The 144179-nt window shown below is 44.6% G+C and overlaps 2 protein-coding genes across 2 annotated transcripts; both read left to right on the forward strand.

Annotated features, from left to right (window-relative positions):
• Positions 1-47098: 47098 nt before the first annotated feature.
• LOC144112601 (uncharacterized) lies at positions 47099-108724 on the forward strand. The gene is made up of 5 exons (XM_077645398.1): positions 47099-47162; positions 52737-53298; positions 70818-70878; positions 86800-87228; positions 108677-108724. Exons 2-5 carry the CDS (start codon positions 52745-52747, stop codon positions 108722-108724), a joined length of 1092 nt encoding a protein of 363 aa, XP_077501524.1. The 5' UTR covers positions 47099-47162; positions 52737-52744.
• Positions 108725-124827: 16103 nt separating this feature from the next.
• On the forward strand, positions 124828-125554 carry LOC144112602 (zinc finger protein 764-like). Its single transcript, XM_077645399.1, has 2 exons — positions 124828-125104; positions 125456-125554. The coding sequence occupies exons 1-2, from the start codon at positions 124844-124846 to the stop codon at positions 125552-125554; spliced, it is 360 nt and encodes a 119-aa protein (XP_077501525.1). The 5' UTR covers positions 124828-124843.
• Positions 125555-144179: the final 18625 nt, after the last annotated feature.

Raw genomic sequence — 144179 nt, forward strand, 5'->3', positions numbered from 1 at the left:
AGAAGAGTTGTTGTTTGACATGACATGATGACTTTGCTTTTTTGTGACAATGGAAACAAAGTGCAGATATTAGAGATGCTTGAATGATACATGAAGCAGTCAAACTTCGATATAATGAACACATATATAACGAATAATTGGATATATCAAACTCTCGCAAAAATTTTGGTCAAACGTGTATATTTAACTTCCTCGCTATAGCGAACGCAGTTCGGCATTAAACGTATATAACGAACTGCGCGACGCCAAGCCCTACCTCACTTTAATAGCAGGCGGCAGGCTTCGTATCACTACCAGTGTGTGTTGCGGCGCAGCAAACGTCCAGGACTACCTCGCCGGCGCTCGGCATCGAGAGTTGACAGCCAAAGAAATCGTCCGCATCTCACAACTGCTGGCAGCGGCGCTTCCGCAGCGGCGGCAGCGGCGTGATCGAATGTTTTTTTTTTGCCTTTTAGTGTTAGCAGCGGCGTGGCCGCCGTTGCGTTCTTTGGAGGCTCTGTCGGTGGTCGTGTCGTGCAGTGTGGTGCGCGGGTAGAGTCAGCGCTGGTAGAGTGAACTAGAAGAGTGTCAAACGCATATGCCGCCTGTGTATCAAAATTGAGGTAAAAACCGGTAATTTCCGCTTGGAGCGCTGCGAACGTTATCCTTGCCTAATTACCTCTTTAAAGGCGGCAGAACCCACGCGGTGCATAAGTATACCGCTGGCGAACGTGGCCCGTGCCGTGACAACGCAAGCACTGCATCGGACGCCCGGGCACAACCACGAGGGCCAGCTCACCGGCTACTCGCAACTGGTGTGGCAAATCATCCACCTTCATTCCAGGCTTCAACTTGAGTAGCACGGTCCTGGTGGTTGAGCCTTTCTCCTTCATCCCTTGGACGCGCCAACGCTCCCGCGTCACCTCCGTCACGTTTCCGAACGCCGCGAAAGCAGTCCTGATGTCTTCGTCAGCCACACCGTGCAGCATCCAATGCAGGCGCAGCTTAACCTGCTGATCCTCCGGGACGAAAATGATGCACCGGCGTCCTTTCACTTGTAGCTCCTTCAATGCAGCAAGCTTTTTCGTGGCTTCAGCACTGCTGAGCGTCACCGCCCACACATGATTTATCTGATACGCCACGACGTCGGGGAGCGCACCAGCGTTGGCGTCCCGAAAATCTTCCACCCGGTAGGGCCTCGCTCGCACGTCACCATGCAGAAACACCGTGTTAAACACAACACGTCCTGTTGGCAGAGTAGGCAGAACAATCTCGTAGTCCTTATCTGCGTCGGCAACAAGCCTGTTTCCGCGGCCAGCAAGAACCGCAATCGCCGCTCCGCCGGAGCTTATGATCCCGCGTCCGTCACGCTCGGTGGCCGGAAGTAGAATGCAAGGTTCCCAGGTGTTCCCAGTGCAGGCGCTATGGACACGCGGACTGCGTCCGTACCTACGCGTCGGCTACCGGTCTCGGAAAGGCGAACGACACCGCGGAACTCATGGACGTCGCCGAGGCGGAGGAAGCAGCGACTGGCACGGATGAGGCGGGCAAGCCGGCTTCAACGCTTGCCACGTGTGTGAGCTCCGAGGATAGCACCAGGGCGGCCGACGAACCAGCGAGCCAACCGCCGACGGTAGACTGCCCCCGCTTTGCTAACGAGACGTCAGGGAACGGGGCCTGCCCAACAGAGCCTGAGGACGTCGAGGCAAAAGAGCCGAGCGAGGACATCCACGAGAAGAGCGGCGCCCGTGCAACTAGCGTCACGCCCCCCGTCACCACACCGGCGAAGCGTCCCCACGACCAGACCAGCCCCGAAGGGGACAAGGTGGTAGCGCCCGGCGTCGAGGAACCCCCTGCAAAGACGGCTCAATCCCGGCGTCCGAAGTTACGGCCGCGCCCGAACCTTTCGGATGACAAGCGGGCCGGCGGCAAAGTACTCCACGAGCAGGCCGATGTTCTTCCGCCGGATGATACCGGCGGCCACAGTGGCGTCTAGCCGCGCGCTAGACGTGGGAGGTAAGCGCCATGCTGTTGGGTCCTTCCTCTTAAGTTAAAATGGCTCCCGCCTCTGCCTTTAAAGTCGCTACGCTGAATGTACGAGGCCTGGCGACTAGGAAAAAACAAGGTCAGGTGTATCGACTTATTACGGAGCGCGAGATAGATGTATTGGCCGTGCAAGAGACGAAAGTGGACGGCAACGAAGGAACCGACAGCATGGTGCTGCGTTTCACGACTAGATTTTTTGCTGTCGTCAGTCATGCAGTGGGGACATCTGCTGGTTGCGTGCTCTTTGTAAAGAAGATCCCGGGGCTAGAGGTGCAAGCATATTTTTCGTGTGTGTCTGGCCGGTGTATTGTCCTTGACTTTTCCCTGAATAGCATTGAGCGGCGCATTGTTGTCGTGTATGCACCGAATGGGGTAGAGGAAAGAGTTGCTTTTTTCCAAAGCCTCCTAGAGCGCGTTTGCACGGAGAGGCAGCTCATAGTCTTAGGTGACTTCAATTGTGTCCTAAATGCTCGCGATAAGTCAAGCATCCGGGGGTTTCGAGACAGGAGCACTGAAGTGTTGATCAGAATTATTGATAACGGAAACCTCGAAGATGTGGCTGAATGTCTTGAGGGTGCGCGGGCAGTGAAGTTCACCCATTTTCAGGGCTCAAGCCATGCACGGCTGGACCGCATTTATACATCAGTTGACCTTGCCCCTGTATGCAGCCAGTACGAAGTTGTGGGAATGTCCTTCTCAGACCACTGTTTAGTTGAGTGCTGCCTCGGAAGTGTCAAGCGAAGCAAGGCATTTTCATGGGAAATGTGGAAGCTAAACAACACGCTTCTTCGCGACGATGTCTACTACCGAGCAGTAAAGGATGAAATAGCAAAAATAAACCCGTGCAAGAACCTGAAGATATGGCAACAGTGGGAGTTAAGCAAAAGAATCTTTAAAAATCAAAGCAATAGAAAGGGCCACTTGTATCCGGTATAAGGAAAAACAAGACGAAGCTGAGTTAAAGGCACTACTGCAAACGTTGCTGAAGCAGGAATGCAAGGCGCCTGGGAAATGGATTGAAGATGTCAGGAAAACCAAGCAAAAGATAGAACTCATGGAAGAACGGCGTTATCGCGGAGCACTGGTGAGGGCGAGGGCGGAAGACAGCTGCTGGCGAAGCGCCATCAAAACGTGCTCTCGGTTTAGAAAAAGCCCACGCTGAAAGTAATCACATCGATGAAATAGAATGGGGGGGTATCTTATCGGCAGACAATGACCACATCGAAGCAGCCTTTACACAATTCTACCAGAGGCTTTTTTCATGGCATCCGGCAGACGCAGTTGCATTTAAGCATCAGTTTCTTGGTGCAATGCCACGGTTGGACGAAGAAAGGAAAAAGAAAATGGAACTAGAAATAACTGAAAACGAAGTAGGGCATGCGATAGATGAATTAAACCTCGGAACCAGGACCAGATGGATTCAGTGCGGCATTTTATAAAGAATTTAAGCATGAAATTGCCCCGGTGCTATGTACAATGTTTAACGAAGCCTATGGAATAAACTTTTTGCCTCCGTCTTTTGGGACTTCCCATACGGTACTCATACCGAAAACTGATGATATAGAGAAATTAAAATCTGTTACCGCATATCGACCGATAGCACTCACTAATGTGGACTACAAAATTTTTATGAAGGTAATATGGCGCGAAGACTACAGACAGTGATAATGGATATTGTTGGACCCCACCAGACATGTGGAATAAAAGGGCGATCGATTTTTTCCAACATTCACAAAAGCACGCAGTGTACTTGAAACCTGCGATGCAATTAATGGGCGGGTGGCCATGCTTCAGATTGATCTCGAAAAAGCTTTTGATTGTGTTTCTCATGAAATCTTGTTTTCCGTTTTAGACCATGTGAATGTCGGTTCAGTTATCCGCGAGGGTGTAGCCCTGGCGTATCGAAACTGCACGACAAGATTGATTGTTAACAAGTGCCTGGGGGCCCCCATTAGCGTGCAGCGTTCGGTGCGTCAGGGCTGCCCCCTCAGCCCTCTCTTATTTTGTATTTACATCGAAACACTGTGTAGGAAAATAATAGAAGACAATAGTATTAATGGCTTTAGGTTGCAAGCTGCTGAAGTTAAGCTGCTGGCGTATGCTGACGACGTTGCTGTATTCACGGTTGATCAGGGGAGCATAAGCGAAGCTGTCGGGTGTGTACGCGAGTTCAGCGAAGTCACCGGTAGCGGGGTTAATTGGTCCAAATGCCTCGGACTCTGGCATGGATGGTGGCCATCCCACCCGGAACATTTTGCCAACGTACCGTGGGCGACGACACCGGGCAAGTATTTGGGCGTTCCGCTCGATGCTTATCGCGAAAGCGAGGAGTATTGGAAACAGCAAACGAAAGAAGCACGTGACAGAGCTGGAAAATGGATTAGGCACCAATCTCTCCATTTTCGCCAGAGCTACAGTCTGCAACCTGTTTTTTATTAGCAAGCTCTGGTATGTGATGCAGGTTTTGCATTGCTCTCGGGTGCACATTCAGAAGTTACACCGGATTTTTGCCGTCTTTATATGGGGTTCCGAATGGGAACGTTGCAGCCGAACGAACCTGTTCCGGCGGGTAAAAGACGGTGGGTTGGGGCTAGGGCACCTCTTTTTAAGGCAGCTGGTGAACCGTTTTTTGTTTTTTCGCGACGTCTCAGACCCATTCTTGCGCACCGTGTGCCAGGTGAGGCTGCGGCGATTGCTGCCCGAGTTTGTTGTTACCACAGAAGAGCTCTCGGGTGGAATTTTTGGTTACTACAAAGAGATTGTAGCAAGGGTTAGGTTTCTTTCAACGCGTTTTTCTAGCGATTATTTGTATATAACTAGAAGAAAGAAGTTGTACCATGATCTTTGTGATATTGTTTTCCCAGAGCCTATGTACAGGGCCTTGTACAGTGGAGGTCCTGGAGCTGATGTTTTAAAAAGGGTAAAGAAAATGCAGGTGCCACCTGGAGTAAAGACCTTCTTTTTTAAATTACACACCGGGACACTCCCAGTTAAAAAGTTTTTGGAAGGAAAGGATTTCTTTTTACCGTGGGGATCGAACTGCTTAATTTGTAAACAGCCCGAAACAATAGACCATGTTTTTTTGCATTGCTGGGAAGGGGTTTATTTTTGGGATGTGTTACAAAGGACAATAAAGAAAGAGCTAGTACCACTTGACGCGCAGGGAATTCGTTATTAAAGCACAGACAATGAGGATGGGGTACCATTTGATCTCATAATGCTCTTGGGCCTCTACTGTATATGGCGCTCCAGAATGGCAGGCTATTATTGTGACAAAGACGCACGACCTGCCCGAATTTATTTTCGGGAAAGAATGGACTGCTTTCTGGCCATCCAGAAAGCAGCTGCGGAGCCTCCCAAGTGGCTCTCGAGGCTAGAACCGCTCTGTATGCTTCGTGAATTTTAGAATGACGAAGCCAGACTCATGCTGGCTGACCACGACAGTGTCTTATGTACATAGTGTTTTGTGTGTTTTTTTTTGTTGAATGTTTTTTTTTTGTTAAATGTTATGAGCCAAAGCCAGGCAATAAAGAAGAAAAGCATAAGTACCGCTGTGGTTAGTGAACTCGCTTCACACGCGGAAGACTAGAGTTCAATTCCCGCTGAACGAGCGGTACATTTTATTTTGATTTATTTTAAATCACAGTTTATTTTAGTGCAAACAAGTCGTGCTAGCTAAAAAAAAAAAGACAACCGAAACAAGTTTGTGCAGTGCTGCCTTGCTGCTACCGTGGACTTCACCTTGTCGAAACATATTTGGCCTGAATCTCCGTGCCACGCAGTGCCAATTTTGAATGCGCGTTTAGAGCACATACGACGTTACTCTCCAAGCTCCGATCTGTGCTTTTAGCAGATGAGTAATACAAACACGCCCTTCAAACAGTGCTGGGAATTGTTTCGTTCAGCTTGACGTCTGCCAGCTGCAGAGTGCGTCACGCAGACTACAGTGAACTAGAATACTATTAGGTATTCTAGTTCACTATAACGCAGGTACGCTGTCGATCACTGAACGGAGTTTTCGTCTGCGAGGTGACTGTAGTGTTTTCTTTCAACTTGTGAAAGAGGGAAAAAAAATCACAACTGGATCAGCTCAGACTTGGCGGCGGCTCACAACACACAATGCAGCGAACGTTAATGCGTTAAGGATCCTGCAGCCATCGGTTAAACATGTCCGCCGAAGGATGCGCGAGATGCATGATTGCGAAGCATGGACGGCTAGGTCATCGATAAAGTGGGCACACTTCGTTCTTGTCACTGTGGAAGTATGAGTGAACTCAGAAGTACAATCAAGCCGCCTTTCTGAACTGCAGTGCAACGTATATGCAACAAGGATAGTTTTATTCAAAAGCATGGGCGCATTGCACTTAACTGCACGAAGAAAAAGATTGCAGTAATTTAGACATAATATAGCACCATCTCCGCACATCAGGCTATAATGAGAGCATGTGTGCAGTAGAAATGAAAGAAAAATCAGCTAAAGTAGGTATTCTTCATTGTTTTCAAATCGAAAATGTTGTACATAATCTTTATTTCGAATAGTAGGCAAGGAAAATGCTATTTTAAATCAGCTTGAGCGGGCCCCCAAAACTCCACAACTGCACCTTTAAATGGGAAAGGATTAAAATTTTTGCATTTCGCATTTTCTTATACAGTGGTAAATATATAGATAACCACGTGGTAATCAACTATAGGTACCCGGTAAACAGACTATGATTGCGATCACAAAGACAGTTGTTTGTTCGGTCGCTCACATTCCGGCTCATGGGGAAGGCTACTACGGTTAAGAGGCACAGGTTAATAAAACCGCGAGGGAGTCATTGTAGCTTTTTGTACATATGTTACGTGAGCACTAAATTTACATGTTACACTGCTTTACTGCTGAAACAAAACTGCATGAAAGAAACATTTGTATATAGAGTTAAGTGGACAGGTTTTATATGGAGCAGGGAACACGGCGCAGAAAAGATGTCAAGTAAATGCCGCTCTTGGGGCGAACACGGCAGGCCACCAGATGCCGTGATCGCCTCTTCTCGCCGGCTAATTCGCTCTAATCGTCTTCATCAGACGTTCAAGCAAGGTTAGAAATTAAACAACGTGGCTTAGGGAGGATATCTTTGGGAGCACATGGCAATACACCAAACCAAGGGGTACAGAGTGATATGGGATGGGCGTCGTTCGAGAGAAGAGAAGCCAGCAGTAATTAAGATAGCACTTGAGGAGCGATTGATAAAAAAAATGTGAGAAAAGCAGTGGGCTAGGAAAGTTTTCAGATACCTGTATATAAGGATATGTTGATACGAAATGGAGAAAGCGAACTAGTAAAGTAATTTGACAAGAACTAGTAAATTGGCAAGTAAATACCTGGACAGCAGTAGGGGGGCAAATCAGCAATTATCGGTTAAGAAAAAGGTCAAAGAAACAGAGAGAGCTCTGTGGAAAACAGGTATGCTGACGAAATCAGCACTGGGAACATACAGGATTTTTAAGCAGGAAATTACCAAAGAAAATATCTAAGATAATTGTAGGGGAAGCTCTTTGTTGTTTGAGGCCAGGACTGGAGTTTTGCGGACTAAGACGTATAGAGTCAGGTACCATATGAGATAGACACGTTGTGCGTTGCGTACGGAGAGGAGGAGGAAATGGCTGAACACTTGATAGTTTTCGGTAAAGGGCTTCATGTGACCCTACAGTGGAAAGCAGCGCAGCTGATTTATCCAAGGCATTGGAGTTTAAGGAAATTGAAGGGAAAGTAGATTTTAAGCGGGTAGAAGTAACCAAGCGAAGGTTATCTGATTGGTGGCTAAAATCAAGAGAAGAGTAAAATTTAATAAGTCATGGCTAGGTGCCTTGAGCCAGAGCCTAATGTAAAGGGTCGGCCGTATCCATCCATCCATCTAGCAGACGACACGCATGCAGCACAAAATTTTCTTGTGACTGCCGTTGCAGCAAAATGTATGCCTTTTGGTGCGCTGTTTCTCATATTTGTGTGGTACGTGTGTTTAGTGTTACCGTTTTACAAGTGACGCGTTGATGACTGCAGTTGCTGGAGAGAGTAGCGAGCGAAAATGCATTGCTGTTGCGTTCCGTTTCGCATGTTCAGTCAGCGAAACAAGAAACCCGGCGTTTCATTCCATGAAATTCCTGCCGACTAAGACCTTTGGGAAATACTGCTCAACGTAACTCGAAGAAAGGACTGGCAGCAAAACACAATATCAAATTATTCTGCAGTTTGTAGCTTGCATTTCCAGCCTAGGAAATGCTACACGTAGACAGTTTACTTTCCATCAAGACAGGTGTGGACTCTTTTACCTGACATCAACGCTCCTAAGAGTGTTACATGGCCCCAAGAAGTATGTACGTCGATATCATGCTCAAAGCCGGCGAACGCATCTTCAAAGGCCATTGGACACATGCTTGCTCTACAGTGTGAATAAAATCGCGGGTTTGCCTGTCCTGATTACAAGGACAGCGGCATATTATGTGCAAGAAGTTCATCAAACCATTGCTAATAAACCATGCACTTGACATAATTAACAGACAAGAACGCAGTTGAAAGATGCACAACAAGAAACCTCTTTCCAGAAATTATTGAAACTGGAGTAAAACGAATTCCGCCGCCCTCATCGCACCTACACATGCCATTTTTCCTCGTGAGTGCTAACGTGTCTCTGTCTTCAAGTGCAGTTTTTTTTAGTATTAACAAGTCGCCCGCCATATGTCTGATACTCCTCTTGTGCCAGTTGTCATTTCATTAACGCACGCGCTTGTCATTTGGGGAAGTCCGGTCAGTCAGGCGTGCAGTGTCACTCCCAACGTCACTGTGCGCGTGTACATCACACAGGAACCTAGTGAGCTGTGTTTCTTGCGGAAAGAATAGAGAGGAGGGTCATGGGTTTATTTGAAATTTGTCAACGTTATTCAAGAGGGTACCGTTCAGCGAAAGCTCGTCGGAAAAATGTCCAGAAACAGCGCAGGCGGGGCCTTCCAAGATCTGCTTCATCCGATCAAGAGATCTCTCACAATGCTCCGCAGCAAGATTGTTACAGAGGAGTGCTTCACAATGTTCTAAGAACATTATAGATATGAGGGACGTGCCCCCTGCGGGCCAGGGACTCCCCAGGAAGCTAGGTTACCGCGTCGTTTCGGCATTCATCCATTGAGCGCCATTCAGTCCTCCTTTCCCACGGGTCACCTGACTACAGTTGAGAGCGCAGGTAATTCCGGAGTTCCTCCAGCCCTTATTCTATCTCATGGATTATTTTCCCTTTTTGCTTGTCCTAAGTACTTGTCGATTTCTTGCCACTGGCAGCAGTACAATATACAACCATGCATCATGCAGTGAAAATACTTATTTTGCTGCATTTCTAGCCACTTCAAGCACTGGTTGCTATATGGATGTTACGAACATGTTCCTTTTGTTGTAAATCGTCCAAAAGTTACTGATTATGCAGCAGACAAATGGTCCTAACGGCATGATAGAACAGCGTGCATAGCATGCTTTCAGATTTCGAAATCGAAGCTCATGATCCTCTTGCAGTATTATGTGGAAGTCAGCTCAGACTTCTTAAGCATTTGCTGCACTCTGAGACATTCAAAAACAAGTTTTTTGCCATTAACAAAATAACAGTTGTTGCTCAAAGCCCGAAAATAAGGATGAAAGACCATAATCGAGTGCCGCACATCACAGTCTCCCAGCCATTGAAACCGAAATTGGATGGATGGATACGGCTGAACCCTTTAAATCGGGTGGTGGCTCAAGCCATATAGCCATGACTTATGAAATATTACTCTTGTCTTGCTTTTAGCCACCAATCATATAACCTTCGCTTGGCTACTACTACCCGCTTAAAATCTACTTTCCCTTCACTGTCCTTAAACCCCAATGCCTTGGATAAATCAGCCCCGCTGCTTTCCACTGTAGGGTGAAGCCCTTTACAGAAAAGTATCAAGTGTTCAGCCGTTTCCTCCTCTTCTCCACAAGCAATGCACAAGTTAACGTGTCTATCTCGTGGTACCTAACTCTGTATGTCTTTGTCCGCAAAACTCCAGTCCTGGCCTCAAACAACAAAGACCTTCCCCTACTATTATGATAGATATTTTCTTTGGCAATTTCCTGCTTAAAGATCCTGTATGTTCCCAGTGCCGATTTCATCATCATCCCTGTTTTCCACAGAGCTCTCTATGTTTCTTTAATCTTTTTCTTAACCGATAATTGCTGATTTGCCCCCTTACTGCTGTCCAGATATTTGCTTGTCAAGTAAACAGATATGTCAAGTAAATGCCACTCTTAGGGACAACACGGCAGGCCGCCAGACGCCGTTCGCCTCTTCTCGCCTTCTTCGTCAGGTCCCTCACACGCAGCTTCCCCCTGGATCCCTGGGCAGCCGAAGGTCCCTGCGTGATGGTTAACCCCTCGGGCACGGCAGGCAGGGACACGTGGTCGACTACAGTCCTAGAAGAACCACGTCCACTGCTATTGAGCCACTGCATGTAACCTGCAACTGTGAGGTCGCTGACTATATAGATCGACAACATAACGAAAGTGGAACGTAATGCGGCAACATTTATGTTTACATGGTAGGGAGAGGGTGTGCAGATGGTGTCTTGGCACTCACAAAGTGAAGAAGCTAGGCCTTCTGCTTCGAAACAATTATCTTTAAATAATTACCCTATGAATCTGCAATTACTGCATGAACACCACAATGTAAAAAAAAAACATACGCTCCTTGTTTTCGGTGACATCAAGGGAGGGGAAAGCCTCAGAGTGCTTGCCAACGTTTCAACTAGAGGAGTTGTCGTCGTCTGGGTAAAGCCGATGGCGGGGAGTAACGCCTTGCCACCGAGGAAAAAGGCCCGGTGGGGGGGAAAAGGTTTTAAGTTGGAAGGGTGTTGGAATGGGGAGGGTGAATCTTGTCTAGGCTTGGCGGCTGCTAAAGCGGCTTGACCGGTGGACCTGCCAAATAGAGAAAATAAAAAGGCTGGCTCATCAGAAAGGAATATGAGGGTATATTGAGCGTGGAGAGATATGGCGAACGTGGGGGCTTTGTGTCCACCTGCAACAGGTGGCGTGGTACGACTGGCTTCGTTGACCTGAAAAACGAAAAGAATATGATGAAACAATTTGAAGCAGCACTTTGAAGGCAGAGGGAAATGCGGGAGAACAACGAAAAAGGGAATTAGAGGAAATAGAGAATAGGGGCGAGATTAGAAAAATTGCGAGAGGAAGGGGGAGGGAATGCGGAAGCCAAGGGTTCCTGAGAAATGACAGCAAGAGCTTCAGGGCATAAGGAAAAAGTACAACGATCAGAAATAAAAGGGAGGGAAGAGGAAAAACTCGGGTTGGGGCGGAGGGACAGAGTGAAAGGAAGGAGAAAGCGGCAATATGAAGCGCCAAAAGAACATCTTACCACATGCAAGACATTTTTACAGAATTATGCCAGCACTGGAATAGATTCTAAGTTTCCTTTTCACATATGTTGTTCTCTGCATGGTTTCAATGCTTTAAACTTGCGGATTACGGATACCTCTCTTTGTTTTCTATTTCTTGCAAATTTCAAGCCATTTTTGCATGCTATATAGAACACATTTTTCTCACTCGCCGAGCATAAAGAAGGCGTGGGGTTCGAGCCACCTTATCTGCAAAGCCCGTACTCCAGCGCTTTTCTCCCGAGGACTCTTTCCTGTATCCAGCTGTGCAGAACGCAAGCTTTATGAGCACCTGCTTTTTTTTTTTTCTGTGGTTTGCCACTGGTTGATATGCACCAAGTGGTTTTTTGTTTGCAATGGATCCACTGGTCCCAGAAGAAATTCCTTCTGGTCTTGTGCTGGGGTCTACTGCTCCCAGAAGGAAGCCTTCTGGTTTGCGCTGCTGGTCAATTGAAATGGTCCCTGTAGGAATCGAGCCTCTTCTGGTCACTGCTGGGCTTCTGGTTCTGAAGTGTCTACTGGTTCCTGCAGAGAACTTTGTGTTGTTCGATTGACAACTTTTTGCTGTTGTGTATGTTCCAATGGTATTCCTTAAATAACAAAATTTTTCACTTAAATGTCTTTAAGTTTTTCTGCTATAAATTGCAGAAATAGTGCTAAAATTTAGTTAGAAAACTATGGTTATTAACTGTTCCCCACTAACACCTGTGGGATGCCCTTAATCAGGGAGTATATATAAGCATTCATGAGCTCTTAGTAACTTCTTGTATACTAACGTGAGTGCATGTTTCTCATATAAGTTATGTATAATGCAGTGCTTTGTTGTTGGGCTTGTTGGCGCTTGCTACGATTAAACCTGTGTGTTCTCACCACCCAGTAAACCACAAATATCCATTCGACGTGCCGGAAAGATCCAAACGTCATGTCCTGAAAGGAGCGTCTATTAGATGTCCATCATAAGGATCACCATATGGACGTGTTAGACGTTGACAGGACGTCAATAACATGAATGTTTTTTACATCTAGAGCACGTCCGCAAAGCGTGGACACTAGATGCCTAATATATAGCTAGTGCATGTCCACCAAGCGTGAACACTCGATGCGCAAATTATGTTCTAATGTGTGTCCAACAAACACGGATATTGGATGCGCAAACTGTATCAATTAATATTGCCCATATATCTTTGGCAGCTTTAGTGCCGCATTTGAACATACGAAAAGCTTGAATCTTAAGATGCGTGCCATATGGAATCAATTTATTATGGCGCAGTATCTGTCTCATACAGTATCGTGCGTTTTTATCGCTGACACTTTCAAAAATTTCCCCGCTTCAACCGCTGGCTCGTTTGCGGTGAAACTGCACACAGAGCTTGCGTATTATGGTAACTTTTGTATCGTAGCAAGTTTGACTGCGGTACTTACTTAGTTGAGCCGTGCATGATGCGAAAACATAATCGTCTACGTAGAGATCGGCAACCAAAACCCGCAGACGACACTTTTTCGCTGAATGGCGGCAGTGGCGCCATCTGTTTGCGGTAGCGCAAAGCGAACGACAAGGCCGTCGAGGAGAGCATTGCAAGGAGCGCGGGCCGTTTGAATATGCCGTTCCTGTCGTTTCGTCTGCTTCTACTGAAGCGCTTACAACATTTTCGACTAATTAAGCGGAAAAATATCAGAACAAATGATTTAACGAGGCTTTACCTTTTAAAGAATATTGTTTGCAATGCTCGCCTCGGCGGCCTTGTCGTGACGGTTTCCACTGCCCAAAACAGATGGCGCCACTGCCGCCCTTCAGGGAAAAAGCGTCGTCTGCGGGTTTTGGTTGCCGATCTCTACGTAGACGATTATGTTTTCGCATCATGCACGGCTCAACTAAGTAAGTACCGTTGTCAAACTTGCTACGATACAAAAGTTACCATAATACGCAAGCTCTGTGTGCAGTTTCACCGCAAACGAGCCAGCGGTAGAGGCGGCGAAATTTTTGAAAGTTTCAGCGATAAAAACGCACGATACTGTATGAGACAGATACTGTGCCATTTCCTTTCCCCCCAAAACCAATTATTATTATTATTATTATTAATCGGAAGCTTAATTCCTGCATATTCCAAAATGCTAAAGCATACGTGCGGTGCATTTGCTTGCAAACTGAGTCGTTCGAACTCGGCAAACTAGAGAAACAGCTTTACAGTGAAGGCAGTTATCCAAAGGCGTGCTAAGCGAAGTGCATACCGTAGCAGACGACGGCGCAGGCCGCTCGGCGTCCGTGTGGGCGCGCGACCGTGTCACGCGTCCACACAAGCACAAAAAAAAAACTTCAATCATTCTTTTTTTTTTGTATAAATGGTGCATGAGAAAGACAACGCAAACATAATTTCTGGCCTGAAAGGTTTTGTATGAGCACAAAAAGCCATAACGGGAAAAACTCATGCCAGCCTCACCTCGCGGCACCTATCGGTACATAGTAGTACCAGTAGTACTCGATGCTCCGCATGTTGCGTGGTAGCGCGGTCTTCGACTCGGCGCGGCAGCTCAGCTTTAACTGCTTTAGCTTTGCCAGCGGTAGCGCTGAAGTTGTTGGTTTGTTGGGTTCTGGCTTCCTACCACACAATATTTTTGCGTGTTGTACCATTTCTGCACTCCACATATGGCTCGACATTCATGAAAAGTATGTGCTATAGCCCCGTTTGCATAGCGGTTTCTTCCCATGTGCTCTGCATGCCGTGCAGCCGTTTGCTGACAGTTGACTAACGTTTAATTGAAAAGGCTTAGACCTTACTTCTTTGTTGCAGCATCGGACGATTTGTACTGAACTATTTAAGACCATCCTTTTCTTAGGTAGCGGTGTAGGTTGATTGTAGATGCCCACGAAGAATAATTGGTGTGTCTGCTGAGTGGCACCGCTTCGTGGCGATGCCGAAACCAAGCAAAGCGCGGTCTATTCGTTACAAAGCCAGGTTAGAAGTTCAGGCGCTTTTCCGAGCATCTGAAGCGCCGAGCTCTTCGCAGACTCGCTTTACGAGCTCAATTCCGAGTCATTCAGGTGAACCGGATGGCGAAATTAACTCGCCGCGATGCGAGTGATGCCGACTACTTTGCACTTCCTTGCGACAATGCAAGCGGTGCCAGCGGTTCTTCAGATGACCCTTGCGCCAGCGTTCTTGAGCAAGCTGCTGATTCTTCGTACGATCGCCTCGACTTGCCTTCGGAGCACACTGCAAGCTCAAGTGACTCTAGCGATGCCGACATAATGAGCAGTGTGGCGAGTGGCATTTCTCAGTGTGCACTGGTCGCTGGTTCCCAAGAATTGGGACACGACGTCCCGACAACTGAAAGCGTTGGAACCGTTGACGAGTTTCGTTCTCGGCTGGTTGGTTGGGCGTCACTTGAACACAACATATCCCATCGCTCTGTAACGGACTTGCTGCGTCTTTTGAAAGGTCACAGCTGCTTTTCTGATTTTCCAACAGACGCACGAACGTTGCTTCAAACTCCTCGTAGAACTACAGTTATAGCTGGTGTTACTGAATTGCCTCCTGAACACTACTGCAATTTCGGACTTAAGAAAGGCTTGGAGGATGTTCTGTGTCCCGCAAAGCACCCGCCACAGGTCGTTGGCCTTTCTTTCAGCATAGATGGCCTGCCTTTTTCAAAGAGCTCCCGTCTGCAGCTCTGGCCAATTCAATGCCAGATTCAACTTAGTGCCACCCATAAATTACCAGAGCCGGTGATCGTTGGTGCTTTTCTGGGCCCTGCAAAGCCAAACTCTGCCATTGAATTCCTTTGCCCTTTTGTTCTCGAGCTAAAAAATTTAATTCGGGTAGGTCTAATGATCTCTGGCAAACTGGTTAAGGTAGAAATGAGAAGCTTTATCTGCGACGCACCTGCGCACGCATTTATATTCTTGACAAAAGGACATGCTGGCTACGTGGCGTACCCTAAATGTACTGCAGAAGGCAGTTTCAATGAGAAGATGTTTTTTCCTACCTCAGAATCGACGCTAAGAACGGATAAATTATTCCGGAAACAGGAAGATTTTGAGCACCACCACGGTGTGTCATTGTTGACGGAACTTCCTATTGACTGTGTGAGCAATGTGCCACTTGGTCTCATGCATTTGCTGTACCTTGGTGTAGTTCGTAAGCTGATAAACTTGTGGTTTGCGGGACCACTGACAGTCCACCTTAGTCCCGCAGATTGTAAAGAAATATCAGCCAAAAGGGCCGCCCTTGAGGGTTGTGTTTCACTTGAGTTCGCTAGGAATCCTTGTGGACTCTGGATGAGAAAGGCTGCTGGAAGGCTACAGAGTTTAGGCTTTTTCTGCAATACACTGGCCCACTATTGCAAATGGAGTCACTGCCAAGTCCCATGCTTTTGAATTTTCTGACTTTGCATGCAGCTGCAACTATTCTTAGCACTCCATCACTTTGCCGATACAGTATGCAGACTATGCAGAAACACTGCTTCAGCATTTTGTGAAATACTTTGCTAGAGTTTATGGACAGGAGGAGGTTTCGTACAATGTTCACTGTTTGTTGCATCTAGCAGCAGACGTTTGTTTGTATGGAACGCTTGACTCTTTTTCTGCATTTTCTTTTGAGAAGAACATGCAGGCAATCAAAAAACATCGTAAACCTGGTCGTGCATTGAATCAGATATATAATCGGTTAGAGGAAAAACGTGCCACCAGAGCACAGCAAAGTTACTTTGAAAGGCGGGCAAGGGAACTCTCCCTCCAAGCTGTAGACTCCCGCAGTACAAAGGAAGCAGCTTTAAATCCTTCACTCTGAGCTTGAGACCTAATGACAGCTGCTGCCAAATCAATGAAGATGTCATTCTCATTGAAAATATTGCCCATAGAGTGTCTGACGGAGAACCGTGCATAGTTGGCAGAAAGTTCTGTGAAACGGAACCATTGTACAATAGCCCGCTTGACTCTAGACGGGTTGACATTTCAGTTGTGAGCAAACTCTCCTCAATAATGTGTTGGCCTATTAAAAATGTGAAAAAACTGGTGAAGCTGCCGTATGAAGGCAAGTCTGTTGTCTTGCCACTTTGGACACAGCGTAATTTTCGGGTAGTGCCTGTATGAAGGTTGTAAAGCTTCCTAAGAAAGGTTGTTTTTCGGCACACAAGCGTGGACTTTGACATCATTTGGGATGTTCATCTGGTCTGATGGCTTCTTGAATTTCGTTTCGCAATGTGCTTTGTATTTTCATTATCACAACTTTACAACTCCTTTCATTTGCTCATTTCTTACGGTTTTTGTGGTGAAGCACCGTTCAGCACGCCTAAAGCATTAGGATGCTTAGCACCAGTATTTATTTGGCTCAGCTAGATAAGCTGTATTCTGGTGCTAAATTTTTAGCATATTTGCGCTTTAGTTTTTTGCTCTCTGGACGCCTACCCAGTTCTTGTATGCGCTTGGAGCGTTGGACTACAGTTTGTCTTATGTGCTACCTTGTAATGTTCCACTCATGCACATGTGCACATATGGAAAGTGGCTCAGTCTTTTCTTGCTCTGAGAACAATAAAAATTCTAATTTTGTGACCTTGTTAAGAATGCTACGAGCATTCAGCAGAACTATCCTGGGCTATGAATTATTTGCACTTTTGGAATGCGATCTGTTATGGTAGTCACCTGCTGTTGGTGATTCGTTATGGTTTTTTCAAGCACCCTTACGTTGGGTCCGGCAGAGCAAACGCTTGTTTCGAGTGTCGTCCAGAAAATACAAATGGTCATCGATCTTCAGCTTATCGTGAACCAACGATACCCTTTGTCTGTTCAATCTCTCGACAGCAACGGACTTCCACAATTTCTTGTACAACTTGTACAATATCTTTTGCATAGTCATTGGTGATGCTACCAGATGTGCCTTTAAGTTTCTGGCAGTTCTTAAGAGCACTGTCTTTTTCTCCGGAGTCATAGAATTTCAAAATTACTGGTCTAGTGGCATAAATGATGTAAATGTACTTTTCTCAGCTCCTAATAAACTTGGTAAGGTGGGGAAGAGAAAGCGGGAAGATTTGAGACAAAAAGCGCCTGCAATATAAAACATGCGAATAATTTCGTTTCCTGCAGGTGGGCGTAATATATCATATTCCCTTTGGTTTATAGCCTCGCTTACATGAACCAGACAGGCCGTCGCATTGTCAGGCTCATAGAACACAAGACTTCTTTGGAAAAGAACGCAAACCTGGCAGAACAATACAACTTGTCAAAATCCAGTTGTAGGTTCAGTGCCGTGTTAGTCTCCACGTTCTTTGTCCTGCTGTCCTGTGCTACTGAAAAAAGCTCGTTATGGATTACCAACTCGCTCAATATACCACTCTTCTGCTCTAAAGTTACATATGCTAGGGGCGTTGTTTTCAACTCGCGACTCTAATGGCATTCGTGCATCCTTTGGCGCAAGGTGGCCAAAATTTGTTGAGCAACAATGCCGAGGGTGATTGCATTTTTGCCAGATCTAACGGCCCGGCACAAATCATCGTAACCACATGTCTAATCGGGGAAGTCCAAAGGTTAGCTATGAGCCATCATAAATTAGAATCATTTGACGAAGTTGGTACAATGGTACGATGCTACAACTAAAAAAAATAGCAGTTAACACTTGGCCATGGCCCGTGCCATCACATATTACTTGGCTAACCGATCACAACAATACATGAAATGAGGTTTTTAAAGTTTGAAATCATTAAAGAACCTGATATCAAAACACTCGAGCATACAATTTCTTTTTCTTGCGATTAGCTTCTTGTTTAGGTAACAAGATAGCTTTTAACTACGGACTATTTTTTTTGTCATAGAGAAATTTCGTGCGGTGGTCCTGAATGGGGCGAAGCTTCACTGTAGACATAGTCAACATGCTTCGCTTGTTTTCTTATGTCTATCAACACTATTTCTATGCTGCAGAAGCCATCTTTATATCTAAAAAAACCCATTTTATTAAATTAGTGACGTGCTTCGTTGAAACACCTGGAATTATTTGAGTTCTGGTCTGGAGTAACTTGTCTCGAGCTAGTTGAAGGCTGATTCTGCTCTTTGGATCTTTGCGCATTAACCAACTGTGCATGCATGTGCTGAACCTCTGCATGAGAAGCAAGCCGCCGCGGTGGCTCAGTGGCTATGGCGCTTGGCTGCTGACCCAAAAGACGTGGGTTCAATGCCGGCCACGGCAATTGAATTTTGATGGAGGCGAAATTATAGAGGCCCGTGTGCTGAGCGACATCAGTGCACGTTAAAGAACCGCAGGTGGTCGAAATTTCAGAAGTCCTTCACTATGGCGTACCTCATAGCCTGAGTCTCTTCGGGCGTTAAACCCTCGTAAACTATTAGCCATCTGCATGATAAGCAAGAGTTCTAGCAAGGCACGATTAGACAGAGGGCCTCTTCGGGAAACAAATGAGCGAATTGGTGTGTGTTGAATGTATACTGTCCCAATTCTCTTCTGTGGTCAGGTGTCCTTCAGAAATGTGCAGCACAAACCACTGGTTCCTGTCGAACCGTTGCGTAAACAGGAAGCAGTTTCAGCATTCCACAAAACTCTTTGGCATAGAAATCATGCATGTCTCCTACCAAATGCAATTCTACATCTTAAAGGGACCATGAAATGACACATACTGAGGTTAAGAAAAGCACGAGTGATAGGTATTCTATCAGTCGTCATCGCACCGCAAATATTTTTAAGCCACCTTCGTTAAAACTGAAGGTCATCATCATCATCATCACCAGCCTTACTACACCCACTGCAGGGCAAAGGCCTCTCCCATGTCTCTCCAATTAACACTATCCTAAAGAAAAAAAATCCGCGTGTCGATGGAATTGCATAACCAGGCCTGGAGTGCGGCCTGATCTCGGTGACCAGAACCGACAACGCACTCTCGCACCAGAGCAGGATTTGGCCACCCTGGTGTAGTACTTGGCCACAACCTTCTATGATCAAACCAAAACTGAAGGTATCGGCGATTAAAAATGGTGCTCCACTTCGTATCCCTCAACTCATACACGCCGATGTTCCAGAAAAAGAAAGATAATAAAAACAGGCTTGGACTCTACCCCTGCACCCCATCCTGCCCACTCGCCCACATACGCTCTCTCAGCATGCCCGATGACGTCAGTAGGCTTGTCCAGACTGCCCTTTAACGTCATTGAGGTAGGGGATATGTGGTGAACAGTCGCCGTAATCGGTTCCGAGCTGCTGCGATAAACAATTAAAAATATTATTTGTAAATTATAAGGTCCACACAGATTTGATTCAAATACTCACAAAGACCATCTCTGCAGATCTGTTGCATTAGAATATGACCATCAGAGTCATTCCAGGGACCCTCTAGTACATACTTGACTGTGAAGAACTGTTATTACCCAAGGCCATCTTAACTTCACTAATCCGCCCTTGAAATCAACATAGTTCTGCCATATTATCATCATTTGCTCTTATAGTAGGTAAACATCTGAGCGAACGGAATTTGGGTTTTATTAGACTTTTTAGCCTTTGTTCTTGAGTTTACAGTCTAATCTAGGCCAACAATCGCAAGCTGTTGAGAAATGACCTTTCTGTTATGAGTATTTTGATATTCAAGGCGTGTAAATTTACATCTGCAGTTGCAGTAATGTGTGGTGTATGCACACACCTGCACCATTAGCACTACCTCCAGATGCCTTTCCAATGCACGATTGCCTGCGTTTACAGATGAACAATGCCCTTGTGTCTTTGGGGCTTTTCACCTGCATATGTGACTATGCTTTGCTTCACTTTGCAGGTATCAGGGCCAACAGAGAGAGTTAAAGGAATACAGGAAGCCTAAGGGAGGTCCTCCAAAACAGCTGCTGCCAACTACGCTGTCCCACAATGTTTTGCTCGTATCCTTTATTGTTGCATATTCAGTGATTTGCATGCGCAAAGATGAGTGCATAACAAAAAATGTGGTGGCGCTTTGGGCAGGATTACTTCATCATCGTCATTAGCCTGATTGCACCCACTTCAGGGCAAAGGCCTCTCCCATGCTTCTCCAATTCACCCTGTCCTTTGCCAGCTTCTGCCACCGTATGCCAGCACACATGTTAATCTCAACCACCCACCTAACTTTCTCCCGACCTTTGCTACACTTGCCTTGTCTTGGAATCCACTGTTACCTTTAAGGACCAGTGGTTATCATGCCTTCGCATTGCATTACCATGGCTAAAATGCCATGGCAGGGATTGAGAAATGCCGTGCGTGATATTATTTGGAGCCCGTAGAAAAACATCATGTTTAGAACTTTGTAATCATATCCTGAAGCACAGTACCAGGTGTACTTTTGTTTTCTATCCTTATTTGAAATCTACCTGAAAGAGAACAAATGGGCAGCTACATGTGCTAAGGCTGTTCTTGACCTCGCCTTTTATTCATTAGACCCTTTAGTATTGCTCATATCCTGTCTTTGCTCATGTACCGGGATCAGGCTCCATCTTGTTTCACTGCTGTTTGTTTCTGGTTTTCTTTTTAGCATCCTTGGAACCTTCTGATGAGACTATATGTCATGATGGAATTACATTAAAGGGGCCATGACAGCCTATTTTCACACATACCCTGCTTACTACATTTAATTATCAACTTGTTAATTTAAAATTCCCCCAAGTTTCAGTTGATTCTGTGGGATAAATATTTTTAAAATGAATTTTTGCCGTTTCTTCAGCGAACTGCTTGCTGGTCTGGCAACTTGTGATTGCTCACGTCACAGGGACATACCCATCCCGCGTCGTCTGCTGCCTGCTGTTGTGCTGTTGAGGTGCTTGCATACACACCGTACACGGCGGTCGCTCGGAATTTTTCTCTTTTTTAGCTTATCGAAATAAAATGCATTTTCAGTGTTTTCTTTTTGGTAGCCCTCAGCTTAGTACGCGACCTGAGTGATCCTTAAAAAAGCGGACTTACTCGTGGCACCCCTTTTCTGTTTGTTGAGGAAAGAGAAATCAGTGGACCCTTGCTTTATTATTTACGCTCATAAGCATGTTATTTTTATGTTATGAGTGTAGTTTCTTTTGAGCAGTCAAGCTCTCCTGTATGTGAAAAGCGGCATGTGCCGTGCATGCCGTCGCCGATGTGCGCCATGAAAGCCACTGCGTTTTGTAGCTGGCTCCCAATTTCTTGTCCGCTATGCATCGGCTCGATAATTAAGCTCAAATCATCACAAGGTGGCTCTAGAGTAACCTTGCGGCGCGAAAAGAGCAGAGGAAAGTGCCGAATGAGACGACTTCCCTCTGCATGTGTGCATTTGTAAGTCGAACACACATTCCCTTCGGCTCGTAGAACCCTTTTGCAGGAACCAAGTCGCCTGCAAAACCCTAGGCAACTTGAATGCTTTCACTGCCCGCACCGATGAATAATCTCCGCCGTCTAAATGAGTGCTTGGAAATAATAGTACATCATTTAGCGTTTACTGTGCGTGCGCATTGTGTCTTGGGAATGCGACGATCACGGCAACTGCAGTGCCGCGCTGGGGTTGTTTACATAGCTGTGTGCAAATAGTATGGCTCGTTTGCTTGGCATAAAACGCAAGGTGGGCTCTCCTTATCTTAAATATTACATAGTATTGCTCACAAATTGTAGTTTTACTCATTTACATGCTATGATAACACTGCAATAAGTGCCGCTGATGCTATATCGCCTGCCTGGGAAACACTTCGCATAGGACCGGCGCTTCCCGCAAATTGTATCTGCATCCTTTTGTGTCATCAGTATATTTGATTTTAATGCGCTTTTGCTAAAGTTATGTTCAGACATTACTTGAATTAATTTAAGCAACTAGATTTGTTGTCCACAGTCGTCGCCGGCGGCTGCTACCGGCTTGTTTTTAGCACATGCTATACAGACTGGGTTACATATCGGCACTTCCGCCTTATTGTACTCGCACCCTGCGATGTAGGCAGTTGTCGCTTTGAGGGCACTGTGGCCAAAACTATGCTCGACAGCTATTTTTAGGCGCTAAAACTTGCGAATTCGCTCTCCGCAATCACCGAAATCGCACACACGAATCCTGTTTACTCGCTAGGCCTCGTCACAAAAGGGGCTGGCGGTCCACCGTTGGCCGAAATTCAAGCATCTGGCAGGATTTCCCCACTGATTAGTAAGGAAGTAGTAGTATGTGTTTATTAAAAATAATAGTAAAAATGGAAGTTAAAAGATTTTTGCTAACCCCTGTATCTGCCATCACGGTGGCGGCAGCACCTGAGCTGGGGCAGTGGAAATAAAGGATAGCAAGCAGTATGAAGGAATTGAATGTTAGAAGTGAGGGGATAGCAAGAAAGGGCATAGGGAGTGGTCATATATACACTATTTACAAAGGGTAACAATAAAGGTGTCCAGGTTGTGCGTATGTACAGTCAAGAAAGAAAAAATAAGAACGCGCGCACAACACTTTGCCCGCAACACCTGAAGTTGGGTGCCCAGCTGTTAATCGTCCTAGGCAGTGTATCAGGAACGTTTGGTCACTGCGCGTCACTACCTGGCGCAAACAGACGGGACGTCAAGCCCGTCTCTTCAAGAAATGCACAGAGGCTCACCAAGGTTCGCTCACGGGTGCGCACACTGCCCTGCGGCCACAATAGCGTATTGAGCGAGTCCAGGAGTATGCCCAGTGCCCTGTAGGCTGCGAGCATATCACGACGAGCGTCGGCGAAACGCGGCACAGCAAAGGAGCAGGTGCTCCAGTGTCTCCACTGCACTGCATCTATCACACATATCACTCGTCGCGAGCCCGTGACGCACTCTTCGTTCCCCAGGACACGCGCAGCCTGTGCGCGCGCTGAGGATCATTACGCGTTGGGACCGCGAAAGAGCTCGGCAGCCGTTGATGTTGGCAATACGCTCACCTGCGGCGGTGCGTGGGTCGGGGTGCTGCCATCGGAGATGTTCATGGATGAGCGCACGCACGTCCTCCAGCACAAGGGGAAGATCACTTGGAAGTAGTTGGTGCGCGACGGTCGTGAGTTGGTTGGCCTCCTCATTGCCAGCGATGCCGCAGTGGCCGGGCACCCACTGTGCACGCACAACGTACCTTTTCTGTGCTGGGCACTCGATGCTTGTGCGAACGCCACCCACTAGTGGGGTACCACGGCCATTGCACTGCAGGCGGGTGAGGGTGGTGCGGGAGTCGCATAGCAGAGCACTCCTGGGTGGCGGAGGGACGATGGAGAGCAGCATGTCCAGCCCGACCCAGATTCCCATGAATTCCGCCATAGTGTAGGAGCCCAGGAAGGTTGCGTGTTGCTGGCTGTGCAGCTGCAGGGTGTGTATGGTAGCCGCCACTGCGAGGAGCGGCTGTCACGGCCCACTGAGCCGTCGGTGTACACGAGGAGATGGTCATGAAGCTCCTCGTGTATGACGGCTCTGGTCAGCTGCTGCACAGGAGGGGTTTGCTCCGCTTTCCCGTGATGCCGACAATCTCTTGCTGTATCTCCGATGCAGCAGGCCAGGGCGGGCAATGGCCGTAGGGTGGTGCGGCTTCTGTTAGGCGCTCATATTCCTGCAGCGCCGCAGCCATTCGTGAGCGTGGGTGCGTGCGCATCCGCTGCAGTAGCGAGCCGCCGTCCGGTGCGCATGGGAGCCGGTCTATGTAATGCCACGTTCTTCACGCTGCTTGGAGCTGGAGCGGCCACGCTTCTGCCTTTGCCAGTGTTGCTGTGCACTAGGAATTTTTCAGCACGCCGATTCACACGCGCAGGGACTTGCAGTGCTGGAGCTCCAGTTTTCTCCAGCAGGGTTTGCGCACCAAGACGAGCGATAGCACGTAGAGTGCAGCCCCCAATCCTGCGGCGTTGTACAGTCGCAGCGCGGCTTGCTGGGTGATGCCCTGTCCTCGAGCGGTAAGCTCGTGCACGGCGGCGGTGATCCTCTTCATCTGCAAAGAGGACTTGGTCGCAGCGGGGCGGAAGGAAAGGCGCCGGTCGATGGCCAGGCCAAGGTACCGCGCCGATTTACGCCAAAGAATCGAAGTCCCGTCCAGTGACTGTGGCGTAAGGTGCACGCGCGAGCGCGAAACGCAAGCCATGGTTACCGATCTGTGCGCGTCCAGCGACAGATCTAGGCCGTGCAAGCAGGCGCCATTTGCTGCCAGCACTCCCTGAAGGCACTCCTGCACATGGAGCACCTCGCCCGGTGGCCGGCCCCCGGCACCACAGAGCAATGTTGTCCGCGTATGTGTACATGTACACATGGTGTCGGCCGCTCGTGGGGAGGCAGGCCGGCACCGCTGACATGGCCACATTAAACAGAAACGGTGATAAGACAGAGCCCTGCGGCACGCCCAGTTCCACCAGACGAGGCTCGGAGAACTTACCCCATACTCGTACTCGCATGGTGCGCCCGCTCAGGAAGCATGAGCATATTGCAAATGGTTCCCGTTCACACCGGCTCCCTCAAGCACCGCGAGAATTGGTGATCGGTGGACATTGTCAAAAGCTCTCGAGACGTCCAGTAGCAGCAGCAGCGTGACCTGTCCTGCCACCCTGGCGTGCTCCACCGCTGTGACGTCCGACATCGAATCAGCCGTACACCGCATCCCACGGAAACCCGTCTGCCGCTCCTCAAACAAACCAAACCATCCGCAGCTCACTCGTTCAAACGCTGCAACGCCATATGCTCCATGAGCTTACCCGCCGCTGATGTTAGTGCCACTGGTCGGTATCCGTTCAGTTCCGTAGGTGAGCGCCGTGGCTTTCGAATAGGACAGACGACAGCGGTGCGCCAGTCCTCCGGTAGCTCCCGGCGTTCCCACACCACGTTAATCTGCTGCAGGAGGATCTGTTGTTGCTCCGCATCCAGGTTTCGCAGCATTTGGTAGGTCACCCCGTTCAGTCCAGTTGCCGATCGGCGGCGACAGCGCTGCAGCACGTTGTTCAGTTCCGTCACGGTGAAAGGCACGTCACACGGACCTTCCAAGGTGACGGGAGAGGGAGTGGCACTGCTTCTGAGGCTCTCGGGTGCAGCCTTGCTAGCTGCACCTGCGGGGCTGTGCGGTATGAACCGGTCGGCAAACCGCTATGCGAGGTCTTCGTAGCTTTGCCTTCTGGATATAGCCAGGTCAGCAATCAGTTGATGGTTCGCCTTCGGTTCTGGGATGCACCGCATGGTGTCAAACAGCATCCGCATTCTGGCGTCTTCCTCCATCTTTTGGCATAATGAAGCCCACTGCCGACGGTAGTTTGTTGGCGTGGCGGCGCGCTGCCGTGTCCATGCGGTTGTAGACCGTCCAGTCGGCAGTTCTGTCAGTCCGTCGCGCCCTTCGCTCAGCGCAGTCCCTTTTCTCGCGCAGCTCGAGCAGTTTGTTGTCTGATGTGGACTACCCCGCTCTCACCCCTGCTCTTCTGGTGGCTGCAAGGGCGCTCTGGACCAAACTATTGAAAAAGGGGGTGTCTGAGGCGGCCGCCTGGTCTACAGCCTGTCTGAACGCACTCCAGTTGACGATGGAGTATGAGTGTGTGGCGTGCGCCTCCGCCGCAGTGGGTTCAATCAGAATTGAGTAGTGGTCCGAGCCGCAAAGAGATGATGATTGGTGCCATGTCACCTCGATGCTTCTGGATGCAAAGGCAACGTTGATGCAGGAGTTGGGTGTTCCGCGTCGTCGAAAGGTGGGCTCGCTGGTGTTCAATGGAGTCAGTCCCAGCTGCGTTGCTGCGTCATGCAGGCCGTCTCCTTGCGCAGAGTGGCGCGCACTGCCCCACGCACTGTGAAGTCACCGCAGATGATTTGGTGCGAGGCACAGCACGAACTCACTGCACGAAAACATAGCGCGTTCCACGAGACAGCTGGGCGCACGTAAACGCAGGCCATCGACATGTCAACACCACCGATGCGCACTGTCACCACAACACACTCCTGGGCATCGGTTGTCGCCGCAGCCGAGCCGATGAGAGTTAGTTGTACATCCCGCCGCACATACACCGCACACAGCGATTTCCCAGGCCCGTGGGAGCAGTCCACACGGCACTTCAGCACAGGACATCTCCTCACAAGTCGTTGCCGAATGGTAGCCGACATAGCCGGGTAGCCGTCGTTGGGGCTCCCCATTGTGGACCTGCACATATGTCTCCTGCAGCGCGATAACCTCCGGTGTTTTCAGCGATTCACATGCGGAGCTCAGAGTACCGTGCTGCAAGAGAGTAGACGTTCCACTGAAGGATTGTGGGGATCCGTGGTGGATCCCGGCGACTAGCCATGCTTTTCGGCATCCTGTCGAAGAAAGCCTGCAGCTTCTAAGCAGGCCGGCGTCCTTCTGATCCCTCTGGAAGCAGGGACCTGAGCGCCCGCAGGGCGAGCTTCAGCTTCAAAGCACAGCAAAGTTACCTCCAAAGCACAGCAAAGTTACTTTGAAAGGCGGCCAAGGGAATTTTTGCTGGAAAATGATAATGTGGGAACTCTCCCTCTAAGCTGTAGACTCCCGCAGTACAAAGGAAGCCGCTTTAAATCCTTCACTCTGAGCTTGAGGCCTAATGACGGCTGCTGCCAAATCAATGAAGATGTCATTCTCATAGAAAATATTGCCCATAGAGTGTCTGATGGAGAGTTGTGCGTAGTTGGCAGGAAGTTCTGTGAAACGGAACCATTGTACAAAAGCCCGCTTGACTCTAGACGGGTTGGCATTTCAGTTGTGAGCAAACTCTCCTCAATAATGTGTTGGCCTATTGAAAATGTGAAAAAACTGGTGAAGATGCCGTACAAAGGCAAGTTTGTACAAAGCCTTGCCGCTTTTGCACACAGCATAATTTCTGGTAGTGCATGTACGAAGGGTCTAAAGCTTCCTAAGAAAGGCTGTTTTTTGAAACAAGCATGGACTTGGATATCATTTGGGATGTTCATCTGGTCTGATGGCTCCTTGAATTTCGTTGCACAGTGTGCTCTCTATTTTCATTGTGACAGCTTTACAACTCCTTTCATTTGATTGTTTCTTACAGTTTTTGTGGTGAAGTACCGTTCAGCATGTCTAAAGCATAAGGATGCTTAGCACCAGTATTTATGCTGGGACTCAGTTAGATAAGCTGTATTCTGGTCCTAAAATTTTAGCATCTTTGCGCTTTAGTTTTTTGCTCTGTGGGCGCCTACCCAGTTCTTTTATGCGCTTGGAGCGTTGGACTGCAGTTTGTCTTATGTGCTACCTTGTAATGTTCCACTCATGCACATGTGCTGCTGTTTATATGGAAAGCGGCTCGGTCTTTTCTTGCTCTGAGAACAATAAAAATTCTAATTTTGTTACCTTGTTAAGAATGCTGCCAGCATTCAGCAGAACTATGCCGAGCTACAAATTATTTTCACTTTTGGAATGTGATTCATTATGGTAGTCACCTGCTGTTGCTGATTCGTTATGGTTTTTCCAAGCACCCTTACGTTGGGTCCGGCAAAGCAAACGCTTGTTTCGAGTGTCATCCAGAGAATACAAATGGTCATCGATCTTCAGCTTATCGTTAACCAACGATACCTTTTGTCCGTTCAATCTTTGACAGCAACAGTCTTCCACAATTTCTTGTACAACTTGTACAATATCTTTTGCATCGTCATTGCTGATGCTAACAGATGTGCCTTTACGTTTCTGACAGTTCTTAAAAGCACTGTCTTTTTCTTTGGAGTCATAGAATTTCTTAATTACTGGTCTAGTGGCATAAATGATGTAAATGTACTTTTCTCAGCTCCTAATAAACTTGGTAAGGTGGGGAAGAGAAAGCGGGAAGATTTGAGACAAAAAGCGCCTGCAATATAAACCATGTGAATAATTTCGTTTCCTGCAGGTGGGCGTAATATATCATATTCCCTTTGGTTTATAGCCTCGCTTACATGAGTTAGACAGGCCGTCGCATTGTCAGGCTCATAGAACACAAGACGTCTTTGGAAAAGAACGCAAACCTGGCAGAACAATACAACTTGTCAAAATCCAGTTGTAGGTTCAGTGCCGTGTTAGTCTCCACGTTCTTTGTCCTGCTGTCCTGTGCTACTGAAAAAAGCTCGTTATGGATTACCAGCTCGCTCAATATACCACTCTTCTGCTCTAAAGTTACATATGCTAGGGGCGTTGTTTTCAACTCGTGACTCTAATGGCATTCGTGCATCCTTTGACGCAAGGTGGCCAAAATTTGTGTAGCAACAATGCCGAGGGTGATTGCATTTTTGCCAGATCTAACGGCCCGGCACAAATCATCGTAACCACATGTCTAATCGGGAAAGTTCAAAGGTTAGCTATGAGCCATCATAAATTAGAATCATTTGACGAAGTTGGTACAACGGTACGATGCTACAACTAAAAAAAATAACACTTGGCCATGGTCCGTGCCATCACATATTACTTGGCTAACCGATCACAATACATGAAATGAGCTTTTTAAAGTTTGATATCATTAAAGAACCTGATGTCAAAACACTCGAGCATACAATTTCTTTTTCTTGCGATTAGCTTCTTGTTTAGGTAACAAGATAGCTTTTAACTACGGGCTATTTTTTTTGTCATAGAGAAATTTCGTGCGGTGGTCCTGAATGGGGCGAAGCTTCAGTGTAGACATAGTCAACATGCTTCGCTTGTTTTCTTATGTCTATCAACGCTATTTCTATGCTGCAGAAGCCATCTTTATATCTCAAAAAACCCATTTTATTAAATTAGTGACGAGCTTCGTTGAAAGACCTGGAATTATTTGAGTTCTGGTCTGGAGTAACTTGTCTCGAGCTAGTTGAAGGCTGATTCTGCTCTTTGTATCTGTGCGCATTAACCCACTGTGCATGCATGTGCTGAACCTCTGCATGAGAAGCAAGCCGCCGCGGTGGCTCAGTGGCTATGGCGCTTGGCTGCTGACCCAAAAGACGTGGGTTCAATGCCGGCCACGGCAATTGAATTTCGATGGAGGCGAAATTATAGAGGCCCGTGTGCTGTGCGACGTCAGTGCACGTTAGAGAACCCCAGGTGGTCGAAATTTCAGAAGCCCTTCACTACGGCGTACCTCATAGCCTGAGTCTCTTCGGGCGTTAAACCCTCATGAACTATAAGCCATCTGCATGAGAAGCAAGAGTTCTAGCAAGGCACGATTAGACAGAGGGCCTCTTCGGGAAACAAATGAGCGAATTAGTGTGTGTTGAATGTATACTGTCCCAATCCTCTTCTGTGGTCAGGTGTCCTTCAGAAATGTGCAGCACAAACCACTGGTTCCTGTCGAACCGTTGCGTAAAAAGGAAGCAGTTTCAGCATTCCACAAAACTCTTTGGCATAGAAATCATGCATGTCTCCTACCAAATGCATTTCTACGTCTTAAAGGGACCATGAAATGACACATACTGAGGTTAAGAAAAGCACAAGTGATAGGTATTCTATCAGTCGTCATCGCACCGCAAATATTTTTAAGCCACCTTCGTTAAAACTGAAGGTCATCATCATCATCATCACCGCCTTACTACACCCACTGCAGGGCAAAGGCCTCTCCCATGTCTCTCCAATTAACACTATCCTAAAAAAAAAATCCGCGTGTCGATGGAATTGCATAACCAGGCCTGGAGTGCGGCCTGATCTCGGTGACCAGAACCGACAACGCATTCTCACACCAGAGCAGGATTTGGCCACCCTGGTGTAGTACTTGGCCACAACCTTCTATGATCAAACCAAAACTGAAGGTATCGGCGATTAAAAATGGTGCTCCACTTCGTATCCCTCAACTCATACACGCCGATGTTCCAGAAAAAAAAAGATAATAAAAACAGGCTTGGACTCTACTCCTGCACCCCATCCTGCCCACTCGCCCACATACGCTCTCTCAGCATGCCCGATGACGTCAGTAGGCTTGTCCAGACTGCCCTTTAACGTCATTGAGGTAGGGGATATGTGGTGAACAGTCGCCGTAATCGTTTCTGAGCTGCTGCGATAAACATTTTAAAAAATCTATTTGTAAATTATAAGGTCCACACAGAGCTTATAAATTTGATTCGAATACTCACAAAGATCATCTCTACAGATCTCTTGCATTAGAATGTGACCATCAGAGTCATTCCAGGGACCCTCTAGTACATACTTGACTGTGAAGAACTGTTATTACCCAAGGCCATCTTAACTTCACTAATCCGCTCTTGAAATCAACATAGTTCTGCCATATTATCATCGTTTGCTCTTAAAGTAGGTAAACATCTGAGCGAACGGAATTTGGGTTTTATTAGACTTTTTAGCCTTTGTTCTTGAGTTTACAGTCCAATCTAGGCCAACAATCGCAAGCTGTTGAGAAATGACCTTTCTGTTATGAGTACATTGATATTCAAGGCGTGTAAATTTACATCTGTAGTTGCAGTAATGTGTGGTGTATGCACACACCTGCATCATTAGCACTACCTCATGATGCCTTTCCAATGCACGATTACCTGCGTTTGCAGATGAACAATGCCCTTGTGTCTTTGGGGCTTTTCACCTGCATATGTGACTATGCTTTGCTTCACTTTGCAGGTATCAGGGCCAACAGAGAGAGTTAAAGGAATACAGGAATTCTAAGGGAGGTCCTCCAAAACAGCTGCTGCCAACTACGTTGTCCCACAATGTTTTGCTCGTATCCTTTATTGTTGCATATTCAGTGATTTGCATGCGCAAAGATTAGTGCATAACAAGAAATGTGGTGGCGCTTTGGGCAGGATTACTTCATCATCGTCATTAGCCTGATTGCACCCACTTCAGGGCAAAGGCCTCTCCCATGCTTCTCCAATTCACCCTGTCCTTTGCCAGCTTCTGCCACCGTATGCCAGCACACATGTTAATCTCAACCACCCACCTAACTTTCTGCCGACCTTTGCTACACTTGCCTTCTCTTGGAATACACTCTGTTACCCTTAAGGACCAGTGGTTATCATGCCTTCGCATTGCATTACCGTGGCTAAAATGCCATGGCAAGGATTGAGAATGATATCGTGTGTGATATTATTTGGAGCCCGTAGAAAAACATCAGGTTTAGAACTTTGTAATCATATCCTGAAGCACAGTACCAGGTGTACCTTTGTTTTCTATCCTTATTTGAAATCTGCCTGAAAGAGAACAAATGGGCAGCTACATGTGCTAAGGCTGTTCTTGACCTCGCCTTTTATTCATTAGACCCTTTAGTATTGCTCATATCCTGTCTTTGCTCATGTACCGGGATCAGGCTCCATCTTGTTTCACTGCTGTTTGTTTCTGGTTTTCTTTTTAGCATCCTTGGAACCTTCTGATGAGACTATCTGTCATGATGGAATTACATTAAAGGGGCCATGACAGCCTATTTTCACACATACCCTGCTTACTACATTTAATTATCAACTTGTTAATTTAAAATTCCCCCAAGTTTCAGTTGATTCTGTGGGATAAATATTTTTAAAATGAATTTTTGCCGTTTCTTCAGCGAACTGCTTGCTGGTCTGGCAACGTGTGATTGCTCACGTCACAGGGACATACCCATCCCACGTCGTCTGCTGCGTGCTGTTGTGCTGTTGAGGTGCTTGCATACACACCGTACACGGCGGTCGCTCGGAATTTTTCTCTTTTTTAGCTTATCGAAATAAAATGCATTTTCAGTGTTTTCTTTTTGGTAGCCCTCAGCTTAGTACGCGACCTGAGTGATCCTTAAAAAAGCGGACTTACTCGTGGCACCCCTTTTCTGTTTGTTGAGGAAAGAGAAATCGGTGGACCCTTGCTTTATTATTTACGCTCATAAACATGTTATTTTTATGTTATGAGTGTAGTTTCTTTTGAGCAGTCAAGCTCTCCTGTATGTGAAAAGCGGCATGTGCCGTGCATGCCGTCGCCGATGTGCGCCATGAAAGCCACTGCGTTTTGTAGCTGGCTCCCAATTTCTTGTCCGCTATGCATCGGCTCGATAATTAAGCTCAAATCATCACAAGGTGGCTCTAGAGTAACCTTGCGGCGCGAAAAGAGCAGAGGAAAGTGCCGAATGAGACGACTTCCCTCTGCATGTGTGCATTTGTAAGTCGAACACACATTCCCTTCGGCTCGTAGAACCCTTTTGCAGGAACCAAGTCGCCTGCAAAACCCTAGGCAACTTGAATGCTTTCACTGCCCGCACCGATGAATAATCTCCGCCGTCTAAATGAGTGCTTGGAAATAATAGTACATCATTTAGCGTTTACTGTGCGTGCGCATTGTGTCTTGGGAATGCGACGATCACGGCAACTGCAGTGCCGCGCTGGGGTTGTTTACATAGCTGTGTGCAAATAGTATGGCTCGTTTGCTTGGCATAAAACGCAAGGTGGGCTCTCCTTATCTTAAATATTACATAGTATTGCTCACAAATTGTAGTTTTACTCATTTGCATGCTATGATAACACTGCAATAAGTGCCGCTGATGCTATATCGCCTGCCTGGGAAACGCTTCGCATAGGACCGGCGCTTCCCGCAAATTGTATCTGCATCCTTTTGTGTCATCAGTATATTTGATTTTAATGCGCTTTTGCTAAAGTTATGTTCAGACATTACTTGAATTAATTTAAGCAACCAGATTTGTTGTCCACAGTCGTCGCCGGCGGCTGCTACCGGCTGGTTTTCAGTACATGCTATACAGACTGGGTTACATATCGGCACTTCCGCCTTATTGTACTCGCACCCTGCGATGTAGGCAGTTGTCGCTTTGAGGGCACTGTGGCCAGAACTATGCTCGACAGCTATTTTCAGGCGCTAAAACTTGCGAATTCGCTCTCCGCAATCACCGAAATCGCACACACGAATCCTGTTTTGCTCGCTAGGCCTCGTCACAAAAGGGGCTGGCGGTCCACCGTTGGCCGAAATTCAAGCATCTGGCAGGATTTCCCCACTGATTAGTAAGGAAGTAGTAGTAAGTGTTTATTAAAAATAATAGTAAAAATGGAAGTTAAAAGATTTTTGCTAACCCCTGTATCTGCCATCACGGTGGCGGCAGCACCTGAGCTGGGGCAGTGGAAATAAAGGATAGCAAGCAGTATGAAGGAATTGAATGTTAGAAGTGAGGGGATAGCAAGAAAGGGCATAGGGAGTGGTCATATATACACTATTTACAAAGGGTAACAATAAAGGTGTCCAGGTTGTGCGTATGTACAGTCAAGAAAGAAAAAATAAGAACGCGCGCACAACACTTTGCCCGCAACACCTGAAGTTGGGTGCGCAGCTGTTAATCGTCCTAGGCAGTGTATCAGGAGCGTTTGGTCACTGCGCGTCACTACCTGGCGCAAACAGACGGGACGTCAAGCCCGTCTCTTCAAGAAATGCACAGAGGCTCACCAAGGTTCGCTCACGGGTGCGCACACTGCCCTGCGGCCACAATAGCGTATTGAGCGAGTCCAGGAGTATGCCCAGTGCCCTGTAGGCTGCGAGCATATCACGACAAGCGTCGGCGAAACGCGGCGCAGCAAAGGAGCAGGTGCTCCAGTGTCTCCACTGCACTGCATCTATCACACATATCACTCGTCGCGAGCCCGTTACGCACTCTTCGTTCCCCAGGCCACGCGCAGCCTATGCGCGCGCTGAGGATCATTACGCGTTGGGACCGCGAAAGAGCTCGGCAGCCGTTGATGTTGGCAATACGCTCACCTGCGGCGGTGCGTGGGTCGGGGTGCTGCCATCGGAGATGTTCATGGATGAGCGCACGCACATCCTCCAGCACAAGGGGGAGATCACTTGGAAGTAGTTGGTGCGCGACGGTCGTGAGTTGGTTGGCCTCCTCATTGCCAGCGATGCCGCAGTGGCCGGGCACCCACTGTGCACGCACAACGTACCTTTTCTGTGCTGGGCACTCGATGCTTGTGCGAACGCCACCCACTAGTGGGGTACCACGGCCATTGCACTGCAGGCGGGTGAGGGTGGTGCGGGAGTCGCATAGCAGAGCACTCCTGGGTGGCGGAGGGACGATGGAGAGCAGCATGTCCAGCCCGACCCAGATTCCCATGAATTCCGCCATAGTGTAGGAGCCCAGGAAGGTTGCGTGTTGCTGGCTGTGCAGCTGCAGGGTGTGTATGGTAGCCGCCACTGCGAGGAGCGGCTGTCACGGCCCACTGAGCCGTCGGTGTACACGAGGAGATGGTCATGAAGCTCCTCGTGTATTACGGTTCTGGTCAGCTGCTGCACAGGAGGGGTTTGCTCCGCTTTCCCGTGATGCCGACAATCTCTTGCTGTATCTCCGATGCAGCAGGCCAGGGCGGGCAATGGCCGTAGGGTGGTGCGGCTTCTGTTAGGCGCTCATATTCCTGCAGCGCCGCAGCCATTCGTGAGCGTGGGTGCGTGCGCATTCGCTGCAGTAGCGAGCCGCCGTCTGGTGCGCATGGGAGCCGGTCTATGTAATGCCACGTTCTTCACGCTGCTTGGAGCTGGAGCGGCCACGCTTCTGCCTTTGCCAGTGTTGCTGTGCACTAGGAATTTTTCAGCACGCCGATTCACACGCGCAGGGACTTGCAGTGCTGGAGCTCCAGTTTTCTCCAGCAGGGTTTGCGCACCAAGACGAGCGGTAGCACGTAGAGTGCAGCCCCCAATCCTGCGGCGTTGTACAGTCGCAGCGCGGCTTGCTGGGTGATGCCCTGTCCTCGAGCGGTAAGCTCGTGCACGGCGGCGGTGATCCTCTTCATCTGCAAAGAGGACTTGGTCGCAGCGGGGCGGAAGGAAAGGCGCCGGTCGATGGCCAGGCCAAGGTACCGCGCCGATTTACGCCAAAGAATCGAAGAAGTCCCGTCCAGTAACTGTGGCGTAAGGTGCGCGCGCGAGCGCGAAACGCAAACCATGGTTACCGATCTGTGCGCGTCCAGCGACAGACCTAGGCCGTGCAAGCAGGCGCCATTTGCTGCCAGCACTCCCTGAAGGCACTCCTGCACATGGAGCGCCTCGCCCGGTGGCCGGCCCCCGGCACCACAGAGCAATGTTATCCGCGTATGTGTACATGTACACATGGTGTCGGCCGCTCGTGGGGAGGCAGGCCGGCACCGCTGACATGGCCACATTAAACAGAAACGGTGATAAGACAGAGCCCTGCGGCACGCCCAGTTCCACCAGACGAGGCTCGGAGAACTTACCCCATACTCGTACTCGCATGGTGCGCCCGCTCAGGAAGCATGAGCATATTGCAAATGGTTCCCGTTCACACCGGCTCCCTCAAGCACCGCGAGAATTGGTGATCGGTGGACATTGTCAAAAGCTCTCGAGACGTCCAGTAGCAGCAGCAGCGTGACCTGTCCTGCCACCCTGGCGTGCTCCACCGCTGTGACGTCCGACGTCGAATCAGCCGTACACCGCATCCCACGGAAACCCGTCTGCCGCTCCTCAAACAAACCAAACCATCCGCAGCTCACTCGTTCAAACGCTGCAACGCCATATGCTCCATGAGCTTACCCGCCGCTGATGTTAGTGCCACTGGTCGGTATCCGTTCAGTTCCGTAGGTGAGCGCCGTGGCTTTCGAATAGGACAGACGACAGCGGTGCGCCAGTCCTCCGGTAGCTCCCGGCGTTCCCACACCACGTTAATCTGCTGCAGGAGGATCTGTCGTTGCTCCGCATCCAGGTTTCGCAGCATTTGGTAGGTCACCCCGTTCAGTCCAGTCGCCGATCGGCGGCGACAGCGCTACAGCACGTTGTTCAGTTCCGTCACGGTGAAAGGCACGTCACACGGACCTTCCAAGGTGACGGGAGAGGGAGTGGCACCGCTTCTGAGGCTCTCGGGTGCAGCCTTGCTAGCTGCACCTGCGGGGCTGTGCGGCATGAACCGGTCGGCAAACCGCTCTGCGAGGTCTTTGTAGCTTTGCCTTCTGGATATAGCCAGGTCAGCAATCAGTTGATGGTTCGCCTTCGGTTCTGGGATGCACCGCATGGTGTCAAACAGCATCCGCAATCTGGCGTCTTCCTCCATCTTTTGGCATAATGAAGCCCACTGCCGACGGTAGTTTGTTGGCGTGGCGGCGCGCTGCCGTGTCCATGCGGTTGTAGACCGTCCAGTCGGCAGTTCTGTCAGTCCGTCGCGCCCTTCGCTCAGTGCAGTCCCTTTTCTCGCGCAGCTCGAGCAGTTTGTTGTCTGGTGTGGACTACCCCGCTCTCACCCCTGCTCTTCTGGTGGCTGCAAGGGCGCTCTGGACCAAACTATTTAAAAAGGGGGTGTCTGAGGCGGCCGCCTGGTCTACAGCCTGTCTGAACGCACTCCAGTTGACGATGGAGTATGAGCGTGTGGCGTGCGCCTCCGCCGCAGTGGGTTCAATCAGAATTGAGTAGTGGTCCGAGCTGTAAAGAGATGATGATTGGTGCCATGTCACCTCGATGCTTCTGGATGCAAAGGCAACGTTGATGCAGGAGTTGGGTGTTCCGCGTCGTCGAAAGGTGGGCTCGCTGGTGTTCAATGGAGTGAGTCCCAGCTGCGTTGCTGCGTCATGCAGGCTGTCTCCTTGCGCAGAGTGGCGCGCACTGCCCCACGCACTGTGAAGTCACCGCAGATGATTTGGTGCGAGGCACAGCACGAACTCACTGCACGAAAACATAGCGCGTTCCACGAGACAGCTGGGCGCACGTAAACGCAGGCCATCGACATGTCAACACCACCGATGCGCACTGTCACCACAACACACTCCTGGGCATCGGTTGTCGCCGCAGCCAAGCCGATGAGAGTTATTTGTACATCCCGCCGCACATACACCACACACAGCGATTTCCCAGGCCCGTGGGAGCAGTCCACACGGCACTTCAGCACAGGACATCTCCTCACAAGTCGTTGCCGAATGGTAGCCAACATAGCCGGGTAGCCGCCGTTGGGGCTCCCCATTGTGGACCCACACATATGTCTCCTGCAGCGCGATAACCTCCGGTGCTTTCAGCAATTCACATGCGGAGCTCAGAGTACCGTGCTGCAAGAGAGTAGACGTTCCACTGAAGGATTGTGGGGATCCGTGGTGGATCCCGGCGACTAGCCATGCTTTTCGGCATCCTGTCGAAGAAAGCCTGCAGCTTCTAGGCAGGCCCGGCGTCCTTCTGATCCCTCTGGAAGCAGGGACCTGAGCGCCCGCAGGGCGAGCTTCAGCTTCAAAGCACAGCAAAATTACCTCCAAAGCACAGCAAAGTTACTTTGAAAGGCGGCCAAGGGAATTCTTGCTGGAAAATGATAATGTGGGAACTCTCCCTCTAAGCTGTAGACTCCCGCAGTACAAAGGAAGCCGGTTTAAATCCTTCACTCTGAGCTTGAGGCCTAATGACGGCTGCTGCCAAATCAATGAAGATGTCATTCTCATAGAAAATTTTGCCCATAGAGTGTCTGATGGAGAGCCGTGCATAGTTGGCAGGAAGTTCTGTGAAACGGAACCATTGTACAAAAGCCCGCTTGACTCTAGACGGGTTGGCATTTCAGTTGTGAGCAAACTCTCCTCAATAATGTGTTGGCCTATTGAAAATGTGAAAAAACTGGTGAAGATGCCGTACAAAGGCAAGTTTGTACAAAGCCTTGCCGCTTTTGCACACAGCATAATTTCTGGTAGTGCATGTACGAAGGGTCTAAAGCTTCCTAAGAAAGGCTGTTTTTTGAAACAAGCATGGACTTGGATATCATTTGGGATGTTCATCTGGTCTGATGGCTCCTTGAATTTCGTTGCACAGTGTGCTCTCTATTTTCATTGTGACAGCTTTACAACTCCTTTCATTTGATTGTTTCTTACAGTTTTTATGGTGAAGTACCGTTCAGCACGCCTAAAGCATTAGGATGCTTAGCTCCAGTATTTATGCTGGGACTCAGCTAGATAAGCTGTATTCTGGTCCTAAAATTTTAGCATCTTTGCGCTTTAGTTTTTTGCTCTGTGGGCGCCTACCCAGTTCTTGTATGCGCTTGGAGCGTTGGACTGCAGTTTGTCTTATGTGCTACCTTGTAATGTTCCACTCATGCACATGTGCTGCTGTTTATATGGAAAGCGGCTTGGTCTTTTCTTGCTCTGAGAACAATAAAAATTCTAATTTTGACACCTTGTTAAGAATGCTGCCAGCATTCAGCAGAACTATGCCGAGCTACAAATTATTTTCACTTTTGGAATGTGATTCATTATGGTAGTCACCTGCTGTTGCTGATTTGTTATGGTTTTTCCAAGCACCCTTACGTTGGGTCCGGCAAAGCAAACGCTTGTTTCGAGTGTCATCCAGAGAATACAAATGGTCATCGATCTTCAGCTTATCGTTAACCAATGATACCTTTTGTCCGTTCAATCTTTGACAGCAACAGTCTTCCACAATTTCTTGTACAACTTGTACAATATCTTTTGCATCGTCATTGCTGATGCTAACAGATGTGCCTTTACGTTTCTGACAGTTCTTAAAAGCACTGTCTTCTTCTTTGGAGTCATAGAATTTCTTAATTACTGGTCCAGTGGCATAAATGATGTAAATGTACTTTTCTCAGCTCCTAATAAACTTGGTAAGGTGGGGAAGTGAAAGCGGGAAGATTTGAGACAAAAAGCGCCTGCAATATAAACCATGTGAATAATTTCGTTTCCGGCAGGTGGGCGTAATATATCATATTCCCTTTGGTTTATAGCCTCGCTTACATGAACCAGACAGGCCGTCGCATTGTCAGGCTCATAGAACACAAGACTTCTTTGGAAAAGAACGCAAACCTGGCAGAACAATACAACTTCTCAAAATCCAGTTGTAAGTTCAGTGCCGTGTTAGTCTCCACGTTCTTTGTCCTGCTGTCCTGTGCTACTGAAAAAAGCTCGTTATGGATTACTAACTCGCTCAATATACCTCTCTTCTGCTCTAAAGTTACATATGCTAGGGGCGTTGTTTTCAACTCGTGACTCTAATGGCATTCGTGCATCCTTTGACGCAAGGTGGCCAAAATTTGTTGAGCAATGCTGAGGGTGATTGCATTTTTGCCAGATCTAACGGCCCGGCACAAATTATCGTAACCACATGTCTAATCGGGAAAGTTCAAAGGTTAGCTATGAGCCATCATAAATTAGAATCATTTGACGAAGTTGGTACAATGGTACGATGCTACTACTAAAAAAAATAACACTTGGCCATGGTCCGTGCCATCACATATTACTTGGCTAACCGATCACAACAATACATGAAATGAGCTTTTTAAAGTTTGATATCATTAAAGAACCTGATATCAAAACACTCGAGCATACAATTTCTTTTTCTTGCGATTAGCTTCTTGTTTAGGTAACAAGATAGCTTTTAACTACGGACTATTTTTTTTGTCATAGAGAAATTTCGTGCGGTGGTCCTGAATGGGGCGAAGCTTCACTGTAGACATAGCCAACATGCTTCGCTTGTTTTCTTATGTCTATCAACACTATTTCTATGCTGCAGAAGCCATCTTTATATCTCAAAAAACCCATTTTATTAAATTAGTGACGTGCTTCGTTGAAACACCTGGAATTATTTGAGTTCTGGTCTGGAGTAACTTGTCTCGAGCTAGTTGAAGGCTGATTCTGCTCTTTGTATCTGTGCGCATTAACCCACTGTGCATGCATGTGCTGAACCTCTGCATGAGAAGCAAGCCGCCGCGGTGGCTCAGTGGCTATGGCGCTTGGCTGCTGACCCAAAAGACGTGGGTTCAATGCCGGTCACGGCAATTGAATTTCGATGGAGGCGAAATTATAGAGGCCCGTGTGCTGTGCGACGTCAGTGCACGTTAGAGAACCCCAGGTGGTCGAAATTTCAGAAGCCCTTCACTACGGCGTACCTCATAGCCTGAGTCTCTTCGGGCGTTAAACCCTCATGAACTATGAGCCATCTGCATGAGAAGCAAGAGTTCTAGCAAGGCACGATTAGACAGAGGGCCTCTTCGGGAAACAAATGAGTGAATTAGTGTGTGTTGAATGTATACTGTCCCTATTCTCTTCTGTGGTCAGGTGTCCTTCAGAAATGTGCAGCACAAACCACTGGTTCCTGTCGAACCGTTGCGTAAAAAGGAAGCAGTTTCAGCATTCCACAAAACTTTTTGGCATAGAAATCATGCATGTCTCCTACCAAATGCATTTCTACATCTTAAAGGGACCATGAAATGACACATACTGAGGTTAAGAAAAGCACCAGTGATAGGTATTCTATCAGTCGTCATCGCACCGCAAATATTTTTAAGCCACCTTCGTTAAAACTGAAGGTCATCATCATCATCATCACCAGCCTTACTACACCCACTGCAGGGCAAAGGTCTCTCTCATGTCTCTCCAATTAACACTATCCTAAAAAAAAAATCCGCGTGTCGATGGAATTGCATAACCAGGCCTGGAGTGCGGCCCGATCTCGGTGACCAGAACCGACAATGCATTCTCGCACCAGAGCAGGATTTGGCCACGCTGGTGTAGTACTTGGCCACAACCTTCTATGATCAAACCAAAACTGAAGGTATCGGTGATTAAAAATGGTGCTCCACTTCGTATCCCTCAACTCATACACGCCGATGTTCCAGAAAAAAAAAGATAATAAAAACAGGCTTGGACTCTACCTCTGTACCCCATCCTGCCCACTCGCCCACATACGCTCTCTCAGCATGCCCGATGACGTCAGTAGGCTTGTCCAGACTGCCCTTTAACGTCATTGAGGTAGGGGATATGTGGTGAACAGTCGCCGTAATCGGTTCTGAGCTGCTGCGATAAACATTTAAAAAATCTATTTGTAAATTATAAGGTTCACACAGAGCCTATAAATTTGATTCGAATACTCACAAAGATCATCTCTACAGATCTGTTGCATTAGAATGTGACCATCAGAGTCATTCCAGGGACCCTCTAGTACATACTTGACTGTGAAGAACTGTTATTACCCAAGGCCATCTTAACTTCACTAATCCGCTCTTGAAATCAACATAGTTCTGCCATTTTATCATCGTTTGCTCTTAAAGTAGGTAAACATCTGAGCGAACGGATTTTGGGTTTTATTAGACTTTTTAGCCTTTGTTCTTGAGTTTACAGTCCAATCTAGGCCAACAATCGCAAGCTGTTGAGAAATGACCTTTCTGTTATGAGTACATTGATATTCAAGGCGTGTAAATTTACATCTGTAAATGCAGTAATGTGTGGTGTATGCACACACCTGCATCATTAGCACTACCTCATGATGCCTTTCCAATGCACGGTTACCTGCGTTTGCAGATGAACAATGCCCTTGTGTCTTTGGGGCTTTTCACCTGCATATGTGACTATGCTTTGCTTCACTTTGCAGGTATCAGGGCCAACAGAGAGAGTTAAAGGAATACAGGAATTCTAAGGGAGGTCCTCCAAAACAGCTGCTGCCAACTACGTTGTCCCACAATGTTTTGCTCGTATCCTTTATTGTTGCATATTCAGTGATTTGCATGCGCAAAGATTAGTGCATAACAAGAAGTGTGGTGGCGCTTTGGGCAGGATTACTTCATCATCGTCATTAGCCTGATTGCACCCACTTCAGGGCAAATGCCTCTCCCATGCTTCTCCAATTCACCCTGTCCTTTGCCAGCTTCTGCCACCGTATGCCAGCACACATGTTAATCTCAACCACCCACCTAACTTTCTGCCGACCTTTGCTACACTTGCCTTGTCTTGGAATCCACTGTTACCTTTAAGGACCAGTGGTTATCATGCCTTCGCATTGCATTACCGTGGCTAAAATGCCATGGCAGGGATTGAGAAATGCCGTGCGTGATATTATGGGCAGCTACATGTGCTAAGGCTGTTCTTGACCTCGCCTTTTATTCATTAGACCCTTTAGTATTTCTCATATCCTGTCTTTGCTCATGTACCGGGATCAAGCTCCAACTTGTTTCACTGCTGTTTGTTTCTGGTTTTCTTTTTAGCTTAACAACATCCTTGGAACCTTCTGATGAGACTATATGTCATGATGGAATTACATTAAAGGGGCTATGACAGCCTATTTTCACACATACCCTGCTTACTACATTTAATTCTCAACTTGTTAAATTAAAATTCTCCCAAGTTTCAGTTGATTCTGTGGGGTAAATTTTTTTAAAATGATTTTTTGCCGTTTCTTCAGCGAACTGCTTGCTGGTCTGGCAGCTTGTGATTGCTCACGTCACAGGGACATACCCATCCCGCGTCGTCTGCTGCGTGCTGTTGTGCTGTTGAGGTGCTTGCATACACACCGACACGGCGGTCGCTCGGAATTTTTCTCTTTTATAGCTTATCGAAATAAAATGCATTTTCAGTGTTTTCTTTTTGGTAGCCCTCAGCTTAGTACGCGACCTGAGTGATCCTTAAAAAAGCGGACTTACTCGTGGCACCCCTTTTCTGTTTGTTGAGGAAAGAGAAATCGGTGGACCCTTGCTTTATTATTTACGCTCATAAACATGTTATTTTTATGTTATGAGTGTAGTTTTTTTTGAGCAGTCAAGGTCTCCTGTATGTGAAAAGCGGCATGTGTCGTGCATGCCGTCGTCAATGTGCGCCATGATAGCCGCTGCGTTTTGTAGCTGGCTCCCAATTTTTTATCCGCTTTTCTTCGGCTCGATAATTAAACTCAAATCATCACAAGGTGGCACTAGAGTAACCTTGAGGCACGAAAGGAGCAGAGAAAAGTACCGAATGAGACAACTTGCTCCCTGCATGTGTGCATTTGTAAGTCGAACATACATTCCCTTCGGCTCGTAAAACCCTTTTGCAGGTGCCAAGCCGCTTGCAAAACCCTAAGCGACTCGAATGCTTTCACTGCCCGCGCCGATGAATAGTCTCCACCATCTAAATGAGCGCTTGAATACAATAGTACATCATTTAGCGTTTACTGTGCGTGCACATTGTGGCCTAGGAATGCGACGATCACGACAACTGCAGCCCCGGGCTGGGGTTGTTTACATAGCTGTGTGCAAACACTACTGCTTGTTTGCTTGGCATAAAACGCAAGGTGGGCTCTCCTTACCTTAAATATTACATAGTATTGCTCACAAATTGTAGTTTTACTCATTTACACGCTATGATAACACTGCAATAAGCACCGCTGATGCTATATCGCCTGCCTGGGAAACGCTTCGCGTAGGACCGGCGCTTTCCGCAAATTGTATCTGCTTCCTGTTATGTCGTCAGTATTTGATTTTAAAGCGCTTTAGCTAAAAATACGTTCGGACATCACTTGAATCAATGAAAACAACCAGATTTGTTGTCCACAGTCTACGCCGACGGCTGCTGCCGGCTGCCTTCAGCGCATATCGGCACTTTCCCCTTATTGTACTTGCACCCTGCGATGTAGGCTGCCATTGCGTTTAGGGTTCTGTGGCCAAAATTACGTTTGACAGCTATTTTCAGATGCTAAAGCTTGCGAATTCGCTGTCCGCAATCGCCGAAATCGCACACACGAATCCTCCGTACCCACTAGGCCTCGTCACGAAAGGGGCGGGCAGTCCACTGTCGGCCAAAATTCAAGCATCTGGCAGGAGTTCCCCACTGATTAATAAGAAAGTAGTAGTAAGTCTTTTTTAAAAATATTAATAAAAATGGAAGTTAAAAGATTTTTGGTGACCCTGGCATCTGCCATCACTGTGCTGATGGCACCTGAGCTGGGGCAGCGGAAATAAAGGATAGCAGGCAGCTGTATAAAGAAGTGAGATGAAAGAAGTGAGGCGACAGCAAGAAATGACATAGGGAGTGGTCATTGAGACACTATTTACAAAGGGTAACAATAAAGTTGTCCAGGTTGTGCGCATGTACAGTCAAGAAAGAAAAAATAAAAATGCGCGCACAACACTGCACACAACAGCTGGGTTGGGGCTCCCAGCTGTTTCTCGTCCTAGGTAGTGCATGCGGAGGGTTCGGTTCGGTCACTGCGCGTCACTACGTGGCGCAAAATAGACAGGATGTCAAGCCCGTCTGTTCGAGAAATGCTCAGAGGCTCACCAAGGCTTGCTCACGGGTGCGCGCACTGCCCTGCGGCCACAACAGCGTCTTGAGCGAGTCCGGGAGTATGCCCAGCACCCTGTAGTTGCGAGCATATCGCGACGAGCGTCAGCGAACATGGCCATGCGAAGTAGCAGGTGCTGCAGTGTCTCCACTGCACCGCATCCATCAGGCACATCACTCGTATCGAGCCCGAGACGCACCTTTAAAAAAACAATGCCTGCTCACCTCGCTCGTAAGCAGGCCATTCTAAGAAAGTGTGAAGTTATGAAATGCAGCTGCTCGGTTCGCTTTTTTCGATAAGGATAAGGTGGACAAGCGCAGTTTTTTTTTTTGGCCGTCTATTCACCGGGCGGGAAGCTTTCACTCGGCCGCACAAGCCCAGGCGACGGCGACAAGCGGCACCGTCGTGCGGCGTTTTCTGCCCGTGTTGCTCAATTGCCTCGCTGATATGTTCTATGCGCAGGCGCCAAATGAAAGCACGTCTTTGCTGGTGCACGCACATCGCATATGTCGCCGCGGCTAGCATCAGGTACAATAAGTTATAAAATTCATAAGTTTATATAATGTCGTACCAGCTAGTCCCCCACCACACTCTGCCAGTTCACACTAAGTTCACTCTTACACTACTGCGATACGGGGTCGTCTGTCGTGCTGGCGTCGTCGTCGGTATAGCTTGACAGACCAGTGCGTCAGTGATGACATTTGCATACCGACCAGCCAACCGACCGCCGATCGCCGCCCCATCGGCCTAGTGTAGCCGGACCCTATACCTATTCCGAAGAATAACTGCGTTACTATTATTAACGCCAAATTTCAGAAACTGAATCATAAGCTCTTGTATTAGTTACTGAAGCATAAAGCTGCAATATGAAGAACGACCATGTCATGGCCCCTTTAAGAGTTTCACAGTTGTAATCAAATATTGAGTGATACATTGTGAGCAGAAGCATTTTCTCTGCTGCTACTGAATAGGATATATGCTTTATTTTATTTTGTTTTGGGATTAGTGTTTGTAAATATTCTGTGTAAACACTGCTGGTTGTAATTTTTCTTGTGTTCTCTCGGCACGTTTAATTGTATCCGTAGCATTGGCAGCAACGTGTTAAACGAACCGACAACTCACCAAAAACAAAACATATCATGAGAGTATGATGGGAATTAAAAGATCTCTGTTCATATTGTAAAACTTAAGCACTGTAATTAGAGAAATAAGGATCTGTAGTGTAAAATTGGCATAGGAATAAATTGTAGGGGACACTTAAGCTCTGCCTTCCGAGTGACCAATAATTAATTTAGCTGCCATGTGCCATGGTATGCAGTTTTCTCACTACCCAGTGGGCAGGTTGTGATGATGCCATAAGGTCACATGACCTAGGTGGCCCAGCTGCCTCCTAGGTTATTTTCTGGGGACTGCCTGGCAGACCCATGCCCGTGACTTCACTCACAACGCCGGCAGCACTGATAATTGATTTTTGGGTGAACGGGGCCTTTAGCCCTGTCGCGATGAGAACGCATCATACCTACTGAAGCACCATCCCGTGGTGAAACCTTGGTGTTATCGGTATATCCCATAACATGACCACACCTCTGTAAACTATTACTTATTTCTGGACAAGATGTGTCCATCATATCTGATTATAATTTATGCTCTCTCCAATGCACCTTTCGAGCAATGCTCCCTTCACCACGGTGGCTTAGTGGTGAGGGCGCTCGGCTACTGAGCCGAAGTTCCTGGTTTCGAACCTGGCTGCGGCAGCCACGTTTCGATGGAGGTGAAAGGCAGGAGTGCCCATGTACTGTGCAATGTCAGTGCACATTAAAGATCGCCGAGTGGTCAAAATTATTCTGGAGAGGACTATGGCAGCTCTTTCTTCTTTCACTCCCACATTCTGCCCTTCCCTTGTGATGTGATCTGGGTGCCCATGACATAAGTGAGACAATTACTGTGCATTTCCTTTCCTCAGAAACCATTTTTCAGTTTTCAATTTTTGCATCACTAATGATGTGCTTTCAACTTTCATTCCTAGATGGTGCCACAGTGCTTTACATTTCTTGGTTGACATGGTAGCCATGTTCCACTGAAATTTCCAAGGAGGTACACATCACTGTACATAACAACTCTGGGTGTGGAGACTGAAATGGTCGCTATGCTCTACCATCACTGCCTAATTAATATTTGACGGCTGTAACTGTGTCAGCTTTAGTTCATTATTTTTTTCTGGTGCATGATTGTCGTCATGCTCACTGATTATTGTTTCCAGCATAGGGGCACATGAAACAGGCTCATTGACTGTTTGAAAAATTCCTGGTAAAAACTTTTTATCGCATTTGTCACAAAACCATTGTGGAGTCGAACACCTTAGACAGTAAGCTTTTTGTTGTGGTGAAAAAGTATTGAAGCCTAAAATTAAGCTGTCGGTCTTATTAAGAGTGTCTGTCTTTCCATGCTCTGTAGGTGGAATTCTTTTCCTTGTGTTTTGTATTACACATTTAAGTTGCCATGGGCTACATTTTTCTGTTCAATGCAAATAAACTGTTACCTTTTTTTACTGGTTTTGTCAAACACTGAAAGGTAATGTAATTGTCACTCAAAATGTGTCATTCTAGTTCAAGCCAGGCTGTGTTTTTTGTATTAATGTGATGACACCTAAAGAAAGTACCTTTTTCAAGCTTTCTCTGGTGGTGCTGCAGATCTGCTTGCTTTGCTAGTAGAACTTGTTGCTAGTAGAACTTGTTGTTTCTTTCAACATGAACCAACTCGCCCAAACTAGAGTTTTACTTGACCCTATTTCTCCTACAATGGGCCCTTTCCTCTTTCGAAGCTTCCGCACCAAACCTGCCATTACGTGTCTCAACCAGATTGCCGTCTCAACGTGCCAGTCTCGAGTGGTCTCCTACTGCTTGAAACGGAAAATAGTTCCTTTGGAGGTTCAGTCATTATTCGGTGTTCTGCAGCCATCTTGGGGGCACATCATGCGCGTCTGCAAGATACTCAAGTCTGAGTTGGCGTCAGTCTTGTCTTTTGTGTGCCTTCTGTGTCCCCGTTTCTTGCGCCATTACCAGTTTTTGCTCTAGGCAGGCTGAAATTTTGGCTTAAGTTATTGTGTTGGGGGACATAATGTGGTGCACACAAACAGATACTTGGCTTACATGAATTGGTTTAATACCAATCCTGATGACACTGCAGAGCGAATTCAGGAATGAACATATGCGCTACGGTAGTGTATAGGTTGCAGGTGAATTGGATAAAAATTGGTTTTTTTTGGGCCTTACCCCACACTGGGGCTCTGTCGGTCTGCTACCGGTGTTTTGTACCTTTTAATTTGGTCACAAGGTGCATCCACTTCTCTAATTCCTTATGAGTTCTTTTACAGCTTAGTTGCTGGCATCAGGTAAGTACCAACGCTCTAGCAAAGAAACCTCTTGCTTTAAAACTAGGGGTGCCACTCAAAGGCATTCCCTTCTTGCAACAAACGTGTTGAGGGGGCAACAAAATGGCCTCATTGGCCTAACAGTGAGTGCGTCCTTTCTACCTGTGTATCTTTCCTCCAGTGTATGCACTCTCACTTTAAAGACAATGGAGCTGTTTCCTGTTTCCGGTAAGACTGCAAGGGCTCCTGTATTGTTTGTTGTTTTCATGCTGGTGCCTTAGCAGTTTTACTGCATTCAACTAAAGTACTGTATTGGCCTCACCACTGATTCATGTGGCAGAAGGAACGGTGAACCACTTATGACTGGAAAGGCAGAACAACCACCGTGCAGGGGATTCAATTAAGGGCCTTCTTTCTAGCTGCCGGTGCTCTTTATTTTCGTGCACAATGAGAAATGAGTCTCTTCGCTGGCATTGTTGCAGTTGGCATTGCACTTGACTTCTTTCTAGGTAAACCAAGCAAGTTGTGCACCGTGAAGTGGCACTACTCGAACATTCCAGTCATTAAGCACTCGTGTTGGATGTATGAACGGCAGCTGTCCAGTGATTTAAGTGGCTGCTAAGGGACTTTGGTTAGGATATCACTGTTATGTTCTCCCCTGGAGATGGGGAATGTTGGAGAATTTTTTTTTTTAAATGCATGCTTCTACACTTCAAATCTGTCCTGTAAATATCTGCATGAGTTAGGTTACTGTGCGTGTGCTTGAACTCTAGATCAGGAAGCATAGGGACTGCAGAGCAGAATTCAATAGAGTGGCGTGACTTTGAGGAACAACCGTCTGATGCAGTGTGTACCATGAGTGTCGTTTCGGTAATGCTTTATTGTCAGCAGTCCCTACTTGCAGCACCAATCAGGTCTTGACAGTGAAAAACGTTAAGAGTGGGCACAGGTTACAGTCTACCACTGAGCGGTTTTGAAAGTGAAGAGTTCCTTTCTACTTAATGAATTTGTTTTGTTATCCACTATTATGCCACAAGAAATATGCTTCTACCACTTCTATTGGACATGACTAAGATATTATCATTGTTTATACTGGAAGCAGCTCTGCTTGCGGCATCGTGTGAGGCTTATGCTGCTTTGCTCTGCCTATTTTACAAGACAGTGCGGACAAGCCAAGAAGCGCCTGCTGTCGGCAATGCACCTTTCTGAACAACTCTTGCGAACATTAACATTTCCAAGTGTTTCAGTGTTCTTGGCCGTTCAAATGCATCCTGGGCAATCATTGTCTGGGGTTTGCACACAAAACACAGTACATCAGGCCTTGTCTTTTTTGCACTATGAGTACAGCCAGATCCCTTCTCCTTCCAAGTTCAATAGGAACTTGAGTATTGGAATACACAAAGCATGCATACAAAGAATGCTGCTATGGCTTTGAAGCTTTGCTTCTGCATGAGCTAATTTGCTGTTCTTTATTTTGCAGCATTATAATCAATGCTGAGAAGACAAGATGCTTGCGGAAGAATGTTTTGAAATCAACTGCGGTCAAGCTGTATGCAAATGCATATAGCTTATTGCTCACATTCTGTAGAAGAGCATATTCAGTGATCCAAAGGGGTGAAACTCTGCAGGCAAACCAAATCAGTCTTCAAATCCAGCATGCCCAGTCACCAAGGCTTAAATTACAAACATTGTAGAAGATACCTTATGTGGCATGGCACTAAAGCATACAGCAAATTTCATGTTCAAACCTACGTAGGCATATAAGCAAGATGCCTATAGTACTTTTTTTTCTTGTCCATTATCTTTCCTATCTTTTTGCGTCGAGAACTAATGGTTAGTTCAGAGTAATTTTTTTGTCTTTTGTTGTACAGTCATTTCTAAAGCAAGTGTTCAAACATCTCTTCTCGTGGCACTGCAGTTTGTATTTTACTTCCACTGTTTTTCTCTGCTTAATTTTGCAGGCTGATATCGAGCCAAGGGGTATATGCTACCACAGGAAGAAATCTTCAATACCTATCCTCATAGGCTCAATGGCCTGATGTTCATAGTTTGTAAAATAGCTTGTTTACAGACCTCAGTGCGTGGTGTATATGGACAAATGGGGTGCATGATGCCCCTTCTATCGAGAGCACAGATACTGGGACATCAACGATGGTTATTGTTTAAGATACCATGGGCAACATGGTCTAAGCATAAAGAAGGGTATACGTATGCAGGTCACCTTGTTGTCATTTGATGGAGCACAATGCAAGCAGAACATTTTTTCCCATAATCTTTCAAGATATTTGCTGAAAGATTAAGGTGCAGTAAAAGAAATACATGCTGTGCAGTGAGTAGCCATTGAATGCATGTGCCTTTGGTCAACCATCCTTGAGATCTCGCTTCTGGTGCTTAAGGGCCTTTGATTTTTCGAAATGTCTCGCCTTGGTTTTCGTGTTACAGTGACATGCGTGTGCATTTCTCATTATTTTGTTTATTTTCTCTGCTGTTTCTTGTTTTTTTCCTGTAGCCATGGTTGAGGCTTTATGATCAGAGCATCTCTACCAAAGCTGCAGTAACAGCTTTTATTGCTGCTCAGCCAGATATTCGGTGTTGAATTTTAACCTGTTCTGTTTTACCTGAAAGCCATAATTGGTTGCTAATTCAATGTTTGCAATATGATCTGCTTTGTTGTGTTTGGACATAGAAGTCTGTTGATATTTTTCATGTGTATACCATTGCTGACACTAGCTGGCTAAGTAATATCTATTCCTACATGCGTTTAACACAAACCTTGACATTTATTTCATTTCTTGGTTTGTGGCAATATGTGTCTGCTTGTGTAATGAAGTGTTGCATTCTTATCTTTAGATGCATTTTTATTAAATTTTGTGTGTTAACATGGAACCGTGCTTATTTCTATTACAATGTGTATGTTAGTTTCATATGTGACAAAGTATGAACCAGCTTTGAGATGAGAGGGTTTTGCACTCTTACGGTCTGCTAGTAACCATGAGCTTTTTGCTGGCTCAAATGCCAACTGTAGGGAGAATTCAAAGAAGGAAATTTCGCTTCACAACTATGCTATCTTTAATCCCTCCAGTCACAGTTCGTTTTTATATGCACATTATATTTGGTGTCTGGTGTCCAGTGAAACGGAGCAGCGAAGGACTGACTTTGCAATGCGACTGAGCCAGTTCCACTCGGCCAGCTGTAGATATCACGTCACTTCAGGTTTAACCAGACCATAACCACAGCCTTTTTGTGTGCTTTCATTTGCTTGTTTTGCTACCTTTAGTCCTCTAAAGGCCTAAATTGTGATTTGTTTAGATAGTTACTCATCTTGTGACAGGAATGAGTTTGAGGCCTTGAAGTTAAGTCATGGTACAGACATATGAGAAGCTGTAGATATTGCAAATAGAAATGGTTGTGTAAATATTTGAAATTTCTATTATAAATATAATATGTTTGTTATTCGGTTTGTATTCAGTTCAAGAAATTAGTATCTAACAGTTTTTGAATGTTGGAAAATTTTGAAATACTTAGCAGAAATCGAATACTATGCTGACTTTCGTTAATCCATTCATGGCAAAACCAAAATATTGCCAAATTATCCGAATATTAAGTTTAAGGTGTCTGTCAGGTAAACTGTGCAATGGAATTTGTTTCTGTCCTTCATCGGGTGGACCGTTATCATACGGGCACTGATTGGCTTGGACATCAGGCAAAATTCTGCTAGTGGGTTGGTCACATCACATGAACTGAGAACATGATGGGTAACCACCTGCTTCAAACAATCATAGATTGAGAACACATCTTTTCATCACCAGCAGCAGCCTGACTACGCCCACTGCAGGCCAAAGGCCTCTCCCATGTCTCTCGAATTAACCCTCTCCTTTGCCGGCTGTGCCCTTGATATATCTGCAAGCTGCTGAATCTCATCAGCCTACCTAACTTTCTACTGCCCCCTGCTACTGTAGCAACAGTAAAAAAAAAAAGCTATGGAAATTTCCGTTGGAACTGATTGGACATTCCAACTGGTTTTAGTTGGATCTTCCAATCGGTTCCAGTCGTGTTTTTATCCAACCAACCAATCAACCTCGCTAAATCCAACTGGACCAACAAATTGGATGCATTAGGCCCTAGCAGTTAGTGCATCCAGAAAATATTCACGAAATATACCTAACAATAGGTGCAAAATATTTCTACAACTTAACATATTATGAATATGATTAACGAAAACTGATTTGTGATTATATTAGAGAGACACTGTGTCTCTTGTTCTTCCAGTACACCGAAACTGCACAGTTGTCACAGGCTTATCACTGTTTGCACATTGAGCTTCGTTGCAAGGCTTCACTGCATTTTTTTTGTCAGTGATGTGGAAGGGGGCATTTTATAACTCAACCTTTGAATAAATCGGTAATTTCTTCCAGTCCCTCGAAATTGGAATTAATGAGGTTTTGCTACCCATAATGTTACCTTCAATTGTTGGATCATATGAATTCACTGATTTCATTTTGTTACTCATATTGCATGATCACATCACCTGTTGCATATTATTAAGGGGACATGTTTGTCAAAAAGCGGCGATTTTCATTTTAAAAATTCAATTTTTTTTTTTACGGTCTAACTTTCATCTCTCCTCTTTTACATATAAAAAGTTCAGAGCTGGAAATCATCCAGAAATTATTAAAACACTCGGTTAATGCTGTCTAATAAAACACTATACATTTCTGTGCACACCATCATATTTTGTACAGTGTTGAGTCAGTATAGTGTTTTATATTTTGGTTGCAAAGGCCTGAACTTTTTTGAAAAAGAACTCCGGGCAATGTTTGCTTATTAATATTTCATAACATCTTTTATTTATATTCAATATTTAAATATTTGCAGACTACTAATATTTGCGCATTTGGGTTGGTGGGAATTATTTCTTTGCCATGTTCCTTACATATATCCAAGAAGTTGGAAGATTTACTTCCACTGGACAGTTCTGCTCGACTGAAGGGCCCAAACTCTGCATCCAGATGTTTGCTGGAAAATAAGATATGACTTGATACTAAATTTGGCTTTTGTTTCCTTGTCATAAACAAGCTCTGGCATCTTGGGCCCTAGGTTTTAATGAAAGTGCTCTGGTTTTGAAATGCAGGATCAGTCATGGCAGACCACAACGTTGGCGTGTTTCCTGGAGAAATTCCACCTGATGAAAAGTGCCCTGTCAACTACAGTGTGCCATTCATTAGTACAAGCATGAGTACTCACCGGGACAAGCCCACAGGCAAGCAGATTCACCAGTGCACCCACTGCGGCAACATTTTCAAGCAGAGATCACACCTGGTGGAGCACATTCGCACCCACGCAGGCGACCGCCCGTATCGTTGCAGTTACTGTGATAGCGCATTCGTTTCTAGGGGCAGCCTGGTCAGACACCTGCGTACCCATACGGGTGATCGTCCATACCGTTGTGACCACTGTGGCAGCACATTTTCAATAAAGAGCAATTTGGACAGACACCAGCGCATGCATACGGGTGATCGTCCATACCGTTGTGACCACTGTGGCAGTGCATTTGTAGAAAAGGGCCACCTCGTAACACACGTCCGCATCCACACTGGTGAGAAGCCATTCCAGTGTCAGCTGTGCCCCATGGCCTTTGCACAAAAGGCATCCCTTGTGGCACATGTGCGGTCGCACAAGGGTGAAAAACCATTGTGACTTGTGCTCAAAGGCGTTCTCAGTTAAGTCGAAGTTAAAACACCACAAAGAGACAAGACACTGAAGGAATAGCAGTGTTCCATGATGCCCTTTGGAACGCGTTTTGGTAGCTATCCTGTTGTAACCAGATAACAGCATGCTATCTGGGTGACCTATGAGAAGCGTGCTATGCTGTCATGGTGCTCGACTGCTGTCCCGAAAGACCAGGGTTTGATCCTGGCTATGACGGCCGCATTTCAATGGACCCGAAATGTTGAAGGCATGCGTATTGTGCGATGTCGGTGCACGTTTAAAGGACCCCAGGCAGTCGAAGCTACCGGAGTCTTCGCTGCGGCGTCGTTCGTAGCCTGAGTCGCTTTGGGATGTTAAACTCCATAAACCAAATGATACTCTATGTCCGTAGTTAGTTTAATTTGCAAGCATTGGTTAATTTTTAATGCTGACACTACACTGGCACTGGACTATTTCGTATGTTTTTTTTGGAACCACTAGCCTACTATGCTTCCAGACTTCTGTGGACTAGAGGAAATTGTGACACATAGGGATGACATCACTTCCCATTAAAGAAAGGTTTTCAGTGATAATGTGTCCAGGATTTATACCTCGTGTTCTCAGCTTTTCAATGAAGATCAGAAGAAAATGTGGCCTGATTGTTTATTGAAATTTATTCCCCTCAGCACACTTGTGTTGCTTAGATGTTTTATCACTTTACGGATTCCTATTGAAGCAGCTCTATTGACATAACGTCAAAAGAAAATCTGCTGTGTTGTTTTTTCAGTGTGGCACTCTGGTAGTGCTAGCAGAATGTATGAGAGAAGAGAACAAAAGATTGCATGGCTTGCTTCAGTTTTTAGGCTTTAAGAACTAATCTTTTTAACCAAAAGCACGAAAAAGTTTCACTGCACTGGTGTCACTTGTCAGATTGCTCTTTCTGTGCTGCGTGCAAATGGCATATTTTGTGGAATATTGCAGCCTATTCTCAGCCTTTTTGTCAGAATAGCAGTTGTGCTGGAATTGTGCTTTGAGTTAGCTTCTTCGTAAGGTGTTTGTGTTACTGAAGCTAGCCTTGTCATATTTTCATTGGGTGTTTATGACAAGAAGGCTATATGGTTTGTCACCACTGATGTCAGTGTTTCTGTAATTGCTGTGAATCATCATAGGCTGTTCAGCTGATGTGCTTGTAGAAACAATCACTTCGTAGCATCGAGAACTCTTTCAGCATGTTTTCTGTTTACATTTTATTTCTTGTGTGTTCTTGGTTCCTTTGTATGAGTGTTTTGTTACACCTGCTGCCAAATGTCGTCTCGGCATTCTTGCTGTTTGCAGTGCTTATTTCCTTATTTGTGCTCTGTACATTAAAACTCAAAAGCATTGGTACTCTTTGGTTTCCCATCTGTGCAAGTTTTAGCCCTCCCCATGATTTCTGGTGTCACTAGCTGCATTAGTCAGCTCTGTGCCTGCACGATTACTACTCTGAGTGGTTGCATTCCCTCACTACTGACACAACAGTGAACAATTGTTTTGTTGGTTGGCTTGGAGAAAGATGCTTTCATTCTTTGCATCAGGAGTCATTTACTTGAGTTAGGGTTGGTAACATTTGGACGAGCAGCAATCAGAACTGCGTACTTAAAAATTACTCCCCAAACTGTGGTTTCATTACTGTAGTCTGAAACACTTGTGGAGAAATACAGTGCAGCATTTGTAGAGTGCAGCTATAATCTTGTTTGACATGTATGCTGGTCATAAACTAGCATCATTGTCTTTACTTTATTGGGCAGTGTTAGCTGACAGTTGCGCTGTATTGTTTGTAATAAAACGGGTTATGTGGCTCTTTCTTGCTATACTGATGTGTCTCCAGCAGCAAAAAAAATGCATTTATTGCCAAGAAAATGTGATGAAAAATGTTCCCTCCACCTGATCCATACTCAAGACATCAGGATCAAAACAGATCCGCAGTGACTGCTTATAAGAGAATGGCAGTGTACCCTCAGCGATCCACATGAAAAAAATTGTCTTGATGCACTGCGTGTTTGCTTGCAAAGACGGCTGCTAGTGGTGACACCTATATGTTATGTTGGTAGTGTGGTGATATATCGATTTGTGTCGGATTCAAATTGTCTTATGTGTCCCTTTGGTGTGCTATTTCTTGTTATCATCAAAATTAAGTAATTTTCAGCCTCAATAGTATTTTCATGCCTTAAGAAAGACAATTTGTTAGTTCTTCAGTGCAAACCACTGGATGTTTTATTGCGGAAATGTGGGAAGTTGTGTACACACTGTCGTAATTAATGAAAACAGCAACGCACATAAGCCGCGACTCATAAAGTGAACATGCAACGCGTCGCGTAAATAAATTTTTTTTGCAAGTGCACATTACGCTTGACGTTGAGAGTAAACAAATCGTTTTACAACTGGCCACAAAATATGTACGCAGAAAAATGGCAGATTACTTGCTACCCCGTTCACTGTTTTGTGAAATAATTCATTATGTGGCATAAACAATCTAGCTTATTTGTAACTTGAAGGATTCGAAAATCACCTGAAACAAAGAAATTGCTGTTAGATGCTGTCCACTCTCTGAAAAAACTGAGTTCGCTTTATATGCATTCGTGCCCATAACGTGTCAAAAGGTTAAAGTGTATTTTAGAGCGATTTGCTATTCCACTTTGTAGCAGACAAGGGTAAAAAATAGGATACACAGAGATACCAGATCATTATTGTGGCACTTTATGCTTCACCATTTTTCTACGTTTAAGCATCTCCTATTTCTGCTTGACAAAATTTGAACTATGTTTCGGAAATTCGTCAATACTTGATGCATTGCTTCTCTTTCAGTGGCAGATAATTACTGTGGAAACATTTATCCTCTGGAAAAAAAATCTGACAATGCTTGCCTGACATGCTGAGTACATTGTGACCAGTTTCCTACACTTTTTCAAATTATTCACTTGACATCAGTCTAGCCATCACCTTAACACTGTGTTATCTTTTGAGGCGAGATATGCTATTCGCACCATTCTTTAAGCTAAATAGAAGATGTGGTCATTTTTTTCGGGTAGTGCTGTGGTATTAAAGGGGCTCCGAAATGTCTTCCGAGGAGAGCAGATCAACTCGCTTAATCACTGCTCTGTGTTGCCATGAAAACGAGCCAAATAATACTGTCCTACTCGCAGCAGACGACCCACAATCGCGCGTCAAAGTTGGCGAGCCCTTCCCGGCGACTTGTTATCCTCGCACCCTTCTGCGTCCCCTGCATCTGCGTATACAACGTGAGAGGTGGCCATTGGTTAGACTCTTGCAGACGTCAGGCAGCTACAGTGGCCACGGCCAATAAGCCGCTTGGCTCCTGTGGGTTGGGAAGCTTCGCTCTCAGAGGGGGTCGGCAAAAGAGCGCCTACATTCCAGCGTGCAAAAAGTGATGAGAGGAGAGGGAAAGGCGCTGAAATTCGAATTTAACTACAGATAACTCAGCCTCTACAAAGCACATTTAAATATGCCTTGCTAAACACTATTCTTGGAGTCACGTGCTTCAATATCCCATGCATGCAACAACTTTATTAGAGCACCCTTCACAGCCCCTTTAATACTTCTGTTTGGGTGAGCGGGCTCATTTCTATTAAGGTACGTACTTGCACGAAGAGAACTGGATGCAACAAAGAAACACATTTGGCATGTTTCGCTCTGTTCATGTCGTACATGTTTGTTCATAGTGTCCTGTCTTCCTGCTAGTATGTTCCTTATTAGGGGTGGTGTGGTATGCGATAAAACACATATGCAAACTGCCGCGATGGCAAAGTGGCTGTGGCGTTTGGCTGCCAAGTGCAATTAAATCCTGGCTACTGTGGCTACATTGTGAAAGAAGTTGAATACAAAGAAATTATGTGCTGTGTGGTGTCGGTGCACATCAAAGAAAACCAACGTAACAAATTATTGGAAACTAATAGGTACCTTGTTTTGGCAGAAACTAAGCCCCACTGCTCCCCATCTCCCAAGTCTGAGTTACAACCACACACCTCCAAATGTTGGCTGCAGCCTAGGGCTGCTCTAGGCACAGATTTGTGACCATAGTATAAGCTGAGTAGTTGCTGAGCACAGTGCCTGTTTGCATATTTTTCTTGTCCAGATTCTTTCATATCTTTTGACTCTAACTGATGGATGGTCCCAAGTTCTTTTTATGTGTTGTCAAACATGCAGTCATTTATAAAGGAAGCATATTAAAATCGCTGCTTAGGGCATTGCAGTTTTTATTTTACTTATCCTGCTTTTCTCTCTTAACTTTGCAGGCTAATATCAATGAGCCAAGGAATACATGCTACCAGATGAAGAAGCCTGCAATTACAAATCTTCCCAACCCTCATAGCCTCAATGGCCTGATGTTCATAGTCTGTAAAAGAGCTTGCTTACAGGCCTCAGAACGTTCTCTATATGGACAAAGCGGGGTGCATGATGCCCCATTTTTTGAGAGCACAGATACTGGGAGATCAATGATGGCTATTGTTTAAGATACCATGGGCAAGATGGGCTAAGCATAAATAAGGATATAAGTATGCAGGTCACCTTGTTGTCATTTGATAGAGCAAGCAGAATATTTTTTTCCGTAATATTTCAAGGTTTTTGCTGAATTAAGAAGGTGCAGTAAAAGTAATACGTTCTGTGCAGTGAGTAGCCATTGAATGAATGCATGTGTGGTGATCCATCCTTGATCTCACTTCTGGTGCTAAAGGGCTTTTAGTTTTTGGAAATGTCTTGCCTTACTTGACTTTGTTGTTACAGTACCATGCACATTTCTGATTATTTTGTTTATTTTCTGTGCTGTTTTTTGTTTTTGCTTGAGTCATGTCTGAGGCTTTATGATGAAGTATCTCTACCAAAGCTACAGCAGCAGCTTTTATTACTGTTCAAGCAGATTTTCGGTGTTGAACTTTAACCTGTTCTGTTTTACCTGCTCTTGAGCAAAAGCCATAATTGGTTGGTTTATTTGAAGTGCACATAGAAGACTGATGATATTCTTATGTGTAAAGCACTACTAACACCACCTGGGTAACCAGTATCTGTTGCTACATGAGTTTAACTCAAACCTTGACGTCAGTTCCATTTTTCGGTTTGTGTTAATAGCACGTGTCTGCGGAATGAACTGTAGCGTCCTCATCTTTACCTGTAATTTTATAAATTGTCCTTATCCTTAAGTGTAATTTTCAAAAAGTTTGTGTCTGAGCATGGAAACTATGTTTACGTCTATTACTAAGTGTATGTTAGTTTGGTATGCGACGAGGTATGAACCAGCTTTGAGATAGGAGGGTTTTGCACTCTTACGGTCTGCCGGTAACATGCGCTTTTTGCCAGGTGAAATGCGAACTGTATGCAGAATTAAAAGAAGGAAATTTCACTTCACAACTGTGCACCTTTTAATCCCTCCAGTCACAGTTTATTCATGTGCGCACATTAAATTTGTGTCTGTTTTTACTACTGCTGTGAATTTTTTTGCTGAAAATGGCTGCTACCTATATATATGGTACCCTTTGCAGCACGCTTTGAGAACCGTCTCAAGCCAGTCATAAAATTAACGAAAAAGTGTTTGATGTATGCCTCTTGTTTATTAATATGTGTACTATGCGATGTCAGTGCACGTTAAAGAACCCCAGGTGGTCGATATTTCTGAAGCCTTTCACTAGAGTCTCCCTGATAGCCTGAGTTGCTTTGGGACGTTAAACTCCCCTATACATTAATAATCTTCTTTAATAATATTAATAATAGCTCTGGCAAGAGTACTTCATGTGTGCTTTCATTTGCTTGTTTTGATACCTTAGTTCTAAAATGGTACTCTAGTGACAGGAATGAGTCGGAACGGTTTGAGGCCTTGAAGTTGCGTCAGATACAGACTTATGAGAGGATGTCGATATTGAAAATAAGGGTGGGAGTGTAAATATTCGAAATTTCTATTTCGAATTGAACATGTTTGTTGTTCGGCTCGTACTCAGTTCAAGAATTTAGTATCTGAGAGTTTCTAATTTTCAAAAATTTTGAAATATTTAGTCAGCAGCAATCGAACATTGTGCTGACTTTCGTTTCATGGCAGAACCAAAATATCTGGGCAAATTATCCAAACATTAAGTTTAAAGTGTCTGGTAAACTGTACAAAGGCATTTGTTTCTGTCATTCATCGGGTCGACCGTTATCACGCGGGCACCGATTGGCTTGGATGTTTAGCAAATTTCTGCAGGTGGGTTGGTCACATCACACGAGCTGTGAACATGATGCGTGACCACCTGCTTCAAACTATCACAGAATGAGAACACATCTTTTCATCATCAGCAGCAGCAGCCTGACTATGACCATTGCAGGCCAAAGGCCTCTCCCATGCCTCTCCAATTATCCCTGTCCTTTGCCAGCTGTGCCGACTGTATGCCCGCAAACTTCTGAATCTCATCAGGCCATCTAACTTTCTACCACCCCCTGCTACACTATCCACAGTGAAAAAAAAAAAAGTTTGGGAATTTTGTTTGGAACAAATTGGACATTCCAACTGGTTCCATTTGGATGTTCGAATTGGTTCCAGTTGTGTTGTAGCCAACCGACCACTTGAACCTCACTGGATCCAACTGAACCAATATATTGGACGTATCAGGCCCTAGAAATTATTGCATCCAGAAAATATTCCCAAAATATGCCTCACAATATGTGAGAAATACCTCTGCAACTTAACATATTATTAATAGGAAAAGGAAAACTGATTTGTGAGGACTTTAGGGAAACAATTGTGTCTGTGTTGTTCTTCCAGTATGCCGAAACTGCACATTTGTCATGGGCTTATCACTGTTTGCACTGTGAGCCTCCTCTCAAGGATTTACCGCAATTTTTTTATCAGTGATGTGGGAGAGGGCATTTTATAACTCCAGCTTTGGATAAATTGGTACTATCTTCCAATCCCTGGAAATTTGAATTAGGTTTTGCTACCCATCATGTTACCTTTAATTGTTGCTTCATATGAATTCATTGATTTCATTTTGTTTCTCATGTTGCGTGATCACATCACCTATGGTATCCTTTTAAGTACTGTTTCTGTTAGCTTGATCTCTCCTCCTTTACACATAAAAAGGATCAGAGCTGGAAACCATGAAATTATTAAAAACCTGGGTTAATGCTTTCTAATCACACAATATACAGTTCTGTGCACACCATTTTATATTGTGTAGGGCTGAGTCAGTATAGTGTTTTTTCTTTTGGTTGCAAAGGCTATTCACTTTTTTTTTTAAAAAGAAGTCTGTGCAATGTTTGCTTATTTATATCTTAAAACTTTTTGTTCATATTTGCAATTTAAATATTTGCAGACTCCTAATAATTAGGCATCGAAGTTGGTGGGAATTATTTCTTTGCTATGTTGCCATGTCCCTGACATAAACCCAAAAAGTTTGAAGATTTACTTCCACTGGACAGTTCTCGACTGAGGGGCCTAGACTCTGCATTCTAAATATGGCTTTTCTTCACTAGTTTTAAGCAAGCTGTGGCATCTTAGGCGCAAGGTTTTGATGAAAGTGCCTTGGTTTTGAAATGCAGGATCAGTCATGGGAGACCACAACGTTTGCATGTTTCCTGGACAAAGTCCACCTGATGAAAATCACCCTGTCAACCACAGTGTGCCATCCATTAGTACAAGCATGAGTACTCACCAGGACAAGCCCACAGGCAAGCAAATTCACCAGTGCACCCACTGCGGCAAGATTTTCCAGGAGAGATCTGACCTTGTAGCGCATATTCGCACCCACACAGGCGAACGCCCGTATCATTGCAGTAACTGGGATAGCGCGTTCGCAACAAGGGACAGCCTGGTCAGACACCTGCACACCCATACAAGTGATCATCCATACCGTTGCAGTTTTCGTGACAGTGCCTTTTCTAGAAAAGATACTTTGGTAAGACACGTCTACATTCACACTGGTGAGAAGCCTTTCTAGTGCCAGCTGTGCCCCATGGCCTTTGAACAAAAGGTAACCCTTATGGTGCACGTGCGGTCCCACAGGCATGAAAAACCATTCCATTGTGACTTGTGCTCTAAGGCGTTCTCAGTTAAGTGCAGTTTAAAACACCACAAAGAGCCAGGACACTAAAGGAACAGCTGAGTTCTCTGGTGCCCTTTGGAACGCATTTTGGTAGCTGTCCTGTCGACAACCAGCTGGCAGCATGCTAACTAGGTGACCTATCACAAGTGTTCCTTTTTAAGCTATGTCGGTAGCTAGTTTGATTTGCAGCCATTCTTTAATGTTGACGCGCTCCTTGCCTGAAGGAGACACTGACACATGCCCTTGTACTGCACTGGTACTGGGCTATTCCATTTCTTCTTCTAGAGCCACAAGTATATTGGACTTCCAGACTTGCGTGAACGAAAAAAAAAATAATCTGACATATGGGGTGGCATCACTTCCCATTGAAGAAAAGCATTCAGCAGCAGTGTGTCTAATATATTTATTGCTGGTACTAGTTTTCAGGTTTATGATGAAGATGGGGAAAAAAATGTGGCCTGACTCTCTGTTGAATTTTGTTGTCCCAAGTGTACTTGTGTTTTTAGAGATGGCATTTCTGCAATATAATATTGTGACAGATTTTGCATAATTGGAATGTAATCATGATTGGAGTGTTGGTGAGTGAAAAAATAGAATCGGAATGGAATACATTGCCGTGCCGCAGTGGCTCAGTGTTTGGGGCGCTCGGCTACTGAACCGGAGTTCCGGGCTTCGAACCCGACCGCGGCAACTGCGTTTTTATGGAGGCAAAACGCTAAGGCGCCCGTGTGCTGTGCGATCTCAGTGCACGTTAAAGATCCCCACGTGGTCGAAATTATTCCGGAGCCCTCCACTACGGCACATCTTTCTTCCTTTCTTCTTTCACTCCCTCCTTTATCCCTTTCCTTACGGCACAGTTAAGGTTTTCAAAGATATACGGGACAGATACTGCAGACAGATACTGCGCCATTTCCTTTCTTTCGAAAACCAATTATTATTATTATTAATGTAATACATTGGTGAATGAAAAGCAAAGGCTATCACATGCCCTCCACATCAGTCCAATTGATGACCCCTAAATTTTTAAAAATGGTTTTTGAGTACTGCCGTTTATCACTGCAGCTTTGTTTGCTTAGCGTCAAAATTGAAAACTTCGGATGTGTTGTGTTTTCAATTTGGCATTTTAATAGTGCTAGGAAAACGTATGAGGGGGAATAAAAAAACTTGAGCCTCAAGATTACGTGGCTTGCTTTTGTTTTTAGGCTTTAAGAATTATGTTTTAATAGCACTTGTGCTGAAATTGTGGTTTGAGTAAGCTTCTTTGTAAGCTGCACATATTACTGAAGCTAGCCTTGTCATATTTACATTGGGTGTTAATGATAAGAAGTCTATTCGGTCTGTCACCACTGATGTCAGTGTTGTAATTGCTGCAATTCATTATAAGCTGTTCAGCTGATGTGCTTTTAGAAACATTCACTGCACTGTGGTGAGAAATCTTTCAGTGTGTTTTCAGATTCCATTTTATTTATTCCTGTGCGTTGTTCGTTGCTTCCCATGACTGTTTTGTTACACCTGCTGCCGAAAAGTGGTATTGACATACTGACTGTTTGTTGTAGTTCTAATGCCCTTTATTTGTGTTCTGTACTCTAAACCCCACAGTACTGGCACTCTTTTGTTTGCCATTTGTGTGAGTTTTAGCACCCCCACCCCCAGAAAATATTTCTGGCATCACTTGTTGCACTGCTCAGCGTTGTACCTTCAAGAGTACTACTGTGTGTGGTTGCATTCCCTCACTAGTGTCACAACAGTGGGCAGATGTTTTGTTGGTTGGTTCGGAGAAATATGCCAAGTGTTCATTTTGTATATCAGTAGTTGTTTACGTAAGTTAGGGTAATTAACATTTATATGAGCAGCAACCAGAACTGCACACTTAAAAATTATTCCCCATGATCTGGTTGCATTACTGCTGTGTGAAAAATTTGACAAATGCAATGTGGTATTACTAGAGTGCAGCTCGATTTGTATGCACACGATAAATGTTTAACTGGCATCGATGTTTTCAATTTGTTGGGCAGTGTTAGCTCACAGTTACACTGTATTGTTTGCAACGAAAATGGTTATGTATGGAATGCACCATTTCTTGTTTCATCAAAATGGAACGTTTTTCAGCCTAAATAATATATTCAGGTTTTTATGAAGACAGCCTGTCAGTTTTCCAGCGCAAAATTCTAGAACATATTATGGCAGGAAGGTGCGAATTTTTGTAGTGTCCTAATTGACTAAAATAGCGACATAAATATGCTTTGACTTAGAAGGTAAACTCCTGAAGGTCCATGAAAATAATTTCTATTTCGAAGGTGAGCACTACATTTGACATTGAGGCAAAGAGTTATGCTAAAATGGTGGCAAAATATTTTTGCAGAAGAATGGCGGACGATATGCTATACCGCTCACTGTTTCACAAAATATTCACTGCATTCACTGTATGGCATAAAAAAAATCTAGCGCATTTGCATTATGAAGGATGTGAAGTTCACCTCAAAACAAAGAAAGGCTACTAGATGCAGCCCACTCTCGGAAAAAGCTGCGAGTTTGCTTTATGTGCTGTTGTGCACATAACGTGTCGAAGGGTTAAGGTGTGTTTTGGGGTGATTGCTATTGTACTCTCTAGCAGATGGATAAGAAAGAGGATACAGAGAGATACCAGATCACTACTGAGGCGCTTTTTACTTTACCATTTTTGTATGTTTAAGCGTCTCCCATTTCTGCTTTACAAAGTTTCAATTTTGTTTCGGAAATTCCTAAATACTTGGGGAATTTTTTCTCTTTCAGTGCCAGATTATTACTGTGCAGAAATTTATCCCCTGAAAAAAAAATATCTGGCAATGCTTGCCTGACATACAGGGTATATTCAGTTTTTTGCGGAAACTTTTCAAATGGTTCACTTTCTATCCTTCTTGTCATCACCTTAACTATGTGTTATCTTTTGAGGTGGGATCTGCTGTTCACACTGAGATTTATTACACTGAAAGAAAAGATCTAGTCATTTTTCTTTGTTATTGGTATGGTATTATTACTATTGTTTGGACGAGTTTCGCTGTGACCTATTCTCTTTGCACAAGTACGTACCTGATTAGAGATGGCGTGGTATGCCAAGTGTATTAAACTTGCATGTCACGTCAGCCTTGTACTTGTGTCTGGAAGACTTTTCATTTCATAGAATGGGCCAATTGGTGGAAACTGAGGGGAGAGATTAGCGATACTTGCACGAGAGAGGATAGTACTGTTACACGCACATGACAATTTCCTGTTTGGTCGTCATTGCTGGTCACGTTAACACCAGCGCATTGTTTCCACAGGACCAGGTAAAGCAGAAAGCGCTACTCACTTTTGTAGAAAATTATCGCCCCACAAAACTTCCCATTGTTGGGCCTTTCACACACTGTAATGGCAAGTAGAAAACACAGATCAAGTAAACGGTACCTGTCAACTCCTTTGTCTGCCCAGAGCTGTATGCAGCACTAGAGGAGCTTACTACTAGACCCAATCCATTGCATAAATATACAGATATCTCTATAGAGCATTCGAGGCACTCAGAGTGTGCTTGGAATTCTACCAGGCCTTGCTTTAGAGAGTGTTTTCAAGGAATTCCACAATGTGAAACAGATTCCAAAACAAGCAAATGAAACATAACTTCCATATGGTGAAACAGCCACTAGGAAATTGGGAGACATAAGACCCTCTGAAATGCAACACAATGCAATTTTCTGCAGATGTAACGAAACAGGTTATTTCAGTGTCCTGTCAACCATGTTTAGCCATAACTGCAATCAACATGTAGCTCTGCGCAGCCAGGAGCTTCAAAAAATGTCCTTGTTTGTAGCCAGCTCCCATGCTCGAGAGGAGTTTAATTGTAATTACTTCAATGTTATGCACAACTGTGGACTTTCGTGAACACACCTGAGCCAAACATTCCAGTGCATGCAAATCTTCAAATGTGTATGCAACATCCGGTACCTATTTCATTGCAAGGCCAGAAACGCTTTTCTCACAAGTGAACAAATAGAAGCAGCAACCTGGCAACATGTGAAACATGGATATTGATGCAAACTGCTGTATTGATTCAATGGCTTTTTTGTTTGGCTGCTGAGTGCAATGTTGTCGAATGAAATCCTGGCAACGGTCACTACATTTCGACGGAAGTTAGATGCAAGCACACCCATGTGGTATGCGGTGTCAGAGCGCATTAAAGAACCTCATGTGGTCGAAATTATTTGAAGCTATCACCATGTTTTGGCATAAGCCAAGCCCCCTGCTTCTCATCTCCCACGTCCAGAGCTACAGCCACTGACCTCCATAAGTGAGCTGCAACCTAGGGCTGCACAAGGCATTGATTTCTAGCCATAGTATAAGCTAAATAGTTGTATCATAAGCATAATGTCTGCTGATATTTCTTTCTTGTCCAAATTCTTTCATATCCTTTTTTCTCTAACTGATGGATGGTTCCGGGTACTTTTTGTGTGTTGTCCAACGTGCAGTCTTTTATAAAGAAAGAATTTAAGCATCGCTGTTTATGGCATTGCAGCTTTTATTCACTTACACTGCTTTTCTCTGTTAATTTTGGAGGCTAATATTGACAAGCCAAAGGAATACATGCTACCACAGGAAGAAGCCTTCAATATAAATCCTTGCCTTCATGGATGCTTTGTCCTGATGTTCATAGCCTGTGAATTAACTTTTTGTAGGCCTTAGTGCCTGTTGTCCATGGACGAAATGGTGTGCATAATGATTGGCCCATCCATCAAAAGCATAGATACTTGCAGCATCGATGAGGGTTATTGTTGAAGATACCATGGGGCAACATGGTATAAGCATAAAGAAGGGTATGATTATACAGGACACCTTGTTATCATTTGATAGAGCACAGTGGAAGGAGAATATTTTTTTCCCCCAATTTTTCAAGATTTTCATGGAGCAAGGTGTTGTAAAAAAAATACATTCCGTGCAATAAGTAGCCATTGGATGAATGGGCTATTGGTGGGCCATCCTTAATCTCCATTCTGGTGCTATAGGAACTTTAAGAAATGTCTAGCCTTACTTGTCTTTCTTGTTACAGTACCATGCGAGTGCATGTCTCATTATTTTGTTTATTTTCTCTGCTGTTTCTTGTTTTTGCTTTAGTCACATTTGGGACATTATGATGAAGCATCTCTACCAAAGCTGCAGCAACAGCTTTTATTACTGTTCAGCCAGACATTCAGGGTGGCATTTTAATCCGTTATATTTAAACTGCTCTGAAATGAAAGCCACATTTAATGTGCATTTCACTGCAGTTGCTAATTCAAAGTACACAGTGTAGCGAGGCTTGTTGTGGCTGGGCATTGGAGCTTGTCATTATTTTTCATGTGTATAACACAGCTCACACCGGCTGGCTGAACAGTATCTGTTGCTACATGGGTTTAACTCGCACCATGACGTCTATTCTATTTTTATGTTTGCGGTAACAGAAGGTGACTTTTTGCTGAATGAAGTGTAACATTATTTAGAATTTTCTGTCCAAAAATGGAAACCTTGTTTTTGTCTATTGATCATGATGTATGTGTTTGTTACACAATCCATGACTGTGGTATGAACTATGAACCAGCTTCGAGAAGAATGGAGGCAAGGGGCTATTCATAACTCAACCTTCGGATAATTTGGGAATTTCTTCCGGTCCCTTGATGTCCGAATTCATGAGGTTTTACTATCCATCCTCTTACCTTTAAATGTTGCATTGTATGAATTCATGGTTTCATATGGTTACTCATTCTGCGTGTCTACATCACCTATTGCATGCAGTTAATGCTGTTCAATCAAGCAATATACATTTCTAAGGACATCATGTTTTTTTTTTAGTATGGTAGAGTCAGTATAGTTTTGTATATTTTCGTTCGAAAGGCGGGATACTATTTTGAAAAAGAACTTGGAACAATGTTTGCACAATTATATTTTTAAATTGTTTTTTTAGAAAACATACACTCCATTCGATATTGCAAGGTTTTTTTTCTTATTATTCGCATTTGAAAATTTAAATATTCACACATCAAGGTATCTGCGACGGTGGGAATTTTTTCTGAGCTGTTGGATATGTTCCTTATAGAAATCTAAAAACTAAAATTTAATTCTAGTGGACGGTTGTTCTTGACTGAAGGGATTAAGCTCTACATATGAAATTTAACTTTACTCAAGTAATGCAGCTATTGCATAGCACTGTTGTCTACAGTCACAATCTCACAGCCCTAGCAGTATGTGAGCTGCGGCGTATTGGGCGCCACGTTTTAATAAAAGTGGTCTGTTTCTACAGATTTACCACACACAGCACATGTGTCATCTTCGTTAAATTTCTTTTTGTAGCTGAACGTTCTAAGACTCCCTGACCTATACTTCAAAGAGGAGGGCACTGCCCCTTGAGTTATCATAAAACGTTTCCTTCCTGATCTGCCTTTTCCAGCATCGATATAGTTCTACACTATGCTTCTTTTCCATTGAACGTGGCAAATTTTTACCTTCGACGTTTTTAACCTGCCGTTTAATGCTCTTTCTTTCTCCTTCCTCATCCCTGGCAAACTTACTGGTCAGCTTTCTAGTTCGTTTCCGCCACTGTGTTTCATCGCTCTTTCTGTACAGGTATTTAAATACATTACCTGCCCAACTGTTATCGTCCAATTTCCCCAGGCGTTCTTCGTATAGTACTTTACTCTGAGCTTCCCGTGCTTCGAACGTTGCCAAGTCCATATCCCCCTGTACTGCCTCGTTTGTGGTTTTCCCGTGCGCACCTATAGTGCTAATCTTCCAACAGTTCTCGGATTTACTTCTAATCGCAACTGAAATTCAGCTCTTAAGCATAGAACTGCATTCCCGAAAGTAAGCATCGGCACCATTATTCTTTTCCAAATACCTCTGAGGACTTCATACCTGTTGTACCCCCACAAGGCCCTATGTTTCATTATCCCGGCATCTCTTCGCCCTTTTGCTATGAGAGACTGTTCGTGCTTTTCCGTGTACATATGCCCTTTGTTTGCCCATACCCCGAGGTATTTGTATTCGGCCACTCTGGGTATTTCATGGCCCTGTATTGTAAGCTCCTGATCAGTTGTGCCGTTGAAAACCATCACACCTGACCTAGTTGCGCTAAAACTGAAACCTAGACTGAAACCACAGAAGTTCACCAAAGTTTGCAAATCTTTCTGGTTATTCACTAACAGTACAATATCGTCCGCATACATTAAACCCGGTAGTCGTTGCTCAACAACCTTTCCGCCTAATCTGTATGACAGATCATAACCTAATAATAATAACTGGTTTTGGGGGGAAGGAAATGGCGCAGTATCTGTCTCATATAGCGTTGGACACCTGTACCGCGCCGTAAGGGAAGGGATAAAGGAGGGAGTGAAAGAAGAAAGGAAGAAGAGGTGCCGTAGTGGAGGGCTCCGGAATAATTTTGACCACCTGGGGATCTTTAACGTGCACTGACATCGCACAGCACACGGGCGCCTTAGCGTTTTTCCTCCATAAAAACGCAGCCGCCGCGGTCGGGTTCGAACCCGGCACAGATCATAACCTAGATTGCTTCCTTGTAGCCTTCTCTCCATACTTATCATATAAAGCATGAACAGCAGCGGTGATAGAGAACAACCTTGCCTTAATTTTTTTTGTACCTGGACAGTTGATGTACCCTTAATTCCTTCTCATGTATTTCAACTTTATTCTTTCGATATATTTCCTGTAGAAAATTAATTAATCTCAAAACCGCGTACAGCGCCGCTTCAGCAGCGGCGGCAGCGGCATGATCGAATGTTGTTTTTGCCTTCTTGTGTTAGCAGCGGCGTGGCAGCCGTTGCGTTCTTTAGAGGGTCTCGTGTGGTCGTCGTGTGGTCGTCGGTGGTCGTGTCGAGTGTGGTGCGCAGGTAAAGTGAACTAGAAGAGAGGGTGTCAAACGCCTATGCCGCCTGTGTATTAAAATTGAGGTAAAAAAAAAGGTAATTTCCGCTTGGAGCGCTGCGCACGTTATCCTTGCCTAGGTGCCTTTTTAGAGGCGGCAGAACCACTGGGATGCCGCATCGGGCGCCCGAAAGTGAAGCCACCTGAAGTTGGGCAGCATGTCCCGGATGTCAGCCTTTGGCATGAACAAGCCGTGCTAGCTAAAAAAAAATAACCGAAACCGAAACGGAAGTTTGTGCCGCGCCGTCTTCCTGCTGCCGTTGACTTTGATTCTCCGTGCCACGCAGCGCTACTTTTGAATGCGCGTTTAGAGCACCCACGACTTTACTCTCCCAACCCCAATAGGCGCTTTTGGCAGATGAGTACTACAAACACGCCCTTCAAACCGTGCTGGGAATTCTTTCGTTCAGCTTGACGTCTGCCAGCTGCAGAGTGCGTCACGCAAACGTACGCTGTCGATCACTGAACGGAGTTTTCGTCTGCGAGGTGACTGTAGTGTTTTGTTTCAGCTTGTTAAAAGAGGGAAAATAAAGCACAACTGGATCAGCCCAGACTTGGCGGCGGCTCCCTGCACACAATGCAGCGAACGTTGCATTGTTACAGCCACCGGTTATACATGTCAGCCGATGGATGCGCGAGCTGCATGATTGCGAAGCATGGACGGCTAGCTCATCGACAAAGTGGGCACACTTCGTTCTAGTCAATGTAAAAGTATGAGTGAAGTCAGAAGTACAATCAAGCCGCCTTGTTGAACTTCAGTGCAGCGTATGCAACAAGGATAGCTTTATTCAAAAGCATGGGCGCATTGCACTGAACTAAACGAAGAAAAAGATTGCAGTAATTTAGACATAATAGCACCTATCTCCGCACATATCAGGCTAATATGAGAGCGTATACACGTGTGCAGTAGAAATGAAAGAAAAATAAGCTAAAGTAGATATTCTTCATTGTTTTTAACTCGAAAATGTTGTACATAAATAATATTCATTTCCAATAGGAGGCAAGGAAAAGGCTATATTAAATCGGCTTGAGCGGGCCCCCAAAACTCCACAACTGCACCTTTAAAGGGGGAAGGAACAAAATTTGTGTTTCGCATTTTCTCATACATTGGCAAATATAGATAACTACGTGGTAATCAACTATAGGTACCCGGTAAACAGACTGTGATTGAGGTCACGAAGACATAGCTGTTTGTTCGGTCGCTCGCATTCCGGCTCATGGGGAAGGCTAGTACGGTTAAGAGACACAGGTTAATAAAACCGCGAGGAAGTTATTGTAGCTCTTTGTACATATGTGACGAGAGCACTAAATTTACATGTTACACGTACCACTTCACTGCTGATACCAAACTGCATGAAAGAAACATTTTTATATAGTTTTAAGTGGACAGGTTTTATATGGAGCAGGGAACACGGCGCGGAACAGATGTCAAGTAAATGCCGCTCTTAGGGGCAACACGGCAGGCCGCCGGACGCCGTTCTCCTCTTCTCACCGGCTTCGCTCTAATCGTCTTCATCAGGTACGTCTCTCACACGCAGGTTCTCCCTGGATCCCTGGGCAGCCGAAGGTCCCTGCGTGATGGTTAACCCCTCGGGCACGGCAGGCAGGGCCACGTGGTCGACTGCAGTCCTAGAGGAACCACGTCCACTGCTAACCTGCAACTGTGAGGTCGCTGAGTAGATCGACAACAACGCGAAGGTGGAACGTAGTGCGGCAACATTTATGTTTACATGGTGGAGAGAGGGTGTGCAGATGGTGTCTTTGCACTCACAAAGTGAAGAAGGCCTTCTGCTTCGAAACAATTATCTTTAAATAATTACCCTATTATCTCCAATTACTGAACACCACAATGTAAAAAAAAACATACGCTCCTTGTTTTCGGTGACTGTTGGCTTCCATCAAAGGAGGGGAAAGCCTCGGAGTGCTTGCCAACGTTTCAACTAGAGGAGTTGTCGTCGTGTGGGTAAAGCATTCGTCAATGGCGTGGAGTATCGCCTTGCCTCCGAGGAAAAAGGCCCAGTGAGGGGGAAAAGGTGGGAAGGGTGTTATAGAATGGGGAGGGTGAATCTTGTCCAGGCTTGGTGGCTGCTTCAGCGGCTTGAAATAAAAAGGCCGGCTCAACAGAAAGGAATACGGGGGTATTGTGCGTGGAGAGATGTGGCGAACGTGGAGGCTTTGTGTCCAGCTGCAATAGGTGCACCGTGACACGACTGGCTTCGTTGACCTGAAAAACGAAAAGAATATGATGAAACAATGAAGCAGCATGGCAGAGTGAAATGCGGGAGAACAAAAAAAGAAGGAATTAGAGGAAAAGAGAGAGAATGGGGCGATATTAGATGAATTGTGAGAGGAAGGGGGAGGGAATTAATGCTGAAGCCAAGGGTTCCTGAGAAATGACAGCAAGAGCTTCAGGGCATAAGGAAAAAGTAGAACGATCAGAAATCAGAGAGAGGGAAAAAAGGAGACTGAAGGAGAAAAACTCGGGTTGGGGCGGAGGGACAGAGTGAAAGAAAGGAGAAAGCGGCGATATTGAAGCAGTGAGAGAACATATTCTACCACATTCCAGACCTTTTTAAAGAATTACGCCAGTACTGGAATAAATTCTAAGTTTCCTTTGCATATATGTTGCTCCCTGCAAGGTTTGCAATGTTTTAAACTTGTGGATTACGGATACAACTTTTTGTTTTCTATTTCTTGCAAATTTCAAGCCTTTTTTTGCTTGTTATATAGAACACATTTTTATCAGCAGCCGATCATAAAGAAGGTGTGTGGCTCGAGCCATCTTTTCTGCAAAGCCCGTATGCCAGCGCTTTTGTCCCGAGGACTCCGTCCTGTATGCAGCTGTGCAGAACGCAAGCTTTATGAGCACCTGCTTTTTTTTTCTACGGTTTGCCGCTGGCTGAAACGGTCCCTGTAGGGCACCAACTGGTTTTTTGCTTTGATCTACTGGTCCCAGAAAGAATGCCTTCTGGTTTTGTGCTGGGGTCTACTGGTTTCAGAAGGAAGCCTTCGGGCTTTGTGCTGTCTACTGGTCTCAGAAGGAAGCCTTCTGGTTTGCGCTGCTGGTTGAAATGGTCCCTGTAAGGAGCCTCTTCTGGTACCTGCTGGGCTTCTGGTTCTGAAGTGGGACCTACTGGCTCCTACAGAGAGCTTTTTGTTGTTCGATTGACAACTTTTTGCTGTTGTTTATGTTCCAATGTTATTTCTCAGTTAAGAAAATTTTTAACTTAAATTTGTTTGTGTTTTTCTGCTGTAAATTGCAAAAATAGTGGTGAAATTTAATGAGAAAACTGTTTAATAACTGTTCCCCACTAACACTTGTGGGATGCCCTTAATGAGGGAGTATATATAAGCATGAGCTCATAGTAACAGTTTGTATACTAACGTGATTGTATGTTTCTCATATAAGTTATGTATAATGCAGTGCTTTGTTGCTGGGCTTGTTGGCGCTTGCTACAATTAAAGCTGTGTGTTCTCACCACCCAGTAAACCACAAATATCCATTCGACGTGCCGGAAAGATCCAAGCGTCATGTCATGAAAAGAGCATCTATTAGATGTACATCATAAGGATCATCATTTGGGCGTGCTACACGTTGATAGGACGTCATTAATATGAATGTTTTTATATCTAGAGCACGTCCGCAAAGCGTGGACGCTAGGTGCCTAATATATAATCTAGTACATGTCCACCAAGCGTGAACACTCGGTGGCGCTGCAAGCAGCCGAGGAGAGCGGACGCACTTCACATGCGCTCTGCAGTTTTCGGGACTTTTGACCCGGTTAACTGGACTGGACTGCCAAAATTTTGGTGGGAGACGACGTCGAAAGCGAAGCGGGCCACGACGACACCTCTTTCAAACCGCTGGGTCCAATATTTTTGGATTTATACGGTTTTGAAGATCTCCCACGTGGCCGACCGAAGCTAGGCCTATTAGGCCTAACACAGTAGCGGGGCTCTGCGGTCCTCCCGGCCTCGGCCAGCGGTAGAAGCGACGGAGCGATGACCCATGCACTAAATCCCAGCGTATATCGCGCACCGCTAAAAGACCAGACGAATTTTATGGCGGAAACCCAAGAAAATATGGACGAAGACTATCAAGACGCTACCGGGGAGACCTTCGCCCACGGACCAATGACATCCTTTCAAGCCCTAAAAAGCAGCACCCCAGCGACAACAACGCTACAGGCAAGTCAGAACAAGGTTTTGGACGCGGACTGGGAGATAGCCATGTCCAAGCGGCAAAAGAAACGCTAACGTGGAAGCCAAGCAGGAGATTTGGCGGGAAAAGCACTAGGGAACGAAAATTCCCTAGGCGCGGCGAAGAGCACAGGTGGCACGCCAACTGCACCGAAACAAGGAGAGGGGGAAGGAGCGCCGAGGAGAGGGCTACCTCCGCTTCCCAGGGATGATTTAAAAGTAGTACTTCGGCCGAAAGGACTGGCAGTGAAGAACCTGCAGACGCACCAAGTGGCGCGGGCGGTGGTCGCGGCTACCGGACATGGATACAAGGCAGAAGATCTCATCATCCGACTGCGCACCGGCTCGAATATCATAATAATCAGTACCGATAACGAAAGCGCTGCTCAACATATCAGGCGCATCACGCAACTGAAGTTTGGAGAGCATAGCTACGGAATCAACGCACACGTGGCGGCGCCGGAGGGAACGCTGCGCGGGGTCATCCGCGGAGTGGACCCGGGGTCTCCGGCCGAAGAACTCAAGGCGAATTTACGAACCCGCTCACAAGGGGTGAAGATCCTGGCGGCAAGGATGCTAGGCCGATCGAGCACAGTCGTCATCACCTTTGATGGCCCCATCCTCCCCAAGCAAGTCTTGTACTATACGGGGGATGGAGAGTTGTGGTGCTACCCCTATAGGCCGACGCGGCAAATATGCTACGTTTGTTACCAACACGGACATCGATCGGACGACTGTCCGAACCCGGGAATCAAGGCATGCAGACAATGCGGCCAGAAAGATCCGGAAGAACGACATCAATGTACACCCAAGTGCCTGCTATGCGGGGGCTCCCACGCGGCGGGCACGAAGGACTGTGCACAACGACTGAAGCCAGTCAACGAACTGCGATGGGGACCCCAGAGCCAGCAGCGACGCGGCCGCAGCCGAAGCAGAGGCGGGGCACGGAGACCGCGCTGGTTCCGGAACGAGGACCAGGAGCGGCAAGGTGACTACCGGAGCGAATCCAGGAGTCGCAGCCGGGGGCGCAGCAGCAGCCAGGGCCAGGGCCGGAGCCGGGAGCGGGACGAGTCCTACCCACCCCTGGGCGGCCAGCAGTCCTGGGTGAAGCCGAAGCAGCAACAGAAGAAGAGCGGCGGAGTCAACGTGAGCTGGGGAGCGGGCCCTCCCAAGGCGCTTTTTGCTCCGCACAACAACAACAACACAAACACACGAACAGAAAATGAAAAAAGGCTTACTGCCGAAATTAATAACATCAGGAAGGAACAAGAGCAGACCCGAGAGGAAATCAGACAGCTTAAGAAACAAATAAGCGAATTAATAGCGGAAATGCAAGAGATGCGAAAGGCAGGCTGCTCGCCTGTCAGGGCACCCTCACCCCCACAACAGAGTGTAGAAAGTTTACAAACTAATGAAGGAGGAAACTCAACAATAAACGATCTAAAGACATTCATGCAGCAGCAAATGCAGCAGCAGATACAGCAACTAAATCAAAAGATAGCCCTGCAAGATCAGAGCTTCCGCAACTATGTAAAGAGTCAAAACACACGGAAGACAGTAAATGACGCTAGGGACCGCCTCTATAATGAGCGCAGGTTTCGATCAGAATCCCAGGGAACAAACAACAGTACCAATACGATAACATGGCAGGACAACAACAACTAGAGATATGGCAGTGGAATTGCCGGAGCTACAGGCGTAAGCAAGGGCTCTTACAGCAATTCATTAACACTAGAGGAAACCCACCAGATCTAATACTTCTACAAGAGACAAATTGCACCCCAACCCTAAAAGGACACTCATGTCAGGAGAACGGAAGAACAGCAACTCTCATTAGGAACAAAATCACAAGCATAGCTCATAAGGAGTTTGAAGACACACAGCTAGAACACATAATAACTGAAGTGATTCCCAAGAGAATAAGAAAAGCTAAAAGCACTTTTATAGTAAATTTGTACAGCCCACCTAAAAATAAAGGAGACTTCATTAAGCTTTTTGCGGAAGCAAAGAAGCTTGCAGGGCAGAATACCCTAATAATAGCAGGGGACTTTAATGCGAAAAGCCCACAATGGGGCAGCAGGATCGAAGATAAAAAGGGGCGCGGCATCTGCACAGCAGCGGAAAACATAGGCTGCGAGTTAGTCGCAGATGAAACTCAGCCTACTAGACAGGGTAATAGCGTAAGCGTGGACACATGTCCCGACCGAACCTTTGTCAGGGGCGCTAAGCAAGTCGAATGGGAGAACCTGCAATAAAATCTCGGCAGCGACCACTACATCATTAGGGTCAGCACAGAGGCAGAAAGCATCAAAAGGAAGAACGGCAAGGCAAACTTAACTGACTCCATGGGATGCCTTCCGGACCTACTGCAAACAACTTAAGGACGACATAACTTCGGCAGAAGATTGGAGCCAACAGCTTAGACAAATCGGGGACCTCTACACTAAAGAAGTGGATCGAACAGAACAAGCACCAGAAGTGGACAAGCGACTTCTCAGGCTCTGGGAGGCAAGACGAGGACTGACCAAGTGGTGGAAGCGCCAAAAGCTAAACAGAAAGCTAAAGAAGAAGATTGCCGAAATCACCAGGCAAGCAGAGGAATATGCAACGCAGCTGGCAAGACAAGGGTGGCAGCAAGTACCTCGCTGAATGGCACCCTCAGCACGGCTAGAACGTGGCAGATCTTCAGAACACTCATAGATCCGAGCAAACGCAAGGCGGGAAGCAGCAAATCCATCCAAAGGCTAATTCACCAGTACGAAGGTACAGAAGAACAGCTGCTCCAGGCAGTACGAGAGAATTGCTACGGGTAGGACCAGGTAGACGGCTACCAAGGCGACTACCAGGGCGAAGAAAACCCAACCACGGACAGACCCATCACAAGAGAAGAGGTCGTCGAGGCCATAAGGGCAACAACGAAAAATTCGGCAGCAGTGGCGGACAAGATTCATAACTCGTTAATCCGAAATTTAAGCGACGAAGCAATCAGCCAACTCACCCTATACCTAAACAAACAATGGGAAGAAGGGACGGTCCCAGCGGAGTGGAAACACGCCGTAGTCGTCATGATCCCCAAGCCCGGCAAGAAACTCCAAATTGAAAACCTCAGACCGATCTCGCTAACATCATGCCTAGGCAAGCTGTACGGGAGAATAGTAACCCGACGAATACAAACGCATCTAGAAGACGGAGAATGGTACCCCAACACCATGTTCGGATTCAGGGCAAATTTATCAACCCAAGACATCTTGCTACAACTAAAAGAAGAGGTACTCGAAACAATGCCAAAGAACGGGGAGAACGTTGTCATGGCCATCGATATTAAAGAGGCCTTTGACAACGTATCCCATGCCGCCATTATGGAAGGACTTAACACCACCAACTGCGGGAAGAAGGTCCATGACTACGTTAGAAGCTTCCTCATGGACAGAACAGCGACGGTAGGCCTAGGAGACCTGCGAAGTGACACCTTTCAAACGCCATGCAAGGGCACTCCGCAAGGCTCAGTAATCTCGCCAATACTCTTTAACATAGCGATGGTCAACCTCGTCAAGAAACTCAGCCAAGTCCAGGGGATTAGTCATGCAATGTACGCAGACGATTTCACCATCTGGACCACCCAAGGCTCACTGGGGGAGAAGCAGGAGGCGCTACAAGAGGCTGCCACCTGCATTGAATAATACACAAAACAAAGAGGACTTAAATGCTCCACGGAAAAACCTGAGCTCCTCAGAGTGGGTAGGCACCCTACGGATGCTCCACTCGAAATAAAACTAGAGGGCCGGAACATCCCTGAACAAAAGATGATCAGAATCCTCGGCATGTGGCTGCAAGGAAGCCGGAAGTGCAGTCATAAACTCAGACTGCTAAGCAAAGCGGCAGGATAAGTAAGCCGGATGATCAGCAGAGTAGCGCACAAGAGGTATGGCATGATGGAGGAGGACACACTCAGGCTAGTCAACAGCCTAGTGGTCATCCGGGTAACATATTCATTACCGTACCATGTGACTATCAAAGCAGAGAAGGAGCAAGCGGAGACAATATTCCGGAAGGCATACAAAACAGCTCTTCATCCCCCAAGAAATACATCCAACGACAAGCTCATGCAACTCGGAATCAGTAACACCTTCGAAGAATTAAGAGTGTGCCAGCTCAAGCCACAAATACCAAGACTTAGCAACACAACGACTGGAAGTGCGCTCCTGACAAAGCTAGGTCGGGAAATAGAAAAGCCACAAAATAGGAGGGCCGCAATACCGGACCCGCTAAGAAAGAAGCTATGCATACTACCTATCCTCCGAAATATGGATCCAAATCTCCATGCTAACAGGAGACAGGTTAGGGCAGAATTTTATGAGAGGAACATGGGGCATCGGGACAACACAGTCTACACTGATGCCTCCCTATACCCCCAAGCACACAAAAATAGCGCGGTAGCAGTAGTTGTAAATTACCACGGAGAACACATCACAAGCCTCACAGCCGAAGTATCTAACATAACGGAGGCAGAGGAGATTGCTGTCGCCCTGGCAGCGAATGAAGGATATAGGACAGGGAGATCCCTTAACATCTTAACGGATTCACAAGAGGCGTGCCGGAACTATACTAGAGGCAGAATTAGCAGCACGGCACTCAAGATCCTCAGTAGAGCTCTGCTCCCTGAGGGACGACCAATACACTACATAATCTGGATACCGAGTCACGCAGGGATCAGGGGCAACGAAGGGGCAGACAACCTAGCTCGAGGAATGCCCAGCCGAACAGGAACGTCATTACCCCCGGAGGGGCCCCAGATTAATTGCGGGGACAGCTATTCGGAATTATTAAACCTATATAAGGGGCTAAGATTCCAATACCCCCCACCACATAAAGCATTATCCAAGGAGGAAGCCACAGGATGGCGAAGACTGCAAACAGGCTCCTTCCCAATCTTATACATATTAAACAAGATGTTCCCCACACAGTATAGCGCCACCTGTCCGTGTTGCGGAGCAAAACCAACACTATATCATGTCACATGGGAGTGCGGAAGAAATCAAGCATTCCACAAACACAAAACACCAAGTGCGGAGCAATGGGAGAGCCGGCTCACCAGCTGCGAGCTAGGGGTCCAAAGGGCCCTCATAGCACACGCAAGCGAGGTGGCCTGACTCAGTGGAGCCCTGGACTAGGGGCCCACCCACGGCCAAGGAGGACCCAAGCTTCAAGATGAAGACTTCGTCCTCTACCGCTACTTCCTAAAGGAACCAATAAAGTTTTTCATTCATTCATTCGATGCGCAAGTTATGTTCTAATGTATGTCCAACAAACACAGATATTGGACGCACAAACTATCAATTAATATATCCCATATATCTCTGGCAGCTTTAGTGCCGCATTCGAACATAAGAAAAGCCTGAATCCTAAGACGCATGTCATATGGAATTAATTTATTAAGGTTTTCCATGGGCAATTAAAGAGCTTTTTGGCGATAATGCGGAACATTGATAATGCGAACCATTCCCATCGTTTGTGATGTAACCACGAGGTAGTGGCGGTGTTGTGACCGGGTGACCTAGAGGAATGCGCGAGAGGCATGCAAAAAAAGTCACGTGCTACGCCGCACGTGTTCTAGAGCGGCGCTCGCGCACACTTTTCCTTTCCTAAACTTCCTCCTTAATTATTGGTTTCGGCAAAACATACACTCGGTCATGAGGCTGAATATGCAGGAATGCGGCTAGTAGTGCTACTGCGTTATTAACGGGTCTTCCGCCGCTTTGCTATTAAGTTGTAAAGTATACTGTTACCTGTGCATTTCTTGCGAATCGGAAGCTTAATTCCTGCATATTCCAAAATTCTTAAGCATACGTGCGGTGCATTTGCTTGCAAACTGAGTTGATCGAAATAGGCAATCTAGAGAAACAGCTTTACAGTGAAGGCAGTTATCGAAAGGCGTGTTGAGCGAAGTGCATACCGTAGCAGACGACGGGCCTGGCCGCGACATGCGCAGGCCATTCGGCACCCGTGGCCGCGCGAGTTTGTCACGTGTCCACACAGACACGAAAAAAAAAACTTCAATCACTCTTTTTTTGCATAAATGGTGCATGAGAAAGACAACACAAACATATTTTCTGGCCTGAAAGGTTATGTATGAGCACAAAAAGCCACAACAGGTAAAACTCATGCCAGCCTCACCTAACGGCCCCTATCGGTACATAGTAGTACCAGTAGTACTCGCTGCTCCGCATGTTGTGTGGTAGCGCGGTCTTCGACTCGGCGCGGTAGCTCAGCTTTAGCTGCTTTAGCTTTGCCAGCGGTAGCGCTGAAGTTGTCGGTTTGTTGGGTTCTGGCGGCCTACCACACAATATTTTTGCGTGTTCTACCGTTTCTGCACTCCACATATGGCTCGACATCCATCAAAAGTATGTGTGATGGCCCCGTTTGCATAGCGGTTTCTTTCCATGTGTTCGGCATGCCGTGCCGCCGTTTGCTGTCAGTTGACTAACGTTTGATTGAAAAGGCTTAGACCTTGCTTCTTTGTTGCAGCATCGGACGATTTGTGCCGAACTATTTAAGACTATCCTTGTCTTTATGTAGCGGTGTAGGTTGATTGTAGATGCCCACGAAGGATAATTGGTGTGTCTGCTGAGTAGCACGGTTTTGTTGCGATGCCAAAACTAAGCAAAACGCGGTCTGTTCGGAACAAAGCCCGGTTAGAAGTTCAGGCGCTTTTCCAAGCATCGGAAGTGCCGAGCTCTTTGCGGACTCACTTTACGAGCTCAATTCAGAGTCATTCAGGTGAACCGGATGGCGAAACTCGGCGCGAAGCGAGTGATGCCGACTACTTAATTTGCACTCCCTTGCGACAGTGCAAGCGGTGCCAGCGGTTCGGCAGACGACCCTTGCGCCAGCGTTTTGAGCAAGCTGCTGATTCTTCGTACGGTCGCCTCGACTTCCCTTCGGAGCACGCTGCAGGCTCAAGTGACTCTAGCGATGCCGACATAATGAGCAGCGTGGCGAGTGGCACTTCTCAGTGTGCACTGGTCGCTGCTTCCCAAGAATTGGGACACGACGTCCCGACGATTGAAAGCGTTGGAACCGTTGACGAGTTTCGTTCTCGGCTGGTTGGTTGGGCGCCACTTGAACACAACATATCCCATCGCTCTCTAACGGACTTGCTGCGTCTTTTGAGAGGTCACAGCTGCTTTTCTGATTTGCCAACAGACGCACGAACGCGACTTAAAACTCCTCGTAGAACTGCAGTTATAGCTGGCGTTACTGAATTGCCTCCTGGACACTACTGCAATTTCGGGCTTAAGAATGGCTTGGAGGATATGTTCTGTGTCCCGCTAAGCACCCGCCACAGGTTGTTGGCCTTTCAACATAGATGGCATGCCTTTGTCAAAGAGCTCCCGTCTGCAGCTCTGGCCAATCCAATGCCAGATTCAACTTAGTGCCGCCCATAAATTACCAGAGCCGGTGATCGTTGGTGCTTTTCTGGGCCCTGCAAAGCCAAACTCTGCCAATGAATTCCTTCGTCCTTTTGTTCTCAAGCTAAAAAATTTAGCTCGGGTAGGTCTAATGATCTCTGGCAAACTGGTTAAGGTTGAAATGAGAAGCTTTATCTGCGACGCACCTGTGCGCGCATTTATATTCTTGACAAAAGGACATGCTGGCTACGCAGTGTGCCCTAAATGTACTGCAGAAGGCAGTTTCAATGAGATGTTTTTTCCTACCTCAGAATCGACGCTAAGAACTGATAAGTCATTCCGGAAACAGGAAGATTTTGAGCACCACCACGGTGTGTCATTGTTGACGGAACTTCCTATTGACTGTGTGAGCAACATGCCACTTGATCCCATGCATTTGCTGTACCTTGGTGTATTTCGTAAGCTGATAAACCTGTGGTTTGCGAGGCCACTGACAGTCCACCTTGGTCCCACAGATCGTAAAGAAATAGCCAAAGGTGTCGCCCTTGAGGGTTGTGTTCCACTTGAGTTCGCTAGGAAACCTAGGACTCTGGATGAGAAAGACCGCTGGAAGGCTACAGAGTGTAGGCTTTTTCTGCATTACACTGGCCCACTAGTGCTAAGGGAGTCACTGCCAAGTCCCATGCTTTTGAATTTTCTGACTTTGCATGCAGCTGCAACAATTCTCAGCACTCCATCACTTTGCCAACAGTATGCAGACTCTGCAGAAACACTTCTTCAGCATTTTGTGAAATGCTTTGGTAGACTTAATGAACAGGAGGAGGTATCGTACAACGTTCACTGTTTGTTGCATCTAGCAGCAGACGTTCGTTTGTATGGAACGCTTGACTCTTTTCCTGCATTTTCTTTTGAGAAGAACATACAGGCAATCAAAAAACTTCTTCGTAAACCTGGTCGTGCATTGAATCAGATATATAATCGCTTAGAGGAAAAACGTGCCTCAAAAGCACAGCAAAGTTACTTTGAAAGGTGGCCACGGGAATTCTTGCTAGAAAATGATGATGTGGGAACTCTCCCTTCAAGCTGTAGACTCCCACAGTACAAAGGAATCAGGTTTCAATCCTTCACTTTGAGCTTGAGACCTAATGACGGCTGCTGCCGAATCAGTGAAGATGTCATTCTCATAGAAAATTTTGCCCATAGAGTGTCTGACTGAGAGTCGTGCATAGTTGTCAGGAAGTTCTGTGAAGCAGAACCATTGTACAATAGACCACTTGACTCAAGAAGGCTTGGCATTTCAGTTGTGAGCAAACTCTCCTCAATAATGTGTTGGCGTATTGAAGATGTCAAAAAACTGGTTAAGCCGCCGTTCCCGGGATCGAACCTCGCTGCAGCAGCCACGTTTCCATGGAAGTGAAAGGCAGAAGTGCTCATGTACTGTGCAATGTCAGTGCACATTAAAGATCGCCGAGTGGTCAAAATTATTCTGGAGAGGACTATGGCAGCTCTTTCTTCTTTCACTCTCACATTCTTCCCTTCCCTTGTGATGTGGTCTGTGTGCCCATGACATAAGTGAGACAATAACTGTGCATTTCGTTTCCTCAGAAACCATTTTTCAGTTTTCAATTTTTGCATCACTAATGTTGTGCTTTCAACTTTTATTCCTAGATGGTGCCACAGTGCTCTATATTTCTTGGTTGACATGGTAACCATGTTCCACTGAAATTTCCAACAACGAGGTACACATCACTGTACCATAACCGCTCTGGGTGTGGAGACTGAAATGGTCGCTATGCTATACTGAAACTGCCTAATTAATGTTTGATGGCTGTAACTATGTCAGTTTTAGTTCATATTTTTTTTTCAGGTGCGCAGTTCTCACGCTTGCTGATCATGGTTTTTAGCATAGAGGCACATGAAACACGCTCATCGACTGTTTGAAAAATTCTTGGTAAAAAGTTTTTATCGCATTTGTTGCAAAACCATTGCGTAGTCGAACAGCTTAGACAGTAAGCTTTTTGTTGTGGTGAAAAAAAATTTGATGCCTAAAATTTAGTTGTCGGTCTTATCAAGAGTGCCTGTCGTTCCATGCTCTGTAGTTGGAATTCTTTTCCTTGTGTTTTGTACTACACATTTAGGTTGCCATGCAAATAAAGTGTTACCCTTTTTTTTTTACTGCTTTTGTCAAACCCTGAAAGGTGATGTAATTGTCACTCACGATGTGTCATTCTAGCTCAAGCCAGGCTGTGTTTTTGTATTAATGTGATGACACCTAAAGAAAGTGCCCTTTTCAAGCTTTCTCTGGTGCTCCTGCGGACCTGCTTGCTTGCTTTGCGGGTAGAACTTGTTGCTCTAGGCAGTCCAAAATTTTGGCTTAAGTTATTGTTTTGGGGGACGCACTGTGGTGCACAGAAGCAGATGCTTTGCTTACATGAATTGATTTAATACCAGTCCTGTTGACATTGCAGAGTGAATTCAGGAATGAACATATGCGCTACGGTAGTGTATAGGTGGCAGACGGCTTGCATAAAAACTTCCTCTTTTTTTCTGGCCTTACCTCACACACACTGGTGCTCTGTTGGTCTGCTACCGGTGTTTTGTACCTTTTAATTTGGTCACAATGTGCATCCACTTCTCTAATTAGTTCTGACTTCTTTTCCAGCTTAGCTGCTGGCATGAAATAAGTACCAACACTCTAGCAAAGAAACCCCTTGCTTTAAATCTATGGGTGCCTCTCAAAGGCGTTTCTTGCAAGAAAAGTGTTGAGGAGGCAACAAAGTGGCCTCATTGGCCTGACAGTGAGTGTGTCCTGTCTACATGTGTACCTTTCCACTGGTGTATGCACTCTTTCCTTAAAGACAGTGGAGCTGTTTCATGTTTTGAGTAAGACTGCGAGGGCTACTGTAATGTTGTTTTCATGCTGGTGCCTTAGCAGTTTTACTGCATTCAACTAAAGTACCGTATTGGCCTCACCACTGATTAATGTGGCAGTGCTCCTTATTTATGAGCAGAATGAGAGTATGAGTCTCTTCACTGGCATTGTTGCAGTTGGCATTGCACTTGACTTCTTTCTAGGTAAACCAAGCAAGTTGTGCACCATGAAGTGGCACTATTCGAACACTGCAGTCTATAAGCACTCGTGTTGGATGTATGAACCTCAGACATCCAGTGATTTTAGTGGCTGCAATTGGGCTCTGGTTATAATATCACTGTTATCTTCTCGCCTGCAGATGGGAAAGCTGGAGACTTTTTTTTTCTAAATGCATGCATCCCACCCACACTTCGTCTTTCCTGTAAATACCTTCTTGAGTTAGGTTACTGTGCGTGCGCTGAAACTCTAGATTAGGAAGCATAGGGACTGCAGGGCAGAATTCGATAGAGTGGTCTGACTTCGAGGAAGAACTGTCTGATACAATGAGTACCATAAGTGTTGTTTTGGTAATGCTTTATTGTCAGCAGTCTCTACTTGGAAGAATACAGCGCCAATCAGGTGTTGACACTGAAAAACATTAAGACCGGGCACAGGTTTCAGTCTGTCACTGAGCGGTTTTGAAAGTGAAGAGTTCCTCTGTACCAAATGAATATGCTTGTACCGAATCTCTTGGACATGACTAAAAAATTGATTGTTTATGCTGGAAGCACCTCTGCTTGCGGCAATGTGTGAGGCTTATGCTGCTTTGCTCTGCCTATTTTACAAGACAGTGCAGACAAGCCAAGAAGCACCTGCTGTCGGCAAAGCACCTTTCCGAACAACTTTTGTGAACATTAACATTTCTAAGTGTTTCAGTGTTCTTGGCCATTCAAATACATCCTGGGTAATCATTGTCTTGGGTTGGCATGCAAAGCACAATACATCAGGCCTTGTCTTTTTTGAACCTTGAGTACAGAAAGATCCCTTCTTCTTCCAAGTTCACTATGAACTTGAGTATTGGAATACACAAAGAATGCTGCTATGGCTTTGAAGCTTTGCTTCTGCATGAGCTAATTTGCTGTTCTTTATTTTGCAGGCATTATAACCAATGCTGAGAAGACAAGATGCTGGAAGAATGTTTCAAATCAACTGCAGTCAACCTATACGCAAATGCATATAGCTTATTGCTCACATTCTGTAGAATAGTATATTCAGTGATCCAAAGGGGTGAAACTCTGCAGGAAAACCAAATCGGTCTTCATATCCAACGTCCCCAATCACTAAGGCCTAAATTACGAGCATTGTAGAAGATGCAATATGTGGCATTGCACTTAAGCATACAGCAATTGTCATGGTCAAAGCTACATAGGCATATCATAAGCAAGACGCCTGTAGTACTTTTTTTTATTGTCCGTTATCTTTCCTATCTTTTTCCATCGAGAAATAATGGTGAATCCAGAGTAGTTTTTGCGTGTTGTTTGTTGTGCAGTCATTTCTAAAGCAAGCATTTTTGCATGGCTTCTTGCAGTACTGCAGTTTGTACTTTACTTCCACTGCTTTTCTCTGCTTAATTTTGCAGGCTAATATCAATAAGCCAAGCGATATATGCTACCACAGGAAGAAATCTTCCATACCTTTTCTCGTAGACTCAATGGCCTAATGTTCATAATCTGTAAAATAGCTTGTTGCATGCACCTCTGTGCATGGTGTATATGGACAAAATGGGGTGCATATTGCCCCATCTATCGAGAGCACAGATACTGGGGCATCAATGATGGTTATTGTTTGATACCATGGGCAGCATGGTCTAAGCATAAAGAAGGGTATACGTATGCAGGTCACCTTGTTATCATTTGATGGAGCACAGTGCATGCAGAACATTTTTTTTCCATAATCTTTCAAGATATTTGCAGAAAGAATAAGGTGCAGCAAAAGTAATACATTCTGTGCATTGAGTAGCCATTGAATGCATGTGCCTTTGGTCAACCATTCTTGAGATCTCGCTTCTGGTGCTAAAGGGCCTTCAGTTTTTGGAAATGTCCTGACTTTCTTGTCTTTCTTGTTACAATGTCATGCGAGTGCATTTCTCATTATTTTGTTCATTTAATCTGTTGTTTCTTGTTTTTTTTTTGCTTCAATCATGTTTGAGGCATTATGAGCATAGAATCTGTACCAAAGCTGCAGTAACAGCTTTTATTAGTGCTCAGCCAGATATTCGGTGTTGAATTTTAACCTGTTCTGTTTTACCTGATCTTGAGTGAAAGCCGTAATTGGTTGCTAATTCAAAGTACACGTTATAATCTGTTTTATTGTAGTTGGACATAGATGTGTGTTGGTATTTTTGATGTGTCTTTCTGTTGATATTTTTCATGATCAAATCACCTGTTGCAGATTGCTAAGGGGAGATGTGAGTCAAAAAGCGACGATTTTCATTTTAAAAAATTCAATATATTTTTTTTTTTCACTGTGTCCATAACTTTCATCTCCTCTTTTACATATAAAAAGTTCAGAGCTGTAAATCACACAGAAATTGTTAAAAAACTAGGTTAATGCTGTCTAATCAAACACTACATTTCTGTGCACACCATTTTATTTTGTATCATGCTGAGTCAGTATAGTGTTCTATATTTTGTTTGCAAAGGCTTTACACTTTTTTTAAAAAGAACTCTGTCTAATGTTTGTTTATTAATATTTCATAAAAAATTTTTATTCATATTCAATATTTGCAGACTCCTAATTGTGCATTTGGGTTGGTGGGAATTATTTCTTTGCCATGTTGCCATGTTTCTAGCATAAATCCAAAAAGTTTAAAGATTTACTTCCACTGGTCAGTTCTTCTCGACCGAAGGGCCTAAACTCAGCATCCAGATGTTTTCTGAAAAATAAATATTATTTTATTTGGTTAATACTAAACTTGGCATTTGTTCCTTAGTTATAAACAAGCTCTGGCATCTTGGGCCCTAGGTTTTAATGAAAATGCTCTGGTTTTGAAATGCAGGATCAGTCATGGCAGACCACAACTTTGGCGTGTTTCCTGGACAAAGTCCACCTGATGAAAAGTGCCTTCTCAACCACAGTGTGCCATCCACTAGTACAAGCGTGAATACTCACCGGGACAAGCCCACAGGCAAGCAGATTCACCAGTGCACCCCCTGCGGCAACGTTTTCAAGAAGAGATCACACCTAGTGGAGCACATTCGCACCCACACAGGCGACCGCCCGTATCATTGCAGTGACTGTGATAGCACATTTGCTTATAAGAACAGCCTGGTCAGACACCTGCGCACCCATACGGGTGATCGTCCGTACCGTTGTGACCACTGTGGCAATGCATTTGTAGAAAGGCACCACCTGGTAAAGCACGTCCGCATCCACACTGGTGAGAAGCCATTCCAGTGTCAGCTGTGCCCCATGGCCTTTGCACAAAAGGCAACCCTTGTGGCACACGTGCGGTCGCACAGGGGTGAAAAACCATTCCAGTGTGACTTGTGCTCAAAGGCGTTCTCAGCTAAGTGTAGTTTAAAACACCACAAAGAGACAAGACACTAAAGGAATAGCATTGTTCCATGGTGCCCTTTGGAACACGTTTTGGTAGCTATCCTGTTGGCAACCAGATAACAGCATGCTAGCTAAATGACCTATGAGAAGTCTTCTATCCTAACATGGTACTCGACTACTGTCCCGAAACATGCAGGTTTGATCCCGGCTGCGACAGCCACATTTCAGTGGAGGCGAAATGTTGAAGGCATGTGTACTGTGCGATGTCGGTGCATGTTTAAAGGACCCCAGGTGGTCGACATTACCAGAGCCCTTAACTACAGCATCAGAAGAAGAAAATCTGGCCTTATTGTTTATTGGGATTTATTGCCCTAAGCACACTTGTGTTTATTAAATGTTTTATCAATTTACAGATTCCCATTGCAGCAGCTCTATTTGCATAACGTCAAAAGAAAACATGCTGCTGTGTGATTTTTTCAGTGCGGCATTCTAGTTCTAGCAGAATGTATGAGAGAAGAGAACAAAAGATTGCATGGCTAGCTTTGTTTTTTGGTTTTAAGAACTACTTTTTTTTAACCAAAAACATTGAAAGAGGTTCACTGCACTGGTATCACTTGTCAGAGTGCTCTCTCTGTGCTGCATGCAAATGGCATATTTTGTGGAATATCGTGGCCTATTTTCAGCCTTTTTGTCGGAGTAGCAGTAGTGCTGGAATTGTGCTTTGAGTTAGCTTCTTCGTAAGGTGTACATATTATGGAAGCTAGCCTTGTTGCATTTTCTCAAGGTGTTTATGACAAGAAGGCTATTGGGTTTGTCACCACTGATGCCAGTGTTGCTGTAATTTCTTTGATTCATCATAGGCTGTTCAGCCGATGTGCTTGTAGAAACAATCACTTCGTGGCAGCGAGAAGTCTATCGGTGTGTCTTCAGATTGCGTTTTATTTCTTCTTGTGTGTTCTTTGTTCCTTCCTATGAATATTTTGTTGCACCTGGTGTCAAAAAGTGGTCTCAACATTTTGGCTGTTTGCAGTGCTTTTTTTCTGTATTTATGCTCTGTACTTTAAAACTGAAAACCATTGGTACTCTTTGGTTTCCAATCTGTGTAGGTTTTAGCCCTCCCCATGATTTGTGGCATCACTAGCTGCATTAGTCAGCTCTGTGCCTGCACGATTACTACTCTGTGTGGTTGCATTCCCTCACTACTGACACAACAGTGAACAATTGTTTTGTTGGTTGGCTTGGAGAAAGATGCTTTCATTCTTTGCATCAGGAGTCACTTACATGAGTTAGGATTGGTAACAATTGGATGGGCAGCAATTAGAACTGCCTACTTAAAAACTATTCCCCAAAGTGGTTGCATTACTGTTGTCTGAAACACTTGTGGAAAAACACAGTGCGGCATTTCTAGAGAGCAGCTCTAATCTTGTTTGACATGTATGCTGGTCATAAAGGTTCATCTGACATAATTGTCTTTCTTTTATCGGGCAAGTTTAGCTCACAGTTGCGCTGTATTGATTGCAATAAAAATGATTATGTGGCTTTTTCTTGCTGTACTGATGTTTCTCCACCAGGAAAAAAATGCATTTATTGCCAAGAAAATTGGATGAAAAATGTTCCCTCCACCTGATCCAAACTCAAGATGTCAGGATCAAAACAGATCCGCCGTTTCTTTTCATAAGTGAATGGCAGTGTATCCTCAGCGATCCACATGAAAAAAATTTTCTTGATGCACTGCATGTTTGCTTGCAAAGACGGCTGCTAGTTGTGACACCTATTTTTTATGTCGGTAGAGTGTGGTGATGTATCTATTTGGGTCGGCTTCAAATTGTCTCATGTGTCCCTTTGGTGTGCTATTTTTTGTTTTCATCAGAATTATATATTTTTCAGCCTAAATAGTATGTTCATGCCCTAAGAAAGACAATTTGTTAGTTTTTCTGTGCAAAGCACTGGGTGTTTATTGCGGAAATGTGAGAAATTGTATACAAAGTGTCGTAATTGAAAACAGCATCGTAGATAAGCTGCGACTTGTAAAGTAAACATCCAAAGGGTCGTGGAAGTAATTTCTTTTTCAAAAGTGCACGTTACGCTTGACATTGAGAGTAAACAAATCGTTTTACAGCTGGCCGCAAATTATGTACGCAGAAAAATGGCAAATGGCTTCCTACCACACTCACTGTTTTGTGAAATAATATTTACTGCATTCACTATGTGGCATAAACAATCTAGCTTATTTGTAACTTGAAGGATTCGAAATTCACCTGAAACAAAGAAGTCACTGTTAGATGCTGCCCACTCTCTGCAAAAGCTAAGAGTTCGCTTTATACGCAATCGTGCCCTTAACGTGTCGGAAGGTTAAAGTGTATTTTAGAGCGAGTTGCTATTCCACATTGTAGCAGACAGGGATAAAAAATAGTAAACGGAGAGATACCAGATCATTATTGTGGCACTTTATGCTTCACCATTTTTCTATGTTTAAGCATCTCCCATTTCTGCTTGACAAAATTTGAACTATGTTTTGAAAATTCCTCAATACTTTGTGCATTGATTCCCATTCAGTTTCAAATAATTACTGTGGAAAAATTTATTCCCTGGACAAAAAAAATCTGACAATGCTTGCCTGACATGCTGAGTACATTGTGACCAGTTTCCTACAATTTTTCAAATGATTCACTTCACATCCTTCTAGTCATCACCTTAACACTGTGTCGTCTTTTGAGGCGAGATATGGCATTCACACTATTTTTTAAGCTAAATAGAAGATCTGGTCATTTTTTTCGGGTATTGCTGTGGTATTAAAGGGGCTCCGAAACGTCTTCCGAGGAGAGCACATTAACGCGCTTCATCACTGCACTGTGTTGCCATGAAAACAAGAGCCAAATAATACTCTTCTACACGCAGCAGGCGACCCACAATCACGCGTCAAAGTTGGCGAGCCCTTCCCTCCGACTTTTTCATCCTAGCGCCCTCCTGCATCCCCCGCATCTGCGTAGACAAGGTGAGAGGTGGCCATTGGTTAGATGCTTGCAGACTTCAGGCAGCTACCGTGGCCGCGGCCAATAAGCCGCTTGGCTCCGGCGGGTCGGGAAGCTCTGCTCTTAGCAGGGGGTCGGGAAGGAGCGCCTACCTTCCAGCGTGCAAAAAGTGACGAGAGGAGAAGAAAAGGCGCGAAGACGCTGAAATTCAAATTTTAACTACAGATAACTCAGCCTCTACAAAGCGCATTTAAATATGCCTTGCGAAACACTATTCGTGCAGTGACGTGCTTTAATATCACATGCATGCCACAACTTTATTAGAGCACCCTTCACAGCCCCTTTAATACTTCTGTTTGGGTGAGCGGGTTCATTTCTAATAAGGTACGTACTTGCGCGAAGAGGACTGGATGCAACAAAGAAACACATTTGACTTGTTTCACTCTGTTCATGCCGTACATGTTTGTTCATAGTGTCCTGTCTTCCTGCTAGTATGTACCTTATTAGAGATGGTGTGGTATGCGATAAAACGTACATATTCATGCAAACTGTCGCGATGGCTAAGTGGCTGTGGCGTTTGGCTACCGAGTGCAATGTTGTGGAATAAAATCCTGGCTACTACGGCAGCTTTTCGACAGAAGTTGAATGCAAAGAAGTTATCGGTGTGGTGTCAATGCACATCAAAGAACCGCACGTGACAAATTATTCAAAACTAATAGGTACCATGTTTTGGCAGAAATGAAGCCTCACTGTTTCCCAGCTCCAAAATCCCGATTTGCAGCCACTGACCTTCAAAAGTGAGCTGCAGCCTAGGGCGGCTCTAGGCACTGATTTCCAACCATACTATAAGCTAGGTAGTTGTATGTTAAGCACAGTGCCTGTTTGCATATTTTTCTTGTCCAGATTCTTTCATATCTTTTGCTTCTTTATGTAATGAATGGTCTTGAGTTCTTTTTATGTGTTGTCCAAAGTGCAGTCATATATAAAGGAAGCATACTAACATAGCCGCTTTGGGCATTACAGTTTTTATTTTACTTCCGCTGCTTTTCTCTGTTAATTTTGCAGGGTAATATCAACGAGCCAAGGAATATATGCTACCAGATGAAACCTGCAATTACAAATCTTCCCAACCCTCATAGACTCAATTGCCTGATGTTCATAGCCTGTAAAATAGCTTGTTTACAAACTTTAGTCTGTGGTCTATACGGACAAAGTGGGGTAGATAATAACACGTTTATTGAGAGCACAGATACTGGGACATCAATGATGGTTATTGTTTACCATGAGCAAGATGGCCTAAGCATAAATAAGGATATAAGTATGCAGGTCACCTTGTTGTCATTTGATAGAGCAAGCAGAATATTTTTTTCCGTAATATTTCAAGATATTTGCTGAATTAATAAGGTGCAGTTAAAGTAATACATTCTGTGCAGTGAGTAGCCATTGAATGGATGTATGTGTGGTGAACCATCCTTGATCTCGTTTCTGGTGCTAAAGGGCTTTTAGTTTTTGGAAATGTCTTGCCTTACTTGACTTTGTTGTTACAGTACCATGCACATTTCTGATTATTTTGTTTATTTTCTCTGCTGCTTCTTGTTTTTGCTTTAGTCATGTCTGAGACCTTATTATGAAGTATCTCTACCAAAGCTACAGCAACAGCTTTTATTACTGTTCAAGCAGATTTTCGGTGTTGAACTTTAACCTGTTCTGTTTTACCTGCTCTTGAGCGAAAGCCATAATTGGTTGCTTATTCGAAGTGCACATAGAAGTCTGATGATATTTTTTATGTGTATGACACTGCTGACACTAGCTGGCTAAACAGTATCTGTTGCTACATGAGTTTAACTCAAACCTTGATGTCAATTCCACTTTTCGGTTTGTGTTAACAGCACATGTCTGTTTGCAGAATGAACTGTAGCTTTCTCATCTTTACCTGTAATTTTTAAAAATCTTCCTTATCTTTACGTGTTACTTTAAAAAATTTTGTGTCTGAACATGGAAACTATGTTTATGTCTATTACTAAGTGTATGTTAGTTTGGTATGCGACGAGGTATGAACCAGCTTTGAGATAGGAGGGTTTTGCACTCTTATGGTCTGCCGGTAACATGAGCTTTTTGCCAGGTGAAATGCGAACTGTATGCAGAATTAAAAGAAGGAAATTTCACTTCACAACTGTGCACCTTTTAATCCCTCCAGTCACAGTTCATTCATGTGCGCACATTAAATTTGTGTCTGTTTTTACTACTGCTGTGAATTTTTTTGCTGAAAATGGCTGCTACCTATATATATGGAACCCTTTGCAGCAGGCTTTGAGAACCGTCTCAAGCCAGTCATATAAAATTAACAAAAAGAGTTTGGTGTATGCCTCTTGTTTATTAATGCGTGTACTATGCGATGTCAGTGCACGTTAAAGAACCCCAGGTGGTCGATAGTTCCGAAGCCCTTCACTAGAGCGTCTCTGATAGCCTAAGTTGCTTTGGGACATTAAACTCCCCCATACCATAAACCATCTTCTATATCAATATTAATAATAGCTCTCGCAAGAGTACTTCATGCGTGCTTTCATTTGCTTGTTTGGATACCTTAGTTCTAAACTGGTACTCTAGTGACAGCAATGAGTCGGAACGGTTTGAGGCCTTGAAGTTGCGTCAGATGCAGACTTATGAGAAGATGTCGATATTGAAAATAAAGGTGCGAGTGTAAATATTCGAAGTTTCTATATCGAATTGAACATGTTTGTTATTCGGCTCATACTCAGTTCGAGAATTTAGTATCTGAGTTTTTTATTTTTGAAAGTTTTGAAATATTTAATTAGCAGCAGTCGAATATTGTGCTGACTTTCATTAATCCATTCATGGCAGAACCAAAATATCTGGGCAAATTATCCAAACATTAAGTTTAAGGTGTCAGCTAAACTGTGCAATGGAATTTGTTTCTGTCATTCATCGGGTCGACCGTTATCACGCGGGCACCGCTTGTCTTGGATGTTTAGCAAATTTCTGCAGGTGGGCTGGTCACATCACACGATCTGAGAACATGATCGGTGACCACCTGCTTCAAACTATCACAGAATGAGAACACATCTTTTCATCAGCAGCAGCAGCCTGACTACGCCCACTGCAGGCCAAAGGCCTCTGCCGTGTCTCTCCAATTATCCCTGTCCTTTGCCAGCTGTGCCCACTGTATGCCCGCAAACTTCTGAATCTCATCAGGCCATCTAACTTTCTACCGCCCCCTGCTACACTAACCACAGTCAGAAAAAAAAGGTTGGGAATTTTCTTTTGATCCAATTGGACATTCGAACTGGTTTCATTTGGATCTTCGAATTGGTTCTAGCTGTGTTTTTAGCCACCCGACCAATTGAACCTCACTGGATCCAACTGGACCAACAGATTGGACGAATCAGGTCCTAGCAGTTATTGCATCCAGAAAATATTCCCAAAATATGCCTCACAACATGTGAGAAATACTTCTGCAACTTAACATAATAATAATATGGAAAAGGAAAACTGATTTGTGAGGAAATTAGGGGAACATTGTGTCTGTGTTGTTCTTCCAGTACGCCGAAACTGCACATTTGTCACGGGCTTATCACTGTTTGCACTGTGAGCCTCCTCACAAGGATTTACCACAATTTTTTTTATCAGTAATGTGGGAGGGGGCGTTTTATAAACTCAACCGTTGGATAAATCGGTAGTTTCTTCCAGTCCCTGGAAATTCAAATTAATTAGGTTTTGCTACCCATAAAGTTACCTTTAATTGTTGCTTCATATGAATTCATTGATTTCATTTTGTTTCTCATGTTGCGTGATCACATCACCTGTGGCATACTTTACAGTACTGTTTCTGTTAGCTTGATCTCTCCTCCTTTACATATAAAAAAGATCAGAGCTGGAAATCACGAAATTATTAAAAACCTGGGTTAATGCTGTCTAATCATACAATATACACTTCTCTGCACACCATTTTTTATTCTATAGTGCTGAGTCAGTATAGTGTTTTATCTTTTAGTTGCAAAGGATATACACTTTTTTTTTAAAAAGAAGTCTGTGCAATGTTTGCTTATTTATATCTTAAAATTTTTTATTCATATTTACAATATAAATATTCGCAGACTCCTAATAATTGTGCATCGAAGTTGCTGGAAATTATTTCTTTGCTATGTTGCCATGTCCCTTAAATGAATCCAAAAAGTTTGAAGATTTACTTCCACTGGACAGTTCTCGACTAAAGGGCCTAGACTCTGCATACTAAATATGGCTTTTGTTCTCTAGTTGCAAGTAAGCTGTGGCATCTTGAGCCTGAGGTTTTGATGAAAGTACTCTGGTTTTGAAATGCAGGATCAGTCATGGCAGACCACAACGTTGGCGTGTTTCCTGGACAAAGTCCACCTGATGAAAAGCACCCTGCCAACCACAGTGTGCCATCCATTAGTACAAGCTTGAGTACTCACTGGGACAAGCCCACAGGCAAGCAGATTCAACAGTGCACCCACTGCGGCAAGATTTTCCAGAAGAGATCTGACCTCGTAGTGCATATTCGCACCCACACAGGCGATCGCCCATATCATTGCAGTAACTGTGATTGCGCGTTCGCGACAAGGAACAGCATGGTCAGACACCTGCGCACCCATACAGGTGATCGTCCATACCGTTGCAGCTTTTGTGACAGTGCCTTTTCTAGAAAAGATAACGTGGTAAGACACGTCTGCATTCACACTGGTGAGAAGCCTTTCTAGTGCCAGTTGTGCCCCATGGCCTTTGAACAAAAGCTAACCCTTATGGTGCACGTGCGGTCCCACAGGCATGAAAAACCAATTCATTGTGACTTGTGCTCTAAGGCGTTCTCAGTTAAGTGCAGTTTAAAACATCACAAAGAGCCAGGACACTAAAGGAACAGCTGAGTTCCCTGGTGCCCTTTGGAACGCATTTTGGTAGCTGTCCTGTCGACAAACAGCTGGCAGCATGCTAGCTAGGTGACCTATGACAAGTGTTCCTTTTTAAGCTATGTCGGTAGCTAGTTTGATTTGCGGCCATTCTTTAATGTTGACGCGCTCTTTGCCTGAATGGCGCGCTGACATGCCGTTGTACTGCACTGGTGCTGGGCTATTTCATTTCTTCTTCCAGAGCCACAAGTATATTGGACTTCCAGACTTACGTGAACGAAAAAAAAAATAATCTGGCATATGGGGTGGCATCACTTCCCATTGAAGAAAGGCATTCAACAGCAGTATGTCTAATATATTTATTGCTGGTACTTGGTCTCAGAATTATGATGAAGATTGGGGAAAAAAAGGGTGGCCTGACTGTCTGTTGAATTTTATTGTCCCAAGTGTACTTGTGTTTTTAAAGAGATGGCATTGTTGCATTATAATATTGTGACAGGGTTTGCGTAATTGGAATGCAATCAGAATTGGAGTGTTGGTGAGTGAAAAAATAGAATCGGAATGGAATACATTGCCCCGCCGTGGTGGCTCAGTGGTTGGGGCGCTCGGCTACTGAACCGGGTGTCTGGGGTTCGATCCCGACTGCGGCAGCTGCGTTTTTATGGCGGCAAAGCGCTAAGGCGCCTGTGTGGTGTGCGATGTCAGTGCGCGTTGAAGATCCCCAGGTGCTCGAAATTATTCTGGAGCCCTCCACTACGCCACATCTTTCTTCTTTCACTCCCTCCTCTATCCCTTCCCTTACGGCACAGTTCAGGTGTTCAAGGATATATGAGACAGATACTGCACCATTTCCTTTCTTTAAAATTATTATTATTAATAAAATACATTGGCAAATGAAAAGCAAAGGCTATCGCATACCCTCCACATAACTCCAATTGATTGCCCCTAAATTTTTTAAAATGGTTTTTGCAGTACTGCCTAATATCACTGCACCTTTGTTTGCTTAATGTCAAAATTGAAAGCTGCAGATGTGTTGTGTTTTCAATTTGGCATTGTAATAGTGCTAGCAAAACGTATGAGTGGGGAGAACAAAAGTTGAGCCTCAAGATTACGTGGCTTGCTTTTGTATTTAGGCTTTAAGAATTACGTTTTTTGAACAAAAAATTTGAAGAACTGGTGTCACTTGACAGATCACTGTTCCTGTGTTGCATGCAAATGGCATATTTTGTGGAATATTGTGTCCTCACTATATTCAGCCATTTTGTCAGAATAGCACTTGTGCTGAAATTGTGGTTTGAGTTAGCTTCTTTGTAAGCTGCACATGTTACTGAAGCTAGCCTTGTCATATTTTCATTGGGTGTTAATGACAAGAAGGCTATTGGGTCAGTCACCACTGATGTCAGTGTTGTAATTGCTGCGATTCATTATAAGCTGTTCAGCTGATGTGCTTTTAGAAACATTCACTGCACTGTGGCGAGAAATCTTTCAGTGTGTTTTCAGATTCCATTCTATTTCTTCCTGTGTGTTGTTGGTTGCTTCCCATGAGTATTTTGTTAAACCTGCTGCCAAAAACAGGTCTTGACATACTGACTGTTTGTTGTAGTACTAATGCCTTTTATTTGTGTCCTGTACTTTAAAACTCCACAGCACTGGCACTCTTTCATTTGCCATTTGTGTGACTTTTAGCACCCCCACCCCCCAGAAAATGATTTCTGGCATCACTCTTTGCACTGCTCAGCTCTGTGCCTTCAAGAGTAATACTGTGTGTGGTTGCATTCCCTCACTAGTGTCACAACAGTGGGCAGATGTTTTGTTTGTTGGTTTGGAGAAATATGCCAAGTGTTCATTCTGTATATCAGTAGTCGTTTACGTAAGTTAGGGTAATTAACATTTATATGAGCAGCAACCAGAACCGCACAATTAAAAATTATTCCCCAAGATCTGGTTGCATTTCTGCTGTGTGAAAAATTTGTGGACAAATGCAATGTGGTATTACTAGAGTGCAGCTCGATATGTCCGCACATGATAAAGGTTTAACTGGCATCGATGTTTTCACTTTGTTGGGCAGTGTTAGCTCACAGTTACACTGTAATGTTTGCAACAAAAATGGTTATGTATGGAATGCACCATTTCTTGTTTCATTGAAATGGAATATTTTTCAACCTAAATAATATATTCAGGTTTTTATGAAGACAGCCTGTCAGTTTTCCAGCCCAAAAATCTAGAACATATTATGACAGGAACGTGCGAAATTTTATGCAAAGTGTCGTAATTGACTAAAATAGTGGCATAAATATGCTTTGACTTAGAAGGTAAACTCTTGAAGGTCCATGAAAATGATTTCTATTTCGAAGGTGAGCATTACATTTGACATTGAGGCAAAGAGTTATGCTAAAATGGTGGCAAAATATTTTTGCACAACAATGGCGGACGATATTCTACACCGCTCACTGTTTCCCAAAATATTCACTGCATTCACTGTATGGCATAAAAAATCTAGCGTATTTACACTATGAAGGATGTGAAGTTCGCCTCAAAACAAAGAAAGGCTACTAGATGCAGCCCACTCTCGGAAAAAGCTGCAAGTTTGCTTTATGTGCTGTTACATAACGTGTCGAAGGGTTAAGGTGTGTTTTGGGGTGAGTTGCTATTGTACTCTCTAGCAGATGGATAAGAAAGATGATACAGAGAGATGGCAGATCACTACTGAGGCGCTTTATACTTTACCATTTTTGTATGTTTAAGCATCTCCCATCGCTGCTTCACAAAGTTTGAATTTTGTTTCAGAAATTTCTAAATACTTGGGGAATTTCTACTCCTTCAGTGGCAGATTATTACTGTGCAGAAATTTATCCCCTGAAAAAAAAATCTGGCAATGCTTGCCTGACATACTGGGTATATTCAGTTTTTTGCGGAAACTTTTCAAATGATTCACTTTATATCCTTCTTGTCATCACCTTAACTATGTGTTGTCTTTTGATGTTGGATCTGCTGTTCACGCAGATTTTTTTACACCAAAAGAAAAGATCTAGTCATTTTTCTCTGTTATTGGTATGGTATCAATACTATTGTTTGGACGAGTTTCACTCTGACCTATTTTCTTTGCACAAGTACGTACCTGATTAGAGATGGCGTGGTATGCCAAGTGTATTAAACTTGCATGTCACATCAGCCTTGTACTTGTGTCTGGAAGACTTTTCGTTTCACATGTTGGGCCAATTGGTGGAAACTGAGGGGAGACATTAGCGATACTTGCGCGAGAGAGGATAGTACTGTTACACGCACATGACAATTCCCTGTTTGGTCATCATTGCTGGTCACGTTAACACCAGTGCATTGCTTCCACAGGACCAGGTAGAGTGGAAAGCGCTACTCACTTCTCTTGAAAATTATCGCCCCACAAAACTTCCCATTGTTGGGCCTTTCACACACTGTAATGACAAGTACAAAACACAGATCACGTAAACGGTGCCTGTCAACTCTTTTGTCTGCCCAGAGCTTTATGCAGCACTAGAGGAAGCAGATATGCTTACTACTAGACCCAATCCATTGCATAAATATACAGATATTTCTATAGAGCATTCGAGGCACTCAGAGTGTGCTTGGAATTCTACCAGGCCTTGCTTTAGAGAGTGCTTTCAAGGAATTCCACAATGTGAAACAGATTCCAAAACAAGCAATTGAAACAACTTCCATATGGTGAAACAGCCTCTAGGAAATTGGGAGACATAAGACCCCCTGAAATGCAACACAATGCAATTTTCTGCAGATGTAACGAAACGGGTTTTTTCAGTGCCCTGTCAACCATGTTTAGCCATAACTGCAATCAACATGTAGCTTGACGCAGCCAAGAGCTTCAAAAAATGTCCTTGTTTGTAGCCAGCTCCCATGCTCGAGAGGAGTTTGATTGCAATTACTTCAATGTTATGCACAACTGTGGACTTTCATGAACACACCTGAGCCAAACATTCCAGTGCATGCAAATCTTCAAATGTGTATGCAACATCCGGTACCTATTTCATTGCAATGCCAGAAACGCTTTCCTCACAAGTGAAAAAATAGCAGCAGCAACCTGGCAACATGTGAAACATGGATATTCATGCGAACTGCTGTACTGGCTCAATGGCTTTTTTGTTTGGCTGCTGAGTGCAATGTTGTCGAATGAAATCCTGGCAACGGTCACTTCATTTTGACGGAATTCATACGGTATGCGGTGTCAGAGCGCATTAAAGAACCTCAGGTGATCGAAATTATTCGAAGCTATCACCATGTTTTGGCAGAAGCCAAGCCCCACTGCTTCCCATCTCCCAAGTCCAGAGCTACATCCACTGACCTCCATAAGTGAGCTGCAGTCTAGGGCTGCACTAGGCATCTATTTCCAGCCATAGTATAAGCTAAATAGTTGTATCATAAGCATGATGTCTGCTGGTATTTCTTTCTTGTCCAAATTCTTTCATATCCTTTTTTCTCTAACTGATGGATGGTTCCGGGTACTTTTTGTGTGTTGTCCAACGTGCAGTCATTTAGAAAGAAAGAATTTAAGCATCGCTGTTTATGGCAGTGCAGTTTTTATTCACTTACACTGCTTTTCTCTGTTAATTTCGCAGGCTAATATTGACAAGCCAAAGGAATACATGCTACCACAGGAAGAAGCCTTCAATATAAATCCTCGCCTTCACAGATGCTTTGTCCTGATGTTCATAGCCTGTGAATTAACTTGTTTATAGACCTTAGTGCCTGTCGTCCATGGACGAAATGGTGTGCATAATGCCCCATCCATGAAAAGCACAGATACTTTAAGCATCGATGAGGGTTATTATTGAAGATATCATGGGGCAACATGGTATAAGCATAAAGAAGGGTATGAGTATACAGGACACCTTGTTATCATTTGGTAGAGCACAGTGCAAGCAGAATATTTTTCCCCAATTTTTCAAGACTTCATGGAGCAAGCTGTTGGAAACAAAAATACAGTCTGTGCAATAAGTAGCCATTGGATGAATGTGCCATTGGTGGCCATCCTTAATCTCCCTTCTGGTGCTAAATGGACTTTAAGAAATGTCTAGCCTTACTTGTCATTGTTGTTACAGTGCCATGCGAGTGCATTTCTTTTATATTTGGTTATCTTCTCTGTTGTTTTTTGTTTTTGCTTTAGTCACATTTGGAACATTATGATGAAGCATGTCTGCCAAAGCTGCAGCAACAGCTTTTATTACTGTTCAGCCAGACATTCAGGGTGGCATTTTAATCCATTATATGTCAACTGCTCTCAAATGAAAGCCACATTTAATGTGCATTTCACTGCAGTTGCTAATTCAAAGTACACAGTGTAGCGTGGCTTGTTGTCACTGGGCATGGGAGCTTGGCATTATTTTTCATGTGTATAACACAGCTCACACAGGTTCGCTGAACAGTATCTGTTGCTACATATGTTGAACTCGCACCATGACGTCTATTCTATTTTTAGGTTTGCGGTAACAGAAGGTGACTTTTTGCTGAATGAAGTTTAATATTATTATATTTACATGTAATTCTTTATAATTTTCTGACCAAAAATGGAAACCTTTTTTATGTCCATTGCTCATGATGTATGTGTTTTTTATGCAATCCATGACTGTGGTATGAACTATGAACCAGCTTTGAGAAGAAATGAGGCAGGGGGCTATTTATAGCTTAACCTTTGAATAATTAGGGAATATCTTCCGGCCCCTTGAAGTCCGATTTAATGAGGTTTTACTATTCTTCCTGTTAGCTTTAAATCTTGCATCATATGAATTCATGGTTTCGTATTGTTACTTATTCTGCGTGTCTACATCACCTATTGCATGCTGTTAATGCTGTCCAATCAAGAAATCTACATTTCTATGGACATCATGATTTTTTTAGTATGGTAGAGTCAGTATAGTTTTGTATATTTTGGTTGCAAAGACCAGATCCTATTTTGATAAAGAACATGGAGTTATGTTTGCACATTTATATTTTTAAATTGTTTTTATACAAAACGTACATTCGATTCGATATTGGAAGGTATTTTTTTCTTAATATTCACATTTGAAATTTAAGCATTCACACACACCTAATAATTCGGTAACTGGAACGGTGGGAATTTTTTCTGAGCTGTTGGATATGTTCCTTATAGAAATCTAAAAACTAAAAATTTACTTCTAGTGGACTGTTGTTCTTGACTGAAGGGATTAAGCTCTACATATGAAATGTAACTCTACTCAAGTAACGCAGCTATTGCATAGCACTCTTGTCTACAGTCACAATCTGATAGCCCTAGCAGTATGTGAGCTGTGGCGTATTGGGCCCCACGTTTTAATAAAAGTGGTCTGGTTTTGTAATGCAGGAATGGCCACCGCAGACTGCAAGGCTGGCGTGTTTCTCGGACAAAATTCACCTGATCAAGAGTGCCCAGTCAACCACAGCGTGCCATCCATTAATACAAGCACGAGTACTCACCGGGACAAGCCCACAGGAAAGCAGATTCACCAGTGCACCCACTGCGGCAACATTTTCAAGAAGAGATCAGTCCTGGCTGCGCACGTTCACACCCACGCAGGCGACCGCCCGTATCATTGCAGTGACTGTGATAGCACGTTCGCTTATAAGAACGGCCTGGTCAGACACCTGCGCACCCATACCGGTGATCGTCCATACTGTTGTGACCACTGTGGCAGCACATTTGCTGTGAAGAGCAATTTGGACAGACACCTGCGCACGCATACGGGTGATCGTCCATATCATTGTGACCACTGTGACAGAAAATTTTCAGTGAAGAACAATTTGGACAATCACCTGCGCACCCATACGGGTGATCGTCCATACCGTTGTGACCACTGTGGCAATGCATTTGTACAAAAGAGCCACCTGGTAGATCATTTCCGCATCCACACTGGTGAGAAGCCATTCCAATGCCAGCTGTGCCCCATGGCATTTGCACGAAAGGCAACCCTTGTGGCACACGTGCACTCCCACAAGGGTGAAAAACAATTCCAGTGTGATTTGTGCTCAAAGGCGTTCTCAGTTAAGTGGAATTTAAAACACCACAAAAAGACACGACACTAAAGAAATAATAGTGTTCCATGGTGCCCTTTGGAGGAAGTTTTGGTAGCAATCTTGCTGGCAACCAGATAACGGCGTGCTAGCTAGGTGTCTTGTGACAAGTGTTCTATCCTAAAATGGCGCTCGACTGTTGTCTCGAAAAGCACAAGTTCGATCCTGGCTGCGACGGCCGTATTTCAGTGGAGGCGAAATGTTGAAGGCATGTGTACTGTGCGATGTCGACCACCCTAGGTGGTCGAAATTACCAGAGCTCTTCACTTTGGCGTCGCTTTGGGTCGTTAAGCTCCATAAAGCAAATGAAACCGTATGTCCGTAGTTAGTTTAATTTGCAAGCATTCTTTAATGTTGACACTACACTGTCACTGGGCTCGTATCCTCTTTCGGAACCGCTAGCCTACTGTGCTTCCAGACTTATGTGGACTAGAGGAAATTGTGACACATAGGGATGACATCACTTCCCATTAAAGAGAGGTTTTCAGTGATAATATGTCCAGGATTTTTACCTCGTGTTCTCAGCTTTCTGATGAAGATCAGAAGAAGAAAATCTGGCCTTATTGTTTACTGAGATTTAGTGCCCTAGGCACACTTGTGTTACTTAAATGTTTTATCACTTTACGGATTCCTATTGCAGCAGCTCTATTTGCACAACATCAAAAGATAATATGCTGCTGTGATGTTTTTTTCGGTGTGGTGTACCAGTGGTACTAGCAGAATGTATGAGAGAAGAGAACAAAAGATTGCATGGATTGCTTGCATGGCTTGCTTTTGTTTTTATTCTTTAAGAACTACTTTCTTTAATCATAAACGTTAAAAGAGTTTAACTGCACCAGTACCACTTCTCAGATCACTTTCGCTGCTGCATGCAAATGACAAATTTGGTGGAATATTTCAGCCTTTTTGGTCAGAATAGCAGTCGTGCTGGAATTGTGCTTCGAGTTAGCTTCTTTGTAAGGTGTATGTATTACTGAAGCTAGCCTTGTCACATTTTCATTGGGTGTTAATGACAAGAAGGCTGTTGGGTTTGGCACCATTGATGTCAGTGTTGTTCTAATTGCTCCGATTCATTATAAGCTGTTCAGCTGATGTGCTTTTAGAAACATTCACTCCACTGAGGCAAGAAGTCCTTCAGTGTATTTTCAAATTCTATTTTATTTCTTGTGTGTTCTTGGTTCCTTCGTATGAATATTTTGCTACACCTGGTGTCAAAAAGTAGTCTCAACATGTTGGCTGTTTGCAGTACTAATTCCTTTTATTACTATTCTGTGCATTAAAACTCAAAAGCATTGATACTCATTGGTTTCCCATTTCTGTGAATAGCTAAGCTGCTCCTCTCCCTAAACTGAGCTTTTATGTTGACAGGCAGTTCTAGTTTCCCCCTCGAAACTAATTTTTGGCATCACTAGTGTTTTGCTCAGCGCAATGTCAGCAACTATACTACTCTGTGTGGTTGCATTCCCTGCCTATTAACACAACATTGTACAGAGGTTTTGTTGGTTTGTTTGGTGGAATTTGGTTACCTTTCATTCTCCACATCAATGGATGTTTACTTAAATTAGGGCTGTTAACAAATAAACATGCGGCAACCAGAACTGGGCACTTAAAAATTATTCCCCAAGTTCTGGTTGCATCCGTCTATAGAGCTGTCTGAAAAATTTGTGGAGAAAAACAGTGCAGCATTCCTTGATGGCAGCTCTAATCTTGTTCGACATGTTTGCTGGTCATAGAGGCTCAACTAGCATCAATGTTTTTACTCTATCGGGGCAGTGTTAGCTCAAAGTTACACTGTATTGTTTGCAATAAAAATTGGTATGTGGCTCTTTCTGGCTATGATGATGTCTGTTCAGCAGCAAAAAATGCATTTATTGCCAAGAAAATTGGATTATAAAAATTTGCCCCGCGCCTGAATAAATTACTCGTGACAACAAGATCAAGAAAAACTCCACAATGACTGTTTATAGGTGAATGGCGGCGTAGCCTCGGGGATCACATGAAAAGAACTGTCTTGATGCACTGCAGACTGCTTGCAAAAGCCGCTGGTTGTGGCGACATGTACATTTCAGTATTTTTTTTAATACAAAAGCATTGCTTGTCCCATTATGAGAATCACCAGCAGCACGTGTTAGTGTACTCGCAGGTGGTACAGAAAATCCCAGGATTGGAACCCTACCGCGGCGGCCATGTTTCAACAGAGGCGAAACACAAAAGGCGCCGTGTGCTGTGTGATATTGGTGGATTAAAGATGCCCAGGTGGTCCGAGCCCTCCACAACAGCACCTCTCTCTTCTTTTCTTCTTCCACTGCCTTCTTTATCCCTTCTCTTATGTAGTGTCCGCCAAGATAAGTGAGACAATTACTGAGTCATTTCCTTTCCTCAAATCCAATTTTGATTTTCAAATGCTGGGACTTATCACACCCACAGCTAAACACCCAAAGGATTGTAGAAATAATTTCTATTATGAATGTGCACTTTATACTTGAAATTGTGATGAAAATAATGCTGCAACTGGTAGCTGAATATGTGCACACAAATATGGTGAACGATGAGCTACACCGCTTACTGTTTTGCAAAATATCATCGGCTACGTACGTTGACTGCACAGCATAAAAAACAACCTTGTTTGCTGGATGAAGGATATAAACTTAATGTGATACAAAGAAATCACCACTAGATGTAGCCCACTATCGGAAAAAGCTGCGAGTTTACTTTTTACGTACACAATAGTGTACCTACATACATACAGTGCCAGAGGGTGTATATTGGGGTGAGTTGCTAGTCCACTTTGTAGCAGACAAGGATAGAAAAGGAGATGTAGAGAAACCAGACCACTATGCTTTACCGTCTTATGCTTTACTATCTTTACGTTTAAGCAAAAGGAAGGACAAACGGAAGGTGGCTGCCACGGGAAGATGCCGAAGGGCGATGGATGGATGGATGGAAGGTAGGAGCGTCCCCTTTGAAACTGGGCAGTGGTAGTTGCCACCGTGCTCAGTTTTTGCTCCTTTATTTTTGTTTAACTCTGCTGTAGGTTGTTAATAAAATTCGCCATTTTCTTTAAAATACGTGTTCCTTCTCTTTAAAACTTATGTCACGGCTCTGCTTTTGTGCCACCAATCCTCCAATATCTTTTTGCTAATTTACACCGCAGATTTATTTACATGAATATTTTTTATCTCTAAACCCTAAGGAAGAGTGACTGTGCATGCATCGACAACTGGATTGATACCATCAAAATTTAGAATGAGGTGTTCTGTTGTTTCTACAGATTTACCACACACAGCACATGTGTCATCTTCGTTAAATTTCTTTTTTTAGCTGAACGTTCTAAGACTCCCTGACCTATATTTCAAAGAGGAGGGCACTGCCCCTTGAGTTATCATAAAACGTTTCCTTCCTGATCTGCCTTTTCCAGCATCGATATAGTTCTACACTATGCTTCTTTTCCATTGAATCTGTCAAATTTTTACCTTCGACGTTTTTAACCTGCCGTTTAATGCTCTTTCTTTCTCCTTCCTCGTCCCTGGCAAACTTACTGGTCAGCTTTCTAGTTCGTTTCCGCCACTGTGTGTCATCGCTCTTTCTGTACAGGTATTTAAATACATTACCTGCCTAACTGTTAGCGTCCAATTTCCCCAGGCGTTCTTCGTATAGTACTTTACTCTGAGCTTCCCGTGCTTCGAACGTTGCCAAGTCCATATCCCCCTGTACTGCCTCGTTTGTGGTTTTCCCGTGCGCACCTAGTGCTAATCTTCCAACAGTTCTCTGATTTACTTCTAATCGCAACTGAACTTCAGCCCTTAAGCATAGAACCGCATTCCCGAAAGTAAGCCCCGGCACCATTATTCTTTTCCAAATACCTCTGAGGACTTCATACCTGTTGTACCCCCACAAGGCCCTATGTTTCATTATCCCGGCATCTCTTCGCCCTTTTGCTATGAGACTCTTCGTGCTTTTCCGTGTACATATGCCCTTTGTTTGCCCATACCCCGAGGTATTTGTATTCGGTCACTCTGGGTATTTCATGGCCCTGTATTGTAAGCTCCTGATCAGTTGTGCCGTTGAAAACCATCACACCTGACCTAGTTGCGCTAAAACTGAAACCTAGACTGTCTCCTTCGTCTCCACAGAAGTTCACCAAAGTTTGCAAATCTTCCTGGTTATTTGCTAACAGTACAATATCGTCCGCATACATTAAACCCGGTAGTCGTTGCTCAACAACCTTTCCGCCTAATGTGTATGACAGATCATAACCTAATAATAATAATTGGTTTTGGGCGGAAGGAAATGGCGCAGTATCTGTCTCATATAGCGTTGGACACCTGTACTGCGCCGTAAGGGAAGGGATAAAGGAGGGAGTGAAAGAAGAAAGGAAGAAGAGGTGCCGTAGTGGAGGGCTCCGGAATAATTTTGACAACCTGGGGATCTTTAACGTGCACTGACATCGCACAGCACAAGGGCGCCTTAGCGTTTTTCCTCCATAAAAACGCAGCCGCCGCGGTCGGGTTCGAACCCGGCACAGATCATAACCTAGATTGCTTCCTTGTAGCCTTCTCTCCATACTTATCATATGAAGCATGAACAGCAGAGGTGATAGAGAACAACCTTGCCTTAATTTTTTTTTGTACCTGGACTGTTGATGTACCCTTTATTCCTTCTCATGTATTTCAACTTTATTCTTTCGATATATTTCCTGTAGAAAATTAATTAATCTCAAAACCGCTTACAGCGCCGATTCAGCAGCGGCGGCAGCGGCATGATCGAATGTTGTTTTTGCCTTCTTGTGTTAGCAGCGGCGTGACAGCCGTTGCGTTCTTTAGAGGGTCTCGTGTGGTCGTCGTGTGGTCGTCGGTGGTCGTGTCGAGTGTGGTGCGCAGGTAAAGTGAACTAGAAGAGAGGGTGTCAAACGCCTATGCCGCCTGTGTATCAAAATCTAGGTAAAAAAAAAAAAGGTAATTTCCGCTTGGAGCGCTGCGCACGTTATCCTTGCCTAGGTGCCTTTTTAGAGGCGGCAGAACCACTGGGATGCCGCATCGGGCGCCCGAAAGTGAAGCCACCTGAAGTTGGGCAGCATGTCCCGGATGTCAGCTTTTGGCAGTGCATGAACAAGCCGTGCTAGCTAAAAAAAAAAATAACAGAAACCGAAACTGCAGTTTGTGCCGCGCCGTCTTGCTGCTGCCGTGGACTAGACTCTCCGTGCCACGCAGCGCCACTTTTGAATGCGCGTTTAGAGCACCCACGACTTTACTCTCCCAACCCCAATAGGTGCTTTTGGCAGATGAGTACTACAAACACGCCCTTCAAACCGCGCTGGGAATTGTTTCGTTCGGCTTGACGTCTTCCAGCTGCAGAATGCGTCACGCAAACGCACGCTGTCGACCACTGAAAGGAGTTTTCGTCTGCGAGGTGTCTGTAGTGTTTTCTTTCAGCTTGTGAATGAGGGAAAATAAAGCACAACTGGATCAGCTCAGACTTGGCGGCGGCTCCCTGCACACAATGCAGCGAACGTTGCATTGTTAAGGATCCTACAGCCACCGGTTATACATGTCAGGCGATGGATGCGCGAACTGCATAATTGCGAAGCATGGACGGCTAGCTCATCGACAAAGTGGGCACACTTCGTTCTAGTCAATGTAAAAGTATGAGTGAACTCAGAAGTACAATCAAGCCGCCTTGTTGAACTTCAGTGCAGCGTATGCAAAGGGGATAGCGTTATTCAAAAGCATGGGCGCATTGCACTTAACTGCACGAAGAAAAAGATTGCAGTAATTTAGACATAATAGCACCTATCTCCGCACATATCAGGCTATAATGAGAGCGTATACACGTGTGAAGTAGAAATGAAAGAAAAATCAGCTAAAGCAGATATTCTTCATTGTTTTTAACTCGAAAATGTTGTACATAAATAATATTCATTTCCAATAGGAGGCAAGGAAAAGGCTATATTAAATCGGCTTGAGCGGGCCTCCAAAACTCCGCAACTGCACCTTTAAAGGGGGAAGGAACAAAATTTGTGTTTCGCATTTTCTCATACATTGGCAAATATAGATAAGCACGTGGTAATCAACTATAGGTACCCGGTAAACAGACTGTGATTGAGGTCACGCAGACATAGCTGTTTGTTCGGTCGATCGCATTCCGGCTCATGGGGAAGGCTAGTACGGTTAAGAGACACAGGTTAATAAAACCGCGAGGGAGTTATTGTAGCTCTTTGTACATATGTGACGAGAGCACTAAATTTACATGTTACACCACTTCACTGCTGATACCAAACTGCATGAAAGAAACATTTTTATATAGTGTTAAGTGGACAGGTTTTATATGGAGCAGGGAACACGACGCACAACAGATGTCAAGTAAATGCCGCTCTTATGGGCAACACGGCAGGCCGCCGGACGCCGTTCTCCTCTTCTCGCCGGCTTCGCTCTAATCGTCTTCATCAGGTACGTCTCTCACACGCAGGTTCTTCCTGGATCCCTGGGCAGCCGAAGGTCCCTGCGTGATGGTTAACCCCTCGGGCACGGCAGGCAGGGCCACGTGGTCGACTGCAGTCCTAGAGGAACCACGTCCACTGCTAACCTGCAACTGTGAGGTCGCTGAGTAGATCGACAACAACGCGAAGATGGAACGTATTGCGGCAACATTTATGTTTACATGGTGGAGAGAGGGTGTGCAGATGGTGTCTTTGCACTCACAAAGTGAAGAAGGCCTTCTGGTTTGAAACAATTATTTTTAAATAATTACCCTATGAATCTCCTGTTACTGAACACCACAATGTAAAAAAAAAAACATACGCTCCTTGTTTCCGGTGACTTTTGGCTTCCATCAAAGGAGGGGAAAGCCTCGGAGTGCTTGCCAACGTTTCAACTAGAGGAGTTGTCGTCGTGTGGGTAAAGCACTCGTCAATGGCGTGGAGTATCGCCTTGCCTCCGAGGAAAAAGGCCCAGTGAGGGGGAAAGGTGGGAAGGGTGTTATAGAATGGGGAGGGTGAATCTTGTCGAGGCTTGGTGGCTTCTACAGCGGCTTGAAATAAAAAGGCCGGCTCAACAGAAAGGAATACGGGGGTATTGAGCGTGGAGAGATGTGGCGAACGTGGAGGCTTTGTGTCCAGCTGCAACAGGTGCACCGTGACACGACTGGCTTCGTTGACCTGAAAAACGAAAAGAATATGATGAAACAATGAAGCAGCATGGCAGAGTGAAATGCGGGAGAACAAAAAAAGGAAGGAATTAGAGGAAAAGAGAGAGAGTGGAGGCGAGATTAGATGAATTGTGAGAGGAAGGGGAAGGAATGAATGCTGAAGCCAAGGGTTCCTGAGAAATGACAGCAAGAGCTTCAGGGCATAAGGAAAAAGTAGAACGATCAGAAATCAGAGAGAGGGAAAAAAGGAGACTGAAGGGGAAAAACTCGGGTTGGGGCGGAGGGACAGAGTGAAAGAAAGGAGAAAGCGGCGATATTGAAGCAGTGAGAGAACATATTCTACCACGTTCCAGACCTTTTTAAAGAATTACGCCAGTACTGGAATAGATTCTAAGTTTCATTTGCATATATGTTGCTCCCTGCAAGGTTTGCAATGTTTTAAACTTGTGGACTACGGATACAACTTTTTGTTTTCTATTTCTTGCAAATTTCAAGCCATTTTTTGCTTGTTATATAGAACACATTTTTCTCAGCAGCCGATCATAAAGAAGGTGTGTGGCTCGAGCCACCTTTTCTGCAAAGACCGTATGCCAGCGCTTTTGTCCCGAGGACTCCGTCCTGTATGCAGCTGTGCAGAACGCAAGCTTTATGAGCACCTGCTTTTTTTTTCTACGGTTTGCCGCTGGCTGAAACGGTCTCTGTAGGGCACCAACTGGTTTGTTGCTTTGATCTACTGGTCCCAGAAGGAATGCCTTTCGGTTTTGTGCTGGGGTCTACTGGTTTCAGAAGGAAGCCTTCGGGCTTTGTGCTGTCTACTGGTCCCAGAAGGAAGCCTTCTGGTTTGCGCTGCTGGTTGAAATTGTCCCTTTAAGGAGCCTCTTCTGGTACCTGCTGGGCTTCTGGTTCTGAAGTGGGACCTACTGGCTGGTTCTGAAGTGGGACCTACTTTTTGCTGTTGTTTATGTTCCAATCTTATTTCTCAATTAAGAAAATTTTTCACTTAAATTTGTTTGTGTTTTTCTGCTGTAAATTGCAAAAATAGTGGTGAAATTTAATGAGAAAACTATGTTTATTAACTGTTCCCCACTAACAATTGTGGGATGCCCTTAATGAGGGAGTATATATAAGCATGAGCTCATAGTAACAGTTTGTATACTAACGTGAGTGTATGTTTCTCATATAAGTTGTGTATAATGCAGTGCTTTGTTGCTGGGCTTGTTGGCGCTTGCTACGCTTAAAGCTGTGTGTTCTCACCACCCAGTAAACCACAAATATCCATTCGACGTGCCGGAAAGATCCAAACGTCATGTGATGAAAGGAGCGTCTATTAGATGTACATCATAAGGATCATCATTTGGACGTGCTACACGTTGATAGGACGTCAATAATATGAATGTTTTTATATCTAGAGCACGTCCGCAAAGCGTGGACACTAGATGCCTAATATATAATCTAGTACATGTCCACCAAGCGTGAACATTCGGTGGCGCTGCAAGCAGCCGAGGAGAGCGGACGCACTTCACATGCGCTCTGCAGTTTTCGGGACTTTTGACCCGGTTAACTGGACTGGACTGCCAAAATTTTGGTGGGAGACGACGTCGAAAGCGAAGCGGGCCACGACGACACCTCTTTCAAACCGCTGGGTCCAATATTTTTGGATTTATACGGTTTTGAAGATCTCCCACGTGGCCGACCGAAGCTAGGCCTATTAGGCCTAACACAGTAGCGGGGCTCTGCGGCCCTCCCGGCCTCGGCCAGCGGTAGAAGCGACGGAGCGATGACCCATGCACTAAATCCCAGCGTATATCGCGCACCGCTAAAAGACCAGACGAATTTTATGGCGGAAACCCAAGAAAATATGGACGAAGACTATCAAGACGCTACCGGGGAGACCTTCGCCCACGGACCAACGACAACCTTTCAAGCCCTAAAAAGCAGCACCCCAGCGACAACAACGCTACAGGCAAGTCAGAACAAGGTTTTGGACGCGGACTGGGAGATAGCCATGTCCAAGCGGCAAAAGAAACGCCAACGTGGAAGCCAAGCAGGAGATTTGGCGGGAAAAGCACTAGGGAACGAAAATTCCCTAGGCGCGGCGAAGAGCACAGGTGGCACGCCAACTGCACCGAAACAAGGAGAGGGGGAAGGAGCGCCGAGGAGAAGGCTACCTCCGCTTCCCAGGGATGATTTAAAAGTAGTACTTCGGCCGAAAGGACTGGCAGTGAAGAACCTGCAGACGCACCAAGTGGCGCGGGCGGTGGTCGCGGCTACCGGACACGGATGCAAGGCAGAAGATCTCATCATCCGACTGCGCACCGGCTCGAATATCATAATAATCAGTACCGATAACGAAAGCGCTGCTCAACATATCAGGCGCATCACGCAACTGAAGTTTGGAGAGCATAGCTACGGAATCAACGCACACGTGGCGGCGCCGGAGGGAACGCTGCGCGGGGTCATCCGCGGAGTGGACCCGGGGTCTCCGGCCGAAGAACTCAAGGCGAATTTACGAACCCGCTCACAAGGGGTGAAGATCCTGGCGGCAAGGATGCTAGGCCGATCGAGCACAGTCGCCATCACCTTTGATGGCCCCATCCTCCCCAAGCAAGTCTTGTACTATACGGGGGATCGAGAGATGTGGTGCTACCCCTATAGGCCGACGCGGCAAATATGCTACGTTTGTTGCCAACACGGACATCGATCGGACGTCTGTCCGAACCCGGGAATCAAGGCATGCAGACAATGCGGCCGGAAAGATCCGGAAGAACGACATTAATGTACACCCAAGTGCCTGCTATGCGGGGGCTCCCACGCGGCGGGCACGAAGGACTGTGCACAACGACTGAAGCCAATCAACGAACTGCGATGGGGACCCCAGAGCCAGCAGCGACGCGGCCGCAGCCGAAGCAGAGGCGGGGCACGGAGACCGCGCTGGTTCCGGAACGAGGACCAGGAGCGGCAAGGTGACTACCGGAGCGAATCCAGGAGTCGCAGCCGGGGGCGCAGCAGCAGCCAGGGCCACGGCCGGAGCCGGGAGCGGGACGAGTCCTACCCACCCCTGGGCGGCCAGCAGTCCTGGGTGAAGCCGAAGCAGCAACAGAAGAAGAGCGGCGGAGTCAAGGTGAGCTGGGGAGCCGGCCCTCCCAAGGCGCTTTTTGCTCCGCACAACAACAACAACACAAACACACGAACAGAAAATGAAAAAAGGCTTACTGCCGAAATTAATAACATCAGGAAGGAACAAGAGCAGACCCGAGAGGAAAACAGACAGCTTAAGAAACAAATAAGCGAATTAATAGCGGAAATGCAAGAGATGCGAAAGGCAGGCTGCTCGCCTGTCAGGGCACCCTCACCCCCACAACAGAGTGTAGAAAGTTTACAAACTAATGAAGGAGGAAACTCAACAATAGAGGATCTAAAGACATTCATGCAGCAGCAGATACAGCAACTAAATCAAAAGATAGCCCTGCAAGATCAGAGCTTCCGCAACTATGTAAAGAGTCAAAACACACGGAAGACAGTAAATGACGCTAGGGACCGCCTCTATAATGAGCGCAGGTTTGGATCAGAATCCCAGGGAACAAACAACAGTACCAATACGATAACATGGCAGGACAACAACAACTAGAGATATGGCAGTGGAATTGCCGGAGCTACAGGCGTAAGCAAGGGCTCTTACAGCAATTCATTAACACTAGAGGAAACCCACCAGATCTAATACATCTACAAGAGACAAATTGCACCCCAACCCTAAAAGGACACTCATGTCAGGAGAACGGAAGAACAGCAACTCTCATTCGGAACAAAATCACAAGCATAGCTCATAAGGAGTTTGAAGACACACAGCTAGAACACATAATAACTGAAGTGATTCCCAAGAGAAAAAGAAAAGCTAAAAGCACTTTTATAGTAAATTTGTACAGCCCACCTAAAAATAAAGGAGACTTCATTAAGCTTTTTGCGGAAGCAAAGAAGCTTGCAGGGCAGAATACCCTAATAATAGCAGGGGACTTTAATGCGAAAAGCCCACAATGGGGCAGCAGGATCGAAGATAAAAAGGGGCGCGGCATCTGCACAGCAGCGGAAAACATAGGCTGCGAGTTACTCACAGATGAAAGTCAGCCTACTAGACAGGGTAATAGCGTAAGCGTGGACACATGTCCCGACCGAACCTTTGTCAGGGGCGCTAAGCAAGTCGAATGGGAGAACCTGCAAGAAAATCTCGGCAGCGACCACTACATCATTAGGGTCAGCACAGAGGCAGAAAGCATCAAAAGGAAGAACGGCAAGGCAAACTTAACTGACTCCATGGGATGCCTTCCGCACCTACTGCAAACAACTTAAGGACGACATAACTTCGGCAGAAGATTGGAGCCAACAGCTTAGACAAATCGGGGATCTCTACACTAAAGAAGTGGATCGAACAGAACAAGCACCAGAAGTGGACAAGCGACTTCTCAGGCTCTGGGAGGCAAGACGAGGCCTGACCAAGTGGTGGAAGCGCCAAAAGCTAAACAGAAAGCTAAAGAAGAAGATTGCCGAAATCACCAGGCAAGCAGAGGAATATGCAACGCAGCTGGCAAGACAAGGGTGGCAGCAAGTACCTCGCTGAATGGCACCCTCAGCACGGCTAGAACGTGGCAGATCCTCAGAACACTCATAGATCCGAGCAAACGCAAGGCAAGAAGCAGCAAATCCATCCAAAGGCTAATTCACCAGTACGAAGGTACAGAAGAACAGCTGCTCCAGGCAGTACGAGAGAATTGCTACGGGTAGGACCAGGTAGACGGCTACCAAGGCGACTACCAGGGCGAAGAAAACCCAACCACGGACAGACCCATCACAAGAGAAGAGGTCGTCGAGGCCATAAGGGCAACAACGAAAAATTCGGCAGCAGGGGCGGACAAGATTCATAACTCGTTAATCCGAAATTTAAGCGACGAAGCAATCAGCCAACTCACCCTATACCTAAACATTCAATGGGAAGAAGGGACGGTCCCAGCGGAGTGCAAACACGCCGTAGTCGTCATGATCCCCAAGCCCGGCAAGAAACTCCAAATTGAAAACCTCAGACCGATCTCGCTAACATCATGCCTAGGCAAGCTGTACGAGAGAATAGTAACCCGACGAATACAAACGCATCTAGAAGACGGAGGATGGTACCCCAACACCATGTTCGGATTCAGGGCAAATTTATCAACCCAAGACATCTTGCTAAAACTAAAAGAAGAGGTACTCGAAACAATGCCAAAGAACGGGGAGAACGTTGTCATGGCCATCGATATTAAAGAGGCCTTTGACAACGTATCCCATGCCGCCATTATGGAAGTACTTAACACCACCAACTGCGGGAAGAAGGTCCATGACTACGTTAGAAGCTTCCTCATGGACAGAACAGCGACGGTAGGCCTAGGAGACCTGCGGAGTGACACCTTTCAAACGCCATGCAAGGGCACTCCGCAAGGCTCAGTAATCTCGCCAATACTCTTTAACATAGCGATGGTCAACCTCGCCAAGAAACTCAGCCAAGTCCAGGGGATTAGTCATGCAATGTACGCAGACGATTTCACCATCTGGACCACCCAAGGCTCACTGGGGGAGAAGCAGGAGGCGCTACAAGAGGCTGCCACCTGCATTGAATAATACACAAAACAAAGAGGACTTATATGCTCCACGGAAAAATCTGAGCTCCTCAGAGTGGGTAGGCACCCTACGGATGCTCCACTCGAAATAAAACTAGAGGGCCGGAACATCCCGGAACAAAAGATGATCAGAATCCTCGGCATGTGGCTGCAAGGAAGCCGGAAGTGCAGTCATAAACTCAGACTGCTAAGCAAAGCGGCAGGACAAGAAAGCCGGATGATCAGCAGAGTAGCGCACAAGAGGTATGGCATGATGGAGGAGGACACACTCAGGCTAGTCAACAGCCTAGTGGTCATCCGGGTAACATATTCATTACCGTACCATGTGACTATCAAAGCAGAGAAGGAGCCAGCGGAGACAATATTCCGGAAGGCATACAAAACAGCTCTTCATCCCCCAAGAAATACATCCAACGACAAGCTCATGCAACTCGGAATCAGTAACACCTTCCAAGAATTAAGAGAATGCCAGCTCAAGGCACAAATACGAAGACTTAGCAACACGACGACTGGAAGGGCGCTCCTGACAAAGCTAGGTCGGGAAATAGAAAAGCCACAAAATAGCAGGGCCGCAATACCGGACCCGCTAAGAAAGAAGCTATGCATACAACCTATCCGCCGAAACATGGATCCAAACCTCCATGCTAACAGGAGACAGGTTAGGGCAGAATTTTATGAGAGGAACATGGGGCATCGGGACAACACAGTCTACACTGATGCCTCCCTATACCCCCAAGCACACAAAAATAGCGCGGTAGCAGTAGTTGTAAATTACCACGGAGAGCACATGACAAGCCTCACAGCCGAAGTATCTAACATAACGGAGGCAGAGGAGATTGCTGTCGCCCTGGCCGCGAATGAAGGATATAGGACAGGGAGATCCCTTAACATCTTAACGGATTCACAAGAGGCGTGCCGGAACTATACTAGAGGCAGAATTTGCAGCACGGCACTCAAGATCCTCAGTAGAGCTCTGCTCCCTGAGGGACCACCAATACACAACATAATCTGGATACCGAGTCACGCAGGGATCAGGGGCAACGAAGGGGCAGACAACCTAGCTCGAGGAATGCCCAGCCGAACAGGAACGTCATTACCCCCGGAGGGGCCCCAGATTAATTGCGGGGACAGCTATTCGGAATTATTAAACCTATATAAGGGGCTAAGATTCCAATACCCCCCACCACATAAAGCATTATCCAAGGAGAAAGCCACAGGATGGCGAAGACTGCAAACAGGCTCCTTCCCAATCTTATACATATTAAACAAGATGTTCCCCACACAGTATAGCGCCACCTGTCCGTGTTGCGGAGCAAAACCAACACTATATCATGTCACATGGGAGTGCGGAAGAAATCAAGCATTCCACAAACACAAAACACCAAGTGCGGAGCAATGGGAGAGCCGGCTCACCAGCTGCGAGCTAGGGGTCCAAAGGGCCCTCATAGCACACGCAAGCGAGGTGGCCTGACTCAGTGGAGCCCTGGACTAGGTGCCCACCCACGGCCAAGGAGGACCCAAGCTTCAAGATGAAGACTTCGTCCTCTACCGCTACTTCCTAAAGGAACCAATAAAGTTTTTCATTCATTCATTCGATGCGCAAGTTATGTTCTAATGTATGTCCAACAAACACAGATATTGGATGCACAAACTATCAATTATTATATCCCATATATCTCTGGCAGCTTTAGTGCCGCATTGGAACATAAGAAAAGCCTGAATCCTAAGACGCATGTCATATGGAATTAATTTATTAAGGTTTTCCATGGGCAATTAAAGAGCTTTTTGGCGATAATGCGGAACATTGATAATGCGAAACATTCCCATCGTTTGTGATGTAACCACGAGGTAGTGGCGGTGTTGTGACCGGGTGACCTAGAGGAAAGCGCGAGAGGCATGCAAAAAAAGTCACGTGCTACGCCGCACGTGTTCTAGAGCGGCGCTCGCGCACACATTTTCTTTCCTAAACTTCCTCCTTAATTATTGGTTTCGGCAAAACATACACTCGGTCATGAGGCTGAATATGCAGGAATGCGGCTAGTAGTGCTACTGCGTTATTAACGGGTCTTCCGCCGCTTTGCTATTAAGTTGTAAAGCATACTGTTACCTGTGCATTTCTTGCGAATCGGAAGCTTAATTCCTGCGTATTCCAGAATTCTTAAGCATACGTGCGGTGCATTTGCTTGCAAACTGAGTTGTTCGAAATAGGCAATCTAGAGAAACAGCTTTACAGTGAAGGCAGTTATCGAAAGGCGTGTTGAGCGATGTGCATACCGTAGCAGACGACGGGCCTGGCCGCGACATGCGCAGGCCATTCGGCACCCGTGGGCGCGCGAGTTTGTCACGTGTCCACACAGACACGAAAAAAAAAAAACTGCAATCACTCTTTTTTTGCATAAATGGTGCATGAGAAAGACAACACAAACATATTTTCTGGCCTGAAAGGTTATGTATGAGCACAAAAAGCCACAACAGGAAAAACTCATGACAGCCTCACCTAACGGCACCTATCGGTACATAGTAGTACCAGTAGTACTCGCTGCTCCGCATGTTGCGTGGTAGCGCGGTCTTCGACTCGGCGTGGTAGCTCAGCTTTAGCTGCTTTAGCTTTGCCAGCGGTAGCGCTGAAGTTATCGGTTTGTTGGGTTCTGGCGGCCTACCACACAATATTTTTGCGTGTTCTACCGTTTCTGCACTCCACATATGGCTCGACATCCATCAAAAGTATGTGTGATGGCACCGTTTGCATAGCGGTTTCTTTCCATGTCTTCGGCATGCCGTGCCGCCGTTTGCTGTCAGTTGACTAACGTTTGATTGAAAAGGCTTAGACCTTGCTTCTTTGTTGCAGCATCGGACGATTTGTGCTGAACTATTTAAGACTATCCTTGTCTTTAGGTAGCGGTGTAGGTTGATTGTAGATGCCCACGAAGGATAATTGGTGTGTCTGCTGAGTACCACGGTTTTGTTGCGATGCCAAAACTAAGCAAAGCGCGGTCTGTTCGGATCAAAGCCCGGTTAGAAGTTCAGGCGCTTTTCCAAGCATCGGAAGTGCCGAGCTCTTTGCGGGCTCGCTTTACGTGCTCAATTCCGAGTCATTCAGGTGAACCGGATGGCGAAACTCGGCGCGAAGCGAGTGATGCCGACTACTTAATTTGCACTCCCTTGCGACAATGCAAGCGGTGCCAGCGGTTCGACAGACGACCCTTGCGCCAGCGTTTTTGAGCAAGCTGCTGATTCTTCGTACGTACGCTCCCCTCGACTTGCCTTCGGAGCACACTGCAGGCTCAATTAAGTGACTCTAGCAATGCCGACATAATGAGCACTGTGGCGAGTGGCAGTTCTCAGTGTGCACTGGTCGCTGCTTCCCAAGAATTGGGACACGACGTCCCGATAATTGAAAGCGTTGGAACGGTTGACGAGTTTCGTTCTCGGCTGGTTGGTTGGGCGCCACTTGAACACAACATATCCCATCGCTCTCTAACGGACTTGCTGCGTCTTTTGAAAGGTCACAGCTGCTTTTCTGATTTGCCAACAGACGCACGAACGTTGCTTAAAACTCCTCGTAGAACTGCAGTTATAGCTGGCGTTACTGAATTGCCTCCTGGACACTACTGCAATTTCGGGCTTAAGAAAGGCTTGGAGGATATGTTCTGTGTCCCGCAAAGCACCCGCCACAGGTTGTTGGCCTTTCTTTCAACATAGATGGCATGCCTTTGTCAAAGAGCTCCCGTCTGCAGCTCTGGCCAATTCAATGCCACATTCAACTTAGTGCCACCCATAAATTACCAGAGCCAGTGATCGTTGGTGCTTTTCTGGGCCCTGCAAAGCCAAACTCTGCCCATGAATTCCTTCACCCTTTTGTTCTCGAGCTAAAAAATTTAGCTCGGGTAGGTCTAATGATCTCTGGCAAACTGGTTAAGGTTGAAATGAGAAGCTTTATCTGCGACGCACTGGCGCGCGCATTTATATTCTTGACAAAATTACATGCTGGCTACGCAGTGTGCCCTAAATGTACTGCAGAAGGCAGTTTCAATGAGAATATGTTTTTTCCTACCTCAGAATCGACGCTAAGAACGGATAAATCATTCCGGAAACAGGAAGATTTTGAGCACCACCACGGTGTGTCATTGTTGACGGAACTTCCTATTGACTGTGTGAGCAACGTGCCACTTGATCCCATGCATTTGCTGTACCTTGGTGTAGTTCGTAAGCTGATAAACTTGTGGTTTGCGAGGCCACTGACAGTCCACCTTGGTCCCACAGATCGTAAAGAAATAGCCAAAGGTGTCGCCCTTGAGGGTTGTCTTCCACTTGAGTTCGCTAGGAAACCTAGGACTCTGGATGAGAAAGACCGCTGGAAGGCTACAGAGTGTAGGCTTTTTCTGCATTACACTGGCCCACTAGTGTTAAGGGAGTCACTGCCAAGTCCCATGCTTTTGAATTTTATGACTTTGCATGCAGCTGCAACAATTCTCAGCACTCCATCACTTTGCCAACAGTATGCAGACTCTGCAGAAACACTTCTTCATCATTTTGTGAAATGCTTTGGTAGACTTAATGAACAGGAGGAGGTATCGTACAACGTTCACTGTTTGTTGCATCTAGCAGCAGATGTTCGTTTGTATGGAACGCTTGACTCTTTTCCTGCATTTTCTTTTGAGAAGAACATACAGGCAATCAAAAACTGTTTGTTGAATCTAGCAGCAGACGTTCGTTTGTATGGAACGCTTGACTCTTTTCCTGCATTTTCTTTTGAGAAGAACATACAGGCAATCAAAAAACTTCTTCGTAAACCTGGTCGTGCATTGAATCAGATATATATTCGCTTAGAGGAAAAACGTGCCTCAAAAGCACAGCAAAGTTACTTTGAAAGGCGGCCAAGGGAATTCTTGCTCGAAAATGATGATGTGGGAACTCTCCCTTCAAGCTGTAGACTCCCACAGTACAAAGGAAGTAGCTTTCCATCCTTCACTCTGAGCTTGAGACCTAATGACAGCTGCTGCCAAATCAATGAAGATGTCATTCTCATAGAAAATTTTGCCCATAGAGTGTCTGACGGAAAGCCTTGCATAGTTGGCAGGAAGTTGTGTGAAACGGAACCATTGTACAATAGCCTGTTTGACTCAAGAAGGCTTGGCATTTCAGTTGTGAGCAAACTCTCCTCAATAACGTGTTGGCGTATTGAAGATGTGAAAAAACTGGTTAAGCCGCCGTTCCCGGGATCGAACCTTGCTGCAGCAGCCACGTTTCCATGGAAGTGAGAGGCAGAAGTGCCCGTGTACTGTGCAATGTCAGTGCACATTAAACATCGCCGAGTGGTCAAAATTATTCTGGAGAGGACTATGGCAGCTCTTTCTTCTTTCACTGCCACATTCTTCCCTTCCCTTGTGATGTGGTCTGGGTGCCCGTGACATAAGTGAGACAATAACTGTGCATTTCGTTTCCTCAGAAACCATTTTTCAGTTTTCAATTTTTGCATCACTAATGTTGTGCTTTCAACTTTTATTCCTAGATGGTGCCACAGTGCTCTATATTTCTTGGTTGACATGGTAACCATGTTCCACTGAAATTTCCAACAACGAGGTACAGATCACTGTACCATAACCGCTCTGGGTGTGGAGACTGAAATGGTCGCTATGCTATACTGAAACTGCCTAATTAATGTTTTTTTGGGTGTAACTATGTCAGCTTTAGTTCATAATTTTTTTTCAGGTGTGCAATTCTCACGCTTGCTGATCATGGTTTTTAGCATAGAGGCACATGAAACACGCTCATCGACTGTTTGAAAAATTCTTGGTAAGAAGTTTTTATCGCATTTGTTGCAAAACCATTGCGTAGTCGAACAGCTTAGACAGTAAGCTTTTTGTTGTGGTGAAAAAAAATTTGATGCCTAAAATTTAGTTGTCGGTCTTATTAAGAGTGTTGTCGTTCCATGCTCTGTAGTTGGAATTCTTTTCCTTGTGTTTTGTATTACACATTTAAGTTGCCATGCAAATAAAGTGTTACCCTTTTTTTTTTACTGGTTTTGTCAAACACTGAAAGGTGATGTAATTGTCACTCACGATGTGTCATTCTAGTTCAAGCCAGGCTGTGTTTTTTGTATTAATGTGATGACACCTAAAGAAAGTGCCCTTTTCAAGCTTTCTCTGGTGCTCCTGCAGACCTGCTTGCTTGCTTTGCGGGTAGAACTTGTTGCTCTAGGCAGTCCAAAATTTTGGCTTAAGTTATTGTTTTGGGGGATGCACTGTGGTGCACAGAAGCAGATGCTTTGCTTACATGAATTGATTTAATACCAGTCCTGTTGACATTGCAGAGTGAATTCAGGAATGAACATATGCGCTACGGTAGTGTATAGGTGGCAGACGGCTTGCATAAAAATTTCCTCTTTTTTTCTGGCCTTACCTCACACACACTGGTGCTCTGTTGGTCTGCTACCGGTGTTTTGTACCTTTTAATTTGGTCACAATGTGCATCCACTTCTCTAATTAGTTCTGACTTCTTTTCCAGCTTAGCTGCTGGCATGAAATAAGTACCAACACTCTAGCAAAGAAACCCCTTGCTTTAAATCTATGGGTGCCTCTCAAAGGCGTTTCTTCCAAGAAAAGTGTTGAGGAGGCAACAAAGTGGCCTCATTGGCCTGACAGTGAGTGTGTCCTGTCTACATGTGTACCTTTCCACTGGTGTATGCACTCTTTCCTTAAAGACAGTGGAGCTGTTTCATGTTTCGAGTAAGACTGCGAGGGCTACTGTAATGTTGTTTTCATGCTGGTGCCTTAGCAGTTTTACTGCATTCAACTAAAGTACCGTATTGGCCTCACCACTGATTATTGTACACAGAAAGAAAGGTGAACCACTTATGACTGGAAAGGCAGAACAACCACCGTGCAGGGGATTCAATTAAGGGCCTTCTTTGTAGCTGCCAGTGCTCCTTATTTATGAGCAGAATGAGAGTATGAGTCTCTTCACTGGCATTGTTGCAGTTGGCATTGCACTTGACTTCTTTCTAGGTAAACCAAGCAAGTTGTGCACCATGAAGTGGCACTATTCGAACACTGCAGTCTATAAGCACTCGTGTTGGATGTATGAACCTCAGACATCCAGTGATTTTAGTGGCTGCAATTGGGCTCTGGTTATAATATCACTGTTATCTTCTCCCCTGCAGATGGGAAAGCTGGAGACTTTTTTTTTTCTAAATGCATGCATCCCACCCACACTTCGTCTTTCCTGTAAATACCTTCTTGAGATAGGTTACTGTGCGTGCGCTGAAACTCTAGATCAGGAAGCATAGGGACTGCAGGGCAGAATTCGATAGAGTGGTCTGACTTCGAGGAAGAACTGTCTGATACACTGTGTACCATAAGTGTTGTTTTGGTAATGCTTTATTATCAGCAGTCTCTACTTGGAAGAATACAGTGCCAATCAGGTGTTTACACTGAAAAACATTAAGACCGGGCACAGGTTTCAGTCTGTCACTGAGCGGTTTTGAAAGTGAAGAGTTCCTCTGTACCAAATGAATATGCTTGTACCGAATCTCTTGGACATGACTAAAAAATTGATTGTTTATGCTGGAAGCACCTCTGCTTGCGGCAATGTGTGAGGCTTATGCTGCTTTGCTCTGCCTATTTTACAAGACAGCGCAGACAAGCCAAGAAGCACCTGCTGTCGGCAAAGCACCTTTCCGAACAACTTTTGTGAACATTAACATTTCTAAGTGTTTCAGTGTTCTTGGCCATTCAAATACATCCTGGGTAATCATTGTCTTGTGTTGGCATGCAAAGCACAATACATCAGGCCTTGTCTTTTTTGAACCTTGAGTACAGAAAGATCCCTTCTTCTTCCAAGTTCACTATGAACTTGAGTATTGGAATACACAAAGAATGCTGCTATGGCTTTGAAGCTTTGCTTCTGCATGAGCTAATTTGCTGTTCTTTATTTTGCAGGCATTATAACCAATGCTGAGAAGACAAGATGCTGGAAGAATGTTTCAAATCAACTGCAGTCAACCTATACGCAAATGCATATAGCTTATTGCTCACATTCTGTAGAAGAGTATATTCAGTGATCCAAAGGGGTGAAACTCTGCAGGAAAACCAAATCGGTCTTCATATCCAACGTTCCCAATCACTAAGGCCTAAATTACGAGCATTCTAGAAGATGCAATATGTGGCATTGCACTTAAGCATACAGCAATTGTCATGGTCAAAGCTACGTAGGCATATCATAAGCAAGGCGCCTGTAGTACTTTTTTTATTGTCCGTTATCTTTCCTATCTTTTTCCATCGAGAAATAATGGTGAATCCAGAGTAGTTTTTGCGTGTTGTTTGTTGTGGAGTCATTTCTAAAGCAAGCATTTTTGCATTGCTTCTTGCAGTACTGCAGTTTGTATTTTACTTACACTGCTTTTCTCTGCTTAATTTTTCAGGCTAATATCAATAAGCCAAGCGATATATGCTACCACAGGAAGAAATCTTCAATACCTTTCCTCATAGACTCAATGGCCTAATGTTCATAGTCTGTAAAATAGCTTGTTGCATGCACCTCTGTGCATGGTGTATATGGACAAAATGGGGTGCGTAATGCCCCATCTATCGAGAGCACAGATACTGGGACATCAATGATGGTTATTGTTTGATACCATGGGCACCATGGTCTGAGTATAAAGAAGGGTGTACGTATGCAGGTCACCTTGTTATCATTTGATGGAGCACAGTGCATGCAGAACATTTTTTTTCCATAATCTTTCAAGATATTTGCAGAAAGAATAAGGTGCAGCAAAAGTAATACATTCTGTGCAATGAGTAGCCATTGAATGCATGTGCCTTTGGTCAACCATCCTTGAGATCTCGCTTCTGGTGCTAAAGGGCCTTCAGTTTTTGGAAATGTCTTGACTTTCTTGTCTTTCTTGTTACAATGTCATGTGAGTGCATTTCTCATTATTTTGTTCATTTAATCTGTTGTTTCTTGTTTTTTTTTTGCTTCAATCATGTTTGAGGCTTTATGAGCATAGAATCTGTACCAAACCTGCAGTAACAGCTTTTATTAGTGCTCAGCCAGATATTCGGTGTTGAATTTTAACCTGTTCTGTTTTACGTGATATTGAGTGAAAGCCATAATTGGTTGATAATTGAAAGTACACATTATAATCTGTTTTATTGTGGTTGGACATAGATATGTGTTGGTATTTTTGATGTGTCTTTCTCTTGATGTTTTTCATGATCAAATCACCTGTTGCAGATTGCTAAGGGGAGATGTGAGTCAAAAAGCGGCGATTTTCATTTAAAAAAATTCAATTTATTTTTTTTCACTGTGTCCATAACTTTCATCTGCTCTTTTACATATAAAAAGTTCAAAGCTGTAAATCACACAGAAATTGTTAAAAAACTAGGTTAATGCTGTCTAATCAAACTCTACATTTCTGTGCTCACCATTTTATTTTGTATCATGCTGAGTCAGTATAGTGGTCTTTATTTTGTTTGCAAAGGCCTTACACTTTTTTTGAAAAAGAACTCTGGCTAATGTTTGTTTATTAATATTTCATAAAAACTTTTTATTCATATTCAATATTTGCAGACTCCTAATAATTGCGCATTTGGGTTGGTGGGAATTATTTCTTTGCCATGTTGCCATGTTTCTAGCAGAAATCCAAAAAGTTTAAAGATTTACTTCCACTGGAGTTATTCTCGACCGAAGGGCCTAAACTCGGCTTCCAGATGTTTGCTGAAAAATAAATATGATTTTATTTGGTTATACTAAATTTGGTATTTGTTCCTTAGTTATAAACAAGCATTGGCATCTTGGGCCCTAGGTTTTAATGAAAGTGCTCTGGTTTTGAAATGCAGGATCAGTCATGGCAGACCACAACTTTGGCGTGTTTCCTGGACAAAGTCCACCTGATGAACAGCGCCTTCTCAACCACAGTGTGCCATCCACTAGAACAAGCGTGAATACTCACCGGGACAAGCCCACAGGCAAGCAGATTCACCAGTGCACCCCCTGCGGCAACGTTTTCAAGAAGAGATCACACTTAGTGGAGCACATTCGCACCCACACAGGCGACCGCCCGTATCATTGCAGTGACTGTGATAGCACATTCGCTTATAAGGACAGCCTGGTCAGACACCTGCGCACGCACACGGGTGATCGACCGTACCGTTGTGACCACTGTGAAAGCAAATTTTCAGTAAAGAGCAGTTTGGACAGACACCAGCGCACGCATACGGGTGATCGACCGTACCGTTGTGACCACTGTGACAGAAAATTTTCAGTAAAGAGCAGTTTGGACAATCACGTGCGCACCCATACGGGTGATCGTCTGTACCGTTGTGACCACTGTGGCAGTGCATTTGTAGAAAGGAGCCACCTGGTAAAGCACGTCCGCATCCACACTGGTGAGAAGCCATACCAGTGCCAGCTGTGCCCCATGGCATTTGCACGAAAGGGAACCCTTGTGGCACACGTGCGGTCCCACAAGGGTGAAAAACCATTCCAGTGTGACTCGTGCTCAAAGGCGTTCTCAGTTAAGTGGAAGTTAAAACACCACAAAGAGACAAGACACTAAAGGAATAGCATTGTTCCATGGTGCCCTTTGGAGCACGTTTTGGTAGCTATCCTGTTGGCAACCAGATAACAGCATGCTAGCTAAGTGACCTATGAGAAGTGTTCTATCCTAACATGGTACTCGACTAGTGTCCCGAAACATGCGGGTTCGATCCCGGCTGCGACAGCCACATTTCAGTGGAGGCGAAATGTTGAAGGCATGTGTACTGTTCGATGTCGGTGCATGTTTAAAGGACCCCAGGTGGTCGACATTACCAGAGCCCTTAACTACAGCGTCGCTCTTTGCGTGAGTCGCTTTGGGATGTTAAACTCCATAAACCAAATGATACCCTATGTCCGTAGTTAGTTAAATTTCAAGCATTAATTTTTAATGCTGACACTACACTGGCACTGGGCTATTCCGTATCTTCTTTTGGAACCACTAGCCTACTATGCTTCCAGACTTGTGTGGAGTAGAGGTAATTGTGACACATAGGGATGACATCACTTCCCATTAAAGAAAGGTTTTCAGTGATAATGTATCCAGGATTTATACCTCGTGTTCTCAGCTTTCTGATGAAGATCAGAAGAAGAAAATCTGGCCTTATTGTTTATTGAGATTTATTGCCCTAAGCACACTTGTGTTAATTAAATGTTTTATCAATTTACAGATTCCCATTGCAGCAGCTCTATTTGCATAACGTCAAAAGAAAACATGCTGCTGTGTGATTTTTTCAGTGCGGCATTCTAGTTCTAGCAGAATGTATGAGAGAAGAGAACAAAAGATTGCATGGCTAGCTTTGTTTTTTGGTTTTAAGAACTACTTTTTTTTAACCAAAAACATTGAAAGAGGTTCACTGCACTGGTATCACTTGTCAGATTGCTCTTTCTATGCTGCATGCAAATGGCATATTTTGTGGAATATCGTGGCCTATTTTCAGCCTTTTCGTCGGAGTAGCAGTAGTGCTGGAATTGTGCTTTGAGTTAGCTTCTTCGTAAGGCATACATATTACGGAAGCTAGCCTTGTTGCATTTTCTCAAGGTGTTTATGACAAGAAGGCTATTGGGTTTGTCACCACTGATGCCAGTGTTGCTGTAATTTCTTTGATTCATCATAGGCTGTTCAGCCGATGTGCTTGTAGAAACAATCACTTCGTGGCAGCGAGAAGTCTATCGGTGTGTCTTCAGATTGCGTTTTATTTCTTCTTGTGTGTTCTTTGTTTTTTCGTATGTATATTTTGTTGCACCTGGTGTCAAAAAGTGGTCTCAACATTTTGGCTGTTTGCAGTGCTTTTTTCCTTTATTTATGCTCTGTACTTTAAAACTGAAAACCATTGGTACTCTTTGGTTTCCCATCTGTGTAGGTTTTAGCCCTCCCCATGATTTGTGGCATCACTAGCTGCATTAGTCAGCTCTGTGCCTGCAAGATTACTACTCTGTGTGGTTGCATTCCCTCACTACTGACACAACAGTGAACAATTATTTTGTTGGTTGGCTTGGAGAAAGATGCTTTCATTCTTTGCATCAGGAGTCACTTACATGAGTTAGGATTGGTAACAATTGGATGGGCAGCAATTAGAACTGCCTACTTAAAAACTATTCCCCAAAGTGGTTGCATTACTGTTGTCTGAAACACTTGTGGAGAGACACAGTGCGGCATTTCTAGAGTGGCGCTCTAATCTTGTTTGACATGTATGCTGGTCATAAAGGTTCATCTGGCATAATTGTCTTTCTTTTATCGGGCAAGTTTAGCTCACAGTTGCGCTGTATTGTTTGCAATAAAAATGGTTATGTGGCTTTTTCTTGCTGTACTGATGTTTCTCCACCAGGAAAAAAAATGCATTTATTGCCATGAAAATTGGATGAAAAATGTTCCCTCCACCTGATCCAAACTCAAGATGTCAGGATCAAAACAGATCCACATTTTCTTTTCATAAGTGAATGGCAGTGTATCCTCAGCGATGCACATGAAAAAAATTTTCTTGATGCACTGCATGTTTGCTTGCAAAGACGGCTGCTAGTAGTGACACCTATATTTCATGTCGGTAGAGTGTGGTGATGTATCTATTTGGGTCGGCTTCAAATTGCCTCATGTGTCCCTTTGGTGTGCTATTTCTTGTTTTCATCAGAATTATATAGTTTTCAGCCTAAATAGTATGTTCATGCCTTAAGAAAGACAATTTGTTAGTTTTTCTGCGCAAAGCACTGGGTGTTTATTGCGGAAATGTGAGAAATTGTATACAAAGTGTCGTAATTGAAAACAGCATCGTAGATAAGCTGCGACTTGTAAACATCCGAAGGGTCGTGGAAGTAATTTCTTTTTCAAAAGTGCACATTATGCTTGACATTGAGAGTAAACAAATTGTTTTACAACTGCCCGCAAAATATGTACTCAGAAAAATGGCAAATGGCTTCCTACCACAGTCACTGTTTTGTGAAATAATATTTACTGCATTCACTATGTGGCATAAACAATCTTGCTTATTTGTAACTTGAAGGATTCGAAATTCACCTGAAACAAAGAAGTCACTGTTAGATGCTGCCCACTCTCTGCAAAAGCTATGAGTTCGCTTTATACGCAATCGTGCCCTTAACGTGTCGGAAGGTTAAAGTGTATTTTAGAGCGAGTTGCTATTCCACTTTGTAGCAGACAGGGATAAAAAATAGGAAACGGAGAGATACCAGATCATTATTGTGGCACTTTATGCTTCACCATTTTTCAATGTTTAAGCATCTCCCATTTCTGCTTGACAAAATTTGAACAATGTTTCGGAAATTCCTCAATACTTTGTGCATTGCTTCCCATTCAGTTTCAAATAATTACTGTGGAAAAATTTATTCCCTGGAAAAAAAAAAATCTGACAATGCTTGCCTGACATGCTGAGTACATTGTGACCAGTTTCCTACAATTTTTCAAATGATTCACTTCACATCCTTCTAGTCATCACCTTAACACTGTGTTATCTTTTGAGGCGAGATGTGCTATTCACACTATTCTTTAAGCTAAATAGAAGATCTGGTCATTTTTTCCGGGTATTGCTGTGGTATTAAAGGGGCTCCGAAACATCTTTTGAGGAGAGCACATTAACTCGCTTAATCACTGCTCTGTGTTGCCATGAAAACAAGAGCCAAATAATACTCTTCTACACGCAGCAGGCGACCCACAGTCACGCTTAAAAGTTGGCGAGCCCTTCCCGGCGACTTTTTCATCCTAGCACCCTCCTGCGTCCCCCGCATCTGTGTAGACAAGGTGAGAGGTGGCCATTGGTTAGATTCTTCCAGACGTCAGGCAGTGGCGGCGGCCAATAAGCCGCTTTGCTCCTGTGGTTCGGGAAGCTTCGCTCCCAGAGGGGGTCGGCAAAGGAGCGCCTACCTTCCAGCATGCAAAAAGTGACGAGAGGAGAGGGAAAGGCGCCAAGGTGCTGAAATTCGAATTTTAACTACAGATAACTCAGCCTCTACAAAGCGCATTTAAATATGCCTTGCTAAACACTATTCGTGCAGTGACGTGCTTCAATATCACATGCATGCTACAACTTTATTAGAGCACCCTTCACAGCCCCTTTAATACTTCTGTTTGGGTGAGCGGGTTCATTTCTAATAAGGTACGTACTTGCGCGAAGAGGACTGGATGCAACAAAGAAACACATTTGACTTGTTTCGCTCTGTTCATGCCGTACATGTTTGTTCATAGTGTCGTGTCTTCCTGCTAGTATGTACCTTATTAGAGATGGTGTGGTATGCGATAAAACATACATATTCATGCAAACTGTCGCGATGGCTAAGTGGCTGTGGCGTTTGGCTACCGAGTGCAATGTTGTGGAATAAAATCCTGGCTACTACGGCTGCATTTCGACAGAAGTTGAATGCAAAGAAGTTATCTGTGTGGTGTCAATGCACATCAAAGAACCCCACGTGACAAATTATTTGAAACTAATAGGTACCATGTTTTGGCAGAAACGAAGCCTCACTGTTTCCCAGCTCCAAAATCAAAATTTGCAGCCACTGACCTTCAAAAGTGAGCTGCGGCCTAGGGCGGCTCTAGGCACTGATTTCCAATCATAGTGTGGGCGGCCGCGGCGGCTAAGTGGTTATGGCGTTCGGCTGCCGGACCGAAAGACGCGGGTTCGATCCCGGCGGCGGCGGTCGAATTTCGGTGGAGGCGAAATTCTAGAGGCCCGTATACTGTGCGATGTCAGTGCACGTTAAAGAACCCCAGGTGGTCGAAATTTCTGGAGCCCTTCACTACGGCGTCTCTCATAGCCTGAGTTGCTTTGGGACGTTAAACCCCTATAAACCAAACCATACTATAGGCTAGGTAGTTGTATGTTAAGCACAATGCCTGTTTGCATATTTTTCTTGTCCAGATTCTTTCATATCTTTTGCTTCTTTAAGTAATTAATGGTCTTGAGTTCTTTTTATGTGTTGTCCAAAGTGCAGTCATATATAAAGGAAGCATATTAACATCGCTGCTTTGGGCATTACTGTTTTTATTTTACTTCCGCTGCTTTTCTCTGTTAATTTTGCAGGGTAATATCAACGAGCCAAGGAATATATGCTACCAGAAGATTTTTGCTGAATTAATAAGGTGCAGTAAAAGTAATACATTCTGTGCAATGATGAGCCATTGAATGGATGTATGTGTGGTGAAGCATCCTTGATCTTGCTTCTGGTGATAAATGACTTTTAGTTTTTGGAAATGTCTTGCCTTACTTGACTTTGTTGTTACAGTACCATGCACATTTCTGATTATTTTGTTTATTTTCTGTGCTGTTTTTTGTTTTTGCTTTAGTCATGTCTGAGACCTTATTATGAAGTATCTCTACCAAAGCTACAGCAACAGCTTTTATTACTGTTCAAGCAGATTTTCAGTGTTGAACTTTAACCTGTTCTGTTTTACCTGCTCTTGAGCAAAAGCCATAATTGGTTGCTTATTCGAAGTGCACATAGAAGTCTGATGATATTTTTTATGTGTATGACACTGCTGACACTAGCTGGCTAAACAGTATCTGTTGCTACATGAGTTTAACTCAAACCTTGACGTCAATTCCATTTTTCTGTTTGTGTTAACAGCACGTGTCTGTTTGCAGAATGAACTGTAGCGTTCTCATCTTTAACTGTAATTTTTAAAAATCTTCCTTATCTTTAAGTGTTTTTTTTTAAATTTTGTGTCTGAACATGGAAACTATGTTTATGTCTATTACTAAGTGTATGTTAGCTTGGTATGCGACGAGGTATGAACCAGCTTTGAGATAGGAGGGTTTTGCACTCTTACGGTCTGCAGGTAACATGAGCTTTTGCCAGGTGAAATGCGAACTGTATGCAGAATTCAAAAAAGGAAATTTCACTTTACATCTATGCTCTTTTTAATCCCTTCAGTCACAGTTGATTCATGTGTGCACATTGAATTTGTGTCTGTGTTTCCTACTGCCGTGAATTTTTTTGCTGATAATGGCTGCTACCTATATATATGGAACCCTCTACAGATGGCTGCGAGAACCGTCTCAAGCCAGTCTTGTAAAATTAACGAAAAATTTTTTGGTGTATGCCTCTTGTTTAATAATTCTTGTACTATGCGATGTCAGTGCACGTTAAAGAACCCCAGGTGGTCGATATTTCCGAAGCCCTTCACTAGAGTGTCCCTGATAGCCTGAGTTGCTTTGGGACGTTAAACTCCCCTATACCATAAACCATCTTCTTTAATAATGTTAATAATAGCCCTGGCAAGAGTACTTCATGTGTGCTTTCATTTGCTTGTTTTGATACCTTAGTTCTAAAATGGTACTCTAGTGACAGGAATGAGTCGGAACGGTTTGAGGCCTTGAAGTTGTGTCAGATACAGACTTATGAGAGGATGTCGATATTGAAAATAAGGGTGGCAGTGTAAATATTCGAAATTCCTGTATCGAATTGAACATGTTTGTTATTCGGCTCGTACTCAGTTCGAGAATTTAGTATCTGAGTTTTTTATTTTCGAAAGTTTTGAAATATTTAGTTAGCAGGAATTGATTATTGTGCTGACTTTCATTAATCCATTCATGGCAGAACCAAAATATCTGGGCAAATTATCCAAACATTAAGTTTAAGGTGTCTTTTAAACTGTACAATGGCATTTGTTTCTGTCATTCATCGGGTCGACTGTTGTCACCCAGGCACCGATTTTCTTGGATGTTTAGCAAATTTCGGCAGGTGGGCTGGTCACATCACACGAGCTGAGAGCATGATGGGTGACCACCTGCTTCAAACTATCACAGAATGAGAACACATCTTTTCATCATCAGCAGCAGCAGCCTGACTACGCCCACTGCAGGACAAAGGCCTCTGCCGTGTCTCTCCAATTATCCCTGTCCTTTCCCAGCTGTGCCCACTGTATGCCCGCAAACTTCTGAATCTCATCAGGCCATCTAACTTTCTACCACCGCCTGCTACACTAACCACAGTCAGAAAAAAAAAGTTTGGGAATTTTTTTTTGATCCAATTGGACATTCGAACTGGTTTCATTTGGATCTTCGAATTGGTTCTAGCTGTGTTTTTAACCACCCGACCAATTCAACCTCACTGGATCCAACTGGACCAACAGATTGGACGAATCAGGTCCTAGCAGTTATTGCATCCAGAAAATATTCCCAAAATATGCCTCGCAACATGCGAGAAATACTTCTGCAACTTAACATAATATTATATGGAAAAGGAAAACTGATTTGTGAGGAAATTAGGGGAACATTGTGTCTGTGTTGTTCTTCCAGTACGCCGAAACTGCACATTTGTCACGGGCTTATCACTGTTTGCACTGTGAGCCTCCTCACAAGGATTTACCGCAATTTTTTTTATCAGTAATGTTGGAGGGGGCGTTTTATAACTCAACCGTTGGATAAATCGGTAGTTTCTTCCAGTCCCTGGAAATTCAAATTAATTAGGTATTGCTACCCATAATGTTACCTTTAATTGTTGCTTAATATGAATTCATTGATTTCATTTTGTTTCTCATTTTGTTTCTCCACCTGTGGCATACTTTTAAGTACTGTTTCTGTTAGCTTGATCTCTATTCCTTTACATATAAAAAGGATCAGAGCTAGAAATCACGAAATTACTAAAAACCTGGGTTAATGCTGTCTAACCATACAATATACACTTCTGTGCACACCATTTTATATTGTATAATGCTGAGTCAGTATAGTGTTTTATCTTTTGGTTGCAAAGGATATACACTTTTTTTTTTAAAAAAGAAGTCTGTGCAATGTTTGTTTTTTTATCTTAAAAAATTTTATTCATATTTGCAATTTAAAGATTCGCAGACTCCTAATAAGTGGGCATCTAAGTTGGGGGGAATTATTTCTTTGCTATGTTGCCATGTCCCTTACATGAATCCAAAAAAGTTTGAAGATTTACTTCCACTGGACAGTTCTTCTCGACTGAAGGGCCTAGACTCTGCATTCTAAATATGGCTTTTGTTCTCTAGTTGCAAGCAAGCTGTGGCATCTTGGGCCTGAGGTTTTAATGAAAGTACTCTGGTTTTGAAATGCAGGATCAGTCATGGCAGACCACAACCTTGGCGTGTTTCCTGGACAAAGTCCACCTGATGAAAAGCACCCTGCCAACCACAGTGTGCCATCCATTAGTACAAGCTTGAGTACTCACTGGGACAAGCCCACAGGCAAGCAGATTCACCAGTGCACCCACTGCGGCAAGATTTTCCAGAAGAGATCTGACCTCGTAGCGCATATTCGCACCCACACAGGCGATCGCCCGTATCATTGCAGTAACTGTGATAGCGCGTTCGCAACAAGGAACAGCCTGGTCAGACACCTGCGCACCCATACAGGTGATCGTCCATACCGTTGCAGCTTTTGTGACAGTGCCTTTTCTAGGAAAGATAACTTGGTAAGACACGTCTGCATTCACACTGGTGAGAAGCCTTTCTAGTGCCAGTTGTGCCCCATGGCCTTTGAACAAAAGCTAACCCTTATGGTGCACGTGCGGTCCCACAGGCATGAAAAACCATTCCATTGTGACTTGTGCTCTAAAGCGTTCTCAGTTAAGTGCAGCTTAAAACACCACAAAGAGCCAGGACACTAAAGGAACAGCTGAGTTCCCTGGTGCCCTTTGGAACGCATTTTGGTAGCGGTCCTGTCGACAACCAGCTGGCAGCATGCTAGCTAGGTGACCTGTGACGAGTGTTCCTTTATAACCTATGTAGGTAGCTAGTTTTATTTGCGGCCATTCTTGAATGTTGACGCGCTCCTTGCCGGAATGGGACGCTGACATGCCCTTGTACTGCACTGGTCCTGGGCTATTTCATTTCTTCTTCCAGAGCCACAAGTATATTGGACTTCCAGACTTACGTCAACGAAAAAAAAAATAATCTGACATATGGGGTGGCATCACTTCCCTTTGAAGAAAGGCATTCATCGGCAGTTTGTCTAATATATTTATTGCTGGTACATGTTCTCAGGCTAATGATGAAGATGGGGAAAAAAAAGGGTGGCCTGACTGTCTGTGTAATTTTATTGTCCCAAGTGTACTTGTGTTTTTAAAGAGATGGCATTGCTGTATATAATATTGTGACAGGTTTTGCGTAATTGGAATGTAATCAGAATTGGAGTGTTGGTGAGTGAAAAAATAGAGTCGGAATGGAATACATTGCCCCGCCGCGGTGCCTCAGTGGTTAGGGTGCTCGGCTACTGATCCAAAGTTCCCGGGTTCGAACCCAACCGCGGCGGCTGCGTTTTTATGGTGGCAAAACGCTAAGGCGCCTGTGTGCTGTGCGATGTCAGTGCACATTAAATATCCCCAGCTGGTTGAAATTATTCCCGAGCCCTCCACTACGGCACATCTTTCCTCCTTTCTTCTTTCACTCCCTCCGTTATCCCTTTCCTTAGGGCGCAGTTCAGGTGTCCAATGATATATGAGACAGATACTGTGCCATTTCCTTTCTTCAAAAAACCAATTAATATTATTATTAATGGAATACATTGGAGAATGGAAATCAAAGGCTATCACATGCCCTCCACATCAGTCCAATTGATTGCCCCGAAATTTTTAAAAATGGTTTTGGAGTGATGCCGTATATCACTGCAGCTTTGTTTGCTTAGTGTCAAAATTGAAAACTGCGGATGTGTTGTGTTTTCAATTTGGCATTGGAATACTGCTAGCAAAACGTATGAGAGGGGAGAACAAAAGTTGAGCCTCAAGATTACGTGGCTTGCTTTTGTATTTAGGCTTTAAGAATTACGTTTTTTGAACAAAAATTTTGAAGAACTGGTGTCACTTGACAGATCACTGTTCCTGTGTTGCATGCAAATGGCATATTTTGTGGAATATTGTGTCCTCACTATATTCAGCCATTTTGTCAGAATAGCACTTGTGCTGAAATTGTGGTTTGAGTTAGCTTCTTTGTAAGCTGCACATGTTACTGAAGCTAGCCTTGTCATATTTTCATTGGGTGTTAATGACAAGAAGGCTATTGGGTCTGTCACCACTGATGTCAGTGTTGCAATTGCTGCGATGCATTATAAGCTGTTCAGCTGATGTGCTTTCAGAAACATTCACTGCACTGTGGCGAGAAGTCTTTCAGTGTGTTTTCAGATTCCATTTTATTTCTTCCTGTGTGTTGTTGGTTGCTTCCCATGAGTATTTTGTTAAACCTGCTGCCAAAAACAGGTCTTGACATACTGACTGTTTGTTGTAGTACTAATGCCTTTTATTTGTGTCCTGTACTTTAAAACTCCACAGTACTGGCACTCTTTCGTTTGCCATTTGTGTGACTTTTAGCACCCCCACCCCCCAGAAAATGATTTCTGGCATCACTCTTTGCACTGCTCAGAGCTGTGCCTTCAAGAGTACTACTGTGTGTGGTTGCATTCCCTCACTAGTGTCACAACAGTGGGCAGATGTTTTGTTTGTTGGTTTGGTGAAATATGGCAAGTGTTCATTCTGTATATCAGTAGTCGTTTACGTAAGTTAGGGTAATTAACATTTATATGAGCAGCAACCAGAACCACACAATTAAAAATTATTCCCCATGATCTGGTTGCATTACTGCTGTGTGAAATATTTGTGGACAAATGCAATGTGGTATTACTAGAGTGCAGCTCGATATGTATGCACACGATAAAGTTTTAACTGGCATCGATGTTTTCATTTTGTTGGGCGGTGTTAGCTCACAGTTACACTGTAGTGTTTGCAACGAAAATGGTTATGTATGGAATGCACCATTTCTTGTTTAATCGAAATGGAATATTTTTCAACCTAAATAATATATTCAGGTTTTTATGAAGACAGCCTGTCAGTTTTCCACCGCAAAAATCAAACATATTATGGCATGAAGGTGCAAAATTTTATACAAAGTGTCGTAATTGACTAAAATAGCGACATAAATATGCTTTGACTTAGAAGGTAAACTCACGAGGGTCCATGAAATTAATTTCTTTTTCGAAGGTGTGCATTACATTTGAAATTGAGGCAAAAAGTTATGCTAAAAATGGTGGCAAAATATTTTTGCACAACAATGGCGGACGATATGCTACACCGCTCACTGTTTCACAAAATATTCACTGCATTCACTGTATGGCATAAAAAAAAATCTAGCGTATTTGCGTTATGAAGGATGTGAAGTTCACCTCAAAACAAAGAAAGGCTACTAGATGCAGCCCACTCTCGGAAAAACCTGCAAGTTTGCTTTATGTGCTGTTACATAATGTGTCGAAGGGTTAAGGTGCGTTTTGGGGTGAGTTGCTATTGTACTCTGCAGCAGATGGATAAGAAAGATGATACAGAGAGATGGCAGATCACTACTGAGGCGCTTTATACTTTACCATTTTTGTATGTTTAAGCATCTCCCATCGCTGCTTCACAAAGTTTGAATTTTGTTTCAGAAATTTCTAAATACTTGGGGAATTTCTACTCCTTCAGTGGCAGATTATTACTGTGCAGAAATTTATCCCCTGAAAAAAAAAATCTGGCAATGCTTGCCTGACATACTGGGTATATTCAGTTTTTTGCGGAAACTTTTCAAATGATTCACTTTATATCCTTCTTGTCATCACCTTAACTATGTGTTGTCTTTTGATGTCGGATCTGCTGTTCACGCAGATTTTTTTACACCGAAAGAAAAGATCTAGTCATTTTTCTCTGTTATTGGTATGGTATCAATACTATTGTTTGGACGAGTTTCACTCTGACCTATTTTCTTTGCACAAGTACGTACCTGATTAGAGATGGCGTGGTATGCCTAGTGTATTAAACTTGCATGTCACATCAGCCTTGTACTTGTGTCTGGAAGACTTTTCGTTTCACATGTTGGGCCAATTGGTGGAAACTGAGGGGAGACATTAGCGATACTTGCGCGAGAGAGGATAGTACTGTTACACGCACATGACAATTCGCCGTTTGGTCATCATTGCTGGTCACGTTAACACCAGTGCATTGCTTCCACAGGACCAGTTAGAGCGGAAAGCGCTACTCACTTCTCTTGAAAATTATCGCGCCGCAAAACTTCCCATTGTTGGGCCTTTCACACACTTTAATGGCAAGTAGAAAACACAGATCACGTAAACGGTACCTGTCAACTCCTTTGTCTGCCCAGAGCTGTATGCAGCACTAGAGGAAGCAGATATGCTTACTACTAGACCCAATGCATTGCCTAAATATACAGATATTTCTATAGAGCATCGGAGGCACTCAGAGTGTGCTTGGAATGCTACCAGGCCTTGCTTTAGAGAGTGCTTTCAAGGAATTCCAGAATGTGAAACAGATTCCAAAACAAGCAATTGAAACAACTTCCATATGGTGAAACAGCCTCTAGGAAATTGGGAGACATAAGACCCCCTGAAATGCAACACAATGCAATTTTCTGCAGATGTAACGAAACGGGTTTTTTCAGTGCCCTGTCAACCATGTTTAGCCATAACTGCAATCAACATGTAGCTTGACGCAGCCAAGAGCTTCAAAAAATGTCCTTGTTTGTAGCCAGCTCCCATGCTCGAGAGGAGTTTAATTGTAATTACTTCAATGTTATGCACAACTGTGGACTTTCATGAACACACCTGAGCCAAACATTCCAGTGCATGCAAATCTTCAAATGTGTATGCAACATCCGGTACCTATTTCATTGCAATGCCAGAAACGCTTTCCTCACAAGTGAAAAAATAGCAGCAGCAACCTGGCAACATGTGAAACATGGATATTCATGCGAACTGCTGTACTGGCTCAATGGCTTTTTTGTTTGGCTGCTGAGTGCAATGTTGTCGAATGAAATCCTGGCAACGGTCACTTCATTTTGACGGAATTCATACGGTATGCGGTGTCAGAGCGCATTAAAGAACCTCAGGTGATCGAAATTATTCGAAGCTATCACCATGTTTTGGCAGAAGCCAAGCCCCACTGCTTCCCATCTCCCAAGTCCAGAGCTACATCCACTGACCTCCATAAGTGAGCTGCAGTCTAGGGCTGCACTAGGCATCTATTTCCAGCCATAGTATAAGCTAAATAGTTGTATCATAAGCATGATGTCTGCTGGTATTTCTTTCTTGTCCACATTCTTTCATATCTTTTTTTCTCTAACTGATGGATGGTTCCGGGTACTTTTTGTGTGTTGTCCAACATGCAGTCATTTATAAAGAAAGAATTTAAGCATCGCTGTCTATGGCAGTGCAGTTTTTTTTTCACTTAACACTGCTTTTCTCTCTTAATTTTGCAGACTAATACTGACAAGCCAAAGGAATACATGCTACCACAGGAAGAAGCCTTCAATATAAATCCTTGCCTTCACAGATGCTTTGTCCTGATGTTCATAGCCTGTGAATTAACTTGTTTATAGACCTTAGTGCCTGGTGCCCATGGACGAAATGGTGTGCATAATGCCCCATCCATGAAAAGCACAGATACTTTAAGCATCGATGAGGGTTATTATTGAAGATATCATGGGGCAACATGGTATAAGCATAAAGAAGGGTATGAGTATACAGGACACCTTGTTATCATTTGGTAGAGCACAGTGCAAGCAGAATATTTTTCCCCAATTTTTCAAGACTTCATGGAGCAAACTGTTGGAAACAAAAATACAGTCTGTGCAATAAGTAGCCATTGGATCAATGTGCCATTGGTGGCCATCCTTAATCTCCCTTCTGGTGCTAAATGTACTTTAAGAAATGTCTAGTCTTACTTGTCTTTGTTGTTACAGTGCCATGCGAGTGCATTTCTTATTATTTGGTTATTTTCTCTGTTGTTTTTTGTTTTTGCTTTAGTCACATTTGGGACCTTATGATGAAGCATGTCTACCAAAGCTGCAGCAACAGCTTTTATTACTGTTCAGCCAGACATTCAGGGTGGCATTTTAATCCGTTATATTTAAACTGCTATCAAATGAAAGCCACATTTAATGTGCATTTCACTGCAGTTGCTAATTCAAAGTACACAGTGTAGTGTGGTTTGTCGTGGCTGGGCATTGGAGCTTGGCATTATTTTTCATGTGTATAACACAGCTCACACAGGTTCGCTGAACAGTATCTGTTGCTACATGGGTTTAACTCGCACCATGACGTCTATTCTATTTTTAGGTTTGCGGTAACAGAAGGTGACTTTTTGCTGAATGAAGTATAATATTATTATATTTACATGTAATTCTTTATAATTTTCTGACCAGAAATGGAAACCTTGTTTATGTCCATTGCTCATCATGTATGTGTTTGTTATGCAATCCATGACTGTGGTATGAACTATGAACCAGCTTTGAGAAGAAATGAGGCAGGGGGCTATTTATAGCTTAACCTTTGGATTATTCGGGATTATCTTTCAGCCCCTTGAAGTCCAAATTAATGAGGTTTTACTATCCATCCTGTTAGCTTTAAATGCTGCATCATATGAATTCATGGTTTCGTATTGTTACTTATTCTGCGTGTCTACATCACCTATTGCATGCTGTTAATGCTGTCCAAACAAGAAATCAACATTTCTATGGACACCATGATTTTTTTAGTATGGTAGAGTCTATAGTTTTGTATATTTTGGTTGCAAAGACCAGATACTATTTTGATAAAGAACATGGAGTTATGTTTGCACGTTTATATTTTTAAATTGTTTTTATACAAAACGTACATTCGATTCGATATTGGAAGGTATTTTTTTCTTAATATTCACATTTGAAATTTAAGCATTCACACACCCCTAATAATTGGGTAACTGGAACGGTGGGAATTTTTTCTGAGCTGTTGGATATGTTCCTTATAGAAATCTAAAAACTAAAAATTTACTTCTAGTGGACTGTTGTTCTTGACTGAAGGGATTAAGCTCTACATATGAAATGTAACTCTACTCAAGTAACGCAGCTATTGCACAGCACTCTTGTCTACAGTCACAATCTGATAGCCCTAGCAGTATGTGAGCTGTGGCGTATTGGGCCCCACGTTTTAATAAAAGTGGTCTGGTTTTGTAATGCAGGAATGGCCACCACAGACTGCAAGGCTGGCGTGTTTCTCGGACAAAATTCACCTGATCAAAAGTGCCCAGTCAACCACAGCGTGCCATCCATTAGTACAAGCACGAGTACTCACCGGGACAAGCCCACAGGAAAGCAGATTCACCAGTGCACCCACTGCGGCAACATTTTCAAGAAGAGATCTGTCCTGGCTGCGCACGTTCGCAGCCACGCAGGCGACCGCCCGTGTCATTGCAGTGACTGTGATAGCACATTCGCTTATAAGAACGGCCTGATCAGACACCTGCGCACCCATACCGGTGATCGTCCATACTGTTGTGACCACTGTGGCAGCACATTTGCTGTGAAGAGCAATTTGGACAGACACCTGCGCACGCATACGGGTGATCGTCCATATCATTGTGACCACTGTGACAGAAAATTTTCAGTAAAGAACAATTTGGACAATCACCTGCGCACCCATACGGGTGATCGTCCATACTGTTGTGACCACTGTGGCAATGCATTTGTACAAAAGAGCCACCTGGTAGATCCTGTCCGCATCCACACTGGTGAGAAGCCATTCCAATGCCAGCTGTGCCCCATGGCATTTGCACGAAAGGCAACCCTTGTGGCACACGTGCACTCCCACAAGGGTGAAAAACAATTCCAGTGTGATTTGTGCTCAAAGGCGTTCTCAGTTAAGTGGAATATAAAACACCACAAAAAGACACGACACTAAAGAAATAATAGTGTTCCATGGTGCCCTTTGGAGGAAGTTTTGGTAGCAATCTTGCTGGCAACCAGATAACGACGTGCTCTCTAGGTGTCTTGTGACAAGTGTTCTATCCTAAAATGGCGCTCGACTGTTGTCTCGAAAAGCACAAGTTCGATCCTGGCTGCGACGGCCGTATTTCAGTGGAGGCGAAATGTTGCAGGCATGTGTACTGTGTGATGTCGACCACCCTAGGTGGTCGAAATTACCAGAACTCTTCACTTTGGCGTCGCTTTGGGTCGTTAAGCTCCATAAAGCAAATGAAACCGTATGTCCGTGGTTAGTTTAATTTGCAAGCATTCTTTAATGTTGACACTACACTGTCACTGGGCTCGTATCTTCTTTCGGAATCGCTAGCCTACTATGCTTCCAGACTTATGTGGACTAGAGGAAATTGTGACACATAGGGATGACATCACTTCCCATTAAAGAGAGGTTTTCAGTGATAATGTGTCCAGGATTTTTACCTCGTGTTCTCAGCTTTCTGATGAAGATCAGAAGAAGAAAATCTGGCCTTATTGTTTATTGAGATTTCGTGCCCTAAGCACACTTGTGTTACTTAAATCTTTTATCACTTTACAGATTCCTATTGCAGCAGCTCTATTTGCATAACATCAAAAGATAATATGCTGCTGTGATGTTTTTTCGGTGTGGTGTACCAGTGGTACTAGCAGAATGTATGAGAGAATGGAACAAAAGATTGCATGGCTTGCTTTTGTTTTTATTCTTTAAGAACTACTTTCTTTAATCATAAACGTTAAAAGAGTTTAACTGCACCAGTACCACTTCTCAGATCACTTTTGGTGCTGCATGCAAATGACAAATTTGACAAAATGACAAGGAATATTTATGCCTTTTTGGTCAGAATAGCAGTCGTGCTGGAATTGTGCTTCGAGTTAGCTTCTTTGTAAGGTGTATGTATTACTGAAGCTAGACTTGTCACATTTTCATTGGGTGTTAATGACAAGAAGGCTGTTGGGTTTGGCACCATTGATGTCAGTGTTGTTCCAATAGCTCCGATTCATTATAAGCTGTTCAGCTGATGTGCTTTTAGAAACATTCACTCCACTGAGGCAAGAAGTACTTCAGTGTATTTTCAAATTCTATTTTATTTCTTGTGTGTTCTTGGTTCCTTCGTATGAATATTTTCTTACACCTGTTGTCAAAAAGTGGCCTCAACATGTTGGCTGTTTGCAGTACTAATTCCTGTTATTACTATTCTGTGCATTAACACTCAAAAGCATTGGTACTCGTTGGTTTCCCATTTCTGTGAATAGCTAAGCTGCTCCTCTCCCTAAACTGAGCTTTTATGTTGACAGGCAGTTATAGTTTCCCCCTCGAAACTAATTTTTGGCATCACTAGTGTTTTGCTCAGCGCAATGCCTGCAACTATACTACTCTGTGTGGTTGCATTCCCTGCCTATTAACACAACATTGTACAGAGGTTTTGTTGGTTTGTTTGGTGGAATTTGGTTACCTTTCATTCTCCACATCAATGGATGTTTACTTAAATTAGGGTTGTTAACAAATAAACATGCGGCAACCAGAACTGGGCACTTAAAAATTATTCCCCAAGTTCTGGTTGCATCCGTCTATAGGGCTGTCTGAAAAATTTGTGGAGAAAAACAGTGCAGCATTCCTTGATGGCAGCTCTAATCTTGTTCGACATGTTTGCAGATCATAGAGGCTCAACTAGCATCAATGTTTCTACTCTATCGGGGCAGTGTTAGCTCAAAGTTACACTGTATTGTTCGTAATAAAAATTGTTATGTGGCTCTTTTTGGCTATGATGATGTCTGTTCAGCAGCAAAAAATGCATTTATTGCCAAGAAAATTGGATTATAAAAATTTGCCCCGCGCCTGAATAAATTACTCGTGACAACAAGATCAAGAAAAACTCCACAATGACTGTTTATAGGTGAATGGCGGCGTAGCCTCGGGGATCACATGAAAAGAACTGTCTTGATGCACTGCAGACTGCTTGCAAAAGCCGCTGGTTGTGGCGACATGTATATTTCAGTATTTTTTTTAATACAAAAGCATTGCTTGTCCCATAATGAGAATACCAGCAGCACGTGTTAGTGTACTCGCAGGTGGTACAGAAAATCCCAGGGTTGGAACCCTACCGCGGCGGCCATGTTTCAACAGAGGCGAAACACAAAAGGCGCCGTGTGCTGTGTGATATTGGTGGATTAAAGATGCCCAGGTGGTCCGAGCCCTCCACAACAGCACCTCTCTCTGCTTTTCTTCTTCCACTGCCTTCTTTATCCCTTCTCTTATGTGGTGTCCGCCAAGATAAGTGAGACAATTACTGAGTCATTTCCTTTCCTCAAATCCAATTTTGATTTTCAAATGCTGGGACTTATCACACCCACAGCTAAACACCCAAAGGATTGTAGAAATAATTTCTATTATGAATGTGCACTTTATACTTGAAATTGTGATGAAAATAATGCTGCAACTGGTAGCTAAATATGTGCACACAAATATGGTGAACGATGAGCTACACCGCTTACTGTTTTGCAAAATGTCATCGGCTACGTACGTTGACTGCACAGCATAAAAAACAACCTTGTTTGCGGGATGAAGGATATAAACTTAATGTGATACAAAGAAATCACCACTAGATGTAGCCCACTATCGGAAAAAGCTGCGAGTTTACTTACTATGTAAACAATAGTGTACCTACATACATACAGTGCCAGAGGGTGTATATTGGGGTGAGTTGCTAGTCCACTTTGTAGCAGACAAGGATAGAAAAGGAGATGTAGAGAAACCAGACCACTATGCTTTACCGTCTTATGCTTTACTATCTTTACGTTTAAGCAAAAGGAAGGACAAACGGAAGGTGGCTGCCACGGGAAGATGCCGAAGGGCGATGGATGGATGGATGTAGGGAGCCTACATGTCGCGCCCCCTAGATGGATGGAGGTAGGAGCGTCCCCTTTGAAACTGGGCAGTGGTAGTTGCCACCATGCTCAGTTTTTTTTTCCTTTATTTTTGTTTAACTCTGCTGTAAGTTGTTAATAAAATTCGCCATTTTCTCTAAAATACAATTTCCTTCTCTTTAAAACTTATGTCACAGCTCTGCTTTTGTGCCACCAATCCTCCAATCTCTTTTTGCTAATTTCCACCGCTGATATATTTACATGACTATTTTTATCTCTAAACCCTAAGGCCTCAGGAAGAGTGACTGTGCATGCATCGACAACTGGATGGATACCATCACACTTTAGAATGAGGTGTTTTGTTGTTTCTACAGATTTACCACACACAGCACATGTGTCATCTTCTTCGTTAAATTTCTTTTTGTAGCTGAACGTTCTAAGACTCCCTGACCTATACTTCAAAGAGGAGGGCCCTGCCCCTTGAGTTATCATAAAACGTTTCCTTCCTGATCTGCCTTTTCCAGCATCGATATAGTTCTACACTATGCTTCTTTTCCATTGAATCTGTCAA

Source organism: Amblyomma americanum, unplaced genomic scaffold, assembly GCF_052857255.1.
Source record: "Amblyomma americanum isolate KBUSLIRL-KWMA unplaced genomic scaffold, ASM5285725v1 scaffold_428, whole genome shotgun sequence".
Taxonomy (NCBI): domain Eukaryota; kingdom Metazoa; phylum Arthropoda; class Arachnida; order Ixodida; family Ixodidae; genus Amblyomma; species Amblyomma americanum.

Bases quoted from the DNA above. Each gene is read 5' to 3' on its own strand.
- LOC144112602 (XM_077645399.1), top strand. From the start codon at position 124,844: ATGGCAGACCACAACTTTGGCGTGTTTCCTGGACAAAGTCCACCTGAT. The intron at 125,105-125,455 runs CTGGTCAGACAC...GTGGCACACGTG, and splicing joins CATTCGCTTATAAGGACAGC to CGGTCCCACAAGGGTGAAAA.
- LOC144112601 (XM_077645398.1), top strand. From the start codon at position 52,745: ATGGCAGACCACAACGTTGGCGTGTTTCCTGGAGAAATTCCACCTGAT. The intron at 70,879-86,799 runs GCAGGCAGGGCC...TGAAATGCAGGA, and splicing joins TGGTTAACCCCTCGGGCACG to TCAGTCATGGCAGACCACAA. The intron at 87,229-108,676 runs GCAACCCTTGTG...TCTCACACGCAG, and splicing joins CCATGGCCTTTGCACAAAAG to GTTCTTCCTGGATCCCTGGG.